The sequence below is a fragment of the Malania oleifera genome, chromosome 9 (assembly GCF_029873635.1).
Source record: "Malania oleifera isolate guangnan ecotype guangnan chromosome 9, ASM2987363v1, whole genome shotgun sequence".
Classification (NCBI taxonomy): Eukaryota; Viridiplantae; Streptophyta; class Magnoliopsida; order Santalales; family Ximeniaceae; genus Malania; species Malania oleifera.
Window position 1 is genome coordinate 90,019,362 of NC_080425.1, and position 114,530 is coordinate 90,133,891.

At 35.6% G+C, this 114,530-nt stretch overlaps 3 protein-coding genes and 1 pseudogene across 15 annotated transcripts; 3 read left to right on the forward strand and 1 right to left on the reverse strand.

The window, feature by feature from the left end:
• The first annotated feature begins 22,386 nt into the window (after positions 1 to 22,386).
• LOC131163669 (probable choline kinase 2) lies at positions 22,387 to 46,455 on the forward strand. Of its 4 annotated transcripts, none has more exons than XM_058120321.1 (10): positions 22,387 to 22,588; positions 22,968 to 23,034; positions 27,109 to 27,553; positions 28,787 to 28,908; positions 29,052 to 29,247; positions 41,977 to 42,094; positions 42,236 to 42,283; positions 43,113 to 43,213; positions 44,098 to 44,262; positions 45,997 to 46,455. In XM_058120321.1, exons 3-10 carry the CDS (start codon positions 27,200 to 27,202, stop codon positions 46,012 to 46,014), a joined length of 1,122 nt encoding a protein of 373 aa, XP_057976304.1. In that variant the 5' UTR covers positions 22,387 to 22,588; positions 22,968 to 23,034; positions 27,109 to 27,199; the 3' UTR covers positions 46,015 to 46,455. The 4 variants fall into 4 exon arrangements, with proteins under 4 accessions (XP_057976304.1, XP_057976306.1, XP_057976307.1 ...); XM_058120322.1 differs by having other exon boundaries at positions 22,403 to 22,588; positions 27,155 to 27,553; XM_058120323.1 differs by lacking the exon at positions 22,968 to 23,034.
• Positions 46,456 to 47,913: 1,458 nt separating this feature from the next.
• On the forward strand, positions 47,914 to 51,799 carry LOC131163671 (protein MAINTENANCE OF PSII UNDER HIGH LIGHT 1). Its single transcript, XM_058120325.1, has 3 exons — positions 47,914 to 48,318; positions 49,450 to 49,584; positions 51,295 to 51,799. The coding sequence occupies exons 1-3, from the start codon at positions 48,145 to 48,147 to the stop codon at positions 51,622 to 51,624; spliced, it is 639 nt and encodes a 212-aa protein (XP_057976308.1). The 5' UTR covers positions 47,914 to 48,144; the 3' UTR covers positions 51,625 to 51,799.
• A 3,005-nt stretch (positions 51,800 to 54,804) lies between these two features.
• On the forward strand, positions 54,805 to 91,741 carry LOC131163672 (uncharacterized). Of its 10 annotated transcripts, none has more exons than XR_009139085.1 (14): positions 54,805 to 54,909; positions 56,180 to 56,278; positions 58,347 to 58,484; positions 63,979 to 64,896; positions 65,194 to 65,284; positions 65,378 to 65,451; positions 66,800 to 67,928; positions 68,018 to 68,319; positions 73,634 to 73,740; positions 81,396 to 81,546; positions 86,757 to 86,909; positions 87,113 to 87,286; positions 87,587 to 87,641; positions 91,381 to 91,741. XR_009139085.1 is itself a non-coding variant. In XM_058120327.1 (13 exons), the coding sequence occupies exons 1-12, from the start codon at positions 54,871 to 54,873 to the stop codon at positions 87,254 to 87,256; spliced, it is 3,345 nt and encodes a 1,114-aa protein (XP_057976310.1). In that variant the 5' UTR covers positions 54,805 to 54,870; the 3' UTR covers positions 87,257 to 87,286; positions 87,587 to 89,206. The 10 variants fall into 10 exon arrangements, 1 of the variants encoding a protein (XP_057976310.1); XR_009139090.1 differs by having other exon boundaries at positions 87,117 to 87,286; XR_009139087.1 differs by lacking the exon at positions 91,381 to 91,741 and adding an exon at positions 89,659 to 90,325.
• Positions 91,742 to 93,427: 1,686 nt separating this feature from the next.
• On the reverse strand, positions 93,428 to 94,557 carry LOC131163570 (cytosolic sulfotransferase 15-like; annotated as a pseudogene).
• Between the last annotated feature and the right edge of the window lie 19,973 nt (positions 94,558 to 114,530).

The window sequence follows — 114,530 nt, forward strand, 5'->3', positions numbered from 1 at the left end:
GTGACAGACCAATCAAACTTTATAAAGATTATCAATTATGCCTGGATGAATTAAAATTACCAGTAAGTGTAAGGATAAATATATTGCATAAGTTGATCCAAAAATTGAACGCAATTTACTAATGAAATGTTATAAACTCAAAGCATTAATGTAGTGAGCATTTTATGTCATTGCAGTGTCTGTTCCTGTTTCATTGCATTCGTTGGCTTCTTTTGTTCCAATCTTTAATGGGACAAATTTCTCTGACTGGAATAAGCAGATTCAGCTTCACCTTGGTGTTCTAGATCTGGACTTAGCTCTGCGAATGGATAAATCGGCTGCTATTATTGAAACCAGTAGTTCGGAACAGCAAGCTTTGTATAAGTCATGGGAAAGGTCGAACAAATTAATATGATGTTTATGCGAATGTGTATAGCAAATAATATTAAATCAGCACTTCCTCAACTAGATAACGCAAGGAATATCTTACGGCAGAGGAGGCTAGATTTCGTTCAGCTGATAAGTCCCTTGTAGGAAGGTTGATGACTGAACTGACCACAATGAAATTTGATGGCAGCAAATGAATGAATGAACATGTCCTAGAAATGACTAATCTAGCTGCTAGACTTAATACTTTGGGAATGAATGTTAATGAAAGCTTCCTTGTTCAGTTTATTTTGAACTCTTTGCCTCCTCAGTACGGGCCTTTTCAGATTCACTATAACACAATTAAATAAAAATGGAATGTGAATGAATTGGCAAGTATGTTAGTTCAAGAAGAGGCAAGACTCAAACAACAGGGACAACATTCGATCAGTAAATGTCATGAGTCACGCAACTGGAAGTAAAGGAAAAAAAAACAAAGAAAGGTTTAAAGAGAGATCCATTGAAGGTCGCGAGTACTTCGTATGGTGGTGAGACTCGCAATAAGGAACATTATGGTCCCAAGTGTTACTTTGGTCGTGGCTATGGGCATTTAAAGAAAAGTTGCCCGAAACATAAAGCATGGTTCGAAAAGAAAGGTAAACTTTTAGCTTATGTATGTTTCAAATCAAACATGACTCAAGTTCCTTCTAACACTTGGTGGATTGACTCTGGTTCTACTGTTCATGTTTCCAATTCGATGCAGGGATACCTTATGATCCAGAGCGTAAAAGAAAATGAACACATGATAGTCTTGGGGAATGGAAATCAAGTGCCTGTTATGGGTGTTGGAACTGTTCAGTTGTATCTTGAATCAGGTCATTGTTTAGACTTGTTTGATAGTTTGTATGTTCCAAATATTTCTAGGAACTTAATTTCCATGTCCATATTAGATAATGACGGTTGTGGTTTGTACTTTAAACATAAAGGTTTTCGTCTTATAAAAGGTGACTTATGTGTAGGCTTTGGTATTTTATATGAGGGGTTGTATAAATTTAATCTTAATGAAAAGTTTGTCGAAACACTCCTCGCTCTGCATCATAATATTGGAACTAAGCGTAGTAGAATGAATGAGAATTCCTCTTTCTTATGACATAAAAGATTGGGTCATATATCTAGGGAAAGAATGGAGAGATTGGTAAAGGATGGGGTTCTCACGAACCTTGATTTTACTAATTTCGATGTATGTATTAATTGCATTAAAGGAAAGCAAACTAAACATACAAAGAAAGGAGCAACAAGAAGTAATGATCTACTAGAAATTGTGTTGGGAGAGATATCAACAAACAACCATAGCGGAATAATTATTCTCCCTATATGCAAGCAAATATAGTGTATCTCTACTTTTATACGTGCTGAAAATAATAAGAAAAATAATCAATCACACCAAGTCACAAGAACACAATCAATTTTTTACGTGGAAAACTTCTCCAGTGTAAGGAAGAAAAATCACGGGACCTAGTCCAGTTAAAAGCCTCCACTATCAATCAAATAATGAGTACACCAAGTCTTCTCTAATCTCAATTAAAGGCTACAAATACATCTCATTAGGATATCAACAATCTTGACAAATACAAAGGAGAGAATATACCAAATTCACAATTACTGTTCACAGGAAAAAATCTCAACTCCCAAGCTCCAAATCTGATCTCCACCATTCATATTGTAGCTACTTAAGTCATGAACCTTTCCTTCAAATTTCAGCTCAATCAGACCACAGACGAAGCGGGATCGGAGTCTTGATGAAATCTGGGCAGCATGACAAAAATTACTTTTTTCTCTCTTTCTTTTTGTGAAGTGGTGGCTCCTCCCTTCTCCCCTCTCTTTTTATAACTTCCTTTAGGTTTTTCCCATTAAAGGGCTGGGCTTTGGGCTTTTAATAAAACCCACTTGGGCTTCCTCCACATGGAAGGAAATAACCCAACAAATTGTTCATACTAATGTATGTGGGCCTTTTGACTCACCATCTTTAAGTGAAGAAAAGTATTTTATCACCTTTATTGATGATTTTTTCACGGTATGACTATATCTATTTGTTGCATGAAAAGTATCAGGCAATAGATGCTTTAAAGGCATATGTTGCCGAAGTGGAGCGACAATTAGATAGGAAAGTGAAAATCATTGGATCTGATAGAGGTGGTGAGTATTATGGTAGGTATGATGACATAAAACAATGTCCAAGACCATTTCTTAAATTTCTAGAACAGCATGGTATTTGTGCTCAATACACAATGCCTGGTATGCCTCAGCAGAATGGTGTGACTGAAAGGCAGAATCGTACTCTTATAGAAATGGTTAGGAGTATGTTGAGTAATTCCTCAGTACCCATTTCATCATGGATGGAAGCCCTTAAAACAACAGTGTATGTGCTAAATCGGGTTCCTAGTAAGGCAGTTCAGAAAACTCCTTTTGAACTGTGGATGGGAAGGAAACCGAGTTTAAGGCACTTTCATGTTTGGGGTTGTCCAGCAGAGATTGGAGTCTATGATCCAAATGAAAGGAGATTGGATTTAAGGACTGTGAGTGGGTATTTTATTGGATACCCAAAAAATTCTAAAGGGTATATAGGTTTTACTGTCCTAGTCATAGTATGAGAATAGCTGAATCCGATAATGTAAAGTTTCTTGAAAATGGTGAAATCAATGGGAGTGATATATCACGAAATATGGTTATTAAATAAATTCAAGTTCCTATACCGATATCTAGACCTTTAATAGAAATTATTGTTCCTTTAGTTGTTGCAGGCATGACAACACTGAACAACAATCTACTAATGTATTACTTCATAATGAAAATGTCACCATCGAGCCAATTGCAGAACAATCACAAGAAATAGCATTAAGGAGATCTCAAAGAGTAAGGAAACCAGCTATTTCTGATGATTATTTAGTATATCTGCAAGAGGCTAATTATGATTTAGGAACTAGTAAGGATCCGATTACGTTTTCACAAGCTATTTAAAGTGATGATTCTGAAAAGTGGATCAATGTCATAAATGATGAGTTGAAATCTATGGAGCATAATAAAGTTTGGGACATCGTTGATTTGCCTAATGGGTTTAAAATAGTTGGGTGTAAATGGGTCTTTAAGACCAAACACGACTGTAATGACAACATTAAACGATATAAAGCTAGACTTGTAGCAAAGGATTTCACTCAGAGGGAAGGTATTGATTATAAAGAGACGTTTTATCCTGTGTCTAAAAAGGACTCTCTTAGAATCATAATGGCTTTGGTGGCTCATTTTGATTTATAGTTGCACCAAATGGATGTGAAAATTGTCTTTCTAAATGGGAATTTGGATGAAGAGGCATATATGGATATTCCTGAAGGTTTAATGATTAAAGGAAAGGAGCACATGGTTTGCAAATTAAAGAAATCAATATATGAACTTAAACAAGCTTCCAGGCAATGGTATTTTAAGTTTCATGATACCATCATGACCTTTGGTTTTAAAGAAAACACTGTTGATCGGTATATATATATCTAAAGGTTGGTGGGAACAAGTTTATCTTTCTGATTCTATATATTGATGATATTTTACTTGCCAGTAATGATCTTGGCTTATTGAATGATGCCAAGAAATTTCTTTCTATAAATTTTGAAATGAAAGTTATGGGTGAGGCAACTTAATTGATTGGAATTGAAATATTCTGAGACAGATCACTTGGACTGTTAGGGTTGTCTCAGAAAGGATATATTAATAAAGTTCTAGAAAGATTTCATATGGCTGATTGTAAACCAACTGTTGCTCCTATTTGTAAAGGGGACAAGTTTAGCATAAGAGATTGTCCACATAATGAATTTGGAAAAAAAAAAAAGTATGGAAAATAGTCCTTTTGCATTTGTTGTTGGGAGTTTGATGTATGTGCAGACTTGTACGAGACCAGATATTAGTTTTGAAGTTGGGATGCTCAGGAGGTACCAAAGTAATCCCGGAATAGAGCAATGTAAAATTGCAAAGAAAGTCTTAAGGTACTTAAAAGGAACCAGACACTGTATGCTCACATATAGGAGAACAGATCAGTTGGAGGTGGTTGGCTACTCCAACTCAGATTTTGCTGGATGCGTTGATAGTCGTAAGTCAACTTATGACTATTTGTTCCTGTTAATAAGATAAGCAATATCATGGAGGAGAACCAAACAGACTATTATAACAGCATCTACTATGGAAGCCGAATTTGTGGCGTGCTTTGAGGCCACGATGTAAGAACCTGAACTGTGATATATGGATCAATTATGTAAAAGAGGGGTAAATTGGTAAATTAAATAGGATTCGTCGACGAGGTCAGGGTTCGTCGACGAAGTCCCTTCTGTTCTCGTTGACAAAATTCAAAGGCTCATCGATGAGGAGAAGCTGAGAGATTTCGAGAAACTAGGGATCTCAAGCTCGTTGACGAAGGTAATGGAGGAATCGTCGATGAGGACGCCAATTTGTTGATGAATCCACCCAAGTCAAAGGGCTATAAATATCAATTTCCATTACTTTGGAGCTAAGTAATCTCAAAATATCCTCTCTCTCTCTTTAGAACTTGAGGAACTCTCTCCCCCTAGTATTCTTCGTCGTTCATCACCTGATTCGTGAATCCAACATTATTGTGAGGATCAGGGAAGGATTCTCTATGTTTCTAGCGGATCATAATCTCGTTTTGAGTGTTTTTGGGTTTTAGGCTAAAATTGAGGTAAGGCTCGGTTTTCATTTCTGATTCAAAATATGCGTAGTAGTACGAATTGTAAGCATGTATTTTACTATGGTTTGTAAGTTTTGGAGTCTCGGTTCATAGTTTTGGGGACCGTAGAGTTCGTAGTTGGAATTCGGGTTAAGGTAAGGGGATTCAGTTTATATCAATTTATTTTTGAAATTAAGATCGGTAAGCTTGTAGGCTATGATCGTATGTATGTTTTGATAACTTATTTGGAAAAATCTATCGGGGTAAAATATGAGATTTTTGGATTACAGTTTTCGGGAAATTTGGGGATTTTGGGTGTCATCTCTGCTTTGTTTGGAAAACTGTTGGTTTTGCTTAAACTGTATTATTGAGATGATTGTTATCCATATTTGTATAAACTGTATACTTGAATTGGAAAACGATATGATTTGCCATAAACCAAATAAGTGTGGTATGTATGGTTGTATGTAATTGTTCTGGGTATTTGTAAAACAGTTATATGGCGGCTAATTATTGTATGCTGATATGTATAGGAGTGTGAGCTCCAAAATGATTCCAGATTTTATGAAATCGGCTAGTGGCAGTTAATTACCGTACTCCAAAACAACTATGTGGCGGCTAATTACCGTACGCTACACCATGTACCGGTGTGAAAACCGTAGGTGAGAGTGTTCGGCTTTATATCCGAGGGTGTGAAATATCACTGCATATCCCGACTGGTCACCGAGGGGTGTGAGTTACACGGTATTGGCAATGTAATCATTGTGAAGTTCGGGTTTCATGGAGTAGTTGCGTGTTGGCAATGTAATCGCTGTGGAACTTTGGATTCAGGGAGTAGTTGCGTACTGTTGTGAGCTACATCGTATTGGCAATGTAATCGCTTGAAGCTTCGGGTTTCATAGTGTAGTTACATATTAGTGTGACGACACTGACCGTATGTTTTTGTATTATATGTACTGGAATGCATTTGTGAAAATACTGGAACTGTATGGAAATGTTTTCGAACTGTATTATATCGTATGGTTTTATGTTTTGCGTAAAATAACACTGGCATGCCACACACTGATATAACCTGCTTTTTTTCTTACTGAGAGGTGTCTCACCTCGAATGTACGTACAATGTTTTCAGGTCCATCAGGTAGCCGTATTTAGCATCCTAGCAATCGGAAGTGGGGTTTCATTAGCTGCTGTTAGTACCTGATTAGGTACGAGATTTTGTAACCAAGTTGTCATGTTGTAGACACCCAGAGTATGTATGGTATTTATGGGATTTTATACCCTAGTATTGTATAGGCTCGTGTACCTTAGCTTTGTATAGACTCTGGTATGGTATGTTATATAGATAGTTGAAGCATTTTCCACTGCATAACTGATGAGTACGATTGTATATGTGCATGTGTATAGGGCCCCCATGTACCTCACAGGGTTGGACCCTCTTATTGTATTGTATCATGTATGTTTGAATTGATATAGAGACAGGTTAGGTTACTATATTCACACCTTAGACCCATCTACGAGTTTGGGGCGTGACAACTTGGTATTAGAGCTAATCAGGTTACTAGGTCTTGTAGACTTGGTTAGAAGTATTGATGTGTACATACCAGACTATAGGATGTAGGAAATGAGTAGTGTTGATTGAGGGTTGTTCTGTTGCAAGACCGGGAGTTATCAGCGGTATTCCGTGTTTTTCCTAGGATGACGATTCCAGTAAAGGCAGGGTAAACCATTGATGGATTCGTGTCGATGTGACAGGGCAGGCTTAGACCTGTAAGAGTAATATTTGACATTATTAGGTCTATGATTGCGTTAACTATGTACAATATAGGAATTCTAACAGATTCCTATTCTGTTTTCAAAATGGAGCCCAAAGATAATAACTTAAAGAGTGGCTCCAAGGAGACAACAAGCTATGAGTCTCCTTCTATGTCTCATGGTTTGGCAAGATAGGTGATCCAAGAGATTGGGCTGAGTGTTAGGAGATGCGAGAGCTCTCCTATCGATGTGAGGTGTACCATTGAGAGGTTCACACGCATGCACCCTCCGACATTTACGGGAGGACCCGATCTGATAGTGGTGGAGGACTGAGTCGAGAAGACTAAGAGGATTTTGGAAGTCTTCCACTGCACTGAGAAGTAGAAGGTCTTGTACGCTACCTTCCAGCTGACTGGGGAGGCAGGGCGTTGGTGGACGGCGGTGAGTCTACTTGAGAGGTAGAGAGCTGGTCCATTTGGTATAACGTGGGGCCACTTTAAAGAGGTATTTTTCAAGAGATACTTTCCGATCTCCACTTAGGATGCGAAGGACGATGAGTTCTCAAACCTGATGCAGGGAACTCTAACGATGCAGAGGTATGCTGCCAGGTTTATCAAGTTGTCTCGATTTGCGCCGTACTTGGTTCCGAATAAGCACAAGAAGGCTCGGAGGTTTGAAAGGGGTCTGAGGAAAGAAATCCGCCATCTGGTGGGGATGCTGCAGATCCATGAGTTCTCTGTCCTGGTGGATAAAGCCACCATAGTTGAAATCGACATTCGGGGAGATGAGATAGTGTAGGATTAGGGGAAGAGGCCAGTATCTTCTGGTCCTCAGAGTGGTCCTCGATAGGGACGGTAGAATAATAGGAAAAGCTACAATTCCGGTTATCAACAAAACACCGAGTGTAAAAGTTATCATGGGGATCCATCCCCCACATCGTGCACCAAGTGCCGTAAAAGGCATGATGGCGAATGTGAGCCGTTCTGGGGAAACTGCAACAACTGTGGCAAGCTAGGCCACAAGTCACAGAGTTTCAGGCACCGAGGAGAGATAAGCCTGCACAAAGCCATAACCGTGGGAGTAATTAGATGTCTCGGGGAAACTACCAGGCAACCATGGCTCCGGTGAGGGTATATTCACTGACTCCAGCAGATGCGAAACACGCTGGGAACATGGTGACCGGTACCATGTTATTGCTTTCAAATAGAGATATTGTTTTATTTGATTCGGGGCAACCTATTCGTTTATATCTGCTAGTTTTGTGAAGTTGTGTGGGGCTAAACGTGTGTAATGAATGAAATGTTGTCTGCGATTACACCGACTGGGTGTAACGACCTGAAAAATAATGATATTTAAATATTAAAGAGAGAAGGAAATGGAAATAGAAACAGAAGGAGGCAGCAGACTTCATCAATAACATTGCACTTTGGAGATAATAACCCGGAATTCTTACATATGGCCTCGTTGACAAACACAGGAAATTTGTCGACGAGCGCATAAAGGGACCTCGTCGACGAAGCCACGCCTCGTCGACGAGAAAATACCAAGAAGGGTTTTTGGGACAGTGTGAAATTCGTCGACAAGGGAGGAAGTTTGTCGATGTAATTATTAAAGGACTCGTCGATGAGGTGACGTGTCTCGTAGACGAATCTAGTTTTATAAATAGTGAAAACTCGGATTTTAGACAAAATTCAGCGCAGGAAATCCTCTCTCTCTTTCTATGTCCCTTTCTCCTTCTCTCTTCGATTTCGAGCCTTTTTCTTGCCAGATCGAAGATCTGAAGCCACCATGACGCTCTTGGCGAAGTTCTCTACAAGTTTGCTAAAGCTGATCGTTAGTGGAGTTGGCTTGGATTTCGTCCCAATCTCAGGGTAAGGCATTTTATTCAGTATTTGTCTTTCCCTCAGTTATAAGAAATACAATATACGAAGAAACACTAATGTTTTGTTCCGGGGAAATTAATTTTCAGGGTGTTGAGTGGAGAACTCTGCGAGTATAGGGCCAGAATTTAGTAGGGGCTTTTCAGAGTTAAGGTAAGGGAAATATGCTATGCTAGGGTTTTAAGAATATTAATAGAGTTTTCATAGATACATATATACTGGTTATTATGCAGTTTTTATAGAACGAATGTTTTAATGTTGTGTGGCCTAAGAAGATATTTACCTGATGTAAAATTTATACAGTACTTCAGAATATCATGTTATATAGCATGTATATACAGTTATTCACAGATGATTAACATACAGATTTATATAGATTTTATTCAGTTTAGTATATCATAGTATTTTTTACAGAATGCTATGTTTTCCTGAATATCCTAACACGCAGTTTATAAAGACAGATTATATAGTTATAGCATCGAGATGCTACAGTTACTCAGATTTTACAGTACAAAATTATAGTGTTATAGTTATTTTGGAAACATAATGAAAACAACAAAGGTATATATATGTGACGACCTGCTTAATTTCCACACACATATATATATATATATATATATATATATATATACATTCAATATCACAAATCCCAGATTAGCATATCATAATCTACCTGGACCCGTGGATACCATGGATACATCAGAACACGTCACGGAAGCCTAAGCAGCAAGAAACATATAATCACAATATTATAAATACAAAAACATCCATCTCATTACTACAAATACTAGAGTCACTATGTCTACTATATTTCAGTATATATATACATCTCAAAAACAAAATCTAGGGACGTTTCCCACCAAAAATCCAACTGTCCCTACTAAAACTTACCCTTCAAAAAGGGCAGACAACAGCTCTAGATCAGCGGGGCTTTTCTCGCTCTCCTATCTGGGGCTCCTAAAAAGTTTATAAAATTTTGGGGTGAGACACCTCTCAGTAAGGGAAATAAACTAATACCAGTGTATGACAATATGAGTATTCCGTGTTCTATATATACCATACATAACATATTCTATAACTTTTTTGTCAAATCTGGGAAAACATATATATATATATATATATATATATCAAATCATGGCAGAACATGCTGTATTTTCATAAACAAATCTCATCTCATATAATAATAATAACATAAAAACATTCCTGGTAGGTTAGCTGGCTGTTGTCATGTATTACCCCCACATGATTGGGTTGTGTGGCCCGAAGGCGGGACCTGACAATGGTTGACCGACCACTGCCAAGTCAAAAGTACATTCTGTAAGTCTGATGGGTCTGCTTGACCTGATCCATACACTAGGGACGATCACACACTTCTTAAAAACCAAATCGACCATCCATTCTCACACCACTTCATACAGCGACGTTAACACAAATATCGTGATCACGAAGACCATAGACACATAGCAACGGTACCATGCAAGTGCTAGCCTAGACCAAGTCAACCAGGTTCTGATACCATATAACATATATTGAAACTGTGATACATGGATATTTCATATCATTAATTTTCACATCAATAATATCATTTTGCATATATATATATGTATATCATGAAAATCATCGGGCCGTACATCGGTATTACACATTTTATCATAGCTTGGACCGTATGCTGGCAATCATAGCACAGACCGTACGCTAACAAATCACATCATAGCACGACCCATATGCCGGAAAACATATCATAGAACAGCCCGTACGCTGGTAAATCACATCATAGCACGACCCGTACGCCGACAAACATAACATAGCACAACTCGTACGCTAGCGAATCACATCATAGCACAACCTGTATGCCGGCAAACATATATAAAAATCTCGGCCCATACGCCGATTTTTCCCATTATAAAAATCCGTATCATAATCCCAATCTAGAAAATAATATTTTATAACATTTTATACTCATGCCACACTAATAGATTTTGCACATATTCAACATACCATCATTTTCAACAGTATTTTCCCAAATATAAATCATATATATGTAAACGTATTTACTTTCCTAAAATCAAATGCTATATATATACATACATTTTCTCAAAAGAACTAGTTTAGTTTATCCACTTACCTGACTACCGAGAAAGCCCCCAAAATAATCTAGTCTAACACCTGTAGGATTTCTTGACCAATACCCTGAAAATGAAAACTCCCAGTATTAAATTTCAGTATTTTTATGAGTATATCATTTCCTATAACTATCGCAAGACCAAATTTGGCTTAAAAAGTCTTATCTCAACTCAGGGATGATTTCCAACTTGCTTTCACCAACGATCCGCTCCGGCAAATTTGAAGAGAATTTCCTTGGGAGTGTCGTGGTGGCTTCGGATTGTCGATCTGGCGTAAATTTAGCCTGAAATCGATGAAAGAGAGAGAGAGAGAGAGAGAACTGAAGGGGAGAGAGAGAGAACCGAAGGGGAGAGAGAGAGAGAGAGAGAGAGGAGAGAGTTAGCTTCTTTAGAAAGTTAAAAATCAAGATTTTGATATTTATAGAGCAGGGGATTCGTCGACGAGCCACGTCATTCATCGATGAATCCTTTAATAAATTCGTCGACAAAATTCAGTCGGCTCAAACCTCTCTCAATATTTCTTCATCGACAAATCTCTTGTATTCGTCGACGAATTCTCTTATACCCTCGTCAATGAGTCCTTTGTATTCGTCGACGAATTTTCTTATACCTTCATCGATGAATCCCTGTATTCGTCAACGAAGCGCTAATGATTCCCCTTGGTTATTCCTTCCAAAGTCCAATGTCGTCGACGAAGTCGACTTCCTCCTTCTGTTACGGTGTCCATTTCCTTTCCTCTTTATTACTTAAATTCCATTTTATTTGGGTCGTTACAATATATATATAGATGTACTTATATAGTATCAGATCCCTGTGGAGTTATTACAGACAAATACAGTTTACAGAGCACGGTACCGTTGCTACATACAAATAGAGTGCAACCACATATCTCAGATAGTGTGTGGGTACCGTCTAACCATGCTCGGAGAGGATGCAGCTCTCCAGTACACTGGGTAGAGGGAACCGGTTAGACGAGGTAGTAGTTAGTTTCGTGCTTAGGAGTGGATGCAGTTTGGCCGGACTGAGGTAATGTAAAGTATGGTGACTTACCTGGAGGGCTGACCAGGTTAAGTCCCGCCTACGGGCCGCACAACCCTGTTATGAGGAGTCAATTCACGACATGCAGATTCCCAGGGAAAGAACACAGTTATGTATTGTATACAATTTTATAGTTTTTATCGTATGTAGTATGTTATAGCAGTATGAATGATAGAAAACTCAGAAGATACAAATGTTTTAAGATTTTATACATGTGTTTTATAGATTTTCCAGATCATGCAGTTTTAAATATTATTATTATAATTTTATGACTCGGTCACCATACTAGTAATAGCATATTTCCACTTACTGAGCATCGACTCACCCCATTACTTTAACATTTTTCAAGTAAGCCAGCTAGGCGAGCATATCAGGCTTGCGGATAGAGGTCACTTGGTCACTGTAGTTATAGGGTAAGTTTTGTGTAGGGTTATGTATTTTTGGGTAGTTAACACTGGAGAGAGAGATGCATTATGTAGCTATGGTTGAAAATACTAAGTTCTGGTATTGTATATACATGTACATGTGGTTATGTGATTTATGTTTTCCGCTACATAGGGGTGCCCATTATATTCAAATATTAGAGTAATTTGTTAAAAAAAATGGAGAAATTTTGAGGATGTTACACTGGGAGTGTAACGATCTGTAGTAAAGTGTTAGGGAACTGCCCAATGGAAATCCAAGGGAGACTACTACCAGCGAACCTTGTAGTATATGACATGTATGGTTTTGACATCATACTGGGGATGGATTAGCTATTCTCCAGTTTTGCAGTGATTGATTGTCGTAGGAAGGTAGTAGTGTTTAGACCTCCTGGGGAACAGGAGTACAAATTCGTAGGATCATGTGTGCGTTCGACGCCACAAGTTCTATCAGCGTTACCGGCAAAGAGGTTACTCTTAGAAGGGTGTCAGGGGTACCTAGCTTATATGAAGGAACCGCCATGGGATGAGTTGAGACTCGAGGATATTCAGGTAGTCAATAAGTTTTTGGATGTGTTTCCTGATGATTTACCGGGTTTACCTCTAGATCGGGACGTGGAGTTTGTGATAGAGTTGCTGCCTGGTAAGGCACCGATCTCTAAAGCTCCGTACTAGATGACTCCAGCAGAACTTTGAAAGTTGAAGAAACAGTTGTAGGAATTACTGGACCAGGGTTTTATTCAACCAAGTGTTTCGTCCTGGGGAGCTCTAGTTTTGTTTATGAAGAAGAAGGATGGGTCGATGCACATGTGCATTGATTACCGTGAGATCAACAAAGTGACAGTGAAGAAATGTTACCCTTTGCCTCGTATAGATGATCTCTTTGACCAGTGGCAGGGAACGCAGGTCTTTTCTAAGATCGACCTACAGTCAAGGTATCATTAGTTGAGGGTTAAATCTGAGGATGTAGCGAAGACTGTTTTCTAAACCAGATACGGCCACTATGAGTTTCTGGTTATGCCATTTGGTTTGACCAATGCGTCGACGGTGTTCATGGATCTGATGAACAAGGTGTTTCATGAGTACCTAGATCAGTTTCTAGTAGTGTTCATTGATGACATTCTGGTATACTCAAGGAGTTCGGAAGAGCATGAAAATCATCTAAGGTTGGTGTTACAGATTCTACGAGAGAGGAAGCTGTATACTAAGTTGAAGAAGTGTGATTTATGGTTGAATCAGATTGTGTTCTTAGGCCATGTGGTGTCTAAGGGCGGTATCTTAGTTGATCATAGCAAGGTTAAAGTTGTATTCGACTGGGCAAGACCGAAGAGTGTGTAAGAGGTTTGGAGTTTTCTAGGACTAGCGGGTTACTATCGTCGGTTCGTGGAGGGTTTCTTTAAATTGTCTGGACTTCTGACACGATTGACTAAGAAGGGGGTAAAGTTTGACTGAACTAATGATTGTGAGCAGTGCTTTCTCGAGTTGAAGCACTGGTTGGTTACTGCTCCGATATTGACCATTCCTTTGGGGGATGGAGGTTTTGTGATCTATAGCGACACGTCCCTGAAGGGTTTGGGATGTGTGCTTATGCAATAGGGTAAGGTGGTAGCTTATGCTTCTCGGAAACTTAAGAAGTATGAGAAGAATTATCCTACGCATGATCTGGAATTGGCTGCTATAGTTTATGCCCTAAAGATCTGACGACACTACCTATACAGTGTCCAATATGAGATTTTCACTGACCACAAAAGCCTCAGGTACTTCTTCATGTAGAAATAGCTAAATATGAGGCAAAGGCGGTGGTTAGATTTGATTAAGGATTATGATTGCACAATCAGTTATCACCTGGAAAAGGCTAATGTGGTAGTGGATGCGTTGAGTCGAAAGTCAGAACATGCAGTAGTATCTGTAGTTGTAGCTCAACATCATGTTAGACGGGATCTGGAAAGCCTTGGCGTGGAGTTGGTGTCTGGTGATCATCAGACTTTCATTGTTAGCTTGGTGATCCAGTCAACCTTGTTTGAACGTATTAAAGCCGCGCAGGCTAATGATGTGGAGTTAGCTGAGATTATGGAGAAAGTGCAGTAGGGTTTGGCTGCAGATTTTAACATCTCTGACAGAGGTGCATTGAGGTTTGGGACCAAGCTATGTGTTTTAAATGACGATGAGATCAGAAGGACGATTATGGAGGAAGCGCATCGTTCTTTGTATACGGCACATCCGGGTAGTACGAAAATGAATCGGGATTTGAGCGAGTCCTTCTGGTGGAGTGGTATGAAGAGGGATATTGCCTAGTTCGTGGAGCAGTGTCTGACGTGTCAGTAGGTGAAAGTTGAACATCAGAGGCCGGCAGGGCCATTGCAGCCTTTGCCTATTCTGGTGTGGAAATGGGAGCACATTTCCATGGACTTTGTTATCGGATTGCCACTAGCGCTTCACGGGCAGAATGCTATTTGGGTAATCATGGACAGGTTGACAAAATATGCTCACTTTGTACCGACGAAGGTTAGCTACCCTTTGAGTAGGCTAGCGGACCTGTATGTGCTTGAGGTAGTGAGAATGCACGAAGTACTGATGTCCATTGTTTCAAATCGGGATCCAAGGTTTACTTCTCGATTCTAGAAGAGCTTGCAGGAGGCACTGAGGAAGAAACTTACTTTTAGTATAGCGTTCCACACCCGGACTAATGGACAGTCAGAGAGGATGATACAGATCTTGGAGGATATGTTACGGCCTTGTGTATTAGACTTTGGTGGTAGTTGGATTCGGTTTCTGCCACTAGTGGAGTTTGCCTATAACAATAGCTTCCAGGCTAGCATAGGTATGTTACCGTTCAAGGCTTTGTATGGTCGGAGGTTTCGATCTCCTTTGTATTGGGATGAGGTCGGTGAACGTCGGGTTTTAGGACTTGAACTCGTGCAGCAGGCGTCTGAGAAGGTAGGTTTGATCCGGGAGAAGATTATATTAGCTTAGAGTTGGCAGAAGAGTTACGTGGATGTTCGCCGCCTTGAGTTGGAGTTTGAGGTGGGGGGTAAGGTGTTCCTTAGAATCGCTTCAATAAAGGGAGTGATGAGATTCAGGAGGAAGGGCAAGTTTAGCCCGAGGTATGTCTGACCATTCGAGGTTATTGAGTGAGTGGGTCCAGTAGCCTATAAAGTTGCACTACTCTCAGCACTCTCGAGGGTCCACGGTATGTTTCACGTATCAATGTCGAGGAGGTACGTGTCGAATCCGTCGCATGTTATCAGTTCCGAGTCTTTGAGACTTGAGGATACTTTGGCATACGAGGAAGTACCTGTTCAGATTTCTGGACTGGAAGGTTCAGAAGTTGCGTACCAAGGAAATACCGTTAGTAAAGGTATTATGGCAGAATTACAAAGTTGAGGAAGCTTCTTGGGAATTGGAAACAGAAATACGCTGGAAGTATCTGCAATTGTTCTGATTAGTAGTTGGATAGCAAGGTTTGTATGGGTATGTATATATGTATGTAATACTCTATTATCGTATTAGTATTTGGTGGTTAGTCTCTGGGAGAGTCCTGTTGTATTGTAAGCTTGTGAGACCACGTATGTATGTAACCACGATATTCCTCCACCATAAGTGAGGGAATGTATATATGTATGTATCGTAACGGGGCTGTGTATAAATGGCCGCTGTTTCCTCTAGGGTATGTATGTATGTATGTATCATATCGTGGCTGCGTATAAATGGCCTCCATTTTCTCTAGAGCATGTATGTATGTATCGTATCGGAGCTGCATATAAATGACTGTCATTTCCTCTAGAGTATATATGTATGTATTGTATTGGGGCTGTGTATAAATGGCCGCCGTTTACTCTAGAGTATGTATGTATGTATGTATTGTATCGGGCTGCGTATAAATGGACGCCGTTTTCTCTAGAGCATGTATGTATGTATCGTATCGGGGTGGCGTATAAATAGCTCTCGTTTCCTCTAGAGTATGTATGTATGTATCGTATCAGAGCTGCGTATAAATGGCTGCCGTTTTCTCTAGAGCATGTATGTATGTATCGTATCGGGGCTACATATAAATGGCTGCCATTTTCTTTAGAGTATGTATGTATCATAGAGGGGCTACGTATAAATGGCCGCCGGTTCACCTCTGAGTGTGTATGTATGTAGTGGTATGAATGTGCTCGTAATGAGAGATTGCAAATTTCGAGGATAAAATTTTTGTACGGAGGGGAGGTTGTACGAACCCGAACCGTGATATATGGATCAATTATGTAAAAGAGGGGTAAATTGGTAAATTGAACATGATTCATCGACGAGGTCAAGGTTCGTCAACGAAGTCCCTTTTGTTCTCGTCGACAAAATTCAGAGGCTCATTAACAAGGAGAAGTCGAGAGATTTCGGGAAAATGAGGATCTTAGGCTCGTCGAAGAGGCCACTGCTACGTCGACGAAGGTAATGGCGGACTTGTTGACGAGGATGCCAATTCGTCAACGAATCCACTCGAGTTAAAGGGCTATAAATATCAGCTTCCATTACTTTGGAGCTAAGTAATCTCAAAATATCCTCTCTCTCTCTCTAAAACTTGTGGACTCTCTCTCCCTAGTTTTCTTCGCCGTTCGTCGCCTGATGAATCCAACGTTACTGCGAGGATCAGGGAAGGATTCTCTACGTTTCTAGTGGAACGAAATCTCGTTTTGAGTGTTTTCGAGTTTTGAGCTAAAATCGAGGTAAGGCTCGATTTTCGTTTCTGATTCAGAATATGCGTAGTAGTACGAATTGTAAGCATGTATTGTACTGTGGTTTGTAGGTTTTGGAGTCTCGGTTCGTAGTTTTGGGGACCGTAGAGTTCGTAGTTTGAATTCGGGTTAAGGTAAGGGGATTCAATTTATATCCGTTTATTTTCGAAATCAAGATCGGTAAGCTTGTAAGCTACAAACGTATGTATGTTTTGGTAACTTATTTGGGAAAATCTATCAGGTAAAATATGGAAATTTTCGGGTTACAGTTTTCGGGAAATTTAGGGATTTCGGGTATCATCTTTGCTTTGTTTGGAAAACTGTTGGTTTTGCTTAAACTGTATTATTGAGATGACTTTTATCCATATTTGTATAAACTGTATACTTGAATTGGATAATGATATGATTTGTCGTAAACCAAATAAGTGTGGTATGTATGGTTGTATGTAATTGTTCCAGGTATTTGTAAAACAGTTATGTGGCGGTTAATTATCATACAATGATATGTATAGGAGTGTGAGCTCCAAAATGATTCCAGGTTTTGTGAAATCGGCTAGTGACGGCTAATTACAATACGCCGAAACAACTATATTGGCGGCTAATTATCATACGCTGCGCCATGTACCAGTGTGAAAACCGTGGGCGAGAGTGTTCGGCTCTATATCCGAGGGTGTGAAATATCACTACGTATCTCGACTAGTCACCGAGGGGTGTGGGTTACACGGTATTGGCAATGTAATCACTGTGAAGTTCGGGTTTCATGGAGTAGTTGCGTGTTGGCAATGTAATCACTGTGGAACTTTGGATTTATGGAGTAGTTGCATATTGTTGTGAGTTACATCGTATTGGCAATGTAATTGCTTGAAACTTCGGGTTTCATAGCGTAGTTGCGTATTCATGTGACAACACTGACCATATGTTTTGGTATCGTATGTACTGGAATGCATTTGTGAAAATACTAGAACTATATGGAACTGTATGGAAATGTTTTCAAATTGTATTGTATTGTATGGTGTTATGTTTTGTGTAAAATAACACTGGTATGCCACACATTGATATAACCTGCTTTCTTCCTTACTCAGAGGTGTCTCACCTCGAATGTACGTACAATGTTTTCAGGTCCATCAGGTAGCCGTATTTGGCATCCTAGCAATCAGAAGCGGGGGTGTCATTAGCTGTTGTTAGTACCTGATTAGGTACGAGATTTTGTAACCGAGTTGTCATGATGGTTTTTATGTAGACACCCGGAGTATGTACGGTATTTGTGAGATTTTATACCCTAGTATTGTATAGGTTCATGTACCCTAGCTTTGTACAAACTTTGGTATGGTATGTTATATAGACAGTTAAAGCATTTCCTGCTACGTAATTGATGAGTACAGTTGTATATGTGTATGTGTATAAGGCCCTCGTGTACCTCACGGGGTTGGACCTTCTTATTGTATTGTATCATATATGTTTGAATTGATACAGAAACAGGTTAGGTTACTATATTCACACCTTGGACCCATCTGCGGGTTTGGGGCGTGACACACGATTCAGGATTTGTCGTTGCAGAGCTTTATCTCAGGACTTGGGATTATCAATAGTATAGGTAGGCCACTGAGAATTTATTGTGATAATTCCGCAGCAGTCTTTTTCTCAAAAAACGACAAATACTCTAATGGCGCTAAGCACATGGAGCTCAAGTATTTGGCCATTAAGGAGGAAATTCGGAAAGAGACAGTACTTATAAAACATATAAGGATTGAGCTTGTGATAGCAGATCCTTTAACAAAGGGATTGACACCAATGACATTTAAAGAACATACTGATCACATGGGTCTTTATTGTAATCCTTAATGTATGATAGTGGATCTTTATGTTTTGTTCTATAACATGTATAATGATATTAATAAAAGTTTTTCTGAACATTATTTCTGTTTACCATAAATCACGTGATTATGATGATGGTTTAATGTTAAACAGGAATGGTCTTTGAGAAAGACATTATAGAGATAGCATGGTAACTTCCTATTATGGATCATAGTTAAGTGTTTTATTAGTATTGTGGTATATGGAAGGGAAGATGTCGCTCTAATGATATTTACTGTCATGACTTGTACTAATGGGTTGTTTAATTATGATATTATGGTAATCTCATTGAAAAGTATAAATAAGCTAACATTTTGTGCACATTATGGTTATTTGTTAATCTATATTAATATCATTCATATAGGCAAAGTGGGAGAATGTAGGATTTATATTCCAAAGGATATGTCCCACATGAATGATATGAGTCCCACATGTAGGGTATGTGTCCCATATGATAAGGATATGAATTAATGGTTGTATGAGTTAACTAAAGGGTTAGCTTATTTAATATGAGAAATTAATGGTGAAAGTTTGTTGAAATTCCTATACATAAATATATATACATATGTATATATAAATAATATTATATATTAGCTACTATTATGGGGAGTAGCTATAAGGGTGTGCTATATATCAAGCTAAGCAAAAAAAAAAAAGGGTAGAAAAAAAATTAAGCTCATAAGCTCAAAAGGGTTAGTTACATGGTAACGTTAGCTGCAAAAAAAAGATAGGAAGAAAGAAAATTGTTCTCTCTCTGCCTCTACTTCTCTAATCACCAAGAGATCACATAAATCTGGTGAAGGAAGGAAAGAGAAAGAGGAAAAGTGAGAGAAACGATTTTTTTTGGATTTTCTGGGTGTTCTTCTCAATAGGTTTGATATGATTGATTTCGGTATGTAAAGTTTATAGTCCTTGAATTATTTATTTTTCCACATAAAGGTTATTGATGTGAAGTTCATGATAATTGAAGATAATTGACTGCAATATATTTATGAAAATACTTTTTAGTTTTTAATATTCAATTTTAAATATATATTTCAAATTTATTTTTAGAAAACTTAATTTAATTATGTATTTCATAACTAACTTATAACTAACAAAGAGATAATAACCATCTTTGTTATGTGTTTATTTTTATTTTTAACATCATGAGATATCTCCATGAAATTAAATTAAAACTTTCACAAACATCGCCATATTTAACTCAATAACCTATAATAACCATTGCAAGACACGAAATAAATGTTCTATTATATATATGATAATTTTTCCTCATCTAGAAATTTTTATTTTTTGAAGTTATCATATTAAAATACTTTTTAAATAAAAAAATTATTACAGTATAGAAAAAGTTATTATGTATTATCTGACAACTAGGTTATTATTTATCTGTGAACACAAACATTTTTTTTTAACTAAAAGAAAAATAATTAACGACTCATTTGGTTCAGCGAAATAATTATTCATTCAAATAAAATGAAATATAGTTAAAATTTTAGAAATTAAATGAATAATTATTCTTTATATATTCTTAATTATTTCATTCAAAATGTAATAAGAAAAAAATAAACATCCCTATAATAAAATTTGGGAATAGCTATTTCTTGCTTATTTCTTATTATCAACTCAAAGTATTTTGCCTTGTTATTTATTTTATTGTAAAAATATAATTTTTTGTATAATTAATTGTAACTAACCTACAAAAACTAATCTATTTTTAAAAATTGAAATTTTACCAACTTAATGTAACCTTAGTTTTCAATAAACAACTTATTATTTAATCGTAACATTTAAAAACTATAGATGGACAAGTAATTTAACAAAAATATTTTGAATTTTAAAATTTATTTCTTCATAATTATGGATAATTCATTTAAGATTGTGTAAGTATGCCAATGACGACTATATACAATTAACACATAACTAATTCATAATTATGTATAATTTTTTATTTTATGTTTAGCCCTTAACTTGTTAAAAATATAAAAAAAAAATATTTTTAAAATAAAAAAGTAGAATATTAGTGAGAATTATCAATCTTATAAATAATTAAATAAGGTAAAAATATTTTTTTTCCCTACTATTTGACAAAAAGATAAGACCTCCTCTTAACTTTGAAAAATCTTAGGGATCTTCCTTGAGATTTCAAAATTTTTGCAAATCTCAGAGATCTTCCATACTATTTTTTTTTTAACCCCCACGAACATGACGCAATGGAAAGACATCAGCACATAAGAAGAAGCATCGGGGGTTCAATTTCAGGTAAATACACTCACGGAGCCAACGATACCTGTGGATAGTGAGAAATTACTTTGTAAGTCAATGGAACCGTGGATGGTGAGAGTTCGTTTTGTGAGCCAGTGGGGATCGTGGATGGTGAGAGTTCTCTATGAGCCAACGGGGACCGTGAATGGTAATGGAAATGTGTCTCGGGAGTTGGGTTGACCGAACGTCCAACTAATGCACGGAAGCCGTGTCCGCATTTCAGACTTTACTTGATTAGCGAGATCTAGGGAGAGGACACTAATCTGTAGGTTTGGTGGCGCACCAGGAGGTCTAAAGGGCTTGTTGGTTGCTGATGTTTCTATGTAATCAAAAAAAGAAAAAAAGAAAAGAAAAAGAAGAAGGTAATTTTTTAAAAGTATTATAAGTGTCCAAAAAATCAAATGTGAAAAAAGACATGTGAAAATTTTAAAATATCAAAGGATACTTTTATCCGTTTTTAGTTTCCGAGAAGTTTAATATTTTTTATTATAAACAAAATATATTATGCATTAATTGCATGTACCTAATTATTGATATTAAAAATTACATATCTATCCTTCATTAATGTTTAATTAATTCATAGTCACATTTTACCGACCACATTTAATTAAAATATAAAAGTTTTATAATTAACTCACATAAAGCTTTAATTAAAACACAAATATTTTATAATCAATGGATAACTACTATGAGTTATATTCGGTAAAAATATACATAATTTCTAGATATTTTTTTTTAGTGCACTTAATTATCCTTATACAAAAAAGTAATTATAAAAATTATTATTCTTTCATGCTATTATGTCCAATAAATTATTAATAAAATAAAATAATATTACGAATATTAAAAATATTTTAATTTAAATATTACACACTATAGATGGCAAATTAAATCACACTATTTATCTTTAATTTACACATTTACTTATTTTATTTATTTGACTTATTCATACTAGCATTTTATATTATTAAAAAGATTTTATTTTATTATCTTCCCTAAAATTATTTAAGAAAGTTTCTTGTCAAATCATTGATTTTTATGGTGACGATTCCTGCATTGACTTTTTGATATTTTCGTTGAAAATTCTGATTAAAATCATATAATTATCTATATGATTAAAATATTATGAATTTGGGCCCGCGCTTTTACTAATTCCAGTTTTTCGGAACCTCTCTGAGCCGTTCGATCCCATCACAGATCCAACGGCCCAAAATTACCCGCGGAGCTGCCGTCATCGATTTTATAAACATTAGACGCTAATAAAAGGCTCCCACCTGCAGCTCTGTGGACCGTACGAGACCACCCTCGCTTCTCTCGCGCTCTCAATATCTCTACCTCTTGCTCGCACAACATTCGCCGGTCGTCGACACTTCCACCGGCCGCCCTCTGTCCGCCGTCTGATTCTCCGGCGCCCCCAAGTTTCACCGCACATCGAACTGCATAGAGCAACGCCTGTTCAGTTTTCTATCAGGTGAGAGTCGATTCGCTGTTTTTGAGAAAAAGGTGCGGGCACTGAGACAGGGAGAAGTCATTTTCGTATATTGTTTGAATTGTTTGGGATTGCTTTTGTTATATGATAAAAAGTCCACGATGACTGTTTAATTCATTTATAATGACAATTATCCCTCCGTTTATCTCTTCATCTGCTATTATTGATGTGTAATTAATTCATGATCAGATTCTTCTTTATTAAAAAATGTTCTTGACCTACCATCTCCCGTGCTTGTTAGAAAAATTAATTAATAAAAAACAAGAAGTCAACATGTTCTGCTGGAATTCATTTTGGTACATTATTTTTTTGGTTATTTATGGTTTCTTTGGTATGATAATTCTGTTACGCTGTTTTGTAGAATTGGAAAAATGAGGCTGTGTTTGGCTTCTTCTTCTTCTTCTTTGGTTGTTGAGAAAGGGGACTAGGTAAGCAAGCATGCTTTCAATTTTTGATTTCTCGACAAGCAAACGGGCTTGCTGGGAAAATTGTAGTTTCTTTCGTTCTTCTTAATGCTGCTGATGAAATCTGGGAACCTCGTAATTGGTCCGGCTCTTTGGAAATTTGAATTTGTATTTTTCGTTTCTTTGTGATGAAAGAATGATGTTTACCTGCAATTTTTTTTTTTTTTTTTTAAAATAGAATATAATTTAAAAAAAAAAAATGACAAAAGAATAAAAAACATGGACGAGTTTTATTTCTTTCTTCGGAAATCTAATAGAGTTCATGCATTTAGCTCTCTTTTGGTCATGTTGAAGAAGAAAATGTATGCTTTGGAATTTGGATTTTACAGTGGGTCAACCATTGGGGTTTATATTATATTTTGAGATTATCTGTAGAGGAAATAAAAAAAGTGGGAGCATACAAGTATACAACGGTCATCTGTTTGATTTTTGACATTACCTGCAAAAGACTTTATATGTTATTTTTTTCGTTCTATATTTTTTGTTTCGTTTTGTTCTTTGTTATTTATTTATTTATTTTTTGGTTGTAATGACAATTGACATGGTGAGGAAATGACAATTTGGAATGCTGGGTAAGACTTGTTGCTTCATTTACCTTTTTCATCTGTGATTATTTTTATGTTAAATGAACTAAGAAATGAACTATAAAAAGCATAGGGAGGTATGGCCTAGACCCACGAAATGATTTTCCTGATCATTTCTCTTTATAAAAACACTTCATCTTGATTAACCCTTTTAATATGTTTACCTTTTTTTTTAAAAATTTTGATGAGAGCATGCTTATATTGATTTTTCTCACAGTGATTTTTGGTAATTCTAGCATTATATGCACATATTCACCAGTTATCATTTTGTCATAGACCAATTGACTGAGTTGTGTAGATGTTGTTTCAACTAGAAAGTGCACATACTGTCATCTTCCTTGTTTTTTTCCTTGCACAAATATTACCTTGGTTCAAACGAGAACAAGTCGTTAGCTGGTGGCTATCATTTTAGGCTTGATCAGCTGATTTATTTATTTTTTGCCTGAAACATCCATTGTCTTTCATAAATCATGTATTTGCCATCTGCATAGGATTTGTGAACTTTCTTCCAAAAGATCCGAGTTTAGATTAACTTAGATCATCTATGTTCTCTGGCATTTTGGGCCATGCATGCTTATCAGATTTCAATGGGTAGCATGGTATATTATAGGATTCAGGGGATGGAGTACTGGATGATAATTGCTTTGGTTGCTTTTTAGAATTTTTATTTTTATTTATTTATTTATTTATTTTTATAGAATAAGATAATTTATTAAAACTTGAGAACAATGAATACCAAAAATTGGGACGACGAATCCTCTCCAACAAGCTGAAAAAGCTATAAAGAAACTATAAACAAGAAGGAAAGAACCAGCTTATGAACAGCAAAATACAATACAAACAAAGAACCGTTACAAAAATGCTGCCTTCCAGTCTCTAATGAGGTCAAACTGCAGAAGACTCCTAAAGAAATCCAAGGAGTGCACCCACAATGCTTTTGAGATAAATTAGCTCTATACATGGTATTTTTGAAGTAGTATTTGCTTTAATATGAATTCATGTGTGTCTAGTAAATAGATGTAAACAAGTACATGTACAACTACAACAACAAAAAAACCAAACCTTAGTCCTACTAGGTGGACCATTTAGGCAATCATGGACCATTTCTTTTGATAGATTCAAGGATTTTAAATCTTTACTCACTATCTCCTCCTAAGTTATTTTAGGTTTACCTCTACTCCTTCTATTGCCCTCCACAGTAACTATGTCACTCTTCCTCACAGGTGCATTATGTGACCTACGTTGCAAGTGTCCATACCATTTGAGTCGTCCTTCCCTTATCATCTTCTATAAGAGCTACACCTAACTTATCACGATTATGTTCATTACTTAATTTATCTTTCAATGTTATATCAATCATCCATGTAAACATTCTTATCTCGGCAACTTTTACTTTTTGGATATTATGTTTCTTTGTCGCCCAACATTCCGATCCATATAGCATAATTGGTCTAATAGTTATCCTATAAAACTTCCCTTTCAATTTTAAGGGTATTCTACGATCGCAGAGCACACTTGAAGCACTTCTCCATTTTACCCAACACGCTTTAACTCTATGCATTACATCATTTTCAATTTCTCCTTCAGCGTGCATAATAGATCTAAGGTATCGAAATCTACAATGCTTATTTCTTCATCATCAAGTTTAACTTTGTCTCCAATATTCCTCCTATCATTATTAAAACTACATTTCATATATTCTGTCTTATTTCTACTTATCCTAAAGCCTCTAGGTTCCAAAGCTTCTCTCCATAATTCTAACGCAGCCTCTACTCCATCCCTAGTTTCGTCAATTAATACAACATCTTCTGCAAACAACATACACCATGGAACCTCTTTTTGAATACTCTTAGTCAATTGGTCTATCACTAAAGTAAAAAGATAAGGACTCAAAGCCAATTCTTGATGTACACCTATGGTGATTGGAAATTCTCTAGTTTCTCCATCTATAGTCCTTACACTAGTCATTACTCCATCGTACATATCTTTAATGACATCGGTATACCTACTACATACATCCTTTTTTTCTAAAACCCACCATAGAATTTCCTAAGGTATCTTATCATATGCTTTCTCAAGGTCAATAAATATCATATGCAAGTCTTTCTTCTTTTCCCTAAACTTTCCATTAATCTTCTTAAAAGATAAATAGCTTCTGTGGTAGATCTCCCAGGCATAAAACCAAATTGATTTTCTGAGACCTTCATTTCTAACCTTAATCTTTGTTCAACTACCCTTTCCTATAATTTCATCGTATGAGTCATAAGTTTAATTCCACAATAGTTATTACAATTTTGAATATCTCCTTTATTTTTGTATATAGGTATTAAAGTGCTTTTCCTCCATTTATTTGGCATTTTCTTAGTTTTTGCAATTGTATTAAATAAATTAGTTAACCATATAATTCCGTTATCATCTATGCATTTCTAAACTTCAATTGGGATGTTATCTGGTCCTATAACTTTCCCATTTTTCATCTTTTTTAGTGCAAACTTAACTTTGTTAACTCTAATTTTGCGAATAAATCTCATATTTTTAGTCCTTTCCTCATTTGAGAATTCTAAGTTTAAGCCTTCTATTTGGTTTTCATTAAACAACTTACTAAAGTAACTTTGCTATCTTTCTTTAATGTCTTCGCCCTTAATCAAGACAATATCATCCTCACTTTTTATACATTTTACATTTCCTAAGTCCTTATTCTTCCTTTCTGTAGCTTTAGCAAGTTTTAAATATATGTCTTTCCCCTTCTTTTATACCTAATCTATCATACAAACTTTTAAATGATCTATATTTAGCTTCACTAACAGCCTTTTTTGCATCTTTTTTTGCCTCCTTATATTTTTCAAAGTTATCTCTGTTTTTACATTTTTGTCACGTTTTATATCAAATTCTTTTTGTCTGTATGATTTTTTGTACATCTTTATCCCACCACCAACTCTCTTTGCTATTCGAGAATCTTCCCCTTGCTTCACCTAAAATCTTTTTTGCTATCTTTTAATAGAGCTAGCTAATCTATTCCAAAGAGTTTTTGTATCTATCCCATCTTCTATGGTCCAATCCCCATCTTTGATCATTTTATCTTTAAATTTTATTATATTTTCTCGTTTTAGGTTCTACCATCTAGTTCTCTTATACTGGTTTAATTTATCATTCTTTTTCCATTTTTTAATACATATATCTAACACTAAGACTCTATGTTGTGTGGTTAGGCGTTGTCCTGGATTAACTTTACAATCCTTGCATGATAAACGATCTACCCTACTAGTAAAAAGACTTCTATTTTGTCCACTTTTAAAGGTTATTAAGTGTTCTTCTCTCTTCTTAAAGTAAGTACACAAGTACATGTATTGTGTGTAAATACTTGCGCATGTTTCCTCTGTGTGTGTGTGTGCACGTGCCTGTTTGAATTATTAAGATTAATTCTTTTTCTGTTTTTTTTTTTTTTTTCCCTTAGAGAGGAGGTATTCACTGACCATATCAGGCTTTTTGAATTACTCAAGAATTTCAGACTTTCACTCGCGTGAAGATTCAGTGGATATTCTGTTATGGGTGCTGTGGAGAACGCTGTAATTGATGGAGAATGTTGTCTCCCAGTAGAAGCGAGGAAAATTATACATTCATTGACTTCAAAATGGGCAGATGTGGTTGATCCAAATGACTTGCAGGTGATCCCACTTATGGGTGCAATGACCAATGAGGTCTATGAAATCAAGTTGCCTGCAAAGTCAGAAGACCACCCACAAAAAGTTATTGTTAGGATTTATGGTGAGGGTGTTGAAGTTTTCTTTGACCGAAGTGATGAGATTCGGACTTTTGAGTTCATGTCAAAGTATGGGCAGGGACCTCGTCTGCTTGGCCGGTTTTCAAATGGAAGAATTGAAGAGTTCATTCATGCACGGGTACTTTTATATTTCTTGTTCTCTAAATAACTTTTTTTTTTTTTTTGGTTATTTCAATTTTTTAACATTATTGTGTACATCATTGGAATGGCTGAATTTTTTGGAAGATGCTGTTTGTAATAGTTCTTTTTTTTTTTTACTTGTAGCATTTGTCATTTCTAGTCCGATTTCAGGAGTAGAAATGCTCAAAATAGATTTACTGTAAAATTGATGCATATGATTCTGTTTGTGTGATTGCCTTGCAATTACAAGCACTTATTGAGCTAGATTAAAATGAGGAGCATCAACTCAAGTCACCTGTACAATTGCCTGAAAAATCTACCCAGTGATTGTTTGATTCCTTGTGTCCTTGTGTCTTTGTCAAGCACCTAGATTTGTCTGTTTCACGTCACATGGTTGAAAAAGTGTTTCCTCCGGATCATCTGATGTTTTCAAACTGTTATTATATGTGCCAGAGGAACCATCAACTAGAGCATTACAAATGTTACTCCCCCCCAACCCGCGCTCATGTGTAGAGATTATAGATGGAAGACATCTCTGTCAAATTTTGTTTTCTGAAACCTGATCCTGGACCAGGTTAAACCTCCAATGTTTTGCTTTATTAAGGAATACACTAGATTAGCTAAAAGGATTTTAGACAAGTTTCTAGTTTTATATTGGTAGTGGTTCAAGTCATGAGTCTATTGTAGCATATTTGGTAAGTTGTATTATAGCAGACAAAATACACATGGCAGAAAATGCTGATAAAGGACATCATAATGTGCCTTGGCTGGTAAATCTCTTGTGCAAAGAAGGATTTGTTTGATGATTGCAGGCTCTTAACCATATTAAAAACCCAATTCATAATAAAATGTGACCATATCAGCGATCTAAGTTCCATTATTGAAGAATTGTGATGAATGAATTTCAATATTTTTTGCAGCCTCACCTTTGTTTGTGTAATTTAACAGAAACAAAATTTAATTATTTGCCTTATTTTTTAAATAAATGCAGATTAATTGTTGGTTTGTGGTTAATGTTTGGCAAGTCTAAAACCATAGTATTTACAGATTAATAAGAGTATAGATAGACTATGGAATTATCAATTGGGAAAAAAAATTCAAACCAGAAAACAGATAAAATTCATGGAAGTGATTAAAATGGTTGTGGAATTTTACTTTGTACTTCAAAGTTATTATATATTTTGTCCCTAAAACAAATGTCTTATGTATCATCTTCATATTGAAATATCAGACACTTTCAGCATCTGATCTGCACGATCCTGATATATCTGCTCTAATAGCAGTCAAAATGAAGGAGTTCCATGAACTTGATTTTCCTGGTGCAAAGAATGTCTTCCTCTGGAACAGATTGCGGTATTTTTCTTTATCTATTGTCCTTCAAGCAAGTAAACAGATACTATATGTAAATCAACTACATTGAGTTTATTGTTGTCAACCAAATTTTTAGTTTACCATGTATGTATATTGTGAAATTAGTTTTTATTTTTATGCTTCAGAAATTGGCTTAATGCGGCCAAAAGTATGTCTTCTCCAGAAGAAGCTAATGCCTTTCGTTTGGATGCCATTGAGGAGGAAATATTTTTATTGGAAAAGGAGCTCTCAAGAGATCATCAACATATAGGATTTTGCCACAACGATTTGCAATACGGCAACATAATGATGGATGAAAAGACCAGGTCTATAACCATTATAGTAAGTATATCATCCTTTTTGTGATTACTATAATGTTTGGTTTCTCTATATTATAAAAGGCAACATCATATATTGTTTTTCTTTTAAGAGCTGTCTTATAGATGTTTAAGCGATTTTCTTGTCCTAGTTGTGGCAATGTCTAGGATAGTTACCTCTGGGTTCTTTCCGACTAATTGCCACCTATTAATTTTGTATGGTGATTTTTGAGGGAAAATCAATAACTAAATTTTTCTTGAATAAAGATACTTTCTGCCTTTTTACCCCTTGCTCCATGCTCTTAATTATTGTGCCCTTGCCACGTTGGCCGTGAACATATTCTTGTTTTTTTTTTGGACAAAATGATCAAATGAGACCTGCATTGTGCGTGATAGATGGCAGCCCTGTTGGAATTGATTAAGCTTTCCTTTCTTGTTTTTGGAAGACATCTTGGTCTCCTTGTATTGGGCACTGCTTTTCTGTTAATATATTTTTTCTTATAAAATCATGGATACCAAGACAAAAAATGAATCCTGTTGCAATTTCAAACATTTATCATCAAAGCATATGGTATCCATGGAGGTTTGATTTACAGAACACTTTTTTTTTTGCCTTCTTTTATTCATGTAGAAATATTCCATTATTTATTTATTTATTTATTAAGAATTGGGACACTGAACAATGAAAGAAAATTTTTATGTTGATGGAATATTGAATGCTAGATGATGATCTTAGTTTTGGATACATGATTTATTACCAGTGGGCCAGGTATGCCACCATTGGAATTAAAATCAATTACATTTTATGTAATGCATGCTGCAAATCCAAGAACAAATCATTTTGCTCATATTACCCAATACAGAGGTGTCAATGACAGTAACAAAGTCCTCCTGGTATTGAAATACCATTTAACTAATTACAATAATTTTCCTTAATTGATTTATGAGAACCGTTGATTCTTGTTGATGATTTTCTGTATAGTTGTCTGAGTATTAAGTGATTTACCTTAAGATTTTATTTTCTGGTGATAACGATGATAGTGCACCTACAGTTTATGATAATCATTCAATCATAAATATATGCTACACAATTGTTTTTTTCAGTAAAAAATTTTCAGAAACAAGAATTTGTGGATTTGTATGAAAAATGAGTAGAAAATGGGATTAATTTAGGTCACATGCTTGATTAATGGAACAAAATTAAGCTTGAGTTATCAAGAATCTCAGATGAATTTATTCCTATGAAATTGAACACAATAATAAAATTTTGTTACACGTAGTTTGAACAATATAGAAGTATTTTCTATCCCTCTCTTCCTCCCTTCCTATTCATGCATGAATGTGTGTGTAGACTTCTTGCACACCCCGAGCATTTGAATAAGGATGAGTATTCTCCTGCTGTTGTCGTTGAACTTGTCCCTGTATCTACTTGTGCTTCATGCTTCATGCTTCATGCTTCTATGGCTGAGAGTGTTAGGTTGGTAGATTGTTCATATGTGCAGGAAAGTTGTGCAAATGTTGTATGACTGGCATAATTCCAAGTCACATGATCAATCAAGTTGGTTATAATCTTGACAGTCTATTTCTTCGAACCTCTTGAATCCAAAACCTAATGTTTAGTTGATGAGTCTGGCTTCTATTATAATTTCAGGTATAATAGTGTACTTAAATTTTTTGTGCAAGCTAGCAATTTAGGTTCCCTCCAATTCCTAGGCTGCATCATATTGATTGTTTCTCTTTCTTTTCCTCTTTTGACTTTTCCTTATCCTGATAAAAGAATAATATGAAGACACTGAGTTTGGTTTCATGGGAACATATTCTATAAGCCTATAAGGCTTATTTGCAATGGGTTCTGTGATGCACAAAAATTGACAGTACTAATGAGTAGTTTATAACTTTGGATGATTAAGGCTATTGGTAAATGAGTAGTGTTCAGTTGTGCATGGAGGAAGTCTCTCTCTCTCTTTTTGCCGGAAAAAACTCTGATGTTCTTTTGACGCATTGTTGCAAGGTTAGGTGCTTATGACCTCTTATAAATATTGTATTAAATATGCATGGGTACCATTCAAATAAGCATTATTTGTTCATCATGTCCCGTAAGTAATACCATACTATTATGATATCTGTATATTATAATATTAAAAAATTTTGCAGAGTAAAATACGCTTTCCTGTCCTAAAGATCCACAAAAAAACACGAGCCTAGCCTAACATTTTGAAAATGCCATTGACCTCCCTATAATAGATTATTATAATAATAGTTTTTTATTATTCATTGTAATGGGAGAATATCTTGTTCTCCCTGGTTTTTTCTTTCTTCCTTTTCTGGTTCCTTGATTGTAATTCTTCTTTCTTCCTTTAATATAATTCTTTGTTTATCAAAAAAATATATTTATTGGTATTATTAACGACAAAAACAGAGTCTTAACTCTCACCAGGTGGCATTAACCATATGAGTCTCTTTTTGCTACTTTGCTCAATCTAGGCAGACATTCGACCTGAAGTTTGGGGGTGTTGGCCTGGGATCAGGCTCATGTGCCTTTGCCCTGACCAACCCATTTTCAAGCCTGGCCAAGCTGGTCAGCTGAGCAGCCCATGCTTACCTCTAGAACATTCTCGTAAAATTGAAATGCTGCAATTTCGTTCTTTGTTACCTTAATCAGTTTATCTTTCTGCTTAGCATTTTAACATCAATTAGACTTCTCTTTCTCACCAGTGGCCTGCCTTATCTATGTTGCAAGCACCAAGGCCCAAACCATCTTCATATTTGCATGTCAGCTACACAAAATTTTTGTAAATGTTGTTTCTTAAGACACTTCTGATTCATATAACATAGTGTGCATTATTGCCATCTTATAAAAAATTATTTAAGTTTTAGGACCATCTTATAGAAATTTTATTTTAATTTCTGAGGTATGTGATTCTGGTACAAAATTAAAAAAATATATACGCTTGTTAAGTAGCTGTGTTAGTGTTATAATTAAACAGTGTTTGCTCCATCAGCGCTTAAAATCATAACTTATTTTCTGACATAATCAGACACTACCTTCTCTCCTGTACACTGTTACTGGCACTTACAGATGGTACTTTCTCATATCAAATACTTAATCTTTAAATAGCATAAAAAATTAACCGCTGGAATCAAAAGGAATTTTAAAATTATATGCATGGTTTTAAATCGCGGTAGCGGGTAGCGTAACGTAACGGTAACAGGTGTAACAGGAAGCAGGAGAAGCGGATGTTACATAACGGGAAGCGGGTGTAACGGTCGTGAATTTTTTTGAAGCACGCACAACCTTGTGCATATTAGCGTACTTGCATATTTTAAGCTTTTGGCCATTCTTAGAAAGGGTTTTAGTGTATTTTGGACCCTTTAGTTTGAGTAACTAAGTTATTTGGTAAGGGCAACAAGTTTACATTTGTTTTGAACCATCATTGATAGAAAATTACGTGTGTGCACGTATTTATACTTCTCATTGTTCTTATCTGTGATAAATTCTTATGTGTGATAAATGAATTAATAAAATAAAATACATTATACACTCCATTAATCTATTAGACACATAAGACATACGAATAATATAAATATAAAATAGCTAGAAAAGAAAGAAGGTTGAAGTTGAAAAATAAAGAACATAAATATCACATTACTAATATTAATAAAAAAAAAAAATTTAATAAGTTAGTATTTTGAAATTGTTAATTAATGCATCTATTGTGAGTATTTAAAGAAAAAGTAAATTTTGTATCATTGTCATCCTCATTATAATCTTTTCCCCCTCTTGCCACTTGGAATATTGAGAATGATATATGAAAGAGAGAGAAAAAGTGAGAAGAAAAAGTAAAAAATAAAATATTTTTTTGGTGTAACAGTCCTGTAGCGGTTACGTAATGGCCGTAGCAGCCTTTACGTAACGGTCGCGGTCCGTAACGGCCGCTACGGCCGTGATTTTTCTTCCCACCGATTTCGCGGTGTGTAACGGTATCGGTAACCCAAAAAACCTTTACGTAACGGCGTTACGTAACGGTCGTGGCCTTTATTTAAAACCATGATTATATGTTACTTTGAATTCTGAATGCCAAAAACTAAGGCTGAAGGTGTTTCTGGCTTATCATGAATTTGACTCTGTATTTATTTTTAATGATGTGAGGGCTAGTAAACAGCATCTGTAAAAGCCTAGTTTTGTGGCTGACCTTAATAAATTCAAACTCTTATTTTTTCCCTAAATTATGGAAGCAAATTTCTCAAACACTATTATGTTTTTAAATGTTTATTATTGTTGTGCGTGTGATGGTCCTCGGATATCTACTTACTTTTATTAGTTTATACCAATCATATATTGAGAGTACCCGTGTTTTCTATGGTGCTTCAATCAATTTTGCATTTGATCAAGTAGAGTCGTGACTCTGCCTGGTTAATTGACTTATAGGACAGTGATTGGTTACTGGTGGTTCATGGATTTTTCATTGACTGAAGTCAAATGAAGATAAATTTATCAGGTATAAATGGCACTAGAAGCCTTTTATCTTATTTTTTTATTCAATTTATATGTTCATTGAGAAGCTGGTTTCCAGTTATCTAGTTTCTTTGTTGCCTGTAACCCATGGCTTTGATGTCTTGGAAAGTCCATGAGCATGTCAGTTGACTTAGCTGTATTCAGAATTTTTTTGCAATGCCCTAGTGACCACATAGAATTTCTCAGGAATAAATGGTTATAATAGAATAATTTGCTAGTTTACACTAAAAATGTCTTATTACCATAATGCAAATAGCTGTTAATTTTTATGAATCCATAACAAGAAATAGACGAGGAATAACTATTGCCAATTTACGATTTTCATTACGTTCTCGTTGTATTCCATCCTACTCCTAGGAATAGGTATTCTGTGAACCAAAAGTAACCTTAGTTTGATAAAACTTTGTTCTCATATTTTCTCATGCCTTTATCACAAGTGGATGATATCGTGATACATTGTGCTATATTGAATTTTTTAAAAATTTCCAAAATTTTAGAAACTCGCGGGGGGGGGGGGGGGGGGGGGGGGGAGGACCATAATGTGGCCATGTAAAGGCCATAGAGTTTATGCTTTATTTGCCTTCTGTTTTACTCTTTTACTGAATCGTAACGATTTTGAAATAATAACAATAATGTTTCTTGGTTAAAAGTGAATTTAGGGGGGTGATAGGTCTTCGGAGTTAGCTTCTTTAGCTGGGTGTGCTATCATTGACTGGCCTTTGTTGCATATAGGGGTTCCATTGGGTGGTAATCCTTGGTCCGTGATTCTGTGGGCTTTAGGGCTCCTGTGGTAGAGAAGGTGTCTTAAGCATCTTGATGGTGGAAGGGTGTTTTTTTTCTCTTTAGGTGATAAGGTATCTCTTATTTAGTCTTACCTTTCTAGTATTCCTCTTTATTTTTTGTCTATTTTTAAAGCTCCTGTTGGGTGCATAGGACTGTTGAGAGAATCATGAGAGACACTCTTTGGTCTGGGTGAGGAAGAAGAAAGGTCTAAAAAAGAAGGGGATTGGGTCTTGGGAATTTGGTGTCTAAAAACATTGTCTTAATGAATGAATGGTTATGGCGGTTTCTTCCTTTTTGCTTTTTAATGGAGAGAGTTTTTCGTGGAATTTTTATTTCTGTAGATCTTTGAATGATAGGTGGAGGAGTTTTTGTCTTTGTTGAGTTTATTGGAGGTTTGCTGTCCTTCCAATAGGGAGGATGAGGAAGCAGGTGCTGGAATCTTTAGGATAATTTTTTGCAGTTCTTTCTTTTAGTTCTTGACCCGAGAGGATATGCCCTTTTCTTTCTTTCATATGATTTGGAAGTCCAAAGTTCCCTCTAAAACAAGGCTTTTATTTGGTTTGTTGTTTTTAATAGATCTGTTGCAGAGTACGAGGCCTTCTAAGCATTATCTCTGTACATGTGTGTCCTTTGTTTTGACAGTTCGGAATCTGTCACTCATTTGTTTTTGCATTTTTCTTTCTATTCGAGCATTTGGAACGAGTTATTTGGTTTATTGGTTTTATTGGGGAAAGTTGGGCTTGTCTAGAGTCTGTGGAGGATATGCTGGCTATTTCTTTTTAGGGTTCGGAAGGAGCAAAGATGCCTCTGCTCCGTGGAGATGTGGTTTGTTTGCTGTGTTGTTGGCATTTGGATGGAAAGGAACAATTGCATTTTTAAGGGGGAAAATACTTCTTGGGTTTTCGTTTGGGATATGATTCAGTATTTGACTTCTTTATAGGCTGTTGCTGCTGGTTGTTACAAGGGATTATGTCTTGAAGATGTTCAGTGTGATTGGAACTGCTGTTTTGTATTAGTTGTTTTGTTTTTCTACTTGAATTTTTCTGTTTCTTTTTTCTTTTTGTTTGGAGGATTCCTTATTCTTCTGTATTGCATATTTTTTCTCTATTGATATATTTTCTAAGTAAGTTGTGATATTGTTTTGATATATTACAATGAAACTCGAGCTCTATATTTATAGTATTTAAAGAAATTGTAATGATATAATAATATGAGTAGGTCTAATATTTAAAATATAATAAATTTGTTTTTGTGTAATTATTTAGCGTGAAACTGGAAATTGGTATGCGCAATGTGTCTGATAAAAATTATTTGTTTGGATAACTTCCTGTAACCTGTGGTTTAATTATTAACAACTTTCTGTATTGGGCGGTTTGAGCATTGCTAACTTTAATTTGTGCTATAGTGGGCAAGAAGATGGCTGACTAACTGCACAATAATGAATAATCTTTCAAACAAAATTACCTTTTTCTATGTCGTTTCTAAGGGTAGTATTAGAAGATGGCACAAGTGCCAGACAAAAAAATTCCTTCAGCTTAATTGACAGTACACAAAGTAGTGTACAAAGATAGAATATAGGAGAAATATTTATACTATCCACATTCATAAGAAGAAGAAGAAGAAGAAGAAGAAGAAGTAGAAGAAGCCTTAAGTCTTAATAAGTGGGGTTGGCTATATGAATCATTTTCTGTCAATTCACTCAATCAAGAGAATTTTCTTTGACTAACTCAAGGACTGTTAAATCTTTTCTCACTACCTCATTCTAAATTATTTTAGATCTACCTTTAACTCTTCTAGTATCTTTATCTCCTTATTGGTGCATTATTTGGCCTACGTTTCAAATGTTCAAACCATGTAAGTCGCCCCTCTTTTATCTTATTTTCTACCAGTGCTATGTGTAACTTATTGTGAATATGTTTGTTCGCTTATTTATCGTTTAATGTTACAGCACTCCTCCACCTTAGCTTGTGCATTTTGGCCACGTTTACTTTTTGAATATGTTGTGTGACTTGTGTCTTAGATGCCTAGCATTCTAATGCATATAGCATGGCTAGTCTTACAAACGTCTTATAGAACTTTCCTTTTAATTTTAGTAGTATTCTACAATAACACAAGACACCTGAAGCACTCCTCCGTTTTACCCAACCTTCTTTAACTGTATGTACTACATCCTCTTCAATTTCTCTTGCGTAAATTAAGTTACTCAATGTGAAATAGGCTTATTTTACTGTTAATGATTTTGAATCGTCAAGAAACTCCATTTGGTGTTGAATGTTTGAATGAAATTGTAATAATTTTGAATGATTTTTTGGATGCTTAAATGAATGTATGACGGATGTTGTAATGATCCGTATGCTGCTGCACCTTTTTGCAATTTGTATACTCTACATGCTAAATAATATCATACAATTTTAAATTTATTTGGTTTCAAAATTTGCATAATTATTCATAGTAACATTTCCCAAAGTTTCATTCCAAATTTCATAAGATATTATAAGTTTCCACCATTTATTTAAATCGGTGTTGAAATCAAGATCCAAATTGAAAGTTCCATAAATATGAACTCTTGAAATTCTATTGGAATTGAAATTTATTAAATTGATGTCATGGGAGTGGGATGCTTTCAAAGTTTGGAATGCATGTCATGACTCATGTGGTGGTGCTTGACACAGGCATGAACAGTCAGCTTGTTAAATCTAGATTTAGAGCCTTTTGATGTTTTTTTTCCTTGATCAAAAGAGAAGATTTTATTTAGAAGAAGAAGAAGTACAACAAGGAGCATTAGTAATCCTACTTAAAACATACAAAAAGAATTAAAGAAAATGAAAACAAAATAAATCAAAAGCTAACCAATCATGCTGTCAGAAAACAAAAACCCTTTGAAACACCCAGCTTCAAAAACCCGCAAGGAGGCCAAATATTGAATCCTGTCCCAAAGCAAAACCAAAGACATCCTCTTCCCTGTAAAAATCCTTGCAGTCCGTTTGAGCCAAATCCCCTACAAAGCTGCAAAAATTGAACATCTACACAATCCCAAAGTAGCTCTCCCCCTTCCAAAACCTGAAAAATGGATAGCCCACAAATCTTCCACTAATTCTAGACACACCCAACTCTCTCCAAATAAGCCAAAAAGAAGAGCTTGTTGATGTTTTTGATGTAGACAAATATGCTTGCATACAAATATGCTTCCATCCAATTTTGTGGTTTTCCTTTTGGAGAATTGTATGACTAATTGATAATGAAGTTGTGTGTGGGAAGAGTATGCCTCCTTCTCCAACCATTGGCAAAACAACAACAACAACAAGTCTTAAGTCCCACGAGGTGGGGTCGGCTACATTAATCCTTTCCTCCAATTCACCCTGATCAAGACCGTTTTTCTCTATTAGATTGAGGGCTGCTAAATCCTTCCTCACTACCTCATTCCAAGTTATTTTAGGCTTACCCTATCCCCTTTCATGCTATACACAATAACTACTCACTCCTTCTCACAAGTGCTTGACTGGGCCTGAGGTTTAAATGCCCAAACCATCTAAGCGACCCCTCCCTTATCTTGTTTTCAACCGGTGCTATGCCTAAATTATTATGTATATGCTTATTCTTACTTTATCTTTTATCATTAAACCTCTCATCCACCTTAACATTTGCATCTCATCAACTTTTATTTTTTGTATATGTTTCTTAATTGTCTAACATTTTGAACCCTAGAACATAGCTGGTCGTGTAGTCATCTTACAAAAGATTACTTTTAATTTTAAGGGTATTTTATGATCACACAACACACCTAACACACTCCTCCATTTTACCCAGCTTGTTTTAACTCTATGTACTACATCTTCTTCAATTTCTCCTTTAGCTTGTATAATAGATCCAAGATATCTAAATCTATCAGTGCTATTAATCAAATCTTCTCTCTATTGCTAATCCTTGCATTATTGAAATTACATTTCATATATTTTGTCTTATTTGTTCTTATCCTAAATCCTTTAAACTCTAATGTTGCTCTCCAAAGTTCTAGCTTAGATTGCACTCCGCTCCTACTATCATCAATCAACACGATATCATCTGCTAAAAACATACACCAAGGGATCTAATTTTGGATATTCTTAGCTAGTTCATCAATTACTAAAGTAAAAAATAAGGACTCATAGTAGAACCTTGATGTACACCTATTGTGATTGGAAAATCTCTAGATTCATCACATACAATCCTAATGCTAGTCATCTACTCTATCATACATATCCATAATTACCTTTGTATATCTACTACAGGCTTCCTTCTTTTCTAAGACCTACCAAAGAACTTCCCTAGGTACTCTATCATACACTTTCTCTGGGTCAATAAAAATCATATGCAAGACCCTTTTCTTTTTCCTAAACTTTTCCATTAAACTTCTTTAAAGATAAATAGCTTCTAGGCATAAACCAAATTTATTTTTTGAATTTTTGTTTCTAATCTTATTTTATGTTCAATTACCCTTTCCTGTAATTTTATCGTGTGACTCATAATCTTAATTCCACTATTATAGTTTTGAATATCGCCTTTGTTTTTGTACAAAAGTACTAACATATCTCCATTCTTTTGGCATTTCCTGGTTTTTGTAATAGTGTTGAATTGATTAGTTAACCAAATAATTCCTTTATCCCCTAAATATTTCCAAACTTCAATTGGTATTTTATTTGGTCCTATATATTTCCCACTTTTCATCTTTTTTAATGTCATCTTATCTTCAAGGACTCTAATTTTGTGAATAAATCTCCTATTTTTAATCTTCTCCTCATTTGTCACTTTCAAGCTCAATCTTTCATTTTAGTTTTCATTAAACAACTTATCAAAATATCTCCACCACCTCTATTTTATGTCTTCTTCTCTAATTAAGACATTATCATTCTTGTCACTTACACATTTTACATCTCCTAAGTTTTTGCATTTTTTTTTCTCTAGTTCTATTTATAAATGTATTTTTTTCCTTATTTTGTATCCAGTTTAGTATATAAAGTATCTTAAGCTCTATGTTTAGCTTCACTAATAGTCTTTTTTTGCATTTTTTGTAACTTTTTTTTTGATATATATTTTTCAAGATTTTCTATAGTTCGACAATTTTGCCATATTTTTTACCAATTTCTTTTTGTCTTGACGGCTTTTTGGACTTCTTGATCCCATCACCAACTTTCTTTACTATCTGAGTATTTTCCTTTGGACTCTCCTAAAACCTCTTTTTCTATCTTTGTTATAGAATTTGTCATTCTATTCCAAACAGTTGTGGTCCGCCCCTTCCTTGGACCCCGCATGCGCGGGAGCTTTGTGCACCGGGTTGCCCTTTTTTATTCCAAATAGTATTTGCATCAACCTTATACTCTACTGCCCAATTTGTTCATTTTATCTTTGAATTTTACTATATTATCACCCTTCAAGTTCCACCATCTAGTTTTCTTGCGTTGATTTATGCTACTTCTTCTCTTCCATTTTTTAATATGTATATCTAATACTAAAACTTTATGTTTGTAGCCAAACTTTCACTTAGAATAATTTTACAATCCTTACAAGATAGATGATCCAATTCTTAGTTAAGAAGAAATCTATTTGACTTTTATTATACCCACTCTTGATGGTTATTAACCCCATGTTTGGAGAGACTTTAGATTTGGATCTGTATTGGATTTGAATAAGATGTAATGCAAAATTGTATTAAAATTTGTCCAAATCCACCCAAACTGAAATCCAAGGTCTGAAATCGATGCTCCCAAACACATCATAAGTGTTTCTCTTTTTATAAAGCAAGTAATCAATATAACCTGATATCCCCAAAATTAATAGGCATATCCATGAGTGGCTAAGGTTCCATTAATACCCTAGCATAATGACCTTAAATATCCATAACCCCCTATTAACATAATAATGTGCCTATAAATATGAAATTAAAGGAGGGCATGCCTCTACCACTATAAAAGGGTACTCCGAGAGGAGATAAGCATCTCATTCTCATCAACTTCTTTTTTACTGTTGCAATCTAAATCACCCACAGTCCCTAACTTAGGCATCAGAATGATCCCTCGGAGTACACCTTGGGTCCTCCAAGGCATTCTTGTTTGAATTCTTACAGTGGTTGTGGTCAAAGATTAATCCATGAACGCCATTCAATTTTTGGCAGCAACATAACCAAATTGTAAGACATAGCAAAATCTAAGATTGTATCATCGGCCTTATTTTTATCTCCATATCCATAGTCTCCATGTATCCTCTCTATGTTATCCTTTCCAATGTGACCATTCAAATCAGCTCATGAATGTCTTTTCTGACATTGGTATCCCTTGTAAAATACTGTCCATATCTTTCCAAAATTGTCTTTTAAGATTTTCTATTAAGCCTATTTGGGGAGCATATATACTAATGACGTTCACCATCTCCAGACCTAAAGCTATCTTGATTTTAATGATCCTAGCTCCGATTCTTTTAATATCTTTTACATTATCTTTTAGATCTTTGTCTACAATAATACTCACCTCATTTTTATGTCTCTTTACCAATGTACCAAAGTTTATATCCTAATTTTTCAATTTCTTTAGCTTTCTCTCCTAACCATTTCGTCTCTTGAAAGCATGTTAAGTAAATTTTCCTCCTAAACATTATTCCGCTATTTCCATACTTTTTTCCATAAGAGTCCTTGTATCCCAAGTTGCTAATCTAATTTTAGTTTCTTGTGCTATCTTGTTAACTCTCTCCCTTTTATACCGGCCTAATCTATTAGCTTGATCTAGGTGAAATTAGTAAGAATTCATGATAACAAGATCTGACACAGTTTTACGCAGGCTGTCAGTTACCTAACACAACCCCGCTCTTTTATTTGGGCTTGGGACTGGCTGTGTGTACAAAGGATTTATGTTGTACAGGCGTAGCACTCGTTTGCATTTTTTTTTTTCCCACATGAACAATTTTTTAAATCACACCCTATAATTAGTAGAAACCACACACACAATACAAATGCATTAAAAAAAAAAAAAAAATTAAGTATACAATTTTGGGTGTGAATCCAAGCTAGACTACAATTAGAAAAATCATGCAATGGTATTTTTTGTATATTCCAAAACTTGCAAATGAAAAGCACAAAATTGCATATACTGAGCCTACAAATCATAAACACAAAATCTTCACTATGAACCAACTATTGGAAAAATGATTAATAATAGTAATAAGAAAGGAAATAACAAGAGAGGAGAAGATCTCACTGGTGACTGAAACTAAAAGGAAATAACAACTGCTTGAAAAAAACTACAGAAAGAAAAAAAAAAAAGATTATATATATTTACTGTAGTTAATTCATTATTTATGAAGGCATGAGCTATTGCTGGACATGGACTGACCTGTATCTTCAATTTTCATGCTATTTTGTTTCAAAGTTTCTTCTAATTATGTTAGCTGGAAAGTCATTATTTTTCTAAATTTTACCTTATCTATTAGGATTATGAGTATGCAAGTTACAATCCTGTTGCATATGATATTGCAAATCACTTCTGCGAATGGGCAGCTGATTATCATACAGAGACACCTCATATTTTGGACTATAATAAATATCCCAGTAGGTGACTCTACTAATCAATTTTTAATGTTTCATTGGTTTTCCCCCACTATTTTAGAAAGCATTGCCAGTCAATGGCAAGTGTTTGATTCTGCAATAAATTTAAGTAAGCTTTCTTTCTTCATCTCCAATTGGGGACAGGTTTGGAGGAGCGCCGAAGGTATCTGCATGCATATCTGAGTCATTCAGGTAGTGATCAATTTATTCTTCATTGTATCAACTTCTGTTGGCTGTTTTTAGTTATTGGAACTGTTAGAAATAAATGGCATTCTTGAATCTCATGTATGTACAATTATATTATTATTGTCACTATTATTATTGAAGGACATTCTTAAATTGCATGTCTGTACAATTCTGTCATTATGGTTAAAATTCATATGACAACATATGCTGGTGAAAAAATAAAAAGATCAATTTGAATCATTTTTCATAGGTAATGACAAGAGACATTTATTGATAATATACAACAAGAAAATAATGAAGAACATACAAGAAAAGTATACAATCACTAAGAGTGCTCAAAGAAGAAAAAAACTCGGGGAGGAAAGATGACCAAGTTTTGGTGGGGAAGAGATCTCCAGAAGGAAAGATAACCAAGTTCTGGCAGTGACAAAATCATGAAAAAGGGATGCCAAAGAATCCAATTCCATAGGATGCCAACATCTTGTTCTTCATTCTGAAAGCTCTACAATTTGTTTCCTTCTGTAGTTTGCAGAAGGCAGTGGCAAGAAATGCTGTATAGAAGATTGCAAGTTCCATGACCTTAAATTTTCCATGAGATGCATCAAAATTCTTGCCAATGCAAAAGAAAAAAGCCGAGCCACCAATGCAGTGGAATTTTTTCTCATTTCTTTTCTTGGAGGACTAATAAAGCATTGATATAGGACTAATGCCTCACTGAATGTATGATTTCACTTCATAGATGTTCAAATCTGTTGATAGATATATTTAATGCTCTCTTAAGCAAGACTCTTGTGGCTTCCTTACCATTCTCTGAAATTATCAAATCTTTGTGCAGGTGATTTGCCTAGTGACCTTGATCTGGAGCTGTTGATTCAAAATATTGAGAAGTATACTCTTGTTAGCCATCTGCATTGGAGCTTATGGGGCATAATGTCGGTATGTTTTGCTCTCAGGCCATAGCTCTATTGATTTGGACTTTATCACAAAAAAGCACGCTGGTATAGTTCTGAAACCTAGACTGAACCAGATAGTTGGCTTTGTTCTAGATTGGGATGATGATTGGTGTTCATACCACCAGGCACCAGGGTTTATAAATTTTTAGGGGAGTGCATGTACCGAAAATCTTATCCAATCTTATTCTGTACATTATATATGTTTTTTTGGTAGTTACTGTACATCTTGATATTTCTAAATCTTTCTTTTCAATTTTTTTTACTAGTTTCTTTTCGTTTCTTTTTTTCCTAAGTTGTTTCTGGATGCTGAAGCAGTTTCTAGAACATTGGATGCTTTGATCCTAGGTTCAGATTGGAAACTATGTAAAAAATTCACACGCACACAATTTACATTACTTCAATGAGTAGGCCAATGATCATCATCTATGCATGTTTGGTGTGATAATCTATATGTTAAAAATCATTGCTATGCATCAATCTGTCACAGTTGCAGCACACTGTAGATTAGTTTAGGATGTCTCATCTCAGAGCTAGATAGTTCATTGATTTTCTTCTATCTGGTAATAATTCTTTTAGCCTTATTTTTAACAATGTCTTTCAATGTGCTGATTGCGTGGGACACATAAATTGTTGAGCATGGTAGAAGCCATTCTATTCAAATGTCAATTTGTCCATCTTATTTTGAATTCTATGGCTCTTTTGTCGCTCTTGAAATGGTTACTGCCTCATTTGTCTAACTACAGTTATGGGATGTCAAAAGAATATGCTAGGAAGACATGTCATGTACTTTTTTGTTTATTTTTTTTTGGGGTGGCGTGGGGGATAGATACGCAATTTTTACTCTTGATATGTTTTCATCCTTCTTAGGAACATGTAAATGAAATTGACTTTGACTACAAGGAGTATGCAAGGCAGAGGTTTGAACAGTACTGGTTAAGAAAGCCTGCACTGTTGGATTCATACAGAGTTTCTTCTGATGATGTGGATAATGGAAGCCCTACTTCAAGTTGCTTTCTGTTACTTACAGCGTGTGTAAGTATTATTTTTTATCAAAGTTGTTTTCTGTTCAGCAGTTGAAACTCGTATTAGACTCTAGAATCTCATTTGGAAGCATTGACTTATTTTAGCTTTTTTTTTTTTAAAAGTCATTTTCTCATTGAGGTAACTTTTTGTATGGGGTGAAGACCCCAAGATTTAGGTTAATGCAAGTGGGTGTTATGAATTTGGTTGTGCATACCCCCCCAGTGATTGAGCTCACTGCCCAACCCACTGATCTTCATTCCATGGAGGATATGAAGAAGATCACTCTATCTCAGTGATCTTGATGGGGAAATTTTGGACTAATTTGCTCCTACTAGGCACATATGGACAAAAATGCCCTTTCCAACAAACTTCAGATGAATTCTTCCTACTTTGTTATACTCTTACATAGTTAAATTCACATTTCACATGGATTTAATTAAATGGTATAATTTGATAATTATTGCATTTAAAAAAAAATATGATGATGATGTGTGTTTACGGATGAGCATTGGGATCTCTTAATCCAGAAAACCTCATTTTTAATTGTATAATCTCCAAGTATGTTGTTGAGTGCTAATGCATATATATTTCCAGTGATTCCAGTTAGCCTATTTTCTCTACTTTCTAGATGAAGTTGATGAACTTATGGCTGTTCTATCAACAATTATTAGCAACAATCTTGGTATCACATAGAGAGTGATCTTGGACTTTTATAGCATACCTAATAAATCATTACTCAGGTTTCTTTGATTCTTCGCAGACCAAAGGTGTTGATCATAAAATTACAAGGGATCATAAGAGTAAGAATCTTTGGTGATCATCTTTGCAGATGGTCTTATATGGTTCATCAAATGCTTCCTAATAATTGTGCAGTAGCTTTACACACACACACACACACGTCTAGAAGCTTGTGTATTACATGTGAAAATTTTGACGCAAGAAAAGATTAGATGCTAAATAGATGGGTTGAGTATTGGGTTTAAGTACATTTCTGAGATAGGTGGACACCAAAACGTAAAGAATAATATTGAAAATAATGTAAAAACATTGATAAGAGTCCTTTTGGTGCAAGGAACCATTAGCTGGAGATTAAATTTATAGAAAAATTAGAGTTCATAATAGGTGTAGGATAAGAAGTATTCATTTGGGATTGAATTATTAATTCCTCATGGATCTGGGGCAGGCTAGACTGTCAAACAATACCTTACAAAGAGTTACTCGCCTCCCCATGTGATGAGGGCTAAAATGCCATGCTCTGATTGTTTTTCATCATACTAAAGAATCAAGATATTATTCTTAATGAAACCGTCTGATGGATTAAATTATTGTACCAACTCTGATCAAACACGTCCATTGGGCTTAACAACAATGACTTGTTTGTTCCAGCCTCTAAGCCATCTCTGCCTTATATTGCTGTAACAGGGGTTCCTTGTGGCATGAAGCTGTGCTCAAATTTTTTGTTATTTACAATATAATAGGAAACTGTACACTTGACCTAGGAAAATAAAATTAGCCTCGATCAGGATCTCTTGGCAAGAGATTTTAGGAGTGGGCACTTTGAGCAATATTCCTGGGGGGGATATGTTCAAAAACCAAACGCAGTTATGTACATAAATGGGGACTAATGGGATTGATGACTTCTTAAATTTGCGTATTCTTGACTTGAGCTCAATCTTTAGCATAAAAGTTCTCAGCGTACAACTGAACTGCAAACAATGTGACTATTAATATTTGATTTTGCAGGCGAGTAAGAAGGCTTAGGGAGCTGTTAAACATGACCGTTCATGAAGGTTACAATAATACATACTGTAAACTTGACCAGGACGATAAGCATTGCTATACTTCATACACTTCGATCCCAGTACACGGAATAGAAGACAAAGGGTATCAGCAACTCTGGTGGCATTACCAAGTAGGTTGATATTCCTCGTACACTACTCACTGCTGCAGATAAGGGTGGACGAAAAGAATTCTGTAAAGATGTCATGAAGGAGGTGGTGACCCAATGTTAGTGTTTGTGAATTATGATTGTAATTTCTGGCTGCGATCTTTCTAGTTTTTAGGATTGCTGCAACTCGATTGTAATTTCTTTACCATTTGAAAGTGACAAGATATTTAAATATATTATATATATGTATGTTAGAATGTCAATTCAAAATCTCATACGTAGTTTATATCTAATAAATATTTTGTGGTTCCTCATTTCTAGTTATTTTTATTGCTATCAATGTTCTCCCATATTACACCGCTCCTTGGTGGGTAAGCCATTGATTTGGGAGTGAGTTGGGTGCTTGGAATTTGGTTTTAAATGTGTGTTGGTTTGGATAAAACTGTAAAATTATAATTAGTTTATCTTCAGATTCATAGAATTTCAAGTCCAAAATTTGAAATTTTTGTTCCCATGAAGTTAGAGAGAGAGAGAGAGAGAGAGATGTGATTGAAGGCAGAACAGCATGAGCACCTGGGCAGCTTTGTGAAAATTGTATTTCGCTTCAGTTCATTAAAATTAGGAAAAAAAAATTTACAAATTGAACATCTTCCCAAAACTATGTGAAGAATACAATTCTACTCGAGAAAAAATTTCTTATTTGGGTCTCCCAACCATTCTCCAAAACCATACTTTGTCCTCTCAACCTTCAAAGTTCTTTCCCTACTTAAAAAATCCTTATGGAAAAAGTTTCTTTCCCCCCTACCCCTCGTGTTCTAAAGCTGTTGTTTTCATACTCTTGCTTTGATTTACTTTAAAAAAATATTTTAAAAAATGACATGTTCTTGCTCTTCGCCTCCTCTGCAAACGGTTTATAAATCATTGGATCAGAGTGTGGATGAAAATACAATACTATACTATTAAAAAAGTTAAATAAATAATCAAGCAATGCTGAATTATTTATGAAAAAAATGTTGAATAAAAAGATTATAAATTCGATTAGTGGCAACAATGTTGAATTAGATAAGTGTTATTTGATTGTATCATGGACATATTAGTTTATTTTAATTAAATTAAAATATAATTATAATACTCAAATTCTACGTGCATAGATTTTTAGAGGGAGGGAGCGAGAGGAAAATTATGACAAACTTAAATTGATTATTTATAATCACAAATAGTCATCTTTCTTTGCATATCAAAATTCATTTTAAAAGATGGATCTTAATAAGCAATTTAAAATTTAATAGGTAAATATTATTGTTTTTAAATAAGTATTTATTTTAAATCATAAACACTATAAGTTTTAAAATGTTATCAAACTATATCTAGATATAATCACTCTTTCTATAAAATTGCTACAAAAATTTTTAAGCATGACTAGATTTATAACTACAAAATTGTGATTGTATAATCGTCAAACTTGCTCAATAAGTTTTTGGGAGACTCAATTTAAGGAAAGTTGAAAAACTTGGGTAAGAATTAAGGGTAAGTTGTTTGACTATCACTTTCAAAAATGTATTTTTGAGTTGGCTGTCATTGTAAAAAAAAAAAAAAAATTATTGAATAAACAATTTAAATATAATAATCTTAGAATTTTGAGTAAAATTTAAAATTTAAATGAATTTAAATAAATATAAAATATAGTTGTAGCTAGTTTCGTCTATACTTATAAAATCTAAATCCAACGCAATGAAATTTAAATTTCAAATAATAATAATAATAATAATAATGGGTGTGGCTTTCTTTTTTGGCAAGTGGCAACTCATTCTCCACTCAATATCCAACACACGGACCCAGAGTCCTACTTCCCTCCCCCAAAAAAATCTCTACAACTGTGTGCGCAGGCTCAGGAGCTTTCTTCCATCCAAGCTGAGCCACCCGATCAGCAAGGGAGAAAAAAATCTGGGTTGCGGTTTGAATTGAACTGAAAGCCATTGTTTTCAGTTTTGTTGAGAGTGGGTATGGCTTGTGCCGCTTCCCAAGCGATGGCATCTGCCAATTCCTGCGTTTTTTCATCTCCCAAATTCCGTATAAACCATATTCACCCCAAGAAGCGCACTCGCGGCCTCTTCACTGTCAGAGCTTCCTCCGTTGATTCCGACTGCAACACTGAAGAATGCGCCCCTGATAAGGAGGTGGGGTCTCTCTCTCTCTCTCTCTCTCTCTCTCTCTCTCTCTCTCTCTCTCTCTCTCTCTCTGTTTATATGTATCTATTTCTGTGGGTGTGTATGGTGAGAAGGTTGTATTTGACTACACGAATCTTAATGGCTTGTGCGTTACTTAGCCTTTTCCCCCCCTCTTTAAGAGTTTTGTTTTGAATTGGGAAAGCAGGGGGACGATTTAGAATAGAAATGGTGCAGAAGTGAATTCAAAATTGAGAAAAGAAATAAGGATGATGATGATTATGGTGTTTTTGTTGTGGAATTATTATTTCTATGGAGTTGGGGATGTCCTGATTAATTGACTTATTGGGAATTTTTGACTACTTGCAAAAAATTCAGGAAATGTATGTCACGAGCGAAGCCTGCTTGTAAATAGTAGTATAAGTTTTATGCTTTGTGATTGTGTAAGTCTTAGTGGAAAGTGGGAGTATGACTCCTCACTCAATTCCTAGTGCTAAAGTTAAAATAACATATAAAGCTCTTTAGGAAGGGTGATTGTTCATCAGTCTTGTAAAACTTACTTGCTTTATTGTTTATCACTTGCTTGTCATTTGCTTTCATAAATTGCTTACTGCTTCCTCTTACTTTTCATTCAACCTCTGTGAATGTTGGTCTTGTGGTAAACTGTAGTAATTTTTGGCTGATTAGTTAACCAAGACTGTTTTAGATAGTGTCATACAGCCCTTCACAACGTGTGGAGTGTTCAACGGTGTCTGTATGGTTTGGACTGTCATAGGATTTGGGGGTAGGTCCCCATGATGCCAAGGACTCATGTAATGTAAGAGTTAATGTTCTGAATCTTAGGGATATAATTATATTGAACTTGGGTTTTAGAATTTCTATTCTCAATGGGGTTTGGGATTGAATGGAGTATGTCATCTAGATCCTGGTTTGCATGTTACCTTTATTGCAACTTCATGGAGCTCTCAGTTTGTTTCTCTCCGGAAACTTCTGTTATTCCCAGTTTCATCTACCATGCAAGTGCCCATTCCAATGTAAACTTCAGCAGTTTTCCTGGGATCTTCGTAATGCTAATCAATTGAAATAAAAAGGTATCTGCATTAACAATTTGGAGACCTAATATTTGGGTTATGCTGGGAACAGGTTGGGAAAGTGAGCTTGGAGTGGATAGCTGAGGATAAGACCAAAGTTGTGGGTACATACCCCCCTCGCAACCGAGGTTGGACAGGTTATGTTGAGAAGGACACTGCAGGACAAACAAACATATACTCAGTTGAGGTTGGTTATCTCTTTCTCAAATCATCGCTTGTTCTACACTCTGAATTTGTTCCGCAACAGTTAACTATCCTGGGAAAATAAATATGTTGCTAAGAGTTTCATTGCTGGTCAGAACAAAATTATTTCGAGCAATAGGAATCTGCATTTTTAAGATTTTGAGTAATAGAACTTTGGAATTTTTTTGTTTGATTTGTTTTTGAGGAAGAAATGACTGGACATTGCAGTTGTGTTAGGCTATGTTTTTTAAACTGAGTTATCAATGTGGAAGCATTTAATGTATCATCTTATCACTATTATCTCCTTCATGAAATCAATATATGTCTATAGGGAAGTTCCGTTTGAATTTGATTTATTTTTTGGCTGTATGCTAAGAAATTCAGAATTCTCCTTTGTGGGAGCATTTTTGAATAGAAGAATACTCAAAGTTGAAACTTCAACAATATTTCATGTTATGTATTTTACATTTCATCTGGGGTGCTACACATGCTTGGTTCTAGTAAGGAAGATGGTGTCCCCAAGGGGACATCCCAATGGTTAGAGCTTCAGATTTCTATATGAGAGGTTGGGTTCAAATGTTGAGAGGGTATGGGAGGGAGCGTGGTATGGGAGATGGGCTACCTCTTTTTGTGTAGCCTAGGTGTAGTGATCCCCCAATGAATGGCAAAAAAAAAAAGTGAGGAAGATGGTAGATTCATGCTGCATAACCACCTAAAAGAAGACACAATGAACAGACAGAAACCTTTAGCATAACTGCATATGTGCTTTGCTGAGGAGTTTAATTGATTTTTTCTTTAACTTTATATTTTTCTACAGGCTTGAGCTGACTTGCTTTCATATTTCCTGTAGAAGCTGCACATACAAGGCTAGAGTGATTGCTACTGGTCTTCATACAAAGTTATTGTTGCTCAGAAAAATTTTCCCATTTTACATCAAAACTTTTTTGAGTTCCTTTGAGTCAATTTTAGGTTTTCCAGATAATATGATCAATAGACAATAGTTACTGCATTGAGCCACTAGCCCCCCATAATGACTTTGAGATTGAAGATTGATTTGTGGCTGTTTCCTGCTCTCTCTGGGTGTGTGTGTTTGTAGGCGTCCACAGTTGATTAGCTACACAATTCAGGGGGCAGTGGTAGGCTAGTAGCATTTCCCCTACCTATGAATGCTTGGGCTTTGTCCGTCTTGGAAGGGATTTGATCCCAGTGACTTTACCAGCATGCAAATTGATACTCTCTTCCTATTTTTTCAGTACCTTCTGATTGGTCATTGGAATTTGAGGCCTTTTCCTTTTTGACATAAGTTTGAAGGACTTTTTTTGCCTGGTATAGATGTGAGCACTGTGATGAAGTCTGGGATTTTGCGCATTAACATAACAGATTCTGGGAAAAAGATGATTCTTTAGAACACAATTCATTTATATCAATACTAAAAAAAAAAATCATTTATTGAGTGGGTTGTTCTCTAATAACATAGTAAGGCTGGGATGCATGACGCATTGGAGTTGAAACAAAGCAGCTGACTAAATAATTTTTCCTAGCATTGCTTGGGTCACAAAAACACCTGCATCATGTTTTGACAATTTGAGTGATTGCAAAAATAAAAATAAAGACAGCAAGAGCAACAAAAATAAGCAAAAAAATAAAAACAAAAAACGAAACAATAGCACTCCAATCGCACTTTGTTCCATCTAACGTCTTCTATTTTTTGCAGCCTGCAGTATATGTAGCAGAAAGTGCAATCAGCTCTGGCACTGCAGGTTCTTCTGCAGATGGGTCAGAGAACACGGCTGCAGTAGCTGCTGGCATTGCCCTCGTCAGCATAGCCGCAGCTTCATCAATACTTCTCCAAGTTGGTAAGAACCCACCACAGATGCAGACAATGGAGTACTCAGGGCCATCTCTTAGTTACTACATCAAGAAGTTCAAGCCGCCAGAAATAATCCAAGCCTTGGCACCAACTGTTAGTGAAACTTCCCAGAATCAGGTTGAATCAGGAGATCAGCCAGATTCTTCTACTGTTAGTATCAATGTTGTTTCCTAGGAATTCCAGTGGGGTGCTTTTCTTATACTGTAAAACATCCTCGAGAGTTTCCTTCTATACCATTGCTGCATACTTTTTTGTGACAGTAGTATTGTACACTGCAGCTAGCACTGAAGAGATGTTTTATGTATTATATGATTCAAAATAGTTGAACAGGAAAATGACTAATTGCTAATGAGTTTTCCACAGTTCACCTCACCTCATTCCCCACTCCCTCAAAATAAATAAATAAATAAATATAAGAAATAAGTTATCTGAATTCACCATGGCTGGTTAGGAGGTCTGCAATCATTTTTAAGGGGAAATGTGGTTGAACAGTTTGGGCTGGTTCTGGTGGAAACATAAAAAAATAAAGACCTGAACGCCTTTCAGCCCAAGGTAATTAAAAAAAAATCCAGTTCGATCAAAATGGGCATATTGTAGAACTAGTGCTAATGGTACCCAAGCGAGTCTTAAAATTTGTTTCATAGATTCGCATTAATTTTTACCATGGTTTTGGGGATATTATTCTTGTTAATCCCATGGTTTTATGAAGTTGATTTTGATGATAACAAATTATTGCAAACTAATGGTTTTGTACTTAAGTTGTGATCTATATAGGATTAAAATCATTCAAGTTAAAGAATTGGGAGAAGAGGTGGAAGACCTTATTTCATTTATTTGTATTATTTTTCTTTCAATTGTAATGTACTTTAAATTGTAAATCAATAATAAAAAAAATAATACTAATAGACCTAAATTGGCAAATTGGGACCAAATGGAAGATCAAACCCTTGACCTTGCGCTAGAGGCAGTTGATTGTCCCTAGCACAAGGCTAGAGCCGGTTAACTAGTCTCTAGAGAAGGTCAACTGGCTTGACAACTTTTGTCTTCAATGATCACTTTTCCTTATCTAACGATTAGTAAGCGGTTGATTGGATCCTGTTAATAGCGGATTGATTTGACAAACCAAAAGGCTTCAACCAGTAGAAAACAATTAGTTTTCATGCAAACTTTACATATATACTCTCCTAAATTTTGAAACATTAGAGAAGTTATTCATATTGAATAACCAAATATTTTAACCTTTAATTCTCTCTTGAACTCTCTTTGTGTTTTAAATTTGATCGTCTTTAAGGCAAAAACCCTTAAACATCAATCTTGATTATATTTTAAGAGTTTGTGCTGAGCTTAAGTTGTAAATCTTTCCTTGTGAAAATTTTGTGTTTGTGAGTGTTGGTGTTTTGGTATCCTTGTCTTTAGCATAAACATGGGTTATAATTTTGATTGCCCCGTCTCAAAAAGACAAGGGTTGTACTTTAGTTTCCTTGGTCTTTGAAAAATAAGAGTGTAAATTGGTTTATTGGTCTTTGTTAAAATAAATAAAATTAGTTGAACCTCAAGATGATTAGTCTTGAAAGAGTTGACGTAGATGGAGATAGCCGAATTATTATAAAAGTGTTTGCATCTTTTTATTCTTCTCTCTTTGATTTAGTTGCTTTTATATCTGTGTATTTGATGCTTATTTTAATTTGCTTTAAATTTTTGCATCCAATATTTAGTTTTTACAAACCCAATTCACCCCTAGCCCACCTCTTGGGTTGCCTTTGGATTAACACTTTTCGTTCAAGCTTCCCCCGCCCCATATGCCTTTTAATTCTTTTTTTTATTTTCTTTCATGATTCTACTACTGTTGGGTTCTCTGTTCGAAGAAATTAATCTTTATTTGCTTATCTAGTTCTTAATTCTAATGATAGATGTTTTCATCTTACTTCCTAAAGAAGTCTAAGATTTTCTCTAAAATCAAGGAATTCAATTAATTGTAGGTCTTGAAATAGTTAACACACTTTAGTGGACAAGATGAAATAAAAATTTCTCCTATTTGCTATTGAGTTTGTGCTTTATCACTACAAGGAGACCAGTGTCACATTTGGTTTTATATTGTCTTGAAGGAAATATTGAGCAACATATTGTTTCCTCATTCGAGGATATGCTCTCTATTTTCCTCTAAAGGATTTTGGTATTTTCAAGGAGAGGAATATTTTGTGAATCGATGTTATACTTAAAAAAGAGATGTTTATTTAATCGAAACATACTTTAAGAGAATGTTACATCTACAAATTAGATACGACGTAGAGTTTTGCATTTGATATCTCTCTAATTTTTTATTAATTATTCTTCGAAGGGATTTCTTTGATTGGTTTGTTGAGGAATTAGGAAATAATTTTATAATAATTTAGAAAAATATAAATAAACTAATGCTTAAAACATATATTCCGGGACTAATATATGTGACTAAAGTGAAACTTTAAAAGTCCGGAAATTGAATTAAAAAGGGTTGTAAATTGGGAAATAGATGAATTTAAAAACCTCAAAAACACTAAACAAAGTGTATCCTCTAGTAATAAGATTTTTAAAAAAAAAAATGCAGGAATTTTTCACAAATATGCAAATATTTTCTTCTAAATTTGAATGGTTGATCGAAGGAATTAATAGTTGATTATCTTTTTTTTATTTAATTTTTTTATTCTTATTAAAAAGAGACTTAGCTCAACAAAAAAGAAAAAGAAATTAACGAGAAATCAAATTAAACACATGTAAATTTTCTCCCATTATTGTCAGGCATGATCATCTGTGGAGTTAGTTTAATGATTTTTTTCCCCTTAAGCCAAAGGAGAGAGTTCAACGATAAATCTAATTTAATTTGAGTATTTTTTTTGGGATTATTTTAATTATATTAATTTATTTAAATTAAAAATATGCATTGAATATTACACGAACACGAAGCCCTATTTTGAAAACACAAACAGACTTTAACACCAGTTTAATTGTGAAAAAAAAATTTCATTTTTGATTTTTTAAATAAATAAAAAATCACATATTACTTTTCAATTTTCCAAGATTTATATAAAATATAAAAGCAACAAGAAGATATTTTTATACAAATTAAAAAATTAAAATATGAAATAAAATTTTTTATAATTATTTTAAAAAAATGTTGGACAATTAAGCTGAGTCATAACTTCTACATATACAAATTTAGGCAATACTTTAAAAGCAATTTTATGTTAAATTATGTTAAAATTTTTTAAGTTGATACAATCTCAAATCAGTATACACAGCGACGTCGTTTTGGTGCTTAGGGGCTCATGAGCTGCTTCACGGAGGGGCGCCGGCTTCCTGTTGAATATATACAGCTAATGTCGTTTTGGCGCGAAGGATTCCATTCCATCTCAGATTATCAACTCTCGAGCCAGTGTTCTTCCCATGGCGAGCCTAGGGTTTCGTCCTCCCCAGTTCTCCGAGGTAAGTGCTTCTCCCTCCTCACCCTCCATAAACCGTCACCATTTGATTTGCATTTTTGACGTGTTTATCCCGATTTCAAAGCAAAATATTTGTCCATTTCGGCTTTAATGAACAATGAAGTGCTTGGGTGTACTAACGCGACAAATCTTCATCATATTTTAAATAGAAATTCTTGATCTTTCCTGTTACTTAGGTAAGTCTAACGGGCGGGTAGGTGATTAGGTCTGTGGGTAGTTGCTTGCGGAGTGGTCATTGAGAGCTTTTTCATTGGCCGATGCAATGCTATGCTTGGTTGCCGAGAAAGTGTGGGACGAGTGAAGAAATTACAAATTTGACTATTAGGGTTTTTGATTACCTGGGACTTGAGTATATGGATCCCACGATTTGAAGATACGACGCTCACTTGCTTAGTTTGGTTGTGGAGAAAGTGGGGCACAAGGGAAGAAATTAAGATTTTGAATACTGGAGTTTTTCATTGGAATTGACTACATGAATCTTACGTTTCTTAATTCTGCCACTTTTTTCTTTAATGTCATTCTTAGCCACCAAAGGAGGGCGTTGTTTTTACATTTTAAGCTTGAAGTCTAGAAAATGCAGTGGTACTTATTTTCTAGTCTATGTGTGGTTATTTTCACCTGCCATAATCTTTCCCTTTCATTCTGTTACTCGATTATTATGGGTGTTAGTTGTTTTTAATTTTTATGCTCAAAGTCTAGAAAATGCAATGGTATTTACTTTCTAGTCTATGTTTTGTTATTTTTACCTGCCATAACCTTTTCCTTTCATTATTTTACTCAATTATTATGGGTGTTTGAAATCATTCTACATTATTTTCTTACCATTGTTGTTGTTGGTGTTAACGACATCAAAAGGCATGTGTCCTTTCATTGATATTAACATATTTGGTTCTTAGCTGTGTTCATGGAAATGATTGTTTTTACATTTTTGAAATAGAATATGAGAGATTGAATGTTGTCATTAAAAATTAAAGTTGGGTTCTTCGCTCCTTTGGTTCTCCACCACAGTACTTTCGAAAAGAAAGGGGAAAAGGATTAGGGGATTTAGGTATCCTAAAGATGATTACGGGCACAGTTTTTTGTTTCTATAATTGATCTGAAATTTCTGTTTATAAACTATATGCCAGAAGGACAACCTATATTATGAGAGTGATGTGGACTATGTCTGTCTATTAGTGCGTTCAGTTGTGACAATTTGTGGAGAAAAGCAAGTATATCTCATTGGTGATTATATAAATATATGGTAATTACAGGATGTGGCTTGGCTTCCTGCTTGGCTTCAGCAACATCAAGCAGAATCATTTCATGAGCATATTAGTGGACCTCAAGCCCCTTCTGAGCAAGCATTCCAGGTTGGAATTGAATTTTTCTTTATTTTATATTTATCTTTTGTTGAATTTTGCATTTATGCTGCTAATAATTCAAATTGGGCCTCTCTCTCTCTCTCAATAATTCCAGCTTCTGTCGGATGCTATATCAGACAAAATCTTCATTAATGTGGTAATAAAGTTAAGATATCCATACTCTTTTATGCAAGATGAAGACGTATGGTTTAAAGGTAATTTGATAGAGGTCCATAATCTAGTAACTAATGAGAATTCTAGGAAACAAACTTACCAGAAGGAGAAAGTAAGATATGCAGATCTAACTAATTATAAGTAATAACAACAAGAAAAGCTTGTAAAACCATAATTCCAAAATAAACCAATTCTTTATTGCAAACAGCATCCAAAATGCACCTCAAAAAAAAAAAACAAGGAAGAAGAGAAAATATGCCCAAGGTTTCATTGGTATGGTGGATATTTGTTGCAAATGGCTCAACATTATCACAGCATCTTTCAGAAAATAAAGGAAAAATAGAGAGAGACAAATATAATTTCTTCTCCAAGAATATCATATATATATACATACATATTTATTTTTTTCCAAATTCTTTTAAGAGCTCACTAGAGTAGCTTTTTTAATGTAAAAGTTAGAGTATTTGAATGTAATTTTCTTTAGTGTTAAATGACTTGGTTTTGGACAATCTTATATGAATTGTAAAAATCAATGTTTATTTAATATTACAGTAAAAAATAGCAGAACACATGAAAAATCCCCAAGCCTCAACTTATCACATTGGCTTCATCTTCATAAATTACAACTACTATTTTCCAGTTCATCTAGATTTATATCCGAAATTTGAGACAGCAGAAATAAGGAAAACATATACTTTTGTATATGTAGATAATGTACACGTTTTAGTAGAAAAAATCAGGTTGCAACATCAAACTAGAATCCAAGCCATGCATTTTTTGGTAGAGTTTCCCCCCCCCCCCCTTTCCTTGCGTTGTTTTGGTTTATGGTTACAAAATCAGTCGTGTTTTGAATGTTCCTTGGAAATTGAATGTGTCGTTTCATTTTCTTTATCATTTTGATTGAAATGTTTTTAAAAAAGGTTTGTGAAAGGAAGTTGGAGATTTTAGTATGCAGATGGTTTAATGTGAGTTTTAGGTTTTCTTGACATTAGAATGATTCCATGCCTTTATTTGTAATGTAACTGCCATTTCCCGAGCCACTTTGTAAAAAAATTATGGATTTCTTCATTGCAGTGCTATGAAAAAAATGTAACAGGGCCATTGAAAATTTGTGTTTGTGATCCAAACACGTCCTTCTCTTTTTTGGAGTAACCAATGGTTTTCTGGTCCCTTTCAGGCTCGACTAATCCATGGGGTGGTGGGCCTTTCCTTAATTCCCACCATCCTCCTAAATTATGAACTAAAATCTCATCAGTGTTCTTTTCATGCTAGTTGAAATTGGAATTGAATAACACATTATAGTCTACTGCTGCATTCAGCAGACCTTCGATTTGAATTTGTGTGGATTTGGACAAATCACAATACAAAATTGTATCATGTTTCATCCATATCCATGCAAGCCCAAATTCAAGGATTGAACATAGCATTGGTTAGTCCAACTACATGTAAATCCAAATCTAGGGTCTGATTCTCTGGAATCTAAGCTCCCAAACATATTGTCAAAGTTGGCGATGACATAAGCTTCGATTGTAATAGGCTTGGAGCTGTTATATCTCAAAATGAAATTAAACATGTTATAAGACTATAAGACGTTTGTCTTGACATAAGATAGTATTGTTAGAAATTGTAGAAGGTAGCTTGAAAGCAAAATCAGTAAACATATCACTCTCCAATGCTGTATTTAAGTTATTTATTTTATTTATTTATTTATTTTTTTGAGAAAATTCCAAACAGTGGGAATATGATTCAGGGATGGAAAATAAAAGCAAATACATCATTGCTATTATTGAAGCATAGGAATGTTGCTCAGAGTTTGCTGCACTATATTCTGCCCTAATACATTCTCAGCAGTGCTTTACTGGGCAATATGTTCATTGATGGATTATAATGCAACAATGGACAGGATTTTGCAGGTATTCAAGGAAACATCAGTAAAAATGCAAGTATGTTGTCCAGCGAGGAAGGTAGATATAACAGCTGCCATTTATTTTTATCTGGAGATGATAGTTCACCACTTAGCTTTGCTTCATTTCCGAGAAATGTAAGTTCTTAAGACTGGTTTCCAGGTTAAAATTTTTTTTCCATTTAAACATGCATTGTTTATCTATAAATTGTGAATTTATTCAAATGATATCATAGTTATAGCTCAATAAATCCTGCATTTTTCCCCCTGAAACTGTGCAAACTGCAAAATAAACCTTAAATTTTTTTTAGTGGAATTTCTGAATTACCTCAGGTCAAGGTCTTAAAATTTGACTTCAACTAAAATTTTGAGCCTTCAAATGTACAGAAATTTTGATATCAATTGCAATTTTGATTTTAATTTTAAAAATAATCAAAATTAATACTAAAGCATTTAATTTTTTTATGAAACTCTAGAAACTATTATTAGAAATAATAATGTAAGACTTAGAACTAAAGTATTATAAACAAATACACCAGGGACGGCTATGTGGTATATAAGGTGCAATAACTGCCATATAATGATCGTACTGAAAATGTTCAATTAATATAAGTGAAATTCATAAATCAGTTAAATACTGTTTAATATGCAAAAAAAACAATAAAAAATAATTTAGACATAAATTATCAAATGAAATGTTGTTGCTGATATTGAAATTTAATTTTCATATAATTTCAAAAATATGAAAGCTTTAATTATATCCTTCTTGTAATAAACTTTAGTTGAAGAAGATAAGTTAAGAGAGAAATTTTATCTAGCTGTTGACGCCCTTAGTAGGATGCTTCTCAATCAGTGTAGGGGAGTTATCAGAGGTTTGCATGTGGGGAGGGTGGAAGCGAAGATCTCTTGCCTCCAATTTGCTGATGTCTGATGACACCCTGCTCCTTCTTGAGGGCAATTTTGCAAAATTCTGGGAAGTTATTTTGTTGCTAAAAAAATTATTAACCAAATCTCAGGCTTGATAATTTACATGTCCAAGAGTGGGATAACAGGCGCCAATATTGGGGGTGGGGGGGGGGAGTTCTTTAGAATTTCACTTTGCTTGCGGGTTGGGACTCCCTTAAGTGGTCCCTATCCTATCTTGGCCTCTCTAGGAAGGAACCCAAACTTTCAAGTCCTTTGGGATCCTGTAGTAGAGAAGATCACTAGGAGACTAGATGGGCGAAAGAGGGCTTATTTTTTTCTTTGGGGCTCAGCCACTTTAATTAATGCCTCACTCTCCTATTTATTATCTCTCTCTATTTAGGATTCCCGCAAAAAGTAGCCAAATTGTTAGAGAGGCTGATGCGTGATTTCCTTTGGTCAGTTTCTGGGAATGGTTGGAAAGGCCATCTAGTTAGTTGGGATGTGGTTAGCAGACCTAAGTTTGAGGGGTAGCCTGGGCATCAGGAACGTGGTATCCAAAAACATCTCTTATATAGGCAAATGGCTTTGGAGGTTTCCTTTGGAAGTTGACTCCTTGGCATAAGCTGATTAAGAGCGAGGACAGGATCAAGCAAAACTGGTGGGAGACAAGAGGCAGTGGCATTACCTGTCATGTGTGTCCCTGGAAATTTGTGTCCTAGGTAGCTTGTCTGTTGTTTCCTTTTATTATGTTCAAAGTGGGTGATGGCAAAAGTTCTGCGTCTACGAGGATGCGTGGGTGGGGGAGTCTTCGTTGGAGTTGAAATTTCCTCATTTATTCAAGTTGTCATTGCTACGTAACGCTCCCATAATCCATCAGATCCTTCATTTCTTCTTCTGAGGGGTCCTTCTTGGGATCTCCATTTCTTTTGGAATCTCAATGAAAGAGCGGTCGAAGAGCTCACTATCACCATCATGTTCCTACTATTCATGAGAACGGGGGAGTGTGAGAGGGTGATTCCTTGGGCACAATCACTTCTATACCCTTTCTCTCTCACCTTTCAGTACCTCCTTCCCCCAACATTTTTCCTTGAGAACCACATTCTTTGTAGGGCTAAGGTCTTGGGGAATATTTGGGCTTTTGGTTGGACCATGATCTTGGAAAGGATTAACACGCAGGATTTGCTTCAGATGAGAAGGCCTTAATGTCTCTCAATCCTAACCTGTGCTTCATGTGTTGTGCAAACAGCAAAACAAAGGCCTATCATTTTTTGCATTGCAGAGCAACATCAGAGCTTTGGAATACCCTTTTTCCCCTTGCAGGGGAAGAGTGGGTGACCCTGAGAAAGGTTAGAGGCTTGTTATTCGTCAACTTCAAGGGTTTTGGAAAGAATAGCAACGGAAGAGCTCTTTGGTTTGCTTCTATCTTTGCCATTCTTTGGACTTGGTGGATTGAGAGGAATGCTAGGATTTTTAAACGTCACTCAGCCTGCTTATTGTTATTTTAAGATAGGTCAACTTTCCTCGCATCCCTTCAGGTGCACTTTCTTTGATTTTTTTGGGGATTACTGCTGTCCGACCTCATGAAAGATTGGAGGGCGGTGCTCTTGTAATTGATAGTTGTCTTGTTTTTTTTGGTTCTTTTAGAAGTTTATAGCTTTTTGGTATCTTTTGTTATCCAAGGAGGACTCCTTGACCTCCATTATGTACCATGTTTCATTGCTTTGATAAAATTGTCTTCTATCCAAAAATAGAGAGAAATTAATTCAGGTTTTGAATCTCAAATTAGTATTTCAAGGAAATTTCATTATTTAGTTAAAATTTCAATTCAGTTTGTTGAATTTTGAGATTCTGATACGTTTCGGGTGATCTGTAGAAATTTTGTAAAATGGACATTGACTACCATTTCAATTTTGAGGGGGTTGGAAGGCAGAAATTTCAACAATTTCCCGGAAATTTAAGATTGTGCCTCAGATAATATGGAATGGAAACATGTCTCTGGTTCCTTGGAATTTATTATTTATTTTGTTGGTACTCTAGTTTTTTGAGTTTTGTTCAATTTATTCCTGTTATTTCCTGATTGTGTATCGATTTAGAGTTTTTCAATATGAAATAATTATATTTTCCTTGTTTTACATTGGATCCATCATCTGTGTGGATTGTCAACACTTTGGGAGTAAATTATTTTTTTTTCATTAATTTTCTAGCAGATGCAGCTTGGTCACGATCAAGGTTGTTAGAATCGGGATTCTAAGTGGGATCATTGGAGGGGTCTGCAGGATCGAATCGTAGAATTGGATCGAGAATCATAAGATTCTACTTTCAATGTAAAATAAATAATAGAAAATTATGTGGAACTTTATGACAAAACTTGGTTAGTAACTTAGTAAGTATAAGAAGTTAAAAATATAATAAAAAGTTCAAACAATAAAAAGAAGAAAAAGAAGAAGAGCGAGGAAAGGAGAATAACTCTGGCTTGGTTCCTTTCTTGGCTGCTGTTGATCAAACAAGAACTCTGTGTTGAAGAGGATTGATGTGTTCTTGTTGAACACCAAAGAAGGAAGAGGACTGAGAACTGAGGGCTGAATTTTTGTCGAACCCCAGGAACTCTGGTTGTTGAAGTCCAAAGAACTGTTGATCAAACAGCAAGACTGCTAGCTGCTGCTGATCAAACACCAGTCACTAGATGGAGAGCTCTCTGGTTGTCAAACAGGAGAGAAATTCAGGTGCCAGGTTGCTGAATTTCAATGAGTAGAGGACTGAGGTATCGAACTCCAGGGAAGTCAGGTACAGATTCCGCTGAATTTGTTCATTGATGGGAGGCTGGGAGCCATTTTCCCCCAGTTCTAGAAGACTTTGGACCCAACATAAACCTTTTTGAGGCCTTTGGGCGAATAAAAACATGTATTGGGCCACATTATTGAAGGCCAAAAGGGGAAAAAAAATCCCAATCCACGTAACAGAGTGGGATCTGTACGATTTTACAATTCCAATTCTACAATTCTACCGATTCTTTTACAATTCTACCGCGATTCTACTTGATTCCAATTTTTGTTGCGACTTGGATTGTTTGGGTGAATCTAGATCGTGGAATCTTACGATCCTATGATCCAGATGGCGATTTTAATAACCATGGTCATGATTCGCAAAACAAGTGCCCTATGATAATTTTTTATACATAGAATGTTATATCAAGTAAGGAAAATTAGGTTTATTTGGGATATTTTATGGATTGCCATGATTTTGATTCATATGGGATATACTTTGTTAGGGGCATAATTAGGTTGTAATGTGAATATTAAGCCAGTACCTCAATTTTGTTCACATTATAGTAGCAAGTAGCTATCTAATTCCTCCTATAGGTTGCTACTGTCTATGTTTCTGTAATAGTGAAAATGTTAAGTACACGTGCATTGTTCCTTTTCATGGGAAATCTATAACAATTTGTTTGATGTTTTTGAGAAGCATTGGTTTTGTCTTTTTTTCTTGGGAGGGTGTCTGCTTTACTTCTTTTAGTGGCTTTGTTAAAGCAGAGGAAGGGAAGGCTACCTGGAAAGGTGCTATGTTTGTGGTGATTTGGTGCATATGGTTGGGATTCAAATTGTTCTGCTACTCATGTTAAGTTGGTGTGGTGTAGGGCAGTGTTCATGGTGCCACTTTGGTGTTTCCTGTGAATGGCCTTTTAGAGGAGTTTATTTTCTTTACTAGTTGATTTAATTTTCTTCTTTTGGTTTTTCTTTTGTTTTCTTGTTTTGCTTTATCCTCCTTTTTGTTTATATTTTCTTTTCTTTCTTAGTATAGTCCCTTGTTTATCTGAAAAAAAGACTTAACAGTTCTTATCTCCTAATTTTTGCTATAGTTATATAGCATTATATCAATCCACTTGTGGTGTAGAGTGCTTTAAAATAGGTAAAACTCAATTTTGGGCTTCGGAGTAAGCAAGGTAATGTGCTGTGACGATATGCCTGGTTTTCTATTTTTGTGTTTTGTGGAAGCAACTATGGATATTTTAAAGTTCAACTCAAAACTTTTTTCTTGCTCTGGGATAAGGTGGTTTTTCTACCTTCTCCTTTGGCTTTAGCTTCTTGTATTTTTTGGTGCATTTCTTTGAATTTCTTGCAAAGGGATTGGGGATGGCTCTTTTGGAGGACAACTTGCCATATCTTTCTTTTCTCATCTTCTTTCTTCAATGTATCCTTTGTACAGTTGGGAAAAAAAAAACTTTGAGTTTGTTCTTTGAGTTATTGTTCTTGAAAATGCTAAGGTTAACTTAGCAGCATATGATTGCCAATCTGGCATTTGTCATTGTACAGCAGAATAAATGCTTTGGCACTGAACTCTCTGGGTTTTTGCTGTTACCTTTATTTTTGTGCAAAATCCCCCCTATTTGGAAATGAGAAAATGGGCAATATTGAAAGTGATTACCTTTTGTATTTGTGAACTTACATCATTGATAGAGGAGAAGATTGATTTTATTCATGCACTTTAATCATTGTTAGAGAAGACGACTGATTTTTGACTATTGATATTTCTCTTTTGTCTCACTAGATCCCTCTTGTGCTAGCATGGAATCTTTATGGTTGTGGTCTGCATGGAATATAAATTAAATAGAAATTTTGTGCCCTCAAATGAAACATTTCTGTTTAATTTCAGTTCAGCTTTAGATTGTTTGTTCTCTTGTTTATATCATCTGTTTTAATCTGGCTGATGTTTCCTTCCATCCTAATAGGTGCTGCATTTTCATCTACATCTTTCATCGGATGATAGTTCACAGAACATTTCAAGTCCTTTGTCTGAACAAATTCAAGTAGACAGGCCTGAATCAAATAAATTTTGTCCTATGCAGCATGTTGAAGCTTCAGCTGGTGAAGGAAAGAAGGTCAATGAATCCAAAAAGAACTATGCTAAAGGTGTAGCGAATTTGTTACCCTCAGATTCTAACCCGAAAGCACTAGAATATGGTAGCCCTCAACATCTCACACATAACAAAGATAGTGGGAGGCAGTGTGACGAAAAGTTTGATGACAAGCATCTACAAATAGATGATATTAGTGCTGCAATTGAACTCTCTATTGCGGCATCTGAAGCACTGGCTGTCCATGAGTTAGTAAAGAGAGAACCCCATTCAGATGCTTTTCCGGCTGCCGCTGTACTTGAGGTTGCCCTTCGAGTCAAGCAAGCAAGATCGGAGGGGCCGGAGAGTGCTTCACTTTGCCTAGCTGAAGAAGTTGATGAGTTTGATTCTCTTTCAGATTTGGATGAATATGCCATGGCAGATGCATTTGAAGATGTAGGGTTATCTCTCATTGGTCTTGATGATCTGTATTTTTCTAGCTCTGTTATATCCCAGGTCGAAGATGCTCCCATCTCAGGAAATCCTTCTGGATGTGATGATAAAGTTAAAAACATAGGGCTTGGGCTTCATGGAACTGATCCTTATGGTACTATTATGAAGGAAAAAGCGAAAGATGCTTTGGACATGGATTTACCATCAAAAAATGATTTGCCATTGGAATCTCATGGTGGTAAGGGGCGAGAGAATCTCTGTGATTATCAATCTTTGCAGTTAGGCACGTCATTCCATATTAATGGTGCACAACAAGAGTTGATCCAGGAAGGCTCAGATGTAGCTGTGACTGTGAGGCAGGTAATATAGCTCAGATAAATCATTTTCCCCTTTTGGTTATGCATGATATTTTTCTCTTTAATAGATGAATTAAATATAGAAAAATTAAAGCTGGGTTTTTCTCTGAATTGGTACTTCTCATTTTGGTATATCTTTTTTTATTTTATTTTATTTTTTTATTCTGTTTATTTTTGAATTATTGATTTAATGATGATAGAAGCATGCCAAAATGTGAACCAAGTCACTAATGTGTCATGGACTCGTGGTAGTTTGTATGAAGAATTTATTAATTGAAAAAAAATTTGGTTTGGCTTGCAGGGAGATGCCTTAGTTGTGGGTGATGTAACATCATTTCAAACTCATCAAAATTTAAACTCTCATCCTCAGGCTAGGGATTCTGAAAATTCAGGTAACTGCTTTCTTATCACATGTGCCTCCTTTCTGCTATTTGAAGGGCTGTAACATATACTCTCTCTCTCTCTCTGCTCTTGTCTGTCTACAGGACAAGAAGACAAAATGAATAATTTAGTCCCCAGCAGATTTAGAAGCCGCTGGCTTGGTGGTTGGTCACGAAAGGTTTGTGCTGCATTTCTTTATTCCTTTATCCTCTTGAAAGCTTCAATCTCTTTTTAGCAGCATCTTTATTCTTTAAATGACAATTATTGGCGTCATTTGAGAAATTGAACATGCTGCATTGTGTTTGTTACATGTCCATAAATTTGGATGCTGTTGGAGTAAGTGGTGAAGACATTGTTAAGAAGAAGATAGCTTCTCCTGGGTGAAATAAAAATTAGTTCGTATTACCGGACTAATTAGAGTACATTTTCTTTACTTAGTTTTAATACTCCTGATGTTATACTATTCCATTTATTTATTTATTAAAAGAAAAGTTATGCATATATAATATACTGGAAAAGAGAAGAATTTACTTCTTTATCTTTACGAAGGGGAAAAGTTAGGAGTTATCTTAAGTTGTATTTTCAAAGTTATTTTTTGGTCTGTTTTTTGCTTCCTTTTGCTCTTGTATATTAATTTATTTTTCTTAAACCTAACTGCACATATGTTGAAGTATATTGGGCAAGATTACTTTACTATGGTTTATTTTGTCAGAGCTGAAATAGAATCTTCCTTTTTTAGTCTTATTTAATAGCTGAAATACCTGTCAGCATCAATACTTAGTCTCTTAGCCTACTTCTAATGATGGTCACAAGTTCAGACTCTGAGGCATGGTGCAGTTCATGGTCAACAATAGCAAGAGAAACTTTAGGTTCTATTCTCATGGTGGGATAAGGAAATCCCGGATAAGTAATGAAGAATTCCAGGTTACTAATGTTTATACAATCCAACAGTGCAGATACTGTACACCTGCTTTTTTAGATTGGTGGAAGACAACTTTCTCTTTTTTAAGGATGGTGTTTCTAGGGAATAGGATGGGCTCACCATATTTCTCTATTCAGTTTTCATGTGAATAATTTAACATATTATTAACTCAAGAATTGCATAATCGGTAGCTTCATCTTTCAGCACAAACACTTCTCTTCAAAATTTTCTGCATAACTAAAATGGAAACTCAGTTTCTTTTCAATGGTATTCATGTCTCTTGAAGTTTCATATATTCCTTTAGATCTTCTTTTATTTACTACTTCACCATGTCAAACAATCCATCTCGACTTCAATTCACATCCTGCATGGTGTCATTCAGTTTTGACATTAATGGATGTTGAAGTTCCATCTATCATTAGTGGAGGTGCTGTTCCTTTCTCTGGTCATCCATCACTTGGTTACTGTTAATGCTTTGTGAATTTTTAATATTTCAGTTCATTTATCTATTTAAATGTCATGTGCATGTATACAACAATAAATGTTATCAGACAGGTAACTTAGATCTTGTCATAATATTTTCCCCCTTTTTCTTCTTTTGAAGGAAGTAGATGGTACTGCAACTATACAGCAGAGTAACACCAAAAGCATCGCGCAGATTTTTGTTGCGGAAACTAGTTTTCTCTCTGAAACCGCAGATATTGCCCCAGATGTCAATTCTTTTGTACGTGATCAGGAAATAGGGTTAAGGATAGCTTCACAGTCTAGTGTACCCTTTGGCAGTTTATATAATAAGGCCAGTGAGGGAGACTTGCTTTCTCAAGATGTTATGAGGTCACCTAGTTTATCCTTGTCCGATCCTCTTTGTTCCATTGTTCCATGCAGCATTAATTCAGAAAATGTTGGTGTAACTCAAGCCCCGAATCAGAGTGATAGAGAGATTGATGTTGAAAAGCACTTATGCATGACATCAGAATTTAGGAAAGAGAATCTGAATGTTGAATTTGTTGATGGGAATGGGCAAGCTGTGCCTGCGACCAATGTTGAAAGTTCTGGGGCCACAGTTTTCAGGCAGATCACCTCACTTAAAGCTTATAGCATGCTACTGCCTTTCCATGGTGCAGTTTTGGAAAAAGGAAGCAGTCATTATAATCAGTCACTTTCATCAGAATGCAATCTAGGATTGCTTTCTTCTGAAAAAAATAAGGGCTGCAGTGTATCATTAAGTAAAAGGTTTTCCACAGATTTCTTATCTTCCAAATCCATATCTAACGGCACTGCTGCTACAGATTATGTGCCAAACCATGAAACTCATTTTATTGGCAGTGCATTCACCAAGTTTGAAAATCAGAAAACAAAATATGATGAAAATGCAGAAGATGGGGCTGGATTTCATATTAGTGATGTGAATGCAAAGGATGGGACTGAGTTGCAGGTTCATCCACATGAGGAGAGGAACTTGCCTATTATTTTAAATCATAGAGTTTGTCGGCGTGTACGTGCTTCAAAAATTTCTATAGGTAATTTCTCTGTAGAAAAAGATGCTGTGCGGGCTGCCACTTCTGGAACTGAAGTAAATCAACAGAACAAAAGTCTTCAAACACGACAAGGCAAATGTTGTGATCCCCATGATATTCAGGTTCCAATGAGAAAGCGAGTTCGTTTTTCAGAAGTTGAAGCTCAAAATCAGCAGCATAAGAACCTCCGAAAACAACAATCTGCACACAAAATTTGTGAGAGTTTGATATTGTTCTGAAGTTGACCTTTAACTATAACAAATTTTGGAAGTATCTGATTAATCTATCTATTTAAATCTTTGTAGGCTCAAGCAACAAAGCTGGGAAGAGGTTGAAACATTCCAACAAACTATCAGACTCCAGAACTCTGGGAGTAAAAATGCGCCTGAGGAATTATTGTGTTAAAGATGGAAAGAGATTGCTATTTCAGGGGATTGAATTCTTGCTTACAGGGTTTTCTACTAAGAAGGAAAAGGAAATTGAGGAATTGATTAGGAAGTATGGTGGGACAGTTCTCTCTGATATCCCTTCTCCTCCAAATCCAAGGGGAAAGAGAAAATCAAGATCTAGTTGGCAGCGACATCCCATTGTTTTATGCATAAAAAAGGTTGGTTTTTGCTAACTGGTAACTGAAGCAATTTTGTTTCTAGCTCAAATTATGTTGAGCAATGTGTCTGAAAAGTGGTCCTCTCAATGTAGAATTAGTTTTAGTTCAAAAGAACAGGTGATTTAATATGAAGTAGTGCTTTGTTTCTTTTTTATTTTTTCATTTTTTTCCATGTGATTGTTTTCCTAGTTGGATAGAGGTTTTGCAAACATTATAGATTTTATATACATCTTTTTCTTATAGATTTAAAGAAGGCAGTCCAATACAGCAGTCTTCTCCAGTGTGGGTTCTAGGGATGATCAAATGCGCATTGAACCCCAAGTGTTGAAAGACTTTTTTGTGCGACTCGAAGTCCATGATTCCCACATCACAATTGTAACTTTACAGGAAAATATTTAAGTTTTCACCATTATAACATCTCTATCTGGGTCCTAGTAACACTGAGGACTGGTTGTCTTGACACTCAACCAAAAGGAGCATACTTAACCAACATTAAATGTGTTGGAATCGCAAATATCTGAAAATATTTAGATTTATTTCCTTCTAGAGAATCCAAAATGACATGAGTGTCCCGTTTCTCTAGTTAGCAACAATATTTGTATAAATTCAAAGCAAGTTGGGTAAAATGGAAGAGTGCTTCAGGCGTGCTGTGTAATCGTAGAATACCCCTAAATTAAAGGAAAGTTTTATAGGACTACTATAAGACCAGCTATGCTATATGAATCAGAATGTTGGGCAACTAAGAAACAATATATCCAAAAAGTAAAAGTTGTAGAAATTTGAATGCTAAGGTGGATGGGTTGTATAACTTTAAAGGATAAATTAAGGAACTAACATATTTGCAACAAGGTAGGCATAGCACCAGTAGAAGATAAGATAATAGAGGTACGACTTAGATGGTTTGGGCATTTGAAATTTAGGCCAAGTTGTGCTCCATTGAGTAGTGAGTTAGTTATTGTTAGTGGTGGTAGAAGGGATTGGTGTAGACCTAAAATAACTTAGAATGAGGTAGTGAGAAAGGATCTAAGAGCGCTCTTAAACTAGATAAGGCAAATGCCCTTTATCATGTGATTTGGCAGAAAAGGATTCATATAGCCGACCCAACATAGTAGGACTAAAGGCTTGTTGTTGTTGTTGTTGTATTGATTGTTTCCTTGTTCTCATGATGCATGTAGTGTGAGTGTCTAATTGCATATTGTTGGTTGCATGATTGCATCCCTATTGTTAGGTGGTGAGGAGATGGCATTAGGCTGGGAATTTGTACCATAATACTTCATTGTGGTTTTGACCTCATGTTTTTAAAAAGAGTTAGGACGACACTTGTTTCATTTTTAAGGTTTTTGTTTTTTGTAATAAAATCTCTCAATGCTTCTCTTGAATGGGTTGGATTTTGATGTAAAGCACCAACTCATTCCTGCAAGTGATGTCTTCATGCTTGAAAATGTGAATTGGGTACAAACATGCCTGAATGCAGTAGGCACTTGTTAGAAAATCTACACTTGTTTCTGAAACTCTTTATTGTTATTTTTGAGTCCCAACAAGTATGGGCATGCAGGGATGCACAAGTTAACATGGTTTTTGGAAAGATGACGACCAACATATAATTTTGGAAACTGGTAAAATTTGAGAAAGAGACAGAGGGGGGTGGGTGGGTCGGTGGGTACATTTCCACTAAAAGTTCTTCTGATTGTCTCAACTGTCAGCCTGGGTGAGGCCTTTCAAAATCCATTTTGTTTCTTTCTGATCTTATTAAATCTTATTTGGTTTCTTCAATTAAAAAATTACCTCTTCTAAAATCTATGATTAGTTTTTCATGAAAAAAATAGCCTAAAATGCTAATATTCTTCTGTTTGTTGGCTTGTAAAGTTTTCTAATTTATTTCCTTTCTTTCTTAATGATCAAGTGGAGGGTAAAACTGTGGATATTTCTTTTTGTTTTGGTACTTGTTTCTGCCTGTTCTCTGATAAAATCATGAGCAATATATGATATTACTAATTATACAGCCATGAAGTATATTTATTTATTTCTTTGTGCTGTGTCATGTGCTTGTTAATGATGTAGATGGTGTGAATTTTTTTAGTATGTAGGTTACTGTTTGGATAGTTTAGTTGTTTTCATTTGGGCATACTGGTCTAGTGATTATTCTGCACTAGAGTTTACTTTGTTAGGCACTCCCACCACGCCCCTGGTGCATGTTATTTGAGTCCTAATTAGAATTGAGAAAGTTTTTTTATTAGTTCTTTTAAAGAGTTCCTGTTATTGTTATATTGAACAAATTTCTCTTTTGTTCTTGTTCAGATGTGACTCATATTCGGAGGGTACTTGTCAATTGTAGTCTTTCAGTAGGGAAAGGTTTTGCATGGAGAGGAGGGCCTTGAATTGGGATCCTTCTCTTCTCAACCTAGCAGCTTTGGTTTAGTCCATATTTGTTAGATTATCACTTTACCCAAAAGCTTAAGCTGTTAGGTTGTGGGTTAACAATGTACATCAAGCCTTTAACACTCCTCTGCATGTGCAGCCCAACAACATGTGGAGAGAAACAAACTATATATAACACCCATTATAGGGTGTACAATAATTTAAGCTTCACACAATAAATGCGGGTAAGACGACTAGAACCCAAGACCTCTTGGTAACCAGCTTTGATACCATGTTTGATTACCATTTTACCCAAAAGCTTAAGCTGTTAGGTTGTGGGCCAACATACATATCAAGCCTTCAACAATATTTTGAGAAATTTGACTCCCTTTTGTTTTCTATGTTGTTAAGCATTTCTTTTAAGAGGTTTTGCTTTCTTGCAAGGTTTTATCAGTCCATGAATAAGGTCCCTACTGCCCTGTACAAAACAGAACTAGAATCTAATTATAGGATTCTAAGGGTTTGTTTGGTATCATTGCTGTTTGCTGTTTTTATTTCTTCACATTGAAGAAGCAGATTATAAAAATGCGTTTGTATATGTTGTCAGTTTTTTGTTTTTGTTGCTAGTTTTCAGCTGTTTGCCAAAAAATTGAAAACCATATTTTATGATTCTCAGTTGTTTCAACAACTAGTTGTCTGAAATTTTAATGCCCAAAAAGTATTTTTTTGGATTAAATTATTCATTTTATGCACTTTTAAATTAAAATCAAAATTAAATGTTCATTTGAATCTAAATATAATTAATTACAAAATATTTTCACTATTTTTCAATTTTCATGTACAATAAAATTTTTATTGTAAAGTAAAATTTGAAAGTAGAACAATTAAGGGAAATAATTATAATAAATTTTATTTTTATTATAGTAATTTTTCAATGTGTATTATTTGTAATTTTATTATTTTAATCATATTTTTATAGTATTATTTGATTCAATGATGAAAATGAGCATTTTTAAATTAAGTTTTAAATTTATATTAGTTTTATAAATGTTAACCGAACAGGTTGCTGGTTTCTAGTTTTTAGTTTCTGTTTCTAGTTTTTGGTTTTCGTTTTTCTAATTGATAGTGATACCAAATGGCCCCTAAATGTTTTGGTTTGATTAGTGCCATCAGTTTGCCTTGATAATTCATCCTTTACTTCTTTTTCCTTTTCATTTTATAATCTTCAATTCTTAGCACTATTGCGTTCTTTAATTAATTCACAATGAGCCAATGCTTCCTGTATTTTTCAAAAGGTATAACTCTGCTCCCATAACTCTTTACTACCTTTGTATCAACAACCAAAATCCTAATTAGCTGCTGTCTCAAAATTTCATCAACATGTTTTGAAAGTTTTATTGACCTTTTACTTTTAAACCGTTCCACAAATCCCAAACCTTGAGAATAATCTCTTGCTACCTTTGTCTTGCAAGAGTGCCTATAGGCTAGACTCTTGAGACTGTTTTGCATCAACCAGAAAGCAAATCCACAAAGATTACATATGTGATGATGTCCATGAACACATTAAAAGGGGAATTGGCTCCAAAGTAGTTTAAAATATTTGTTGTTGAACAAATTGTTGGGGTTTTGTGGAGCCTAGTTGCGTTCGATCTGGATGATGACCCGATTTTTCTTTAATGAGAGATTTCTATCCTAAGGCTTAGTCCATGACAGAGAAAATTTTTTTGTGCCTGTTTTGTAGCCCATTCAGAACCTTGTGCGCAGCATATAAAATGATTGTTTTTTGGGCGATTAGGTCAAACGGTCACACTTCACGACTTCACGAGAGAGCAAGAGAGAGTATTGTACCACCGCACTCTCTGCATTTTTCTTTTTGATAATAGTGAAATCCCTGCAACTCTGTGGACGTAGGCAAAGTTGCCGAACCACGTAAATATTGTCTTGTGCGTATGATTGATTTTTCTTTGGCGTGTATTCTTTCTCTATTTTGTTTCTCACAAGTTTCGGGAATTTGTTGTTAATTCCCAACACAAAGGACTGGCTGATATTTGGAGCAGTGCATGGTGGGATATAACTTAAGCTTGGGTTTCATGGAATTGTGGGTTTTGGGTTAATAAAGAATTTTTTTTTTGTTGTTATGACAAACACATAAACTATTGAGTTCATGTCCAGGCCCCTTCGATTAATTACAATGCAGATAATGGCTTTAAATTTTTATTTTTTTTTGGGGTCTGTTTCTAATTCACAGCTGGTGAGATTGTGGTCTTGGAAACCCTATACTGAGGGTTTCATGAAAACTGCACCGTAAATAAATTGAAACTTCACATTGGTGGATGAAGCTGGAAAGGCAACACTCTTTTTTTCTTTTTAAACGAGAGAATAAAATTATGATGGTGCTTCTTATGCTGACTTTTACACCCTTTTTACTCATGGTCATCACAGAGTGCAACCAGTAGTTTCATATAGGGAAAGCAGTTGAATCTGAACCTCAAAATTCTACTTTAGAAATGGTAAGCTGACGTGTAAGGGAGCAGAAGTCATTGAGCATTTTCTTGGTCTCTCAATGTTATGATTATGGCAATGAAATTAAGACATCTTGTTGTTTCATTCTGGCATTTCTGAAATACAAGTGAACTGTGAAATTATGGTGGCATTTATGGGGATTTTATACTCATAATTCCATATTGAGTTAAGCTTGGATTGCTTTGGAAGTTGATTAATTTGTGGAAATTTACGGTCTTTAATTTTAAAATTCTAATTTAGAGATAAAAGTGTTTAAATGCTGCACTGTCATTCTTTCAAGGGAATGGTTTTTGGAAGTTTTTGAAAATTCTATGGTATGAATTTTGGTAATTGATATGATTTCTTGTCGTTCTTGTCCATTATTGCATGGTCTTTTCTTCTGTTGCGGATGTCAGGTTCTTACTTAAGATGGATTCTCTTGTGTTTGTCTCAGCTAGAAACTATGAAGTTCTTGTATGGGTGCGCTGTGGATGCATTCATTCTTAAGCCTAATTGGCTAACTGAATCAATTGCAACTGGTTCTATCTTACCACCTGAGAAGTAAGTTCTTGCTTTATCTTGAACATGCATTTTATCTTCATAGATGGAATTATTTGGGTGCTTTTATTTTGCTTCTCATGTACATTTACAGTAATGCATTGATCTGAAGTATTGAAGTTTTAGAATCTTCAATGTCAACATTGTTAGGGATTGTAATTGAATGAATAACATTACCAGGAGTGTTTATATGAAAAAAAAAGCGACAAACAGTGCGTAAGGCTTCCATGACATTGGGGTCTGGAGAGGGCATGAGATATGCAGCCTTAGCTGCTTGCTGGGAGAGACTGTTTTTGTGATTTGAAATGCTGACCTTCATGTGTGGATGCAACACCCTTACTATTGAGTCAAGGTTTCCCCTCACTGGAAATGTTTATAAGCTTGAATTTGATTTTCTGAATTTCCTATGAACTATTGTTTACTTCATCCATTTTGGTCATGTTAAAGTTTGATACGCATTGTTGGCCCACAACCTAAGCTTAAGCTTTTGGGTAAAAGTAGTAATCTAACATGGTGTCACAGCTGGTTACCAAGAGGTCTTGAGTTCTAGTTTGTTGCCCGCATTTATTATGTGCTGTTTAAAAATTATTATATTCCCTATAATGGGTGTTACTTCTCATCTATTTATCTCTCCACGTGCTATTGGACTGCATATGCAGAGGAGTGTTAAAACTTGTTGTACATTGTTGGCCCACAACCTAATAGCTTAACCTTTTAGGTAAAGTTTCAATCTAACAGGCCACAAATCAGATTTATTAATGGCTGGTATTTTAGATGTAAAATAAATTGAATGATGACACCGTTTTACAAATTGCTTCTGCTCCTTCTACATGTTCTGTACACCAGGCTTACGGTTATACAGTTATCAAGGAAATATCAGTCTGCATCATTGTTACTAGGATATATTTTTCTTTTTGTTAGAAGTGAATATATTACTTTAGTATTTAGGTGGCGTGAATTGGGTTATTTTGTCCATGTATATATATATATATATATATATATGATTAATATATATATATAAGAGGGCAGACCTGGAGCTGTACGTATGCTCCAAGGAACTGTCGACTGGGCTTTCTCCCTTTCTTCTCTTCTGCTCTTCTCAATGTCTAACCGAAATGCTGTATTTTCTTAATTGAATCTTTGATTTATTTCAGATTTACGACATGGTATCAAAGTGATAAAGTTCTCCAAACCAGATATATCTAATGCAGTTATAGCACTTCTCTTCCTCTCCTTTCTCTCACTTTTGACTCTTAAGTAGAATTTTTTCTTCCCAGTTTGAGAGTCATCTAGGGTTTTTTATCCTTCCCCTCTCAACCGCGAACCACCCTTGTGGGTTTTGTGGGTCGTGGTAGCTTGCTCTTGTAAAGATAGCAACCTACTATTTTTGGCAGACTACTGTTGATGTACTGATGTTTCCTCTGACTAGTGGTTGAGTGATGGCACTGTTATGATGTTGTGGGTGCTGTTTCTGTGCCTGCTTATAGCTGCTGCTGGATTGTTTGTTGAGTGCCTGCGCTGCTGTTAAATGCCTGCAGTGCTTCCTTGTGGTCTGCCTTTTTCTGTATGGTCAAGATGTGGTCTGCTCTGCTCTATTTAGTGGAAGCTGACTTTGATAGGATGAGCGAGAGGCTATTTAATTATTTTTGCCTGTGATTTCTTCTAGAATACTGTAACTTCAGTTATGTGGTCGTAGTTGCCTCTTGAATTTCTGGACCTTTAAAGTTCGGGAGTGATGTTCTGTGCTATTGTGTGCTGCATCATTCTGCATTGTTGCTGTGTTGTTCATTCCTGATACTGGTGTGTGCTGATTGTAGTGTGTCGGGGGTGGTTTTGATGGCCTCCATAGAGGAGCTTTGGCTGATATTGTTGACTTAAAAATTACAGCAATCAAATTGGTTGGATCCTCCAACTACTTGTCATGGTCTTAGTTAGGCAGTGCATGGGTATATTATTGCAAAAAGGAAGTCCAACTATCTGCTGCATTCTCCGCAGTCTCCAGACTCCAAGGATTATGAAGATTGAATGAAAGATAAGGGCATATTGCTTGTGTGGTTGTGAAATAGCATGCAGCCACATAATTGCTAAGAATGTGATGTTTCATACAACATCCAAGGCCATATGGTAAGGTCTTTGTGAAAGCTTGTAGAAGATAAAAATTTAACTTGTGTTCTAGACGCATGAGAATTTTAAAATATGACCAAGAAGGTAGGTCCATTAGTGAGTATCATAGCACTTTGAAGAGTGTGTGAGAGGAGCTTAATATCTATCAATCAGTCGGTTCTTACATTGAGATGATTAAAGAGGCAATGAGCAGAATTATTGGCTGCCAAATTTTTGTCTGGGCAAGCTTGAACCCATTCGTGATAGCTTCTTGTGGTGAATGCATACCATCTATGAATGAAGCATGTGCTAGAATACAACAGATCATCAATGTTAACTGTGAGTCTTAATAGTTTAGAATTACCATCCATAAATGAAGCATATGCTAGAATCCAATAGATCACCAAAGATGGTTTTTTTTCTTCTTCTCAAGCTTCTTCCAGAGTTCAACAATCTTTAGCATTGCCTCCAATCATGGTAGGGGAAGTGTAGAGGATGAGAATCAGGATAAGGTTTTGATGGGGATTGTGGCAAAGATCATTAAAACTATTTTATTGTTTTGCACTCAAGCAAAGGCTTTTGATGAATGAAGAGATTCCTTCTTGACAAGGTCACACAATTTGAAGAGAGCACTATCTTCTGACAAGATTCCTTCTTTATTGAAGCTGAGCTATTTTGTTTGTTAGTGCCTTAATTTAGCCAGTATCGTTGTATTTGATAATTCTAGAAAGCTACCTGCTGCTATGAGAGGGAACTTGTCTATGGAGCTTGAAATTAAGAGAAGAACCATTGGATGAGTTTTTGTCCTAGTCCTCTATTGAGTTGGACAAATCTACTTCAAAGATGCTAGGAGTCTGTATGATCCATGTGATAAATTATGTTTGCGCAAATCCGGCTCGGCTGCATATTAAAAATGGCTACCGTTGTTCCTTTCTTCCTATGAGTGGATTTACCTAATGGAAAATATACTAGCATTTATCTCGGTAACATTTCACAACTGGACTTCATCCATTACAGTAGAATTAGTTCACCTCAAAGAGAGAAGGCCAGAATTACATGCCCACAACCCTCGTGTCCATGTGGAATATTGATTTAATTATGACATCTCCGGTGCACCAAGTCACCATGACGTTGATAACATTTTTGTTAAGGCAAAGCTTTGCTAACTAAATGGAAAGGACCCCCAAACCTGGTACTTGTAGAAATATTAGATAGAAGAAACCAATGGGTAGTCTTTGGCGAACATAATCCTCCCTCCCATTAGTTGGTCATAGCTAATGGTAACAGCCTTACGGACATATTTTGACGAGGTTGAAGACTATCCACAACCAACCATGAGCACCAGCAACCATGGTTGTAAAACCTGGATCAATAACTAGTCTGGTGAAGCCACGAGGTTGGTTAGACCAGTTGAACTCATGAATCGAACTGAAGCTTTTTGGTGATATTTAATACTTACATATACATTCACATACATAATGTATGTTGTGATTGAGGGTGGTGTTGGATTAACGGTAAGGTTACTCCTTTGTGGCCGATTGCTCATGTGTTTGAGTCTAAGGAAACAACCTCTTCGCATAAAAGCAAGGGTAGGTTGTGTACACTGTGACAACCCTCCCCCTATCCTCACAACGCGGAGAGCCTTGTGGCTTGGGAATGCCCTTTGTATGTTGTGCATTATAAAAGAGAGAGAAAAAGTTTTACTTAATTAATTAAAATTTACTTAGATTTCGTTTGGATTGAGAATTTTAATTGAAAAAAGTGAATAAGAAGAAAATAATGAAGGAAATCTATTTTATATTATATTTTCTCTCTAGTATCAAATTATATTAAAATAAAAATTCGTTCAAATGATAAAAAATTAAGAAAAATCAAATGTTAATGATGTATAAATTCAATTTTTGTTCATTTTATGTGTATATACATGTATATAATTAGAAAAATCAAATGTTAATGATGTATAAAATCAAATTTTGTTCATTATGTGTGTTTATACATGTATATACTTTTATTTTTCTTTCTAAATATAAAAATTTAAGATTCCTTTATATATATATTTTCTTTCCTTAATGTTTTCCATGTTCCAAAGAAGGCCATAAGGTAAAAGAGTTCAAAACTCAATATGCGTGTGAATGTGCTGTGTTGAAGTTAATATCACATGCTTAACCTGAGCACAGTGGTGGGATGTTGGAAGGTAGAGGAGGTCAGGGTTCAATTCCTTCCCACCCCCACTCCCACCCTTTCAAGGCGCTCAACTAATTTATATATATTCTAAGTGACAAGCTGGTCAACATGGCTAGTTGTCATGGTCCGACTATTTTCACATCCTTGTGAAGGGCCGTGCGGCGCTAGCTAAAAGCACTCTTGCTTAACTAGTGAGCCTATTGTTTACCAACATTCATCCACGAAGCACTTTCATTAACATTCATTCAAATAGCAGCGAAAACAGTAATCAAGTCATGGAAGTAGTGGCAAGCAAGTAGTAAACATTGAAGCAAATGTAATTCATTAACAACACCTCCATTGACATGGTGTGTTTAGCGAGGGAGGCAAGTGGGCTAAACACGTTGACAATAGCTAGTGAGTTTTACAATGACGGATGAACACTCACCCTCCCTTAGAGAGGTTTTTATGTAATTATCATCCTGACACTAGGAAACATCAAAGTGACCGAGGAGTCATACTGCCTTATTTGGCATACAAAGACTCTACTAGAAGAAAAAAACCCTACACTAGTATTTACATGATGGAAATCCATCCCAAGCACACGAGATAAGCGGTCACAGGCAAGCATAATGCCCTGAACAAGCTTAGCTCGTGACACTAGCTCATCAGGTCCAGCTGGGTTGACCCTTGTTTGCTTCATTTCTGGTTTGAACACATTGCTCATACCAGTAAAGGGAGCAGTTCCTGTCAAATCAGATGGCCTGTCTGGCCTAGTTTTCAGAACTATGCCAGTGACAATGATACTCACTGAATGAAAGAACTAATATAGAGACAAATAGGTCAACATTAGTAAAGAAGGAATCTTGTTAGGAGATAATGCTTGTCAAATTCTGTGGTCTTGTCCTCATTAGAAGGAATCTTGTCTTGTCAGATTGTGTGGCCGTATCCTCATCTGAAGGAATCTTGTCAAGAGATAATGCTCTCATCAAATTGTTTGGTCGTCCCATGTGTTGTCAGCTTAGTATGACAAATTCAACAATTTTTAGGAATAGTTAATTACATGCCATATTTTATCCCACATGTGGCGCTGTTCATATTAATCCTCACCACACTCTTGCCATGGAAATGATACCATGCCAAAGCAGTCTAAGAACTAAAAAAAAAGTTCCATGAAACTTGCCTCCTCCCCCTTCCCCACCACCAAAAAAAAAAGAAAAAAAAAATCCTGTTGGACGGAATTAGAATCGACGAACATATGCTTGTGATGAATGGTGCTGGCTTGTATGAGGAGATTCTTGGAAAAGGAAATTATGTGGTTACAAAAGTAGATCCTTCAAACTCTCCGAACAACACTGCCGTTCAACATTCTAGGAATCTGGCAGTCAAAGGAGGAACTGAAAAGTTTCAGTTCCACCTACCAGGACTCCATTTGCATAGAAATGGATATGTCCTCTTTCCAAAGAATGCTGCAGTCAAACAGAAAATCCTCCCGTATCCCCAGCTACTCTGGTGTTCAAACTAGGTTTCTTGGGATTTTGAGGTTTGACATATTCAGGATTGGAATAATGTCCTTGTTGACTCCTTGTTTAGAACAAAGACTGTTTCCTCCCCGTTTTCTATATGCTCACCCTCTTGGTCATCAAGTCCTGATAATGACAAACATCTCCAGACATCCCAGCTGAAACTTAAGAAGCAATTGTCTATTACTCCCTCCATAATGAAGCACAAAAATGGTCAGACAATTCCTGTGTGACCCCCTTTCAATTCATGGAGTCTCTCATTTCACTAATCTACAATTCCATCTCGAGTACCCTTATCGACACAAATTCATGATACCATTCCTTTATGATTTTGGTAAAGAGGCAACATGCACGACTTTAAATAGCGTACTTTACGTAGTGTAATGAACATTACATAATGGAAAATCAGCTCACGATACCATTTTGGAAAATCTTACCAAATTTTCTGCCTTTTGCTGCATTTCTCCCTCTTCCAAGCTCATCCAGTTTCGAGACAGAAATTTCTACTTGAAATCGCAATCTGAAGATTGGGTGTGTGCTTCCTTTTCCCTTTGTCTGAAAATTATCCATTTGAGAAGAAATTTGTTGTTATTTGGAAGTTATTTGGGTAGATTTGAGTTAGAAATCTAGTTAGATGCTTGAGAATGGGGTTAGGCCAGTCCAATCCTAAGAGGGTTTGAAGTGGTAGCCAAAATCCTCCCTTTTTTTGGCTGCCGCCACTGCTCTCTGTGGGTTTGTCCACTGCCAGTAGGCATGTATGTTGATTCATTTTATGTCTCTAATTAATCGGTTATGAATTTCAATTTTACATTTCTAAATTTTGTAGTCATTAAAGTAATGAAAAGCAGGAAAAATATGACTTTTTTATTTGTAAAAATTCCACTAAAATTAAAATAAAAATTACATTGCCTATTAAAAGTGTTTGTAAGATGAATAAAAGTACTCTGAATTGGTTGAAAATCATGTTTTAACAGATTCTGTGCTTATTCTTCAAATTTGGCATGGTTGCGCGTGAAAAAATTAACAGCCACTGCGACTGCTTCCTGTGGTGTAACGTCTGCTTCTCCTGCATCCCACAACACCCACAACTGTTACATGACATTACCCACTACTGCGATTTAAAACCATGGCAATGTGTCTCTTGTGGTACCTTTTTCAGTTATATGCAATTGATTTTTTGTGTTCATGCCCCTAGTCTCGTAGCACATTTTTTCAGGTAAATCCAGCCATGAACCAATCTTGGCTGCATGTTGAAAAACTGATATCTCGTTTCCTTTCCTATGACAAGTGGGTTTCCCTAATGGAAAAGATACACAAGCCATACATCTTGGTAACATTTCACAATCAAGTAGATTTCGTCCACTGCAGTAGAATCAGTTGACCTCCAAGAGAAAATCAGAATTGTGTGGCCTACACAGCCTGCATCCACATGGAGTTTATCTTTGATTATGATATGTCTAATGCACTAAGGAACCACGACATTGATCCACATATGGAGTTTGTTTTTGATTATGATATGTCTAATGCACTAAGGAACCATGACATTGATATCATGAGGGAAGAACTCCACCACCTCAACTCAAATAGTGGGTAATTAGTGAATTTATATTTAGTAGAAAACTACCCACAAGTCTCCATTGTCTCAACACTTAACTCCTCCTTTGTCTCTTCTGTGTTTTCTTTCTCGTTTAATTATGATTCTACAAAGACCTAATTCAATTTTTATTGGACATGCTTATTTTAAAAAAAATAAAGTATAAGTTTGTCATGCCACTATCATTTTTTGTGTGGGATTTTCTCTATATGTATTTTCTTTCTTGTTTACTTATGATTCAACTTATTTTATTATATTTTTCATCTACTTGGCAGATTCATGATTTTATCAAATAAAGCTGATGGAAAATATGCCAGAATTGGGAAGCCTTTCCGTCAGATCAACCATAAATATATTTTTGAGAGAGTAGGAATCATGCTTCATGGGAAGCACAGTTTTTGCATCAAATTAGCAGAAGTTTTCAAGGTAAGGACTTGTTTTTAATCTGAATGATTCTGATTTTTTGGTGGATTAGCTTTTGATTGGCTATCCTGTTGCTCCTTGACTTTTACATTTTCTTTACCTGTAAAGAATCAATTTTTCTCCTGCAAGATGCCATGTTTTTATTCCGAGCTGGCTCAGCTAGCTTTGAGGGCCAAAATCTTTGAGTGAACTAGAATAAAAGAGAGCAAGTGCTCCAAGTAACAAAGCATCAAGGGGACACAAATAAATGATTCTGAACACTATAGCAAAAGTGAAAGAAACACGGAGTTAAGAGTACCTCTAAAAACTATTATATTAATTTTTCAGAGAAGGTTCTGTTGATTCTTCCTAGAACACATCCAAAATAGTTAGTGCTTGCCAAAATAGCATACAATTATATTGTATGCTATGTGTTGCTTATTTTATTTTATGTAACCTACAACCATACTCTTAAATTTCCACAAAATTGTTGAAATTTTTGTCGAAATTTTCGATTTCCATCACCCTCGAAATCGAAATGGTAGTCGATTTCCGTCTTGTATAATTTCCGTCGAAATCTCAACAATCATCCGAAATTTATCGAAATATTGAAATTTTAGCAGAACTTGTCGAAATTTTAACTATACAATGAAATTTCGTCGGAATTCAAATGAGAAATTTAGGAGCAAAGTGAAATTTCTCTTTTAATTTATTTTATCAAAACACAAGATTATTACAAGTGCTTTTGAATTTATATGCAAAAATAAACTTATTGTAACATTTTATTTAACCATTCATCTCTAAATTATCATCACTTGTATAATAAATAATATTTAAATGATTTATGAATTTCATTTGTATAGCTGAATATGTTTAATAGACATTATCTCACAAATATGTTTGATACACTTACTATTTTACAACTTTTCTACCTCATACAAAACATAAATGTATTTAATTTGTTATATATTAGTCCTAAAACTTATATTATTATGTTTGTTAACCATTTCTAAAGTTTCACAAAGAATTCCATGCTTAACTACTAATTTCCGTTATTTTTTCATATCGAAATCGAAATTGACATTGAAATCAAAATTTCCATCGAAATTTCTGTACCTTTGGAGCTTCGAAATTTGAGTCAAAATCGAAATTTAAGACCTTGCCTACAACTATCATTATATGTGTCGGAAGTCATTTTTTACCCAAAATAATAACATAACCTAGTTGAATATATGAAATTAAGCTAAAAAATGAAGAGGAAAGATTGTTGCATAGGGTGGTCGACCAACCACTTAATGGTGGTTGACTGACCTTTTCTCCTTGCTCCGCAAAGGCACTTGGCACTACCCGATAGCAGTCGACTGGTCCCCATAAGGCAGTAAATCAGCCTAGAAAGAATTTTGAATTTTCTTGAATTTGCATTTGATTGGTTGATGGATCTAGGCATATGGCAAGTGTTTTAGTTGTTGCCACGTGTCACGCGATGGCTAGGGAGTTAGTAGTTATTGGTTGGTAGTTTTTAGTTTGAATTTGAATTTTGAAATTCAAATTTTAAGGTTGTTTCCTTTCATTTTTTGAGTGGTCTATAAATGGACCAAGAGGGGAATGTTTTTTTGGCATGTCCAGGGGTAAGGAGAGGAAAATACAAAGAGTTAGTGCATTCTTGGGGTAAGAGAGAAGATTGCATTTTAGAGTTTGTGAAGCAATTACATCTCTTCTTCTTACTTGGGGGATCTTTGAGAGGTGCGTGCATTTTTGACTTCGGAGAGTATCACCACTTGATCTACTTTTGCTGCAACAAAACAAGCTCAGTCCAATTACCTCTCCCTTCGTGCTTTCAAGTGTATGTTTTGATATTTGCATGAATTTGTCCATATTGTAACATAGGGTGTTTGTCTTTGTTATCACATGATAAAATTTGCATTTTGTGATGTAAAATGTCATTTATGATTAGTTTGGAGTGAAATCATGGTCTGATATGCAAAGAACTTGGAAATAAAATTACGTTAAAAAGGAAATTTTCAAGAGAACATGTAGATAGTCAACCAATTTGCAGTAGTGGCCGGCTGCCCTTTGGATTTTAGAAAATTGAAAATAAAAGTAGCCATTGGCTATAGTTGATGGTCGATCAGCCTCTACAGGCAGTTGATCAGCTTGTCCAGAGGCCATATTTTCGGTCATCCTTTTGGGGACTTTTTCTGGATTTTCATGAAGTTAATGTGTCTAAACACTCATCAAATTGTATGGTCGAGTCTGTATGCTGAATTCATGATGTGATTTCATGGTTTTTTCATAAAAAAACCAAAAATTCCTTTTCTAAAAGGTTTTCAAAAGATTTCTAGTGTTTTACAAAGCAAAAAAAATTTAAGAATGAACGCCCATGGTTTAATTTTTGGGCATTTTTGAGAGATTTCAAGATTTTCAAACATAAATTTTCAAGGCGGGTTTGTGGTTTTCCCACCAAAAAACTGAACTTTTCTAAAGTTTAAGAAATAAAATGACATTTTTCAAAGTAATCACTTATGAAGCTGATTGAGGGTGGAAGAATGTTTCATTTTTAACTTCAACTTGATTTCAACACTCTGCTTTTGCAAAGAGTTCATTGGAAAATCATATTTTAAAGCAAAAATGGAGATTTTTCAATTAAGATTCAAGTTTTTTCAAGGGTTCCAAGTGTTTTCAAGGATTTAAAAAATTATCAAAATATATTCCAAACTTTAGATTTGAAAGTGTGTTGATGAACTACAAATGGCATGGTTCCTCTTTGGAGGATATGTAGGCAATCTAAAATTGTAGATTCAACCATACAAATGGCTTGGTCTTTTTAAGTACAACAATCATTCATAGAATGGGTGCTAGTTCTTTAAATTTCATAAAAGAAGAATTTAAAGAATTACCTTCCCTATTCACAATAGTAATCTTGAACCTAATTTTTTTTTTTTTTTTTCAAAAGAAGTTTTCCTTTATTTTACCTTTTCAAAATTAAAATAAAGTTGCGACACCTTTTTTCTAAAACAAAAGGAAGTTAGATAATCAATGGTTTGGTTATCTACACTTGCGTAGTTTTCAAATGATCATCAAATTTGTTGGCATCTAAGCAGGCCACCCGAGCCTGGTGTCGACAATATGGTATGTGTTTCATCACTTATTTTATGTAAGCTTACAGTCAAGATGCAACGGTATTGGCAATTCATAAAAAATTTGTATTGCAAGAAAATGACAACTATGCTTTCTTGAGTTGAAATTATGATTGCTGTTTGCATGTTATAAACTGGACATCTTGCAGATGGATGCAAATACCAACTATTAAATTAAATTAATTTAAGTCTGAAAAGTCCTTCTCTCTATACACCTCTCTTGGACTCTTTCTTTCCTTCTCATTCTCTTTCCTTCCTGTTCAGTTTTATCTACTCTTCCATTAAGACCCTAGTTAGCTCAAATGTCCATTGAAGCCCCAATTAACTCAAACTATCACAGTTTCATAAGACAGAATTTTGTTTATCTATTGCCATGAAGCTTAAATTGGGATTTTAATTGAATTAGCATTAAAAGTGTTTTTGGTTTGCATTACTTATTTGCTAGTTTATTGGTAAATTTGTTATGGAATTTGATTTCATTGTCTTGTTTTATTTTTTTATCTACATTACTAATACCTCTAGACTTGTTGGAGAGAACCTAGCCCCATTTGAAGTGTTTGTTTCTACTTTCATTTTACTTTTTAAAACCAAATTTCGGAAAAGACGTTTGGCACCATGTGTTTTTATTCCCAAAAACGGTTTTTAATTCCTTGTGTATAAATATTTGGCAACAAGAGTTTGTTTTCAAAACATTTTGCTGTTTTGGACATGGAAACAAATCAAATACAACACATGCATCGCTATTGGCAATCATTTCATTGTTCTAGAAACATAACACTGCCTAGGTCTCAGTTTGAAATTAACTTAGTAAATTGAATCAATTTGCTTCTTTGGAAGTATAAAAACCTTCAGGAAATAGGTCATTGTTCTATTAGTTATCCTGTCATCTTCTTAGATACAAAGAGCCATTTAGATCTCCTATCTTATTTCCCATATTAAATTTATATACTTCATTGAAGCTTCCATTTCTTCACCTTCTGTTATGACACTTCGATATAAAAAGCAGGAAATGGTGGTAAGCCTATAAATCTATGAACAGCTACAAATTTATAAAGCTGCCTTTATAAATTCTTATTGTAGTTGGAAGTTTTTTCTTTGGTAAAAGATAAGATGCATATGTTAGCAAATTGCGAATGAATAGTCATTACAGATGAAGATGACTAAAAGTCAAATTTCTAAGCTGTTGCCTAAGAGTTCAAATCTTTTCACAGTAAGGCATCTGAATTTGGTATCTTTAATAATTTGCTGAATTGTATAATCTGAATCAGCTTTAGCATCAGTGTAGAGAACAAAGTTCCTCGTTTCCCAAATGTGATATATTGCTGAAGACCAAGCTAACTTTGCTCTACATCTTCAGTTTTAAAGTTCCCAAGACTAGCCAACCAATCAAGATTTGTGTTCCAGTGAATATAAACCCTTTGTATATGTAATCTGACTACAGATGTAAGTTTTGGTTTTTTAGAAAGCAGGATTTTGAGGAAATAGCTGTTAATTTTCATATTGGTACACTAAAAGAAAGAGAAAAATGACCAGCCGTTGTTGCAAATATTGACTTTTATGCCATTGTGTTAAACAAAGCAATTTTACTTCTAAAGAGTTGGTCAAACTGATTTTGCTATCTATAGTTCTCTAAGAACAAATCTGGCAATTTGTCTTTTTTCTCTGAAAAACTGTTTGACATGTCACCTGGTAAGGCTTCATTACCTGTATCAAAGCTTGTCTGTGCTTCTTTTTTTTGGTATTGAGGTAGACTGGAAAGTGTATCGAATACTTGGTATGAAAAAAGAAGCATTAGAATTTTGAAAATTGTAGAACTGTATTGCATATGCATTTGTTGCATTTTGGAAATTTTTAATCAGAAAAAGTTTCATTTGGTTGCGTATTGGACCCTGACGATATGTGTGGGCTTTGCTTTGAAATGAATTTCTATCAATAATAAATGATAGCTCTGCTAAATGGTTCAGTGTAAATAGAAGGCGGTGAAGCTCCTGTGGCTGTCTTATCCTATGTTTCACAGCTGTTTAAGTTAATTGTGTAATTTGTTTTGTTTTTTCATTTTTCATTTTTTGTTTTTAATCTCTATTGTTGGTTGTGCAGCATGGAGGTGGTACAGTGTTCAAAACACTCAAGTGGCTTGTCAGCAGTCTTGATGCAGATAAGATTTCAGTGGGTGCTATTGTTGCAGAGGACGAGAGTAGGGCATCCCGCCACCTGAGACACTGTGCTTTGGAAAGGAAAATACCAATGATGGTTAGTACTTTTTTTCGACTTTTGCAAGGATTAGTTTGACTAAGGGTTGGTTTGAATCCTCAGAAAATCAGCTGTCTGCGAGAATTATTACGACACACACACACACACACACACATAGTTTCCCCTGACATGTAAAGGACCCAAATGATCTGGTTTTCTGCGACTTCTCTATCTTTTGATGCAAATTTAATCACTTAATGCAGCCAGTCAGCTGGATCATAAGCAGCTTACATTTAGGAGAGCTACTTCCTTTCCCGGAGAAAAATCTTTCCCATCTGTCAACTGCAGTGAAGCCTGGGAAGGTTCCGGCATTTCCTGTTCCCACGGAATTCAGTGAAGAAATATGAATTTTGCTTTGTTTATAGCCACTTGCAAGGGTAAATACCTAACTTGTACTTCATGCTTAAGCTTAAACCTTGGGGAGGGGGTGTGTTCTCTAGGGAAGTGCTTTCATGAATAATTTTTTTTTGGAAAATAGTATATTTCTTTCTTTAAACCGGCATTTATCTTGAAGGATATTTACTTGAGAGGTTTCAGAAAATACTCAATTATTGACAATTATATTTGAGAAAAAGGAAAATTTTCTATACAGCTACATTATATTTACATCAGGAAAATTCCATTAAAACAAATAACTCTTCTATTTCTTTATTTGATGCGTTTGATCCAAATTTCAGGTAATGGAATCATGATGGAATACGTTAAGACAAATTTCAGTGTTCCTTTCTCCAGGTATGTTTGCTTGACTAGCAAAAGAGAAGCGTATAATGCTTTATAGTCAATTCACTGACACTTTAATTGGAAGCTTGTTTGGTTATGTTTCTATCTTGAAGTAGAAATCACATCCAAGCATTGGATTGGATGTTGAAGTTAAAATACAGCGGATGTTTGTATATCATGAGACCAAAACCTCGTCAACTTTCAAAAAAATTGTTGTATCTAAGATTACAGCTTGATGCTAAGACCAAAAGCCCATCAACTTCTGCAAATGGAAAGATTCCTAAACATCCTTTTTGTGTTGGGGGGGGGGGGGGGGGGCGTGGGTGACGCTCATGCAATAACCTTAGTGGGCAGCTCAATACTAAAACTATTTTTGGAGTTAATTTAAAAAATGGTCACTGAGAGAGAGAGAGATTTGGACGTTGATGCACGCACACACACACACGCCAATTCAAGAGGGCAATGCCCCCTCAATATTCTTGTGCACAACTACAGAGTGAATTGATTGGGTTTGAGTCCATGGCAGAGCATCTGGGGAACACTCTTCTTCATCAATAATCTTGTGCATAAGTACAGAGAGAGAGTGAATTGATTGGGTTTGAGTCCATGGCAGAGCATCGTCTGGCCTACCATTCTGTGAATAATAAATGATGAAAGCAGTCCAGGTGACCATGCCTTTTGAAGGAATATGATGAAGCAGATCGTGAGTGTCATCTAAACAGCCACACTTAGCATACATATTGAGAACACTGTTCTGCATAATTATGTAGTCACTGAAGAAGGCAGAATTGAGCAGGTGGGCGTGAATAATTTGTCCTTCTTTCAGTTTACCCAACAGGGTGCACTTCTTCAGCAATTTATTTTATAAGGTTTGATCAGGTTGAGCAGAGTCTCAGACAACCAGATTGAGAACATAAAACCCAGTTCAGCTGTCTTGCTTTTGTATGATGCAACATGGGTCCCATTCTATTGCTTCTTCTTCTTTTTCTTCTTCCTCTTCATAGTCTGCAAAGGAAGTTGCTGCAGCTGCTGGGGTAACAGATGGGGAAAATGTTGAATTATTGGGTCTGGTTGTGCAATTTCCACCTTTAAAATACAGCTTAGTATCTTATGATGCCCACCAACCATGGAATAGGGTGAGTTCATGAAGTTGTATCTGATTGCAACAGGGTCTGCTAGGCGACTCTCTGCTGGTTATGGCGGTCCGCATGGTACTTGCAGAGGGAGAGAGAGAGCGAGGGAGGTGGATCATGATTAGTGGACTTTATGAAGGCTGAATGAGATGAAATTGACCAATTCATGAATTTAAGTGAACAACTTGCAGGAATCAACAGTGATCCAATTGGATTCAAGTGACAAATTCAGTAACCATCTTTCATATTTAACCCAATGTTTTTGTTTGTTTTATTTCTCTGGGAATATAAGGTTACATGTTCAACATGAGTATGCCAATGTTATTTCAATAAGATTACAAGGCTATCCCTGTACTTGTAATGGTAATAATATCACATGTGTCTTATAATGTGCATTTGCATATATAATAAGAAAAATAATAATGATTGTTATCATTTTAATAATACCTTTTATTAAGTAAGAATCAACAAATAATATAAATAAGCAGTAACGAAATAATAAAATTTATAATAATTTTATGATAATAATCATAATAATGAAAACAAATAATAAATATAATAATATTAGTTGTATTGATGGTAGGAGGTGGTGGTGGTGAACAAGGGGCAATTTTGCCCAGGAGCAATGAATGGTAGTATATTTTTATCCCAGAAACCTAAGGGAGAGGACGGGTTATGAATACCTTTGTTTTGGGGCATCTTGCACTTCTTGGAACCCCAGATCTTTCATGTTTAAAGACTCCCATGCATTCCCAAATGGGAGCATCCAGAATTCCAGCAACTTGAGAAAAACACTCTAAATAGTCAGCGATGCTTTTCAATTGGCCATTTTTATTTGCTTTGTTTTGTATCATCAATGAGACAGGTAATGGAATCATTGCCCTCCTTCACTGCAGAATGCTGTGAAATTTCTAGCTGAATCGAACTTTAATTTAAGATCAAAGGTTGGAAACAATATGCCTTATGGATACTTTTCCACAATGGCTCCAAATAATAGTTGCTCCTGGGATATATAGAACAGCAGTTTTGGAGGTTGATTTGGGAGAGCTGGGGAGTAGTTCTAACAGCTGAGGGAAAAGGATAGTTGATTGAGATGGTTTGGGCATGTACTACATAATATTCCAGTGGATGTAGTAGAACTGATGGAAGTCGGCAGCTGAGTAATGGCAGGGGGATGCATAAAAGAAGAAAAGCTTCCAATAAATTTTACAGATGTGTATTCTTCAAATAAGATTGTGTGAATCATGTGCACTCTAGGCTTAGCAAAACTACGCTGGATGATTCATTATGGGTTATGAAGGGATGAAATTCTCGTTGAACTTATTCTGGGGTTCTGGGAGGAACTCCCCAAGAAGTGTTATTGCAGCTTGAAAATTTTCTTTTGTAATGCTGTTGTGCCAATGTGTGTAGTTGTTTCAGTGCTCTCCATCTCTCTCGATAGCTTGGTTACAAACTGTAAATCTTTTTTTTTTCCCCTTGTTTGTTATCTGTATCTAATATGTTCTATAACTGTGTTTCCAATTATATTATAATCAAGTGCAAGAATTATATTCCAGTTTGGCAGTATATTACTTTTATGGCCATTCATTTTTCCTTGAATTTCTTCTCATTTTTATTCCATTTATTCTGTTGGTCTTGCCCGAGGAGAGGAAACTAACTAAAAGGAGATAGTTGTAGCTTAGCTACAAACTACATTAGAAGGTTAAAATTATATCCTTTTTTGTGGTAGGATGTTGATATGCTCAACTCTGTACGAAAAAGGCTCAGGTGATTAACAAACTTCCCAGTACCATAGGGTATGTTTAATTGTTAATGTTCTATTTCCAATTTTTTAAAGAATCATAAAAATGCCACCATTCCAATTTTTTAACATTTGTTAGCAACTTGGAAAACATCTTTTATTTGTTAAATGTTAAAAAATTAGAATACGAGGTGACATTTTTGTACTTACCTATAAACTTAAATATAAACGATGAAAACTGTTTTGCGGGGTGATTCATGTTACTTTGATCTTGGTTGAAAAATTTCCAGGGGGAGACATTACTGATAATGAAACGACCTACTAATAATATAAAATAGTTTTCCCTAGTTTTAAATTCAATCATTAACCTAAATAGTGGAAGGCCAATCACATTAAAATAAAACCACACATAATACAATACTAGAGTATCCAACCAACCCACAACGGTACAAACATTGCTGTCATCTTGAAAACTACCCTTACAGATACCAAGGGTTTACAAAACATGCCACTCAAAAATAATACTCACTCTCAAAAGGACAGTACAACAATCCCTCTACCTATGAGCCTACTCGGCTTGCCTAGTTGGTTCACCTAAAAAATAATTTAACATTGGGATAAGCCAACGCTCAGTAAGACAAAACATGCTATTACTTGTGTGTGGCTGCTGAGTTATATTTCTATATTTATAATCTGATTTAGAAATAATATCATGGATAACTGAAATTGTAAATACTAGTATAAACAACATATATTAAAACTATATAAATTTACTTTTCATAATACTACTACTATTTGTGGAAATCTACTTATACTTATAATATCTGAGAAAATTTCTATGGATGACTGTATGTCATGATTTAATCCTTCATGACAGGGTTGTGCGACCCGAAGGCGGGACCTTTCCTGACTGACCGACCAGGGTAAGTCAATTGAACTCCGACAGTCTGATCGGCCCCCTCAATCCATATTTGATGGAGAGCCTATCCCGACGTGGGCATGATCGACCTCATACCACTTACTATCTGAGTAAAGTGGTTGCACTTTGAACTGAATATTTGTAGCTACGGTACCGTGTTCTATTGTCTGATCCATTAGGGTCTGATACTATATAGGTAACTGATATCTGTAATGTACTGTTTTTACTGTGGTTTCTAAAATAACCATGACCCCATAAAATTTATCTGAAATTCTAAATAAATTGATTGAAAATCTAATTTCAGTATAATTGAACTGCTGTCTGAATATTTGTTTATCGGGGCGTTATGGTACTGAAAAACTGATTATTCTGAAATTACAGAAAATATATTTTTCTGAGTATACTGCATACTGAAAGTTCTTTATTCTATAAGCATGTAAATATCATGGTACTTCTGTTCATAAACTGTAAACATGGTATTCATAGTTTGTATAACTACGATACTATACTCTAATCAACTCAAACCACATTAATAAATATTATCATAATCAGACTCTGAAAACTGTATATATAATTTAAACAATAATTTGATAACAACCTATATTTTGTACTGAAATCATAATGAAGTTTCCTAACATAACATATTTCCCTTACTTGATTATTGGAAAGCCCCTATGGTATACTGGTCTAACACCCGCTGAGCTTCCTACTCAGCACTCTGGAAACAACATTCGTCAGAACATAATATCATTATTTTTTTTGCCTTCATCATTTCTTACAATTGCCAAAAGGCCAAAAACTGAATAAAAGATTTTATCCTGATTTTCGAAAGAAATTTAATTCGATCCTACCGACGATTTGCCTGATAAACTTGGAGGGAAATTCGCCAGGAGCGTCGTGGTGGCCTCAGACTGTCGATCTGGCGACTGACGGGGCCGAAATCGAAGAGAGATGGAGGAGAGGCCGTAGGAGAGAGAGAGGGGAAGATGTGCGTTGATTTTTCTGCGACTAAACCATGTTTAGGGCTATTTATACTGCGGGATTCATCGACGAGCCACGTCACCTCATTGACGAAGTCAACGAGTCTTGTAGAAAGTTTGTTGACGAATCTGCACTCTCGTTGACGAATTTTAGACTTCCTAAAAATCCTCTCTCGGTATCTTCTCGTCGACGAGACGGGGCCTTGTTGACGAGATTGTGAAGAACCTTCGTTAGAAAATTTCTTGGGTTATTATATCCAAAATGCAATGTCGTCGACGAAGTCTATTATCTCCTTCTGTTTCTGTTTCCATTTTCCTCCTTTATCATTTAAATATTATTATTCTTCGAGTCGTTACAGACAATACCTTAATGGTTGCATGCCTACAGGAGATCCACGTTTGTCTTTTTGTAGATATGCATGCATGCATGCTTGCCATCAGATTTATGATGAGGACACTGTTAGCACTCCCCACTCTGAATGCGTGCATATATAGAAAAATTCATTAGTAATTAAAATATGAAGGGCTTCCGGTGTTAGCTGGCTGCTGCAATTAGTACCCAGTCTTGTACATTGTTCAAAAATGTGGCGTTTGAATCACTATGCCTGCCCAATTTTTCATTGTAGAGGACAACTTTGCCCATGTGTGGACCAAGGTACGTGCGGGGCTAAGAAGCCATCAGGCCTCAAGCAAGCTCATAGTTTGAAACCTAAGCATTATATTATTAGGACTCTGTCTGCCTTGAAAAAAATTTGCAAAATTATAAGGATCAATCTCAGGGGTTCAAATCACGGGAAAAGCCTCTTCAAAACTACATACGTCATGTCCTCCCTCATAGCTCGATGGCTTGGGAGTCTCATGTGGGTGCTAAATTTTCATATTATTCCTTTAGCCATATCTATTCTTGCACAAAATGATCATATTAATTATGGAAACTGTGCACACTTGAAAGTAAAAAATGCTGGGTTTATTCACTCCCCCTGCACTTAATTAGTTGTGTGGATTCAAGTGCATGCGTATGGCTATTTATTTAAATTATTTATGCTGCTGATTGCATGTGCCTACTCAGAGCATTTCATATATACTTAATTTAAGAAATAATACATGCAGAACAGAAAATCCGTCCCACTAGCATCCGAATTAGGCTACAGCTTGTCCTGGGAAACCACCTTGAAAGCCAAACCAGAGCCACCCAACTTTTCTTCCATGACACTTGATAATTGCTCCACCATGGAAGGGGTCAGATAATTTACCCAATCTCCCACTTGACCTTTCCTCAGCAAGCTCTTATTTTCAAAGTTCTCAATAGATTTCCCATTCTTGTTCACACCCAAATCCTTCAAGTTCTCTAAACTACACAGCCTAGAGATTTCCTCTATTACCCCTTCCCACTCCTCCAAAGAGAAAGGGCAGCCCAAGAACTCAGCCAACCTCTTCAGCTGAGAGATAATGTCGTCCTTCAAGTCCTCATACTTCAAGAATAGAACGTTGTGGGGTTTCTCTAAGCTTTCCTTCCAGTACCCCTACATATGCACCCAAAATGGGCCAAACCCGACAACCCCTTTGCAGTACATTTTGAAGGCTTCACTGAAGGGGAATGGGCCAAGAACTTCAGGTCTCACGTTGGAAAGGAAATGCCAGATGGAAATGAAAGTGTCAAATGGGTTCCGACATAGATACACAACTCGACAGTTAGATTTCTTGATGGATGTTGGCAATGATGCAAATGGCACGTGGGTGGCAAACAGCCTGGGAGAAGGCATTTTGGAGAGGTCGGGAAGCTGGTTTCTGAGGTAAAGCTTATATTCGAGGAAGGGTACGAGGTCATGCGAATTGGAGGTAAGCAAAGGGTGGTAATTACTGGACGGTTTGAGGCGTTTCCCGCTAAAGCCAAGGCTTTTAACCAGGTGGTGCCCGATTTGGGTATGGTTGCGAGTATTATGTCGGTGTCATGAGCTTGGAAGTGGTTTTGTAATGATATCATCGCTTGAATTATCGTTGGCTTAGACCAGAATCCTTGGAATAGATAAAGATTGGGGACATGCCAACCTCTTTCTTTGGGAAGAGATATAAGCAGTTGCTTGGTCTCCTGGGTTAGCTCTTCTTTTCCCTCAGTTGTTGAATGCTGCCACCGTGAAGCATTGGCGATAGCCATACTGGAACCCTGAAGCAGATTCGGTGGTCGGCAATAGTTTGTTGGGGCGAGTGTGATGCATATACACCATAAATGCAAATATTAGTGGTTTTATACCTAACAGCTTACACCTCTTGTTGTGTTGATAGGTCTGTAAGCTACACGCATTAAGCACGTGCTGCGTAGATCTACACTACCCATGTTTTTACAGGACATTCTAGCTGTCATTCAGAAAAGGCCCCCACCCCTTTTTTGAGGCCCTTTTATGACATTAAAATCTGAATTGTCATTTTCAGTCATTTTCCAAGCAGGGTAACGAATTTGGGTAGATTAAGATAAATTTTAATATAATCATCTTATTCAAGTCTAATACAAATTCTAATCCAAAACTTCTTCAAACGTAGGATAAAAGTCTTTGTCTCATCACATGCCCATCTTACTAGGTGGGAATGAATGAATGATGCTCTTTAATCCCCGAAGCGTTGAGGTTAAAACAATGGTTAGGTGGGTGGGCTAAGGGTTTCATCCATTGTTTTTAGAAGGGGGGTTGGATCCTAAATATATGGGTCAGAGGTGACAAAATGGGTCACCACCCAACACGTGATTTGTTATCCACTCATTTAAAATGGATTTGGGTTTAAAGAGTGACCAATAGGCCAACTTAAATTCAATCCAATTAATAAATGAGTTAGTTGAACTTGACTTGGATACTTATGAGGTCACCTAATTAGCTTTCTATAGAAAAAAAATAGTAAATTATTTACATGAGTATAAATTATGATATTTGATGCATGAATGTACCATGTATTTTTTTAAACAAATGCAGAAGATATAAATTATATAACTACAAATTTTTGAAATATTTAGGAGGAGAAAATGATAAATAGGTTGTGAATGCTATTTTTTAAATTTCAAATAATTTTTTTTTTTTTTTTTGCAAAAAATATTTAGAGTGAAAAATAAATTAAATAACAAATAAGTGTTATTAGCTCAAATAATCATATATTAATGAGAAAAGAATAAATGATTTTTTTTATATGAAGGATTTAACACATATTTGGTGAATTTTAAAGAAAAAAAAATATATAAATATATCATATATCTTAAGGATACCAGTTTATAATCCATTTATTAATTGGTCGGATTTGAATTTTTAATTTACTAACCTGTTTGTAAACGGGTCAATTCGAATCCAACACATTTAAGTTTCACATGTTTATGATTTGAGTCGAACCCGACCCGTTGATCTATTTTGCCACCTCTAATATGGATGGAGCACAGGAATATCATGCCTTGTGGTACCAGTTGCTTCTATTAGGCAAAGTTATGCAAGATGTTTTGAAGGAGCCTTCCATTGTTGTTTCGTGACTAAGTTGGAGTCTTTGTACATGACTAAAATCAGCGGCAGCAAACTTTGTTTGAAACATTATTATGTACTCCTAGGAAGATTTGATGAACCAAGCTGACCCCAATCAGAGTGTGGTTAAGAGCTAGGGAATTATATTGGATGAATCTATAATTTGAATCTTCCAGGCCGGTTAATAACAAAACACTATTTGTTTTTGGTAGAATGGTTGCAACAGATAAATGCAAACATGTACCACATAAATGGAACTAGGGTTGACAAATCTATGATATCAACAACAAATGTGTTGGCAAAGATGTGGTAGCAATCTATTATTAATGTGGCCAATCTATTATCGTGGCAGCACACGACATGTTGGAGGTTCGATGAGTGGGTGAAGACCCTAGTCAATTAAAACGCGACATTTAAGTTGACGGTATCAGAAGACACTTATCTTATGTTTGGAGAGATTTTAAATTTGGAGTTGTACTAGATTTGAATAAGATGTAATATGAAATTATATTGAAATTTGTTCAAATCTACTTATGTAAATGTAACACATGAAATCCATGCTTCTAAATACTGCCTTAGTTTTATAAATGGTATTAAAGCCAATGTCCCACATTTGATCCCTAGAACAAAAACATGAGTTTTTGGAGAGAAAATTGTAAGCCAAGATATAAGAGCAATCTATCTACTTGGCATTAGATCAGGGTTTGGGTCAAGTTAACCCAATCCAAATTGATGCTTGGGGTGCTAGAGTCTAAACCAGAATCTTTGTGATATTGAAGGTGAGGTAGCAGAGGTTTAAAGGGAATGAAAGGGAAAGAGGAAGGATGGTAGTATGGCTTCCTTCCCTTATTTGAATGCTTTATTAAATTACAGAAGAAATCTTGAGAATAGTCTTTAAATTTACTCTTGTATTCTCTTTGTAACTCTTCAATTCAAATGATTCATTTGTACTTCAAGATTTTGGGGGAGATAAGGAACCGTTAGCCTTCATTTAGATTAAGAATTTTGTTTATTCAGGAAAAAAAAATATAAAAGAAGAAAATTTATTTTGACTTGGTTAAAAGTTAATAAAAATAAAATATGAATGATATGTAAAATTAAAATTTTATTATTTAATTTATTATGTAGTTTATTTTCTCTTCCACTTTTGTTAGTTAATAACTTAAAATAATTAATTTTTCTTCATATCTTCTTTTCATTTCTAAGTTCTAAAAATGGGAACTCCCTCGGACCCCTCCATTCCTTTTCCTTTTACTCCCATTTCCCTCCTTCCAAACACGATTTAATGCAGTGACTGACAGGCACCACCAACCTCCAGCTACTAATCTACACCATGTTGTGTTATGCTGAGCGGCATGCCTCTTAATTTTTGGGCCATAAGCATTACATGTGTCGATCAATATCAATACATTTATAGATTGGCGGCCATGGTATAAAGCAAACATTGAATTTTGCTACTTGCAAACCAAACAACCAAATCCGCTGGGATTGCTGGATGGTTCTCCATGCCAATAATGCCGTGCATGTTCTCTCCACAAAATTTCCATTCCATTTCCCCCCTTCTAAAAAAATCTTTATGCCGTGGTTGAGAATTTGGAATTCAAAATTTAAATTTAGATCTTGTGGAGGGAGAGATTTTTTGTACACAAATAATAAATGTTCTAGGGATGAATTTTTTAGCACTAGAGGAGTTCATTAGTGGACTTGATATACATGGTTGAACACTAACTTGATCCAAAAGCTTAAATTCATTGGGTCTTGGGCCCAACCATGTATATTAAGCATCCATCATTTACCTACTTTTTTCAATGTCGGACAAATTTATAAGTGGAATTCTCAACAATCTCTCCATCACTTGTGAGTTCCAACTACTCCCCCTTGAACGGAAACCATGTCCCTTATGGGAGTAAGCCCAATTCCCTAATAGTTGCTCAAGTGGGTCTTGCCACTGGCTCCTTACATGTCTCGGATTGCATTTTACGTGCCTCCGAACCAATCTTACCTCTCACGTCTTGACCCTATTCAGATCTATCCTAGCCTAGTTGATCCTTATTGGCATTGGTCACACACTTGATCTTCCAATTGTTAGTAGATTCCCTCGACTTCGATACCACTGGAAGAGCTCATGGGTGAGCTTGATACACATGAGTAAACACCCACTTGACCCTAAAGCTTAAGCCTATTGGGTCTTGGGTCCAACCATGTATATAAGCACCTAGTATTCACTCACTTTTTCTAATGTAGGACAAACTCACAAGTTAAATTCTCAACAAATTTTAACTGTGAGCTTTTTGGTTCTAACTTACGCTAAGGATGGTAGCAATGATGTGTGTTAGATCAATCCCCCTCTTCCCCACCCCAGAAAAAAAAAATCAATTAAAAATGTATAACAAAAGCAAAATTGAATGGTGAGAAAAATCTTTTAAGAGCAATTCCCATTACTCAAGTTATAGGAAATGGGAAATGGCCAAATGAAAATATGGTTTGTGGGTAATACAACTTACTGGGAAATGCCTGGATGACCGCATTGGATACGAAAATGTATATAATGAGTATATGTTTATATTTGTAATATATTAATTTAGCTTGTAATCACGGTTTTTCTCCGCTAAAAGTGAGGGTTTATTAATAAATAAATGGAGGTGTCGCCCTCTTTTAATAAAAAAAAAAAAGTATGATTATTAAATAGGCATAAATGAAATCTAATCGCTAATTGAAAAAAATGAAAATTTTGAATCAAAACCGAACCAATAATAATAATAATAATATAGTTACTAATTTTAAAGACCAATTCCATTTGTATAGTGAAAGATATGTATATATATTCTCATTTTATAAACTTTTAAATTCAGAATTGTGTGAATTTTTGAAATACTTAATATAGATTTGCAAGGACTTGAGTCTAAATTTACTCGAAACTAAATTTAAAATTTCAAATATAGCATAAAAAAATTGAGGGAGAGAGAGAGAGAGAGAGAGATAGAGAGGTGGAATGGAATGGAACGACATGAAATTGATTTTTATATTTTTGCAATGTGATTCCATTCCATCTCAATCAATTCCATTCTTACATACCCAACATTAGATTTCGAGTGTTGATTTACACTACCTTTGTTTGAGAATAAAGAATTTAGGAATTGACACACTTCTCATCTCTATCTATTCCAAGGGCACAATAGAGACTATTATTAAAATTACTCTAAGGATCAAAAGCCTTGGAATAGATAAAGACAAGGACTGTGTCAATTATCTTAAGAATCACCTCCGAGATGGAGGCAAATGCTTGTCTGCTGTAATTTTTGTGGATAGTGGTGGTGGTGGTGATGATGATTGTGGTGGTGGTGCTGGTGAGAATTATATAATCTTGTTTTATTATATATATATATATATATATATATATATATATATATATATTTTAAAATTTAAATTGTGCACGTAAAGCACATGTGCAAAATCTAGTTTGACCACACCGACCTATCTATTCACGCTTCTGTACCAGTCCCTCAAAAGCTAGAACACACTTTAATTTCCTGTCCTTCCTCACTGCAGCCTGCATTGAATTGTCACTTTCATTGTTTTCAAACCTTCAATTGTAGGAGCCATTAATTACTTTGTTATGATAATTACAATTTTTTTTTTCGTGTGTAGATACAATTTGATATTCATACTTAAGTGGGGTGGTTTGGCTGAGGTGTTTATTTATTTCTTTTCTATCAATTAAAAGTTGTAAATAGTCAATTTTGTGCTTGATATATCTTTAATCTTTTTAATGTTCAAATTGAAAACTTAAAAAAATAAAGATCTTAAAATTTAACCTCCCATTTAGAACTCAAAAAATATTAAAAAAAGGAAAAAAATTATTATTAAAGAAAATAAAAAATAAAATAAAAAAATGTCAAATTTATGAACAAAAATTTAATTTTATACAACAATAATATATTTTTTTTTTCTAGTTAGTTTAAAAGCCTTTGTCTCTTCTCTCCTCTCTTTGTTGTCAATAAAGTTCCACTCTCTTTCCCAATAGTGAATAAAAGTCCTTTTCTTTCTCTGTTCTTATATAGACTGGACAATGCTCAACCACACATTTTAATATACTGTTATATTATAAATCTTAGTAGTGGGCACACATTATGTGTGCTTTAAGGCTCTTTGTGTGTGTATATATATATTTTTATATATTTTTTATTTAAAAAAAAATTACAAGAATTTTAAAGATATTATAATTTGATTAGGATGTATACTTATAGACAGTCATAGGTTAGTTGTGTGATAGTTATAAGAACATAAGTTTTGGACATTTGAAAACTAAGAACAGAAAAAAAATGTGTAAGAATTTATTTGATTAGGAGACTAGTTGTTGAAAAGTTATGAGCGAACTTTGGACATTAAATAAATTTTTTTTTTTTTTGAGAATTGCCCTACTAAAGATGTGGGTGCGTGCTCACAAACGTACCTCCAATTTTTATTAGAGAAATTCAAATTGTTTATTGTATAAATAATTTATGCTGAAGCACATCAAATTGTGCTTTTTAATCAAGGATATTTTGAACAAAAAACTGTGTATTAGGGATTGTTGGTTAAATAATAATTGAAACTCTGATTTAGTACGAGAATTGGTTGGTGCTGATAAAATAAGGGAAATTTTGCACCAGGTGCCGACAGGTAAAAGTGGGCAGGATATTTTTGTTTGGAAGCTTGCCTCGGACAGTAATTTTTCCACAAAAAATGGCTTGAGAGGCAGTGAAGAGCAGAAGTGATAATTTTTTGTGAAATGACTGGTTTTTACATTCTTTATTGCCTAAAAGAATTTTAATGTGTTTATGGAAAGTCTGATTTAGATGCTTGGCTGTAGATGATAGAATTCAGGCCAAAGAAATATCGATGGCTTAAGCTTGTGATTGCTGCGTTCAGAGAAGTTAGGAAAATATTAATCATATTTTTTCTTTAGGTGAGGTGATTTTAGAGGTTTGGCGTCGGCCTAGTGTGGTTGTTTTGCGTTCGTCGACAAAGCCTGCTGCCTCCTTCTGATTCTGTTTCCATTTCCCTCCTTTTTTATTATTTAAATACCATTATTTTTCGGATCGTTACGGTCACATTACATTTTGAATATAATAACTCGAAAAATTTTTACACAGGGCCTTGTCGACGAAGCCACGTCTCATCAACGAGAAAATACCGAGAGAGGTTTTGGGGGTAGTTTGAAATTCGTCAACGAGGGGGGAAGTTTGTTGACGAAATTCCTTAAAGACTCGTCGACGAGATAACGTGTCTCGTCGACGAATCTGGGGCTATAAATTGCCAAAACCCGAATTTTTTAGCAGAATTTTGGGGCAAAAAGGCTCTCTCTCTCTCTCTCTCTCTCTCTCTCTCTCTCTCTCTCTCTAAAATGCCTCTCCCTCCTTCTCTCTTCGAACTTGGTCCCATTTCTTATCGGATTGAAGATCTGAGACCACAACAACGTTCCTGGCGAAGTTCTCTGCAAGTCTGTCAGAGTTGATCGTGGAAAAGTTGGTTTGGAATTCATCCCAAATCTAGGATAAAATATTTTATTCAGATTATGTTTTCCTCGTAGTTATAAGAAATGTTGTAGTTAAGAAAATACTGATGTTTTATTCTGAGAGATGTTGTTTTCAGGGTGTTGAGTGGAGAACCCTACGGATGTAGGGCTATGGTTCAGTGAGAGGCTTTTCAGGTTTAAGGTAAAAGAAATATGCTATATTAGGAAGTTTTATAATGTTATTAGAGATTTTACACATATGAATATACCAACTTATTACCCAGTTTTACAGAATATGAGTTTTAAATGTTTGTGTGGCTTAAGTAGATATTTATGTGATGAAGAACTTATATAGTTTTTACAGTATATCATACTATACTTGTAACACCCTCAAAATTTATACCATTTTTTTTTTCTTTCATAGATATATAATAAACATTCCTACGCAGTGGAAACATAAATCTTAAAACCATTTATACATAAACTGTATAATACCAAAATCCAGAATATTCAGACCATACAAAAATGTTTCTCCAGTGTCATCTATCCAAAAACATACACCACTCTGACAAAAACTCACCCTATAACCAGGGTGATCTGAGCTACACTCTATTCGCGAGCCTGATCTGCTCGCCTCACTAGCTCACCTGAAAAATGTTAGAGTAATAGGGTAAGTCGACGCTCAGTACGTGAAAATATGCTATTACTAGTGTGTGACAACTAAGTTAAGAATACTTAAAAATAGCAACTAAACTATAATGCAATAAATAATCTATAAAACATATCTTTCTTGCTCAATTTAAAAATGTACTGTATCGTCTGTATTTTCTACTTTTCATACTGATAATATCATACTATACTCATCATATATTGCAAAACGGTATACATATAGATATAACTGTACTTATTTCCTAGGACTCTGTACGTCATGATTTGACCCCTCATGACAGGGTTGTGCGGCCCATAGGCGGGACTCTATTCTCAGACCAGCCAAACTGCATCCTCTCCTACGTGCGGGACTAGCTGCTACCTCGTCTAATCGGCCCCCTCTACCCAGCGTACTGGGGAGCTGCATCCTCTTCGAGCACGGTTAGACGGTATCCACACACTATCTGAGATGTGTGGTTGCACTCTATCTGAATATAGCAACGGTACCATACTTTGTAATCTATATCTGTATTGTATCTGTCTAAAATCTTTCCACAGGGATATGATACTATATACATATATACATATATACTCTTTTACAGTTTCCGTCATGTTTCCAAAATTACCGTAACTCTATCTTTCTGTGCTGTATATTCTGTAATTTTCGTGTACTGTATCCGTAGCATCTTGATGCTACCTCTATATCTATCTATATATATATATATATATATATATATATATATATATATATATATATATATCTGTCTGTATCTCTGTATATTATGGTAATAGGAAACATGACATGTTATAACTCTGGATTATTGTTTTGTGTAAATCTGTAATATAAATACTGATCTGAGTAACTATATACATGTGTATATATATATGTACATATCTGTTTCATAAAACTATTCATATAAAAACTGTATATGCATGTACATTCTCTGTGAATATATATATATATATTCTGTATAGTCTCATATACTGAAAAAACTATATAAACTGTATATATTGTCAATAACTATGTATTTGGTATAGTATGATACATTATAAAAGTTATATAAATGTCTTCATCACATGAAAATCCACTCAGGCCACACAACATTTAAATTCATATTCTGTAAATACTGTATAATATATTGGAATAAATATGCGTCTTATGAAATCTTTATTAACATTATATAAACTCTTAGCATACCATATTTCCCTTATCTTAACTTTGAAAAGTCCTTACAAAATTTTGGCTCTATACTTGCAGGGTTCCTAACTTAACATCCTGAAAACACAATCCCCCAGAACAAAACATCAGTATTTCTTAGTTTACATCATTTCCTATAACTGCTAGGAAGTCAAAAATTGAATAAAAGACCTTACCCTTCAACTTTGTTTTCTTGATGATCCGCTCTGGCAAACTTCTACAGAACTCCGTCAGGAGCATCGTGGTAGCTTCGGATCGTCGATCCGGCGACTGGTGGGGCTGGAATCGAAGAGAGAAGGGAGAGGTTTCGTTGAGAGAGAGAGAGAGAGGCGCTGGTATATGGATAAAAATCTCGGTTTTTAAATATTTATACTGTCAGATTCGTCGACTAGATACGTCACCTCTTCGACGAGCCTTTCATTAAATTCGTGGATGAGTACCTGTATTCGTCGACGAAATTCAAGCTGCTCCATACCTCCTCGGTATTTTCTCGTCGATGAGGACATGTATTCGTCGACGAATTTTCTTATACGCTCGTTGCCGAAGCCCTGTATTCATCAACGAAATTCCTTATGTACTCGTCGACGAAGCCCTGACAATTCCTTGAAATTTATTATTATTATCCCCAAAATGCGATGTTGTCGACGAAGCCTATTGCCTCCTTCTTTTTTTGTTTCCATTTTTCCTCTCTCTTTAATATTTGAATATCAATATTTTCTGGGTCGTTACATTCTTCCCTCCTTATAAAATTTCGTCATCGAAATTTACTAGCTGGATTCCATCAATACACTTCATCATTCTATAAAAGAAAAAGGGGTCTACTTATTTTATTACTTGCCCTCACTTGTGGCGGAAGAATACCGTGGTTACATACTATGTTCTGGAACATTACATATATACAAAACTAACACTATCTGCTAACTGAAATCGATACATGTACCTACAAAAGAACATTATCTAGATCCTATACTTTACCTGATTACCTTTATACCTCTAGGAATAACTGCGGGTATCTCTGTCTGATCTGCTCCTCAATTTCCTAAGAAGCTTCTTCTATAGCATGATTCTTCCACAAAACTTTAACTAATTGTATTTCTTTAATGCGTAAAGTCTGAACCTTTCTATCCAAAATCTGTACCGGTACCTCTTCATATGCCAAGGAATCCTTGAGCTCTATCTCTGCATAGCTAATGATGTGGGATGGGTCTGGGACGTATTTTCGTAACATGGCAACATGAAACACGTCATGAATACGAGCCAAAGCTGGCGGCAAAGCTAGCCTGTAAGCTAATGACCTTATTCTCTCAAGTATCTCAAAAGGGTCAATAAACCTAGTGCTCAACTTCCCCTTCTTCTCAAACCTCATAACTCCTTTCAAAGGAGCTATCTTAAAAAATACTCGATCTCCCACATCAAATTCCAACTCTCGTCGGCGAGTGTCTGCATAACTTTCTACCGACTCTGTGCTGTATTGATTCTTTCTCTAATTAATCGAACTTTGTCGGACGCATGTTGTATTATATCGGGACCTAAAACGCGCCTTTCACCTACTTCATCTTAGAAAAGAGGAGAATGACATCTCCTGCCATATAATGCCTCGTATGGAGCCATGCTGATACTAGCCTGATAGCTATTATTGTAAGCAAACTCCACTAATGGTATGTACTGGATCCAACTGCCTTCAAAATCAAACACACAAGCATGAAGCATATCTTCTAGTATCTGAATGGTCCTCTCCGTTTGACCATCAGTTTAGGGATGAAAAACAGTGCTAAAAGCTAATTGTGTACCCATAGCCTTCTGAAAACTTTTTCAGAATCGTGAAATAAACCGAAGATCTCGGTTTGAGACTATGGATACTGGTACTCCATGAACACGAACTATCTCTTGAACATATATCTCTGCCAATCTGTCCATGGAATAACCAATTTTAATAGGGATGAAATGAGCAGTCTTTGTCAAACGATCAACAACTACCCAAATTGCATTCAGCCCCTGTCGTATTGGTGGTAACCCCGTAACAAAATACATCGAAACGTGGTCCCATTTCCACTTTGGAATGAACAAAGGCTGCAACTGTCCTACTGGTCTCTGGTGTTCAGCTTTAACCTGCTAACACGTCAAGCACTGCTGAACAAATTCAGCTATCTCCCTCTTCATTCCACTCCACCAGAAATACTCTCGCAAATCCTTGTACATTTTAGTACTGTCGGGATGGACTGTGTATAGGAATCTGTGAGTCTCCTCCAGTCAGTATCTGCAGGAACACATAGTCTAGTACGAAGTCGTAGAGCTCCATCATCTGATATGCTGAACTCCTCACCCTATCCATCACGTACTCTAGCAATCATTGCTGCCAACTCTGCGTCACTCCCCTAAGCTGCCTTAATCCTCTCGTAAAGTGTAGGCTGAACTACTAAGCAGGCAATAACTGCTTGAGGACTCTCCTCTACCAATTCTATACTGAGCCTTTCCAAGTATACTAGAATCTGAGTGCTGAATCTCCATAACTGCTAGCATGAATCCCCCTGATTTCTTGCTCAGAGCATCTGCCACTACATTCGCTTTTCCTGGGTGGTAGCTAATCGTGCAATCATAGTCTTTAATAAGTTCTAGCCACTTCCTTTGCCGCATATTCAATTCTTTCTGAGTGAAAAAATATTTCAAACTTTTGCGGTCCGTGAAAATCTCGCACTTCCTACCATATAAATAATGCCTCTAGATTTTAAGAGCATACACCACTGTAGCAAGCTCTAAATCATAGACTGGATAATTCTTCTCATATTCTTTAAGCTGCCTAGACGCATATGTTGTAACGATCCGAATTAAAAATGGAATTTAAATGATAAAAGAAAAGGGAAATGGAAGTTGGGAAAAGAAAGGAAGCCGTCAAGCTTCGTCGATGAACACAGGGTTTCGTCGACGAAGGCTTTAAAGATTTCGTCGACGAACATAGGGCTTCGTCGACGAGAAAATGTCGAGAGGGGTTTTTGACCTGACTAAATTTCATCAACGAGGAGTGGATTTCATCAACGAAATTTATGAAGGACTCGTCGACGAAGGTTGGGCTCGTCGACGTATTTCGCTGTCTTATAAATATGAAAATCTGAATTTTCAAAACTTCATTAAGAAGCTAACTCACACTCTCTCTCTCCCCTTCGGTTTTCTCTTTTTCTTTCGTCGATTTCGGGCCAGATATACGTCGGATCGACAATTTGAAGTCACCACGACGCTCCTGTCGGAGTTCTTTTCAAATCTGTTGGAGCGGATCGTGGGAGAAAGCTAGTTGAAAATCATCCCAGAGTTGAGGTAAGACTTTTTAAGTCATATTTGGTATTGCGTTAGTTATAAGAAATGTTGTGCGCATGAAAATACTGAAGTTTAATACTGGGGGTTTTCAGTTTCAGGATATTGGTCAGGGAACCCTTCAGGTGTTAAACTTGAATATTTTTGGGTAAAAAACTTTCTACTCAATATTTGGATTTTTGGCAGTTGAGGAAAATATTGTATACTTCGAAATACTGAAGCTTAATTTTGGGATTTTTCTTTTTCAGGGTGTTGAGTTAGGAACCCTACGAGTGTGGAGCAGTTTTATTAGGGGCTTCCCAGGAATTAGGTAAGGGGATAAACTAAACTAGTTTCTGTTTTTGAGAAAATGCTTATATATATATATATATATATATATATATATATATATATTTATATTTATATTTATATTTATCATTTGATTAATGGAAAATGTATAAGTTTATATATATGTTCTATATTTGCAAAATACTGTGGAAATAATCGTATGTTGAATATGTAGAAAATCTACTGTGTGGCATGAGTAAAAATGTTGTGAAATACTGTTTTCTGGGAATGTGGATGATATGAATTTTTATGATGGAAAATCGGCGTACGGGCCGAAATGTTTATATATATATATATGTGGATATGTTTGCCGGCGTACGGGCCGTGCTAAGTGATTTGCCAGCGTATGAGCCGTGCTATTTGAAATGGCAGTGTACGAGCTGTGCTATGTGATTACTATTTGCCAGCGTACGGACTGTGCTATGTGTAGCTGGCGTACGGGCCGAACTATGTTAAAATGTGTAATAGCGGCGTTCGGGCCAATGATTTTCATGATACACGTATATATGTGAAATGATATGATTGATGTGAAAGTAAATGATATAAGATATTTATGTATCACGATTTTAGTATATGTATATGATATCAGAACCTGGTTGGCTTGGTTTAGGCCAACACTTGCACGGTACCGTTGTTATGTGTCTATGGTCCTCGTGATCATGACATCTATGTTAACGCCGCTGTATGGAGTGGTGTGAGATTGGATGGTCTATGCGGTTATTTTAAAAAGTGTACTGTTATCGCCCCTGGTGTACAGACCAATCTGGGTAGACCCATCGGACCTACAGACTAGACTATTGACTTTGCAGTGGTCGGCCAACCATTGTCAGGTCCCGCCTTCGGGCCACACAACCCAGTCATGTGGGGGTAATACATGACGACAGCCAGCTAACCTACCAGGATGATTTTAATGTTATTATTATTATTATAATATGAGATGAGAAATGTTTATGAAAATGTAGTATGTTCTACCATGCTTTGATATACATATGTTTTCCTAGATTTGATAAACAGTATTGAATATGTTATGTATAGTATATGTAGAACACAGAATACTTATGTTGTCACACACTAATATTAGTTTATTTCCCTTATTGAGAGGCGTCTTACCACTAAATCTTATTAACTTTTTAGGAACACCGGAAGGGAGAGCGGGAAAAGCCCCGCAGAATTAGTGTTGTTCATCTGCCCTCTGCGAAGGGTAAGTTTTTAATAGGGACAGTTTCATTTTTGTGTGAATTATCCCTAGATTTATTTTTGGGATGTATATACTGAGAGATAGTGTTTGTAGTACTCTGGTACATGTAATGCACATTATGATGAGATGTATATGATTTTATACTTTCTGTTGTGTAGACTTTACTGTAAGTTCTGTTATATCCCTGGTACCCACGGGTCCAGGTGAATGGTGACGTGCTGAGTTGGAGGGTATGATGTTGATTCTTATTGATTATAAAAAAAAATATATATGAAAATGAGCAGGTCGTGACATATGCAATAACCCTGCCATGCTGCATCAACACACACCCAAGACCCTTCAAAGAGGCATCACTATATATCACATAACCATCCTCCCCTGATGGAATAACTAGTACTAGAGCCGAAACTAACCGCTGCTTTAACTCTTGAAAACTCTGCTCACAGTCATCAGTCCATTCAAATTTTACATTTTTCCTCGTAAGTCGTGTTAATGGACCTGATAGTCTGGAAAAACCTTCCACAAAGCATCGGTAATAACCTGCTAACCCTAGAAAACTCCTGACTTCCTGAACATTTCTCGGCCTCTCCCAATTCACCACTACCTTTATCTTACTCGGATAAACTAATACTCCCGCTTCTAAGATCATATGGTCGAGGAAAGTAACTTGCCTTAACCAGAACTCACATTTCTTAAACTTTGCATATAATTTTCTTTCCCTCAATATCTGTAGAACTAGCCTCAAATAATGCTCGTGCTCCTCACAATTTTTTCGAATAAACCAGTATATCATCAATAAACACAACCACAAACTGGTCAGGAACACCCGATTCATCAAATCCATGAAAATCGTTGGTGCATTAGTCAACCCAAATGGCATCACTAAGAACTCAAAATGCCCATACCTGGTATGAAATGCAATCTTTGAAATGTCCTCTACTTTAACTTTCACCTGATGGTATCCAGACCGCAGATCAATCTTAGAATAAACTTGAGTCCCCTAGAGCTGATCAAATAAATCATCGATCCTAGGGAGAGGATATTTATCCCTGACTATTAGTTTATTTATCTCCCTATAATCAATGCATAACCTCATGGTTCCATTTTTCTTTTTCACGAACAAAATTGGTGCACGCCAAGGCGACACACTGGGTCTGATAAAACCCTTATCCAGTAACTTCTGTAGCTGATCTTTCAGTTCTTTCAACTTGACTGGTGTCATACGATACGGTACTTTAGATACTGGTGTAGACCCCGGCAACAAATCTATAGTAAACTCAATCTCACGGTCTAGTGGCAAATCAGACAATTCTTCTGGAAATACATCTGAGAATTCCCTCACTACTGGTATGTCATTTTATCTCAATAGTTCTTTTGGCAATTCCTTTTTGTATGCAACATACCCCTAGCAACTCTTCTGTAACAATCTCCTCACCTAAATAGCCGACACCAGCTGTGGCAAGGCACGAACATGTGAACCCGTAAATCTAAATTCTGGCTCACCCAGGGGTCTAAAAATTATTTCTTTCTAATGGCAATCTATACTAGCGTGATAAATGGCCAGTCAATCCATACCCAGTATCACATCAAATCTCTGCATTTCCAGGACCATAAGATCGGCCAATAGCACTCTCTTCTGAATACTTACTAGAAAATTTCGAAGTATTCTTCTGCATCTAATCACAGATCCCATCGGCGTACCCACAGACAATTCTATATCTAACGGTTGTGTCTCTATTCTAACTATTTTCACATACCCCGTCGATATGAAAGAGTGGGTGACATCTGTATCAAACAAGACAATCATTCTATATGGTAAAGCAGTAAGAGTACCTGTGACAACGTCCCCAGCCGTCTCGGCGTCTCCCGATGTCAATGCGTAGACCCTTGTCGGCGCAGTGTTCCTCTACTGACCACCACGGGGCACTTGATATCCACCTCGAAATGGTCTGGAAGTCTGTGCATAATTTGACAGCATCTGACATGAACGAGCCATATAACCGGGTCTGCCGCAGCGGTAGCAAACATTCTCCCCAAATCGACATTCACCAGGGTGTCTCCGTCCACATCTGGCACAAGTGACGGGAGGCTAACTGCTCTGGAATCCCCTGTGCTCTACCATCTGTTTCTGGCCTCCACCAGATCTGCCTCCTCTCCAAGGGCCTCGGATGGGACCCGCCTAATAACTTAAGGATGCAGCCCTCTTCTTCTGACTCTGTGCCTCCGTCTCCCTAAATAAACTCTCCTCCGCTATAGTGACCCTGTCAACCAACTCTGAGAAATCCTGGATCCTCAGTGTCGCCACCTGCCTGTAAATATCTCGCCTCAAATTTCTCTCAAACATTCTAGACTTCTTTACTTCATCTGGGACAATATAAGGGTAAAAGCGAGAGAACTCAATAAATCTCGCCGCATACTGTGGGACAGTCAACGACCCTTAGGATAGACTCAGAAACTCCTATACTCGAGCCTCTCTGACCAAAATAGGATGATATCTATCAAAGAACATGTCCCTGAATCGAGCTCAAGTCATCTGCACTAGTATAACTCTCTGCTCCTCCAACAACATGGTGGCTACCCACCATCTCTCGGCCTCCCTCACCAGCCTATATGTAGCATATAAGACCCTCTGCTTATCGGTGCAGTGAAGTACTGTCAGAATCTTCTCTACCTCTTGCACCCAGTTCTCCGCAATTGCAGGATCAGTCGCTCCAGAGAAAGCTGGCGGATTCATCTTCATGAATTTCTCTATGATACATCCCTAGGCTGAAGATGGACCTCCCTGCTCTCTAGAGCTCCGCGCTATCTCAGTCATAACTTGCTGAGCCACATTATGAAGCACAACATTTGAACCCCCACCTGCTGCGCTAGCGTGAGTGCTATTGCCTCCTGGGTCCATCCTACAAACACATAGAACACTGTTTCAAAATTCTATCTTCCTAAACACTCAATCTTATTCAACTAAAACTCCAAATCCCAAAATTCACTCCTGCAACCCAAACACATGACTCGTCGATAATTTACTATGGTTTTCTTGAAATCGTCACCCTAGGAAAAATACAGAAACTATCACGAAATCCTGTATCTAGCTCACAGGACAAAACCTCAAACTCTTCTCCTATATTCTGGTATTGCTTTCCGTTGCACTCTAGAGTTTACAGAACCTAACAACATAGGCTCTGATACCAAATTGTAATACCCTCAAAATTTATACAATTTTTTTTCTTTCATAAATATACAATAAACATTCCTACGCAGCGGAAACATAAATCATAAAACCATTTATACATAAACTGTACAATACCAGAATCCAGAATATACAGACCATACAAAAATATCCCTCCAGTGTCATCTATCCAAAAACATACACCACTCTGACAAAAACTCACCTTATAACCAGGGTGATCTAAGCTACACTTTATTCGCGAGCCTGATCTGCTCGCCTCACTGGCTCACCTGAAAATGTTAGAGTAATAAGGTGAGTCGACGCTCAGTAAGTGGAAATATGCTATTACTAATGTGTGACAACTAAGTTAAGAATACTTAAAAATAGCAACTGAACTGTAATGCAATAAATAATTTGTAAAACATATCTTTCTTGCTCAATTTAAAAATGTATTGTATCGTCTGTATTTTCTACTTTTCATACTGATAATATCATATTATACTCATCATATACTACAAAACTGTATACATATAGATATAACTGTACTTATTCCCTAAGACTCTGTACATCATGATTTGACCCCTTATGACAGGGTTGTGCGGCCCGTCGGCAGGACTGTATCTGGTCGGCCCTCCAAATAAGTCAATATACTCTACAGTACCTCAGCCCGGCCAAACTGCATCCTCTCCTAGGCGCGGGACTGGCTGCTACTTCGTCTAATCGGGCCCCTTTACTTAGCGCACTGGGGAGCTGCATCCTCTCCGAGTATGGTTAGACGGTACCCACACACTATCTAAAATGTGTGGTTGCACTCTATTTGAATATAGCAACGGTACCGTATTCTATAATCTATATCTATACTGTATTTGTCTGAAATCTTTCCACAAGGATCTGATACTATATACATATATACATATATACTCTTTTACAGTTTCCGTCATGTTTCCAAAATTACCGTAACTTTATCTTTCTGTGCTGTATATTCTGTAATTTCTGTGTACTATATCCGTAGCATCTTGATGCTACCTCTATATATATATATATATATATATATATATATATCTGTCTGTATCTCTATATATTATGGTAATAGGAAACATGACATGCTATAACTCTGGATTACTGTTCTGTGTAAAGCTATAATATAAATGGTGATCTGAGTAACTATATACATGTGTACATATATATGTACATATCTGTTTCATAAAACTATTTATTTAAAAACTGTATATGCATGTACATTCTCTGTATATTCTTTGTGAATATATATATATATATATATATATATATATATATTCTCTATATAGTCTCATATACTGAAAAAACTATATAAACTGTATATACTGTTAATAACTGTATATTTGGTATAATATGATACATTATAAAAGCTATATAAATTTCTTCATCACATGAAAATCCACTCAGACCACGCAACATTTAAATTCATATTCTGTAAATACTGTATAATATATTGGAATAAATATGCGTCTTATGAAATCTTTATTAACATTATATAAACTCCTAGCATAGCATATTTCCCTTACCTTAATTTTGAAAAGTCCCTACAAAATTTTGGCGCTATACCCGCAGGGTTCCTAACTCAACATCCTGAAAACACAATCTTCCAGAACAAAACATCAGTATTTCTTAGCTTACATCATTTCCTATAACTGTTAGGAAGTCAAAAACTGAATAAAAGACATTAACCTGAATTTGGGATGAAATTCAATTTTCTTTTCCGGACAATCTGCTCTGGCAAACTTGTAGAGAACTCCGTCAGGAGTGTCATGGTAGCTTTGGATCGTCGATCCGGCAACTGGTGGGGCTGGAATCGAAGAGAGAAGGGAGAGGTTTCGTAGAGAGAGAGAGAGAGGAGAGAGGCGCTGGTATATGGATAAAAATCTCGGTTTTCAAATATTTATACTGCCAGATTCGTCGACGAGACACGTCACCTCATCGACGAGCATTTCATTAAATTCGTCGACGAGTCCCTATATTCGTCGACGAAATTCAGGCTGCTCCATACCCCCTCTCGGTATTTTCTAGTCGACGAGAACCTGTATTCGTCGACGAATTTTCTTATATGCTCGTCGACGAAGCCCTGTATTCATCGACGAAATTCCTTATGTACTCGTCGACGAAGTCCTGGCAATTCCTTGAAATTTATTATTATTATCCCCAAAATGCGATGTCGTCGACGAAGCCTACTGCCTCCTTCTGTTTTTGTTTCCATTTTTTTTCTCTTGAATATTTGAATATCAATATTTTCTGGGTCGTTACAATACTGAATGCACAGATATAGACAGTATATTACAGATATTTATCCAGAACTGTATATTACAGTTTTACTCAGATCAATATGTTATAATTTTATACAAATCAGTATATCACAGATATTTATCCAGAATATTACATTACAGTTTTACTCAGATTAGTATATTACAACTTTATTCAAAACAATATATATAGTATTTACAGTATGTCATGTTTCCTATTATCATAACATTCAGAGTATACAGAAAGAGTATATAGATAGAGTATACAGACAGATATACAAAGATGACATCAAGATGCTACAGATATAGAATACAGAGATTACAGTATTTACAGTACAAAAGATAGCGTTATGGTAATTTTGGAAACATGATGAAAACAGTAAAAGTATATATATATATATATATAGTATCAGATTGTTGATAAAAGATTACAAACAGATACAATATAGATACAGAATATAGAGCACGGTACCGTTGCTATATACAGATAAAGTGCAACCACTTATCTCATATAGTGTGTGGGTACTGTTAACCGTGCTCGGAGAGTATGCAGCTCCCCAGTTTGCTGGGTTGAGGGGGCCGGTTTGACGAGATAGTAGTCAATCCCGAGCTAAGAAGTGGATGCAATTTGGCCGGACTGAGGTAGTGTAGAGTATAGTGACTTACCTGGAGGGCCGACTAGGTTAAGTCCCGCCTACGGCCGCAGAACCCTATCATGAGGGGTCAAATCATGACATACAGAGTTTTAGGGATAAAGAGCACAGTTATGTATACGTATACAGTTTTGCAGCTTTTGTTGTATATAGTATGATATTAGTAGTATGAATGATAGAAAGTTCAGATGATACACATATTTTAAGCTACTATACATGTGATATATGTGTTTTTACAGATTTACTAGATCATGCAGTTTTACATACTTTTATTATAGTTTTACGACTCGGTCGCCACACACTAGTAATAGCATATTTCCAGTTACTAAGTGTCGTCTCACCCCATTATTTTATAATTTTTCAAGTGA

Bases quoted from the DNA above. Each gene is read 5' to 3' on its own strand.
- LOC131163669 (XM_058120321.1), top strand. From the start codon at position 27,200: ATGGGTGCTGTGGAGAACGCTGTAATTGATGGAGAATGTTGTCTCCCA. The intron at 27,554-28,786 runs GTACTTTTATAT...TTGAAATATCAG, and splicing joins AAGAGTTCATTCATGCACGG to ACACTTTCAGCATCTGATCT. The intron at 42,095-42,235 runs GTAGGTGACTCT...AATTGGGGACAG, and splicing joins GGACTATAATAAATATCCCA to GTTTGGAGGAGCGCCGAAGG.
- LOC131163671 (XM_058120325.1), top strand. From the start codon at position 48,145: ATGGCTTGTGCCGCTTCCCAAGCGATGGCATCTGCCAATTCCTGCGTT. The intron at 48,319-49,449 runs GTGGGGTCTCTC...TGCTGGGAACAG, and splicing joins AATGCGCCCCTGATAAGGAG to GTTGGGAAAGTGAGCTTGGA. The intron at 49,585-51,294 runs GTTGGTTATCTC...TATTTTTTGCAG, and splicing joins CAAACATATACTCAGTTGAG to CCTGCAGTATATGTAGCAGA.
- LOC131163672 (XM_058120327.1), top strand. From the start codon at position 54,871: ATGGCGAGCCTAGGGTTTCGTCCTCCCCAGTTCTCCGAG. The intron at 64,897-65,193 runs GTAATATAGCTC...TTTGGCTTGCAG, and splicing joins TAGCTGTGACTGTGAGGCAG to GGAGATGCCTTAGTTGTGGG. The intron at 73,741-81,395 runs GTAAGTTCTTGC...TCTACTTGGCAG, and splicing joins TCTATCTTACCACCTGAGAA to ATTCATGATTTTATCAAATA.